The sequence below is a fragment of the Prionailurus viverrinus genome, chromosome X (assembly GCF_022837055.1).
Source record: "Prionailurus viverrinus isolate Anna chromosome X, UM_Priviv_1.0, whole genome shotgun sequence".
In the NCBI taxonomy this organism is placed as follows: domain Eukaryota; kingdom Metazoa; phylum Chordata; class Mammalia; order Carnivora; family Felidae; genus Prionailurus; species Prionailurus viverrinus.
The window spans coordinates 91,533,431-91,677,609 of record NC_062579.1 but is presented as its reverse complement, the minus strand read 5'-3'; the positions used below and the strand labels follow the sequence as shown (position 1 = coordinate 91,677,609).

The 144,179-nt window shown below is 44.6% G+C and overlaps 2 protein-coding genes, 3 long non-coding RNA genes and 1 other non-coding gene across 7 annotated transcripts in view; 2 read left to right on the top strand and 4 right to left on the bottom strand.

Annotated features, from left to right (window-relative positions):
• The window catches only part of ZBTB33 (zinc finger and BTB domain containing 33), a 7,595-nt gene extending 7,372 nt beyond the window's left edge, over nucleotides 1–223 (bottom strand). The window contains exon 1 of the mRNA XM_047844504.1: nucleotides 85–223. The gene's annotated coding sequence lies outside the window, so the exon portion shown is untranslated. The remainder of the gene's footprint in view (nucleotides 1–84) is intronic.
• Nucleotides 224–5,837: 5,614 nt separating this feature from the next.
• Nucleotides 5,838–27,987, top strand: LOC125157442 (uncharacterized). Its single transcript, XR_007148972.1, has 3 exons — nucleotides 5,838–6,281; nucleotides 26,770–26,844; nucleotides 27,859–27,987. It is a non-coding gene; the product is annotated as an uncharacterized LOC125157442 (long non-coding RNA).
• A 19,494-nt stretch (nucleotides 27,988–47,481) lies between these two features.
• On the bottom strand, nucleotides 47,482–115,689 carry LOC125157269 (uncharacterized). Of its 2 annotated transcripts, none has more exons than XR_007148937.1 (4): nucleotides 115,547–115,689; nucleotides 70,501–70,562; nucleotides 69,216–69,303; nucleotides 47,482–57,132 (listed from the first exon to the last, which is right to left on the bottom strand). It is a non-coding gene; the product is annotated as an uncharacterized LOC125157269 (long non-coding RNA). The 2 variants fall into 2 exon arrangements; XR_007148938.1 differs by having other exon boundaries at nucleotides 70,501–70,559.
• On the bottom strand, nucleotides 67,616–67,722 carry LOC125157957 (U6 spliceosomal RNA). The gene has a single exon (XR_007149097.1). It is a non-coding gene; the product is annotated as a U6 spliceosomal RNA (small nuclear RNA).
• Nucleotides 115,690–116,316: 627 nt separating the features above from the next.
• LOC125157270 (uncharacterized) lies at nucleotides 116,317–123,152 on the top strand. Its single transcript, XR_007148939.1, has 3 exons — nucleotides 116,317–116,476; nucleotides 121,171–121,242; nucleotides 122,945–123,152. It is a non-coding gene; the product is annotated as an uncharacterized LOC125157270 (long non-coding RNA).
• LOC125157268 (homeobox protein ESX1-like) lies at nucleotides 116,877–124,000 on the bottom strand. Its single transcript, XM_047843819.1, has 4 exons — nucleotides 123,915–124,000; nucleotides 123,317–123,764; nucleotides 121,154–121,199; nucleotides 116,877–117,393 (listed from the first exon to the last, which is right to left on the bottom strand). Exons 1-4 carry the CDS (start codon nucleotides 123,994–123,996, stop codon nucleotides 117,025–117,027), a joined length of 945 nt encoding a protein of 314 aa, XP_047699775.1. The 5' UTR covers nucleotides 123,997–124,000; the 3' UTR covers nucleotides 116,877–117,024.
• Between the last annotated feature and the right edge of the window lie 20,179 nt (nucleotides 124,001–144,179).

The following is a 144,179-nucleotide window of genomic DNA, read 5'->3' as shown; positions in this document are numbered from 1 at the left end:
GAGAATGCAAACGCAGGCGCGGCCCGGCGACGGAGGCAGCGGGCGCGCTCCCTCGCCTCTCCCGGCGCCCGGCCGGGTCCTCACCTGCTTCCCGGCGCCGCCGCTTCTCCTCGTCGGGCCGCGCGGACGGGTGGGAACCCTCCAACAACCAGAAGCCGGACTCCGTGGCGATTCGGCTGCTTCTTCAAACGTCGCTCCAGTCTTGGTCGACGTCGACGCGGCTGCCGCCACCGCTGCTACAGCTGCCCCACGCCGCCGACAGAGGGCACAGCGCGGGGGCGCCTTCCACTTCGGCGCCCTCCTCCTCCGAACGCGGTTCGGGCCTTTCCGGAAGGGCCCGAGCTCCCGGCGGCCGCGCTTCGGCGGCCGCGCGTCGGCGTCCCGCTCTGCCTTCGGCTCCTTCCGCAGGGGGCGGAGTGAGACTGGGAAGCTCTGGGAGCGTTCGGCCCTTTCCGGAGGGCGAAAGGGTGGGAAAAAAGGAAGGGAAAGATGGGGTCATGCCGGCACCCGCGTGGGATGGGAGGGAAGCGAGTCGCTTTCACCTAAATTCGGCGCCAGCCTCTAGGGCGTAAAAACTTTTAGAGACTGTACGAGTTTGCGAGTTGGAAGATGCTCGATCAGCCCGTTTCTTGGATGCTAAGCCACCTTGAAATACAATCTGAATAAATATGATAAAATCAAATGGATCGACTCAGGATGATTCAGGTTTCTAGGATAACAAGTTGATAACGACATCACAGTACTATTTTTAAGAAATAAATCTAGTGTTTGGACCCCAGGCTGTCTTCGTAATTTAATACTAAATGAAGCAGTACTATCTTAAATTCCTTCGTTTCAGCTATCGTTTACTGACCACCTGTCTGAGCTATACCAAACCTCAGGTTGCGTGGAATACAAAAATGAGTAGGCCAAGGTCTCCCTTTCCAAAGAGCTCAGTAGATGGGTACACAAACATCGACAGAAGTATTTGTGCAACGTACAGAACACAGAGAAGGAAACAGCAACCAAATATTCCTGTTTGAGCTGTATATCTTGAAAGACGAATAAATTAATACTTGCATTGTTAATTTATTATTTTTATTTCCATAGCATTTCCTCCTCAGAGGGTTTTAGTGTCTGACACATAGTCGGGTGTTCAGTAATTGTTTAATGAATAAATGCATGAATGAGTTGTAATTTTTTAAAACTCTCCGGTAATACATTTCTGAGTACCATGATGAATGAAGAAACAGAATGCGTGTTTGTAGAGCAAAATATTTCCCTTTAGGCTGATTATTGATCGTATCCAACTAAGGAGCCAAAATAGTGGCTTTTTGCTTCAACAATTAAGGCCATTCACTACCTTCATTTTCTTTTTTAAAAAATATGTATAGGAGGGGGGCCTGGGTGGCTCAGTCGGTTAGTCCAACTTCCACTCAGGTCGTGATCTCACTGTTGGTGATCTCTCTGATGGTGCCGAGCCATATATGTTTATTTTTGAGGGATATATATATGTATATGGTAACGTAACCATTCCTCAAAACTTGAATTTGCACCTATTTACCTTTCAGTCAGAATCCCTGTGCTTCCTTGCTACAAATTGTCTTGCTGAAAATGTCAGCATATTCCAGGATGAAAACAAATCTAACTGTATCTAATTTTGTTTAACATGAAATTGGACAAGAATGTCACCATCGATCCATCCCTAATCTATTCTACATTCTCCTCAATAAAGTAAAGCCACATAGTAAAATATAAAAGTGGTGTATCAAAAAAACCCCTAAGTGGTGTATTAGAGTTGTATTTTCGCATGGAAATAAGAAATTCACATGAAATTCCTTAGGCTCTTCCAGATTTTGAAATGTGAGAAACTAATGTGAGAATTACTGCATTGTTGGTTTTTTATTTTAATTAGGACTTAAAATTATGAGTTCCATTGTTTAATATAAAGACATTTCACAGGAAATAGGAGTCCACTGTTATAAAGGAAACTAAAGCAGAAGGTAGTGTTTTCCTGGAATTGAGTACTTAACAAAATGAGTTAGCAGATTTAACAAACTAGTTAGCAGATTAATGACCATTTTCCTGAGTCATCCTCTCCCAAAATTCAGTAGCAAAAAAAAAAAAAAATGTTTTTAGGAACCAGGACAAAGTACTTCTTGAAAATTTAGGACCTATTTACCTTTCAGTAGCTTAGTTGACAAAAAACTAAAATGAGACATATATTTGAAATAGGGATCACAGTGGCAGTAGCTACGGTCTTCATACCAAGTGTCGTTGGTTACCTCTCAGTAAACTGGAAGATGCAACATAGTTTCTTTTGCAACAGCATTAATAGCACCAAGGCCACCAGAAGAACTGCCTTGCCTTTCCCCCTTTCCTGAAAGGGCTTTAAAAATGTGGAGCCCACATAGGAAACCTCTTCTCTTCTGGCCGTGTCCCTCACCACACACCCCTCACCAGCCCAGAAAAAAAAGCTAAACTAAAATTTAAAAGCTACTGGGGTGACTTGGTGGCTACCTCGGCTAGGTGTCCGATGTTAGCTCAGGTCATGATCTCATGGTTTGTGAGCCCAAGCCCCTTATCGGGCTCTATGCTGACAGTGCAGAGCCTGCTTGGGATTCTGTCTCTCTCCTTCTCTCTCTGCCCCTCCTGCACTCTCTCTCACAATAAAATAAAATAAAATAAAATAAAATAAAATAAAATAAAATAAAATAAAGCAAAACAAAATCTACCTATAACTAAAGGGGTTTCAATGATCAGGAAAGGAAGTTCCTTGTAGGAAAGCAGAGCAGACCAAGAAATTTGAGTGCCCTTAATAATTGCGTTTCAGACAAGGTAATTGGAAAGTTTGGTTAATTTTCTGTTTCTTGACAAGTTATTTCACCTTTCACTTCCTTTATATCTGCAGGCTTAATCCTGCTTGAAATGACCCAGGAGATTTTAAAGAACAGATTTGGAGGTTATCAACTGCTTCACATTCCAGAAAGGTTTTTGATTGGCTGATTATGGACTCAGTTAGGGTGTATACCCACATTGTCAGTGTTTGCCTTGTTTGAACTTGATTAGGAATTCCACGAGGACAGCAACTGTCCTCTCCTGTGTCAAAATGCTGAGAATCTTGTGGGTGCTTAATATATATTCTGTTGATGATGCTAAAACATTTTTAAAATGGCATTCATCAAGTCCTAGAGCCTTTCCTCGGAGTTTGCTTAGCTTCACAGAGTTAGAAAGCTCACTGCACAAGTAGAAGAAACCACAGTAAGGTAGAGCAGGAAAACGAAGACTAGAGGAGCAGATGTGAATGGGTTAGGATTCTGATACGGCCACTCAATAGCTGTGTGACCTTGAGCCTGATTATTCATCTGTAAAACAGAGATAATAATACCTTCCCACAGAATTGTTTTGAGTTTCAGTTTCCAAAATATGACATGCTGTTTACCGCTTCCATGTCTGTGCCTAGAACCCTGCACTTGGAGTAACCATCCCTTTCATAGTCACACACTTTGCCTCTCCTGTTATTTGGCAAGTGCCTGGTCTTCCAGAAAGATGCAACTCAAGCAGTAACTTTCTTGTGGAGCCGGCCTGGATCTAATAAATGGTAGATAGATATGGCTACTTAATGTTGAATGAAGGAGTGTCAGGTACCCAGTAAGTGCTAAATATACATTTGCTTGTTCATCTGTATCCCCTTTTCTGCTTAATCCTAACAATTTTCTCTTTAAGTGACATGTTTGATACTGCTGGTTCTCTCATTCTTCTTAAAACCTCTTAAAGTCAATTGGATAGGGATAGATAACCCTCCTACTCAGAAAGAGGAAGTGGACAATTGCTGACAATAATACAATCTACCAAAACAAAACAACCATCACCACCACCGGGTAGCATATTTCAAATACGAAAAAAAAAATTGAGGGAATATACTCCCCATGAGTTCTTTGTGAAAAATTACTCAGCAACGTGAAATCAAATCAAGTAAGACATGCGTCAAAATAAAAAAATTAAGAACAGACATTCTGCAGCAAGCCAATCTAAACGGAGGACTAAGACCAAACGACAAGGTTGATGATGAATATGTGACAAAATGAAACCGTTCTAAACCCTGACACAATAAAAATCCATTCGTTCATATGTTCGTTCAATACATATCACTTAATACCCACTCTGTGCCAGGCAATGTGGTAGGCAGTGTGGATATAGTCTTCAAGACGAAGTCCCAGTCTTCATGAAACTTAGATTCTAATGGGAAAGGCATACCATAGATGTTTGTGTCTGTATCATCTAAATGTATAATATCAGATAGCAATGTGACATGTGAGGAAAAATAAACAGCATAAAGGGATGGAGAACTTTGAGGGCGCTATTGTAAATAGTGTGGTCGGGGAAGACTTCTCTGAAAAGATGATGTATGAGCAAACAACAGAATGAACTAAGGGGAAAGAGCTATGAAAATATCCGAGGAAGAACATTCTAGGCAGTGGAACGCGTCAATGCCCTTCAATCAAAGATCACTGGGCACATGCCCATAGTTGACAAGTTGAGTTCATTATTCTTTGCAGGGAGGGAGAAGGCACACCATAGGCAAGTGTGGGGCGTTTCAGTAAAAGGACATTAGAAAGAACCCATTGTATTATTTGGGCGACTCAGGGGGATGATCTAAGGAAGAGGGAGTTCACTCTAGATCAGTTGCTGTCAGGATGCAGGGGCAATTGTACCATTGGGCACTTCAGTACATCTTAACTCTAGGGAGGGCAGAAGAGAACAGGAATAAAGCTGTAATTGATAAAGTAGCAGTCACCCATTTTGGCTAAGAGAGGGGGGTGTTTGGTGTTTTCTGAGTGACACGGTGACCTTTTCTAGCTATGATTAGACAAAATTATCAATTGGCTTTGTTTTGTCTCACTTCATCAATCTCCTAGTGACTTCTTCTTAAGTTAATGTTGTGTGAGTTTATGTCCAACAGAAGATCATGGCCTGAGCGTTCTGCTACCTTGCAGATACCAGGGGCGGCCTCCCCCTTCCCCTTCTGAAACAGAAAATGAAAAACTTATAAGGAATAAAATTAAGAGGTGGTGGCGGAGGTACAATAATGACCTTCTCTGCAACAAAAATTAGCCATTTAATACTGTATTATTATTGTATGGGACATACTTAAACTAAAACATTGTTCGTTGTTTATCTGAAATTCAAATGTAAGTGGGCCTACTGTATTTTTTCTCTTTGCTAAATATGACAAGACTAAGATAAACACACTGTCAGCTGCGTAGAAATACTTTGAATACTTTGTGCTTTTTCTTCCCATTCCCCATTTAGTTTAGTTTTGTTTTGTTTTTAATTCAGGATATCCTCAGGGAAAAAATATGTAATTCCATTTGAGCCATTCCGAAATATTATACATGCATATGTATACACACATATCTATGCATATATTATGTATACATCCATATATACACTTGCACATATGAGACACACTAAGCGCCCAGTATTATAAAATGTTACATACACGTATGCACAGAAAGCATCTGAAACAAGCAGAATCGACTGTGTTGTTGATATGGCCATTCTGTGAAATGTATCCTGTGGTCCGTCATCCTCCCCTTCGGTTATTTCAAGTATAAGGCTGAGGAAGACTTGGTCTCCTAACCAAATGAGACGAGGTGCCGGGGAGGGGGTTCGGGGTCGGGGGAGAGAGACTGCTGCGGAACTGGAAAGATGGGCGCTCGGAGCCGGTGGCAGCGGCGGCTTATTTACACGGATACACCACCCCTTTCACTTAGGCTGGACGCCACGTAGCCCTGGGGAAGGGTTTTGCGGACGTACCCGGAACGAATTCTAAGTTTTTCTCAGCGTTGGGAGGTTGCGCAGGTGGCTTCTGGGAGCCAAGGCAACTGAGGTTTTCCCAGGCTCCTTGAGAGAGTGCCCTATTTCCCCGGCAGCAGTAGCTCCAGGGTCCCGCTCTGCAGTCCGTAATGAGAGGCCTCGGGCTCCGCGGGGAAGTGTCGCAGTTGGTGGAAGAGTCCCGAGCAGCAGCAAATCTGCTCGCTCCCCGCGGGGCCGCCGCTCTCGCTCGCACTCTTGCTCTCGGTCCGGGAACCGGAATGGCCTGGGCCCCCAGCGGAGTGGCCTCAGCCTGGCCTCCCGGAACCAGCCCTGCCGACCCGTTCGCGGTCACGTTCTCCGGAGCGGCCCCCTGCGCCGCGGGGCACCCCCTTCGCCTCTGCCTCCTCGTCCGCCTGTCGCGGCCGCTCCCCGCGCCCCTCCGGGACCGATAAGCCGTGGGTCTCTGGGACAAGGAGAGGGAGGTGAGTGAGACGGACCCACCTTCGCGGTGAGGAGCCACCTGTGTTGAGAGTCCCTTCATCGTTCATCTCGCTTCTTAGCGTTTGCGCTTTTCTCCCTTCTCCCATCCTTGCGCCCGTTTTCTTCTTCAGTCTGTCCACGGCTGCCCCTTATTCGTCCCTTTCCTCCCTTAATTCTCACTCATCCTTGGGCCCCCTCCTGCAGTGCCCTGGTCTCCCACCACCTCCTTCCACCTCTGGTCTGGTAGCGGACATGGCCAAAGGTCGCAGATTTCTGTGCTCAGCATTGATTTGTGTTGTGTTATCATTCATGTGCATGTTTTTATTCTACACTAGACTGAGTTCGTGGAAAGGAGGATTTTATTCATTACAGAATTCAGTGTTTAGCACTTAGTAAGAGCACAGCCATTGTGTGTTGAATGAGCAGATCGGTTTGAGATGATAACAGGATATGTAAATAGAAATTCTTTGTAGGGACTTGGGAAGGGTTGCGCTTTTTTTTTTTTTTAAAGTAATCTCTATGCCCAATGTAGGGCTCCAACTCACAACCCCAAGATCAAGAGTTGCATGCTTTACCGACTGAGCCAGCCAGGCGCCTGGAGATTACAGGTTTAAATTGGAAAGTAGAAAAACCTTCCTCCCAAGACATGATTGGATGAATGTACAAAAAGTAGTGTGCTAACCTGAGATGAGGCTACCTAAAAGGCCTTGTTAAAAGTGGTCTTGGGGGCGCCTGGGTGGCTCAGGCACTTAAGGGTAGGACTTGGCTCAGGTCATGATCTCGCTGTTTGTGGGTTGGAGCCCCGCCTCCGGCTCTGTGCTGACAGCTGGAGCCTGGAGCGTGCTTCCGATTCTGTGTCTCCCTCTCTCTCTGCCCCTCCCCTGCTCGTGCTTTCTCACTCTCTCAAAAATAAATAAACATTAAAAAAATTAAAAAGTAATAAAAGTGGTCTTGGTCTTGACCTTGAGAAATGATGGGAGGGTGAGATGAGTTTTCCTTTAATGAAAGTGAGTGGAAAAGTAGTTTAAGAAGGAGAAGGAAAAGAGTTTTCATTATTGCCGTGTAAATATTCATATCTAATGTTTATGGAATGTGTCAGGTACCATACTAAGGGCTTTGAATGTGTTAAAAAAAATTAAAAATTTGGGGTACCTGGGTGGCTCAGTGGGTTAAGCCTCCAACTTCTGCTCAGGTCATGATCTCACGGTCCTTGGGTTTGAACTCTGTGCTGACAGCCTGGAGCCTGCTTGGGATTCTGTGTCACCGTCGCTCTCTGCCCCTCCCCCACTCGTGCTCTGTCTCTCTCAAAAATAAATAAACTTAAAAATTTTTTAATTGAATTAAAAAATTTAAAAACATTACAGGCATTGAGAGGTAGGTTGACATTACAACAGTTGGGCAATGTCTTGATGATTCTTTTTCTTCCAGCAGTGGGAGGTGAGTGAGGATAGTCCCTGGATTCAGACTGCCTGGGTTTGAAGCCCTGCTTTGCCACTTAATACCTGTGTGGCCTTGAGTGTCTAGAGTTTAGCTAAGCTACTCCATGGTACTGCTGCCTGGGCATCCGTTTGGTTTGGCCAGGTGGCCTCTAGGCACTTTAAACTTACACCAGCCCCCTCTTGCAAGCACATGCCCTGGGTAGCCCACAGAGAGTCACAAGAAAGTAAGTTCCTGATAGGACTTCCCCAGTAGCCCTTGTGATCAACTATCTCTGTCTCCCAGTGCCTGTAGGCCCTACAGGTCCTTTAGATAAGATCCCTGTGGGGCTTACCCAAACCCCACTCTTCTGGTTTAAATGACCGATCTGGTCCTAACCTGGGAACTCCAAAACAATACAGACCCTAATAAAAGCACACGCCCCAGGTCCTGTCTCTCCATCTGTACTCTGCCTTGACTGCCTTGTGTGGCCTCTGGAGGCATGCTGTGTGTACTTCCTCCAGGCCTTATGAGTAATTAACTGTTCTATTTGAATTTCTCTTGTGGTCTGTTGTTGAACTTTGGCTCACCATCCAGGGGAGTCCTATGCTCCACTTAACAAATGTTAATTTAACAATGTCAAGGGGCGCCTGGGTGGCGCAGTCGGTTGAGCGTCCGACTTCAGCCAGGTCACGATCTCGCGGTCCGTGAGTTCGAGCCCCGCATCGGGCTCTGGGCTGATGGCTCAGAGCCTGGAGCCTGTTTCCGATTCTGTGTCTCCCTCTCTCTCTGCCCCTCCCCCGTTCATGCTCTGTCTCTCTCTGTCCCAAAAATAAATAAACGTTGAAAAAAAAATTAACAATGTCAAAACATCAGGCAAGTTACTTAACTTCTCTACCTTCATTTATTCACCTGTAGAAAGGGGATAAAAATAGTGCTGATATTTTTAGGGCTGTTGTAATGACTGAGTGCCTGGAACATAGTGTACCTTCCTGTTAGCTATTAGGGTTTCATGCCTGGGAGCAGAAAGAGTAAAAACACTAGAGACCTGCCTCTAGGGGTTGAATGTTTCAGAAAGGTGCCCCCCGGTCTGTGCCAGTCAAACCAGCTTCTTTTTTTTTTTTTAATTTTTCTTTAATGTTTTTATCTTATTTTTGAGACAGAGAGAGACAGAGCATGAGCAGGGGAGGGGCAGAGAGGGAGACACAGAATCCAAAGCAGGCTCCAGGCTCTGAGCTGTCAGCACAGAGCCTGACGCGGGGCTTGAACTCACGGGCTGTGAGATCATGACCTGAGCTGAAGTCGGATGCCCAACCGACTGAGCCACCCAGGCACCCCAAACCAGCTTCTTATTTTAGAATTCTAAGTAAGAGATATAAGAACAGCTTGGATGAAATTTGCATTTGTGCGTGTGGAAGATAAATAATTTATCTTACTAGTACAGATGCAACCAGGCAGCAGTTATGGACTGTTTTGATGGTGTCCTATTCACCGTGTTGGTGAAGGAGGGATTTCCTTCCCAGGATTATGGGGAGGTGGAACACAGAATACCTGATATTGGACAGATGAACTTCATCGGCTGGCAGAGTACTGAGACCCACTCAGGGATACTCAGGGATAATCTGGAACTGGGCCTGTTCCCTTGTCCTAGAGACGGTTGTTTGGCTAGGGGACCTTACCTGCAGAAGCAGAGTGGGGAGGGGAATTTGCAGTTAGGACATTGGAGGCCCTACTGGTTTTCCCAGATGTCAAGGCAGTACCTAATAATGAGCCTTAATTTTAGGCTTTATAGCACAAGAACTGTGTGTCTTTGCATTGGCCCCTATCCTCATATATTCCAAGAACTGTTATTTGTATGTTTATTTTTAGATTGTCTGCTTCTTGAAGTGGGAGAACATCTGAGTCCAACTCTGCGTAGTAACAATACCTTTTCCACTGAATAAAGAAATAAAAATTTATTCAAACAATGAAACCAAATATATTAATTTTGTAAGGATTTTTTTTGAAAAATCAAATAGAGACATAAACGCTAAATTTTGGGGAATTGCACCCCTGTTATTCTTTTCAGTTTATGCAAAACAGCAAAAATCAAAACAGAAGAAATGACAAACATTGTAATAAAATTAAAAGTGTTTTTACTGTCCTCCAAAGAGCAGACAGACAATGTACTCCTTTTCCAAAAAGGAACTAAAGGGAAAACATAGAGTTGGAAGAAACTCTGAATCTCCTTGAGTACAATGTTTGTGACATGGAACTTTTCAGGGCTCCCTTTAGTGTCATCTATTTCTAATGCTTCCTTTTTTTATTTTTTTATTTAAAAAAAATTTTTTTTAACATTTTATTTATTTTTGAGAGAGAGAGAGCATGAACGGGGGAGGGGCAGAGAGAGAGGGAGACACAGAATCGCAAGCAGGCTTCAGGCTCCGAGCCATCAGCCCAGAGCCCGACTTGGGGCTCGAACTCACGGACCGTGAGATCGTGACCTGAGCCGAAGTCGGACGCCCAACTGACTGAGCCACCCAGGCGCCCCATAATGCTTCCTTTTTTTAAATTGTCTTCACTGATTCTCAGGTTTCTGCAAACTAAAGTTTTAACCAAGTTGAAACAGACTTCTTTTTCTTTTCATAAATATGTATAAACAAATGAAGCTATTTCTGAATGTAAAACTGTTTGTGTCACGTATTGCAGAAGATCAAATGAGCAGTGAGGAGCTATGTCATGCATGAGGCAGAAGGGATGCACTTGACAGCCTCCCAGGCTGCATTTCTAGCCCGGCTGCTCAGGCTGGCTGTTGTCTGTACCATTTGAACTTTCAGAACATCAGCTCCTAAGTGTTGAGTTTACATTTATGCCGAGTTTTTGTCAATTTAAAGTTTAAAATGTAAAGGGAAAATAGGACTTAACTGGACCTCTGGAATTTGAGATACACACACACACACACACACACACACACACACACATACATACACATACATATACATACATACATATAACACAATTTAGTCATTGAGTTGTAATTTGCATGCCTATATCTTCTGGGAGATTAAAGTGAGAGAGGATTGCAGATTTGGGAGCTAAGTATGAAGACTTTCTCCAGAGAATCCTTGTTATAGACTGAATTGTGTCCCGCCCTACCCCCAATTCAAATGTTGAAGCCCTAATTCTCAAAGTGACTATATTTAGCAGTAAAGCCTTTAAGAGGGTAATTAAGGTTAAATGAGGTCATCAGGATGGAGCCCTGATTCTGTAGGACTGGTATCCTTAGAAGAGGAAGTGACACCAGATATCTCCACCCCCCTTCTCTTGTGTGCACAGAGGAAAGGCCATGTAAGGACACAGGGAGAAGTCACCAGTCTGCAAGCCAGGAAATTTCTACCAGAAATCAGTCCTGATCTTGGACTACTAACCTCCAGTATGGTGAGAAAATAAATTTCTGTTGTTTAATCTACCCACTCTGTGATATTTTATCATGGTAGCCACAGCTGACTAATACAATCCTGAAGCAGGTTGTTTAAAAATATAATTTTAGGGGCGCCTGGGTGGCTCAGTCGGTTAAGCGGCCGACTTCAGCTCAGGTCACGATCTCGCGGTCCGTGAGTTCGAGCCCCGCGTCGGGCTCTGGGCTGATGGCTCAGAGCCTGCAGCCTGCTTCCGATTCTGTGTCTCCCTCTCTCTCTGCCCCTCCCCCGTTCATGCTCTGTCTCTCTCTGTCTCAAAAATAAATAAAACGTTAAAAAAAATTAAAAAATAAAAATAAAAAATAAAAATATAATTTTAAAATAGGTATAACATTTGTTAAATCTGGAGTCTGTTGTCAATTTTTTTAAAAAAATTTCTTAATGTTTTATTTATTTTTGAAAGAGAGAGAGACAGAGCATGAGCAGGGGAGGGGCAGAGAAAGAGGGAGATACAAAATCTGAAGCAGGCTCGAGGCTCTGAGCTGTTATCACAGAGCCCGACATGGGTCTCGAACCCACGAACCACAGGATCATGACCTGAGCTGAAGTCGGATGCTTAACCGACTGAGCCACCCAGGCACCCCGTCAAATTTTTTTGAAGATAGTATTTACCCATTTTTATTTTAATATCTTATTATTTATTTATTCATTTATTTAGTAGGCTCCATACCCAAAGTGGGGCTTGAGCTCACAATCCTAAGATCAAGATTTGCATGCTGTCCTCACTGAGCCAGCCAGGCACCCCTGTTGTCAAGTTTTTTATTAAGTAAAGAACTTTAAATACGTTTTAAATTTTTCTTCTATCTTGTGATTTATCCTCTTATATCCTTTATGTTTTAAAAACGCCTGGCTGGCTCAGTTGGTGAAGTGTGTGACTCTTAATCTTGGGGTCATGAGTTCAAGTCCCATGTTGGGCATAGAGATTACTTTATAAAAAATAGTTTTAAAAATAAAAACATGGAACATATGTAAGAATTAAAACATGTTGCCAGTATATTTTAGGATGCTAAATGTTCTCTTTAAATTATAATTCGGTGGGGGGGGCACCTGGGTGGCTCAGTCGGTGAAGTATCTGACTCTTGATTTTGGCTCAGGTCACGATCTCAGTTTGTGAGATCAAGCCCATCGTTGCTTGGGATTCTCTCTCTCCCTTTCCCTCTCTGCCCCTCCCCAACTCATGCGTGTACTCACATGCTCTCTCTCAAAATAATAAACTTAAAGAAAATTATAATTCATTATAATTATAATTTAGAATGCTAATCTCTTATTCATAGAAGGGTTCAGTGTAATGATACGTTTATATTATTTTGAATTTCTGTTCTCAGCTAACCCAGTAGCAGATTGCTTGCCAGATTTTAGCATTACAAAGGGATTTAAAAATGAATATACTAGCATGGTTTGGTTTAGTTCAATTTCCTAAAGTCAGTACTCTCTGAAGGCTTAATGCTTCTTTTTCCTTATTTCTTTCCTCTTTGGTGCTATTCATAAGCAGCTTCTTCCCTCTCATCTCTTTCTTTTTTTTCCCCCAGTGATCTCTACACCCACCATGGGGCTCAAACTCACAACCCTGAGATCAAGAGGCATGTGCTGTACCAATTGAGCCAGCCAGGCACCCCACCTCTCATCTGCTTCCATGTTTACTTTAGGTTGAGTTCAGACAATGTGCTTTGGTGGGTAAACTTTGTAACTGTGACAGGGTGATAAAGCGTTATCAGAAACTTGTTCTTAAGGGATGCCTCAGTCAGTGGAGCTTGCGACTCTTGATCTCTGGGTCGTGAGTTCAAGCCCCATACTGGGCATAGAACTAACTTAAAAATAAAATCTTTAAAAACAAACAAAACAGATACTTGTTCTTAATAGAAACGCTTACAAGAATCGGAAATCATAGAATTAGGGTTGGAAGGAACCCTAAAAATAATATTCTAGGCAATACCTTAAGTTATTCCAGACGTCATCTCCAGAGGAAAAGATTATATGATATGGAAATTCCCCTTTTAACCTATTGTAGGATTTTACCAATATTCAGTTTCAGAATTCTCTACCACAGAATGAAATCTCTTTATATTGTAGTGTGTTAGGTTCTTCTTGCTTTGGGGACAGAGAGTAGTTGCTGCTCTACCGTATGTCCTTTATATACATAGAATCAAATCATGAGGTCTTTCCTCAGCCTTCTTGTCTCTAGTTTTTTCTTCTTATAGTTCCCTACATTTGCCCTGTGGTTTCTTCTGAAAATATAAATCACATCAGTGAGCCTACACCAATACATCATAATCACCCACAGTCCATAGTTTACATTAGGATTCGCTCTTGGTGTTGCACATTCTGTGGGGTTGGAACAGACATATCATGACGTGTACTCACCATTATACTGTCATACGCAGGAGTTTCATTGCCCTAAAAAATGTTCTGTGCTCTGCCTGTTCATCTCTCCCTCCCCTCCAACCACTGATCTTTTCACTGTCTTCATAGTTTTGCCTTTAGTAGGATGCCATATAGTAGGTATGTAGCCTTTTCAGATTGGCTTCTTTTACTTAGCAATATGTATTTTGCTAAACAAGATTCTTCCGTGTGTTTTTTAACTCAAGTGTAATTAACATGGTATTATGTTCGTTTCAGGTGTGCACTATAATGATTCAACAATTCTATACATTATTCAGTGCTCATGTCAATGAATGTACTCCTAATCCTCTTTATCTATTTCATCCATTTCCTCCCCTACCTCCCCTCTGGCAACTACCATTTCTGTGTAATTTTTTTAAGATTTTATTTTTAAGTAATTTCTATATCCAGTGTGCATCTCGGACTTACAACCCTGAGATCCAGAGTCGGATGCTCTACTGACTGGGCCAGCCAGGCACCCTTGTTCTCTGTATTTAAGAGTCTAGTTTTTTGGTCTCTTTTTTCCTTTGTTCACTTTATTTCTTAAATTCCACATATGAGTGAAATCATAGGGTATTTGTCTTTCTCTGACTTAATTTCAATTAGCATTATATACTCTAGGTCAGTCCATGTTGCAAATGGCAAGATTTCATTCTCTCTTGGGGTGCCTGGGTGGCTCAGTTGGTTGAGTGTCTGACTCTTGATTTTGGCTCAAAAATTTCTATTCGGGTCCTGTGCCCATTTTTAAAATGTTTATTTATTTTTGAGAGTGACAGAGCATGACGAGCAGGGGAGGGACAGAGAGAGAGAGAGAGAGAGAGAGAGAGAGGAGACGAGATACAGACTCTGAAGCAGTCTCCAGGCTCCGAGCTGTCAGCACAGCCTGATGTGGGACTTGAACTCACAAACTGCGAGATCATGACCTGAGCTGAAGTCGGACACTTAACTGACTGAGTCACCCAGGCGCTCCGCTTTGCCCATGTTTTAATTGGATTATTTGATTTTTTTGGTGTTGAGTTGTATGAGTTCTTTTGTTTTTAAAGATTTTATTTTTTTACTTTTATTATTTTAAGTTTATTCATTTTGAGAGAGAGAGCACATAAGCAGGGGAGGGGCAGACAGAGAGGGAGGAATAGAGAGAGAGAATCCCAAGCAGGCTCTGCACTGACAGTGTGGAGCTTGACACGTGGCTCCAACTACGGAACCATGAGATCATGACCTGAGCCGAAATGAAGAGTTGGACACTTAACTGACAGCTACCCAGGTGCCCCAAGATTTTATTTTATTTTAAAAAACTTTTTTTAAGTTTTATTTATTTATTTTTGAGAGAGACAGAGCATGAGCAGGGGAGGGGCAGCAAGAGAGGGAGAGACAGAATCCCAAGCAGGCTTCACCCCATCAGCACAGAGCCTGGTGTAGGGCTAGAACCCACGAAACTGTGAGAGCATGACCTGAGCCAAAATCAAGAGTCAGACGCTTAACCCACTGAGCCACCCAGGCGACCCCCGCTCCAAGATTTTATTTTTAAGTAACCTCTACACCCAGTTTGGAGTTCAGACTTACAACCCCTGAGATGAAGAGTCGCATGCTGTACTGACTGAGCCAGCCAGGTGCCCCGAGTTGTGTGAGTTCTTTATATATTTTGGATAATTTTTAAGTTTATTTATTTATTTTGAGAGAGAGCATGAGCAGGGTAGGGGCAGAGAGAGAGAGAGAATATGAATCTGAAGCAGGCTCTGCACTGTCAGCACAGAGCCGGATGCAGGGCCTGACCCCATGGACCGTGAGATCATGATCTGAGCCAAAACCAAGAGTAGGACACTTAACTGACTGAGCCACCCAAGTGCCCCTATTTTGGGTACTTTTTAAAGTTTATTTATTTATTTTGAGAGAGAGTGCGCATGCGTGAGTTAGGGAGGGGCAGAGAGAAGGAGAGAGAATCCCAAGCAGGCTCCACACTGTCAGCACAGAGCCGGAGGTGGGGCCCAATCCCATGAATTGGGAGATCATGTCCTGAGCTGAAATCAAGAGTTAGACACATAACTGACTGAACCACACAGGCACCTGTATAAATTTTGGATATTAACCTCTTATCAGATATATCATTTGCTGATGTCAAAGAGGTTCCTACCTGTGTTCTCTGCTAGGATTTTTATGGTTTCTGAAAGGTCTCCCATTTAGGTCCTTAATCCATTTTGAGTTTACTTTTGTGTATGGTGTAAGAAAGTGGTCCAGTTTTGTTGTTTTGCATGCAGCTAACCAGTTTTCCCAAGACCATTTCTTGAAGAAACTGTCATTCCCCATTGTATATTTTTGCCCACTTTGTCATAGACTAATGGACCATTGAAGTGTATGTAGGTTTATTTCTGGACTCTCTATCCTCTTCTATTGATCCGTGTGTCTGTTTTTGTGTCAGTACCATACTATTTTGATTACTATATCCTTGTAGTGTATTTTGAAATATGGGATTGTGATACCTCTGGCTTTGTTCTTTTTCAAGGTTGCTTTGCCTGTTTGGGATTTTTTTGTGGTTCCCTACAAATTTTAGGATTAGTTGTTCTAGTTTTGTGAAAAATGCTGTTGATATTTTGGTTGGGATGGCATTAAATCTGTAGATTGCTTTGGGTACTATGGACATTTTAACACTGTTTCTTCTTCCAGTCCATGAGCATGGAATATCTTTCCATTTATTTGTGTCTTCTTTAATTTCTTTTATCAGTGTTTTATAGTTTTCAGAGGACAGGTCTTTCACCTCCTTGGTAAAGTTTATTATTAGGTATTTTATTCTTATTTTCTTAATTTCTCTTTCTACTGCTTCATTGTTAGTGTATAGGCATGTAACACATTTCTGTATATTAATTTTTTTTTAACGTTTATTTATTTTTGGGACAGAGAGAGACAGAGCATGAACAGGGGAGGGGCAGAGAGAGAGGGAGACACAGAATCAGAAACAGGCTTCAGGCTCTGAGCCATCAGCCCAGAGCCCGACGCGGGGCTCGAACCCACGGACCGCGAGATCGTGACCTGGCTGAAGTCGGACGCTTAACTGACTGCGCCACCCAGGCGCCCGTGTATATTAATTTTTTAAGTATATTTATTTTGAGGGAGAGAGAGAGTGTGTGTGTGTGCACACCAGCCAGGGAGAGGCAGAGAGAGAGGGAGAGAGAATCCCAAGTAGGCTCTGTGCGGGGCTCAGACTCACAAACTGTGAGCTCATGACCTGAGCTGAAACTAAGAGTCAGACACTTAACTGACTGAGCCACCCAGGTGCCCCTGTAAATTAATTTTGCATCCGGCAGCATTACTGAGTTCATTTATCAGTTCTAGTAGTTTTTTGGTGGAGTCTTTAGGGTTTTCTATATATACTATCTTGTCATCTGCAAATAGTGAAAATTTTACTTCTTCCTTACCAGTTTGGATGCCTTTATTTCTTTTTGTTGTCTGCTGAGGCTAGGACTTCCAGTACTATGTTGAATAAAGTGATGAGAGTGGACATCCTTGTCTCATTCCTGACCCTAGGGTAAAAGCTCTCAGTTTTCCACCATTGAGTACTATGTTAGCCGTGGGTTTTTCATATAAGGCTGTTATTGTGTTGGGGTATGTTCCCTCTAAACCTATTTTGTTGAGGGCTTTTATCATGCTGTACTTTGTCCAATGCTTTTTCTGAATCTATTAGAATGATCATATTGTTTTATTCCTTTCTCTTGTTAATGCATTGTGTTCATCGGTTTGCAAATTTTGAAACACCTTTGCATCCCTGAAATAAATCCCACTTGATCATGGTGAATGACTTTTTTTTAATGTATTGTTGGATTTAGTTTGCTAGTATTTTGTTGAGGATTTTTGCGTCTGTGTTCATGAGAGATATTGGCCTGTCATTTTTTTTCTTTTTTCTTTTCTTTTTTTTTTTTAAGAGAGCGAGAGCACGTGAAGAGGGAGAGGGACAGAGGGAGAAAGAGAATCTCGAGGAGGTTCCATGCTGAGTGTGGAGCCTGATACAAGACTTGATCCCAGGACCCTGGGATCATGACTTGAGCTGAAGTCAGGAGTCAGATGCACCACCAACTGAGCCACCCAGGAGCCTCTGTAGTTTTCTTTTTTTGTAGTGTCTTTATCCGATTTTGGTATCAGAGTAATGCTGGCCTCAGAATGAGTTTGGAAGCTTTCCTTCCTTTTCTGTTTTTTGGAATAGTTTGAGAAGAAGAGGGGTTAACTCTTCTTTAAATGTTTGGTAGAATTCACGTCTGAAGCCATCAGGTCCTGGACTTTATTGGGAAATTTGTTTGTTTGTTTGTTTACTGGGAGTTTTTGAGTATTGATTCAGTTTCATTACTAGTGATCAGTGTGTTCAGATTTTCTTTTTTTAATGTTTATTTATTAGAGAGAGAGAGCGCGTGTGAGCAGGGGAGGGGCAGAGGGAGGGAGACAGAAAAATCCCAAGCAGGCTAGTGTGGAGCCCAACAGGGGGCTCAATCCCACAAACCATGAGATCATGACCTGAGCTGAAATCAAGAGTTGGACACTTAACTGACTGCACCACTCAGGTGCCCCAATCTGTTCAGATTTTCTACTCCTGATTCAGTTTTGGAAGGTTATGTTTCTAAGAATTTATCCATTTCTTCTAGGATGTTCAATTTGTTGGCATAAAATGTTTCATAATATTCTTATAATCCTTTGTATTTCTGTGATACTGGTTATTTCTCCTTCTTCATTTCTGAATTTGAGTCCCCCTCCCCCCTCTTTTAATGAGCCTGGCTAAAGGTTTATAAATTCTGTTGATTTTTCCAAAGAACTAGCTCCTGGTTTCATTGATCTGTTCTATCGTGTGTTTTTGTTTTTTTGTTTTTTTGTTGTTTTTTAGTTTCTGTAAGATTTATTTCTGCTATACTCTTTTTTGTTTTTTTTTGTTTTTTTTTTGTTATGATTTCACAAATTTTCTCCTTTTATTTTATTTTTTTATTTTTTTATTTTTTTTCTTCAATATATGAAATTTATTGTCAAATTGGTTTCTATACAACACCCAGTGCTCATCCCAACAGGTGCCCTCCTCAATACCCATCCCCCACCCTCCCCTCTCTCCCACCCCCCATCAACCCTCAGTTTGTTCTCAGTTTTTAAGAGTCTCTTATGCTTTGGCTCTCTCCCACTCTAACCTCTTTTTTTTTTTTCCTTTCCCTCCCCCATGGGTTTCTGTTAAGTTTCTCAGGATCCACATAAGAGTGAAACCATATGGTATCTGTCTTTCTCTGTATGGCTTATTTCACTTAGCATCACACTCTCCAGTTCCATCCACGTTGCTACAAAGGGCCACATTTCGTTCTTTCTCATTGCCACGTAGTACTCCATTGTGTATATAAACCACAATTTCTTTATCCATTCATCAGTTGATGGACATTTAGGCTCTTTCCATACTTTGGCTATTGTTGAGAGTGCTGCTATAAACATTGGGGTACAAGTGCCCCTATGCATCGGTACTCCTGTATCCCTTGGGTAAATTCCTAGCAGTGCTACTGCTGGGTCATAGGGTAGATCTATTTTTAATTTTTGAGGAACCTCCACACTGTTTTCCAGATAGGCTGCACCAGTTTGCATTCCCACCAACAGTGCAAGAGGGTTCCCATTTCTCCACATCCTCTCCGGCATCTATAGTCTCCTGATTTGTTCATTTTAGCCACTCTGACTGGCGTGAAGTGATATCTGAGTGTGGTTTTGATTTGTATTTCCCTGATGAGGAGCGACGTTGAGCATCTTCTCATGTGCCTGTTGGCCATCTGGATGTCTTCTTTAGAGAAGTGTCTATTCATGTTTTCTGCCCATTTCTTCACTGGATTATTTGTTTTTCGGGTGTGGAGTTTGGTGAGCTCTTTATAGATTTTGGATACTAGCCCTTTGTCCGATATGTCATTTTGCAAATATCTTTTCCCATTCCGTTGGTTGCCTTTTAGTTTTGTTGATTGTTTCCTTTGCTGCGCAGAAGCTTTTTATCTTCATAAGGTCCCAGTAATTCACTTTTGCTTTTAATTCCCTTGCCTTTGGGGATGTGTCAAGTAAGAAATTGCTGCGGCTGAGGTCAGAGAGGTCTTTTCCTGCTTTCTCCTCTAGGGTTTTGATGGTTTCCTGTCTCACATTCAGGTCCTTTATCCATTTTAACTTTATTTTTGTGAATGGTGTAAGAAAGTGGTCTAGTTTCAACCTTCTGCATGTTGCTGTCCAGTTCTCCCAGCACCATTTGTTAAAGAGACTTTTTTCCATTGGATATTCTTTCCTGCTTTGTCAAAGATTAGTTGGCCATACTTTTGTGGGTCTAGTTCTGGGGTTTCTCTTCTATTCCATTGGGCTATGTGTCTGTTTTTGTGCCAATACCATGCTGTTTTGATGATTACAGCTTTGTAGTAGAGGCTAAAGTGTGGGATTGTGATGCCTCCTGCTTTGGTCTTCTTCAAAATTACTTTGGCTATTCGGGGCCTCTTGTGGTTCCATATGAATTTTAGGATTGCTTGTTCTAGCTTCGAGAAGAATGCTGGTGCAATTAGATTGGGATTGCATTGAATGTGTATATAGCTTTGGGTAGTATTGACATTTTAACAGTATTTATTCTTCCAACCCATGAGCACGGAATGTTTTTCCATTTCTTTATATCTTCTTCAATTTCCTTCATAAGCTTTCTATAGTTTTCAGCATACAGATCTTGTACATCTTTGGTTAGATTTATTCCTAGGTATTTTATGCTTCTTGGTGCAATTGTGAATGGGATCAGTTTCTTTATTTGTCTTTCTGTTGCTTCATTATTAGTGTATAAGAATGCAACTGATTTCTGTACATTGATTTTGTATCCTGCAACTTTACTAAATTCATGTATCAGTTCTAGCAGACTTTTGGTGGAGTCTATCAGATTTTCCATGTATAATACCATGTCATCTGCAAAAAGTGAAAGCTTAACTTCATCTTTGCCAATTTTGATGCCTTTGATTTCCTTTTGTTGTCTGATTGCTGATGCTAGAACTTCCAACACTGTTGAACAACAGCGGTGAGAGTGGACATCCCTGTTGTGTTCCTGATCTCAGGGAAAAAGCTCTCAGTTTTTCCCCATTGAGGATGATGTTAGCTGTGGGCTTTTCATAAATGGCTTTTATGATCTTTAAGTATGTTCCTTCTATCCTGACTTTCTCGAGGGTTTTTATTAAGAAAGGTTGCTGAATTTTGTCAAATGCCTTTTCTGCATCGAATGACAGGATCATATGGTTCTTCTCTTTTCTTTTATTAACGTGATGTATCACGTTGACTGATTTGCGAATGTTGAACCAGCCCTGCATCCCAGGAATGAATCCCACTTGATCATGGTGAATAATTCTTTATATATGCCGTTGAGTTCGATTTTCTAGTATCTTATTGAGAATTTTTGCATCCATATTCATCAGGGATATTGGCCTGTAGTTCTCTTTTTTTACTGGGTCTCTGTCTGGTTTAGGAATCAGAGTAATGCTGGCTTCATAGAATGAGTCTGGAAGTTTTCCTTCCCTTTCTATTTTTTGGAATAGCTTGAGAAGGATAGGTTTTATCTCTGCTTTAAACGTCTGGTAGAACTCCCCTGGGAAGCCATCTGGTCCTGGACTCTTATTTGTTGGGAGATTTTTGATAACTGATTCAATTTCTTCACTGGTTATGGGTCTGTTCAAGTTTTCTATTTCTTCCTGTTTGAGTTTTGGGAGTGTGTGGGTGTTTAGGAATTTGTCCATTTCTTCCAGGTTGTCCAGTTTGTTGGCATATAATTTTTCATAGTATTCCCTGATAATTGCTTCTATCTCTGAGGTATTGGTTGTAATAATTCCATTTTCATTCATGATTTTATCTATTTGGGTCATCTCCCTTTTCTTTTTGAGAAGCCTGGCTAGAGGTTTATCAATTTTGTTTATTTTTTGAAAAAAACAACTCTTGGTTTCATTGATCTGCTCTACAGTTTTTTTAGATTCTATATTGTTTATTTCTGCTCTGATCTTTATTATTTCTCTTCTGCTGGGTTTAGGCTGTCTTTGCTGTTCTCCTTCTATTTCCTTTAGGTGTGCTGTTAGGTTTTGTATTTGGGATTTTTCTTGTTTCTTGAGATAGACCTGGATTGCAATGTATTTTCCTCTCAGGACTGCCTTCGCTGCAACCCAAAGCATTTGGATTGTTGTATTTTCATTTTCATTTGTTTCCATATATTTTTTAATTTCTTCTCTAATTGCCTGGTTGACCCATTCATTCTTTAGTAGGGTGTTCTTTAACCTCCATGCTTTTGGAGGTTTTCCAGACTTTTTCCTGTGGTTGATTTCAAGCTTCATAGCATTGTGGTCTGAAAGTATGCGTGGTATGATCTCAATTCTTGTATACTTATGAAGGACTGTTTTGTGACCCAGTATGTGATCTATCTTGGAGAATGTTCCATGTGCACTCGAGAAGAAAGTATATTCTGTTGCTTTGGGATGCAGAGGTCTAAATGTATCTGTCAAGTCCTTCTGATCCAATGTATCATTCAGGGCCCTTATGCTGAATGTTTCTTTATTGACCATGTGTCTAGATGATCTATCCATTGTTGTAAGTGGAGTATTAAAGTCCCCTGCAATTACCATGTTCTTATCAATAAGGTTGCTTATGTTTGTGAGTAATTGTTTTATATATCTGGGGGCTCCCGTATTCGACGCGTAGACATTTATAATTGTTAGCTCTTCCTGATGGATAGACCCTGTAATTATTATATAATGCCCTTCTTCATCTCTTGTTACAGCCTTTAATTTAAAGTCTAGTTTGTCTGATATAAGTATGGCTACTCCAGCTTTCTTTTGACTTCCAGTAGCATGATAAATAGTTCTCCATCCCCTCACTTTCAATCTGAAGGTGCCCTCAGGTCTAAAATGAGTCTCTTGTAGACAGCAAATAGATGGGTCTTGTTTTTTTATCCATTATTATACCCTCTGTCTTTTGGTTGGCGCATTTAGTCCATTTACATTCAGTGTTATTATAGAAAGATATGGGTTTAGAGTCATTGTGATGTCTGTAGGTTTCATGTTTGTAGCGATGTCTCTGGTACCTTGTCTCACAGGATCCCCCTTAGGATGTCTTGTAGGGCTGGTTTAGTGGTGATGAATTCCTTCAGTTTTTGTTTGTTTGGGAAGACCTTTATCTCTCCTTCTATTCTAAATGACAGATTTGCTGGATAAAGGATTCTCAGTTGCATATTTTTTCTGTTCATCACATTGAAGATTTCCTGCCATTCCTTTCTTGCCTGCCACGTCAGTAGAGATATCGGTCACGAGTCTTATCGGTCTCCCTTTATATGTTAGAGCACGTTTATCCCTAGCTGCTTTCAGAATTTTCTCTTTATCCTTATATTTTGCCAGTTTCACTATGATGTGTCATGCAGAAGATCGATTCAAGTTACGTCTAAAGGGAGTTCTCTGTGCCTCTTGGATTTCAGTGCCTTTTTCCTTCCCCAGATCAGGGAAGTTCTCAGCTATGATTTCTTCAAGTACCCCTTCAGCACCTTTCCCTCTCTCTTCCTCCTCTGGGATACCAATTATGCGTATATTATTTCTCTTTAGTGCATCACTTAGTTCTCTAATTTTCCCCTCATACTCCTGGATTTTTTTATCTTTCTTTTTCTCAGCTTCCTCTTTTTCCATAATTTTATCTTCTAGTTCATCTATTCTCTCCTCTGCCTCTTCAATCCGAGCCGTGGTCATCTCCATTTTATTTTGCAGTTCATTAATAGCATTTTTTAGCTCCTCCTGACTGTTCCTTAGTCCCTTGATCTCTGTAGCAAGAGATTCTCTGCTGTCCTCTATACTGTTTTCAAGCCCAGCGATTAATTTTATGACTGTTATTCTAAATTCACTTTCTGTTATATTGTTTAAATCCTTTTTGATCAGTTCATTAGCAGTCGTTATTTCCTGGAGGTTCTTTTGAGGGGAATTCTTCCATTTCGTCATTTTGGATAGTCCCTGGAGTGGTGCGGAACTGCGGGGCACTTCCCCTGTGCTGTCTTGAATAACTTGCGTTGGTGGGCGGGGCCGCATTCAGACCTGGTGTCTGCCCCCAGCCCACAGCTGGGGCCACAGTGAGACTGGTGTGTGCCTTCTCTTCCCCTCTCTTAGGGGAGGGATTCACTGTGGGGTGGCGTGGCCCATCTGGGCTACTTGCACACTGCCAGGCTTGTGGTGCTGAGGATCTGGTGTAATAGCTGGGGTGGATCGGCAAGGTGCACAGGGGCGGGAGGGGCAGACTCAGCTCACTTTTCCTTCGGTGATCCGCTTTGGGAGGAGCCCCTCTTCTGTGGGCTTCTTGTCTACGCTTGGCTCCGGAGAATCCGTTCTGCCAGTCTTCTGGCGGTTTTCTGGGATATTTAGGCAGGTGTGGGTGGAATCTAAGTGATCAACAGGACGCGGTGAGCCCAGCGTCCTCCTATGCCTCCGTCTGCTACTTGGCTTCTTCAGAGGGTGGTGTTTGCCCGGCCCCTGCAGGTCGCAAGTGTGGAGAAGCCACAGGGCTGGGAGGGAAGGAGAGACAGCGCCTGACCTCCCTGAGGTTTCGTCTTCAATCTGCTATAATCTTTATTATATCCTTCCTTCTGCTGGCTTTAGGCTTCAGGCTTGATTTGTTGTTCTTTTTCTAGCTCCTTTAGGTGTAAAGTTCAGTTGTTTATTTGAGATTTTTCTTGCATCTTAAAGTAGGCCTGTATTGCTAAAATAATCTTAGATACAGCCTTTGCTGTATCCCAAAGATGTGTTGTGTTTTCATTTTCATTGTGTTTTCATTTTCATTTGTGTCCATGTATTTTTTTTTATTTCCCTTTTGATTTCTTGGTTGACCCATTCATTGTTTAGTAGCTTGATATTTAGTCTCCATGTATTTGTGTTCTTTCCAAATTTTTTCTTGTGATTGATCTTTAGTTTTATAATGTGGTTAGAAAAGGTGCATGATATGATTTCAGTCTTTTTGACTTTATTGAGACTTGTGTTGTGGCCTAACATATGATCTATTATAAAGAATGTTCTGTGTGCACTTGAAAAGAATATGTATTATGGGGCACCTGGGTGGCTCAGTTGGTTAAGCGTCCGACTTCGGCCCAGGTCATGATCTCACAGTCTGTGAGTTTGAGCCCTGTGTCGGGCTCTGTGCTGACGGCTCAGAGCCTGGAGCCTGCTTCAGATTCTGTGTTTCCCCCTCTCTCTCTCTGCCCCTCCCATGCTCATGCTCTGTCTCTCTCTGTCTCAAAAATAAATAAAAACATTAAAAAAATTTAAAAATAAAGAATATGTATTCTGTTTGGGGATGGAATGTTCTGAATATATCGGTTAGGTCCACCTGATCCATCTGTCTGTCAAAGCCACTGTTTTCCTTGTTGATTTTCTGTCTGGATGATCTATCCATTGATGTTAGTGGGGTGTTAATGCCCCCTACTATTACTATATTATTGTCAATTTCTTCCTTTGTGTCTGTTAATAGGTAGCATAGTATTCACTATTAGGTGCTTCCATGTTGAGTGCATAAATATTTACAGTTGTAATATCCTCTTGTTGGATTATTACCTTTATCATTATGTAGTGTCCTTCTTTGTGTCTTGTTAGTCTTTTTTTTTAAGTAATCTCTATTCCTAATGTGGGGCTCAAACTTATGACCCCAAGATCAAGAGTTGCACACTCTACCGACTAAGCCAGGTGCTCCAGACAAAATAGACTTTTTTTTTAAGTTTATTTATTTTGATAGAGAGTGAGCAAGCTGGGGAGGGGCACTTTAAAAAAATTTTTTTTAATGTATATTTTTTTGAGAGAGACAGAGACAGAATGCAAGTGGGTTAGGGACAGAGAGAGAGGGAGACACAGAATCTGAAGCAGGCTCCAGGCTCCAAGCTGTCAGCACAGACCCCGACGCAGGGCTTGAACTCATGAGCTGTGAGATCATGACCTGAGCCGGAGTCGGACACTCAACCGACTGAACCACCCAGGTGGCGGAGGGGCACTTTTTAAAAAATAGACTTTTTAGGGCGCCTGGGTGGCGCAGTTGGTTAAGCGTCCGACTTCAGCCAGGTCATGATCTCGCGGTCCGTGAGTTCGAGCCCCGCATCGGGCTCTGGGCTGATGGCTCGGAGCCTGGAGCCTGTTTCTGATTCTGTGTTTCCCTCTCTCTCTGCCCCTCCCCCGTTCATGCTCTGTCTCTCTCTGTCCCAAAAATAAATAAACGTTGAAAAAAAAAAATTAAAAAAAAAAAAATAGACTTTTTAAAAAAAAATTTTTTTTTCAACGTTTATTTATTTTTGGGACAGAGAGAGACAGAGCATGAACGGGGGAGGGGCAGAGAGAGAGGGAGACACAGAATCGGAAACAGGCCCCAGGCTCTGAGCCATCAGCCCAGAGCCTGACGCGGCACTCGAACTCACGGACCGCGAGATCGTGACCTGGCTGAAGTCGGACGCTTAACCGACTGCGCCACCCAGGCGCCCCTAAAAAGTAGACTTTAAAATGATAACTAACAGGGGCCCTGGCTGGCTCAGTCCATAGGCCATGTGACTCTTGATCTCAGGGTGATGAGTTCAAGCCCCATGTTGGGCATATAGATCACTAAAAATAAAAAATAAATAAAAATAAAACAATAAAGTCTGTTTTGCCTGGTAGAATTATTGCTATCCCAGCTTTCTTTTCGCTTCCATTTTCATGATACAGGTTTTTCCATCCCTTCACTTTCAGTGTGGATGCCTTTAGTTCTGATGTGAGTATCTTGTAGGCAGCATTGAAAGTATAAATCTTACATGTTGCTTTCAGTTTGAATAGCACTTTGTAAACTCCAAGGATTTATGCAAACCTAAGTGATTATTATATTATTATGAAGATGGTAGACCCTTGAACAAAATTTTGTCAGTGTTTGCTTTAAAAAAATTTTTTTTAAGTTTATTTATTTTGAAAGAGAGTGGGAGCATGTGCATACAAGTGGGGGAGGGGCAGAGGGAAGGAGAGACAGAATCCCAAGCAGGCTCCGCACCATCAGCACAGAGCCTGATGAACTGTGAGATCATGACCTGAGCCAAGATCAAGAGTCGGATGCTTAGCTAAATGCACCAGCCAGCCCCCATTCCCCCCCCCCCCGTTTGCTTTTAGTGGTTCTTGGACAATCAGTGTCATTACTGAAAATTTTTAATTCCATATTTTTAATACTCTATGGTTCATATTTTATCACTTTTCTGATTGTTACAACCATCTTCTTTCAGCTCAGCTTTGATGAACACACACCAGTAGAGACGAAGAGCTGAAGAAAAGCACCACTTCTGTTTCTACTTCAAAAGGTACATATTTTTGTAGTATGAGCCAAATGCAGGAGACATGGGGCTTTTATTTGGCTCTTTTTTTATGTTTATTTATTTTTGAGAGAGAGAGAGAGAGAGAGAGCATGCAAGCAGGGGAAGGGCAGAGAGAGGGCGGACAGAGAATCTGAAGCAGACTCTGCGTGCTGACAGCAAAGAGCCTGATGTGGGGCTTGAACTCACAAGTGTGAGATCATGACCTGAGCCGGTCAGACACTGACCCAGCTGAGCCACCCAGGTACCACCAAAAGGTATTTTAAAAATACTACAGAGCTTTTTTTATTAAGAAGTTGAAAAAAAATGTTCATAAGTTGCTGAACAATAGACTTTACCTTTACTCAAATTGCTTGTCCTCTGTTCTTTTTCAGTATTTCAAATACAATAAAACTGATACTCAGAAATCTTGTTTAGAAGTTAATTTTGTGGGGCACTTGCACGGTTCAATCAGTTGAACATATCTGACACTTAGTTTTGGCTCAGGTCATGATCTTTGTGGGTTGAGCCCCACATCAGGCTCCGCTCTGACATGTAGAGTCTGCTTGGTATTCTCTCTCTCCCTCTCTCTCTGCCCCTCCCCTGCTTGCTCTGTCTCCCTCAAAATAAGTAAACTTTAAAAAAAGTTAATTTTGTATATTAAAAAGTTTTTTTAAGTCTATTTACTTTGAGAGAGAGTGGGTGAGGGGCAGAGAGAGAGAGAGAGAGAGGGAGAAAGAGAATCCCAAGCAAGCTCTGTGCTCAGCACTGTCTGCAGAGCCCAACATGGAGTTCTATCCCATGAACAAAATCTGAACCAAAATCAGGAGTCAGACGTTTAACTGACTGAGCCACCCAGGTGCCCCAGAAGATAATTTTATATTTAAAAAAATTTTTTAAGTAATCTCTACAGCCACAATTTGTGGGGCTCAAACTCACAACCTGAGGTCGAGTTGCATGCTCCACTGACTGACCCAGCCAGGTGCCCTGAAGTTAATTTTATATTTGTATTTTATGTCAAAGAAGAAGAAGAGGAAGTCTAGTCATTCAAAAGAAAGGTCCAAGAAAAAGAGAAAGAAAAAATCATCTAAAAGAAAACGCAAGAAGTATTCTGACAGCGACAGTGACTCTGACTCTGAAACAGACTCCAGTGGTAAGAAGGCCGGCATCGCTCTGCAAGCCTGGCTTCACGACTCATTCTACTTAGAATTTATTTCCGAAGAAGGTTCTTAAACGCAATAACGGCAGCCAAGAGTTGTGGAATGCTCGCTGCCTCCGTGCCAGGCACCCCGCCAAGCGCTCGGTGCTCGTTGTCGCTGCTTGCCCTGCGCGGTAACTGTAGAATGTGTCCTAGAGCCGGGGACGCGGGGCCCATAGCAGCTGGTAAGCGCGGCACTCAGGGTCGCACAGCTGGGATTCAAGCCTGAGCAGCGTGGCTCCCGACTGGCTGTGTGTGGCTGCACAAGGCGTGTGGCAGCGAACCGGGACGAGGTTGGGCTGGGAGACGTGTGGCAGCGAGCAAGCCATAGGGCCGCGTCGGCCCCGAGGAGCGGCCCTTGTGTGTCATCCTCACGCTCGGTGGGCACCTCGGTGCCGTTTTCAAAAAGGCACATCATAGGGGCGCCTGGGGGGCTCAGTCGGTTAAGCGTCTGACTTCGGCTCAGGTCATGATCTTGGGGTTCATGAGTTCAAGCCCCGCGTCGGGCTCTATGCTAATAGCTCGGAGCCCGGAGCCTGCTTCAGATTCCGTGTCTCCTTCTCTCTCTGCCCCTCCTCCGCTCACACTCCATCTCTCTCTCTCTCTCTCTCTCTCTCTCTCAAATATAAATAAACATTAAAAAAATTAAAAATAGGGGCGCCTGGGTGGCGCAGTCGGTTAAGCATCCGACTTCAGCCAGGTCATGATCTTGCGGTCCGTGAGTTCGAGCCCCGCGTCAGGCTCTGGGCTGATGGCTCAGAGCCTGGAGCCTGTTTCCGATTCTGTGTCTCCCTCTCTCTCTGCCCCTCCCCCGTTCATGCTCTGTCTCTCTCTGTCCCAAAAATAAATAAACGTTGAAAAAAAAAATTAAAAATAAACAAATAAATAAATAAATAAATAAATAAATAAATAAATAAATAAAAAGGCACATCATAAAGGACCCTTTCGGGCCAGCAGCTGGTTTATGGAAGACACCCCCTGTGGGGTGGTGCCTCTCAAAAAGCCACCTTTTTGTGCCCTCTCCTGGCTGATGATTGACAGAGGGTGCCACTTCTGGGGACACATGACATGAAGGTGTCTTTTCCTCTGATGTCACCTGGGTTTCCTGGCCCCCGTTGTCACTTTTCTTCCTCACTGCTGGAAGAGCGAACTTCCTTAGAGCACAAGTGTGAGCGTGTCTGTCCCCTACTTACAATCCTTCAGTGGCTCTCTGTGGCCTTCAGGGTAAAGTTTGGACCCTGCTGGCTCCCTGTCTAATCACACGTGCCCTGTCACCCTTGCAGCGTCCTCTGTAGCCTGAGACGTGCTTTCCGTCTCCTCAGTAGTCCGTGTTCTTTCTCTCGCTTCTGTTACTTAGTACAGAAGTCCATCTGCCTGTGATGCCAGTCTCTCCCTGCGTGCAGCGTGCCTTCCTCACTTCAACAGCGGGCATGCAGTGCTTTTGTAATAAAACTGACTTTACTTATTTAAAAAAATTTTTTAATGTTTATTTTTGAGAGAGAGACACAGAGACAGGCAGAGACAGAGCACAGGAGGGGCAGAGAGAGATGGAGACACAGAATCTGTAGCAGGCTCTGGGCTCTGAGCCGTCAGCACAGAGCCCAACGGGGGGCTCGGACTCACGATCCATGAGATCATGACTTGAGCTGAAGTTGGAGGCTTAACTGACTGAGCCATCCAGGCACCCCTCTGATGTTTTTTAAACATAAATGTTTACTTATGTAATAAAACTGATTTTAGAACCAGCTTAAGAGCCCCCCTTTCCTGGTCATCCATTCCTTAATCACCCTCCCCAAGTCCGCCTGCTTTTGACACTTCTCTGTATGCCCAGAGTACCCCATACTTCCCTGTATCATTCCAGGTTCTATTTTTCTCTTTACCTCCGTCACCTCCATTAGACTGAGCTCCTAGAAAGTGTGCCCCCTGCCCTAAACACATGGGGTTTACCTCCCTTTTCATTATGAATATATTTCATTATGAATATATCCTTTTCATTATGAGGATAATTAATAGCATATACTTGCCACTCAGGTTTAACATCTGTTAGCATTTTTACGTATTTGTTTTAAATATGGGTTTTTTGCTGAGTTATCCAAGGTAAATTACAAATATCATACTTTGATGTTAAATATCTCTGCAGCTCTTTTTTTTTTATTTTTTTTAACGTTTATTTATTTTTAAATTTTTTTTTAATGTTTATTTATTTTTGAGACAGAGAGAGACAGAGCATGAACGGGGGAGGGGCAGAGAGAGAGAGAGACACAGAATCAGAAACAGGCTCCAGGCTCTGAGCCATCAGCCCAGAGCCCGACGCGGGGCTCGAACTCACGAACTGTGAGATTGTGACCTGAGCCGAAGTCGGCCGCTTAACCCACTGAGCCACCCAGGCGCCCCAACGTTTATTTATTTTTGAGACAGAGAAGGAGCATGAACGGGGGAGAGTCAGAGAGAGAGGGAGACACAGAATCTGAAACAGGCTCCAGGCTCTGAGCTGTCAGCACAGGGCCCGATGCAGGGCTGGAACTCATGGACCGCGAGATCATGACCTGAGCTGAAGTCGGACGCTCAACTGACTGAGCCACCCAGGCGCCCCTCTGCAGCTCTTTAAAAAACATTTTTGGGGCGCCTGGGTGGCTCAGTCGGTTGAGCGTCCGACTTTGGCTCAGGTCATGATCTCATGGTTCATGAGCCCTGCGTCAGGCTCTGTGCTGACAGCTCGGAGCCTGGAGCCTGGAGCCTGCTTTAGATTCTGTCTCCTCTCTATCTGCTCCCCTCCCCACCGCTCACACTCTGTCTCTTTCAAAAATAAACATAAAATTTTTTTTTAAAAAGACAGTTTGGGGCGCCTGGGTGGCTCAGTCAGTTGAGCATCCCAACTCTTTTTTTTAATTTACTTGTAATTTACAAGTCAGTTAGCATATAGTGCAATAATGATTCCAGGAGTAGAATCCAGTGATTCATCCCCTACATATAATACCAAGTTTTCATCCCAGTGAGTGTTCTCCTTAATACCCCTTGCCCATTTACCCATTTAGTCCATTCCCCCACCCACGACCCCTCCAGCAACCCTCAGTTTTTTCTTTATGTTTAAGAGTCTCTTGAGTTTTGTCCCCCTCCCTGTTTTTATACTGTTTTTGCTTCCCTTCCCTTATGTTCATCTGTTTTATATCTTAAATTCCACATATGAGTGAAGTCATATTTGTCTTTCTCTATTTTCGCTTAGCATAATACCCTCTAGTTCCATCCATGTTGTTGCAAATGGCAAGATTTCATTCTTTTTGATTGCCAAGTAATACTCCAGTCTGTGTGTGTGTGTGTGTGTGTGTATGTGTGTGTGTACACAGACACACACATCTTCTTTATCCATTCATCAGTTGATGGGACATTTGGGCTCTTTCCATATTTTGGCTATTGTTGATAGTGCTGCTATAAACATGGGGGTGCATGCACCCCTTTGAAACAGCTGCCTGTATCCCTTGGATAAATACCTAGTAGTGCAATTGCTGGGTCATTGGGTAGTTCTAGTTTTAATTTTTTTGAGAAACCTCCATACTGTTTTACAGAGTGGCTGCACCAGTTTGCATTCCCACCAGCAATGCAACAGCATCCCTCTTTCTCCGCATCCTTGCCAACATCTGTCGTTGCCTGAGTTGTTAATATTAGCCATCCTGACAGGTGTGAGGTGGTATCTCATTGTGGTTTTGATTTGTATTTGGCTGTTCAGGGTCTTTTCTGGTTCCATACAAATTTTAGGATTGTTTGTTCTAGCTCTATGAATAATGCTGGTGTTATTTTGATACGGATTGCATTGAATATGTGGATTGCTTTGTGTAGTATCGATATTTTAACGATATTTGTTCTTCCAATCCATGAGCATGGAATCTTTTTCCTTTTTTGTGTATCTTCTTCAGTTTCTTTCATGAGCTTTTTATAGTTTTCAGTGTATAGATTTTTCACCTCTCTGGTTAGGTTTATTCCTACGTATTTTACAGTTTTTGATGCAATTGTAAATGGGATCAATTCCTTGATTTCTCTTTTTACTGCTTCATTATTGGTGTATAGAAATGCAACCGATTTCTCTGCATTGATATTATATCCTGCAACTTTGCTGAATTCATGGATCAGTTCTAGCAGTTTTTTGGTAGAATCTTTTGGGTTTCCCATATTGAGTATCATGCCATCTGTGAAGAGTGAAAGTTTGACTTCCTCCTGGCTGATTAGGATGCCTTTTATTTCTTTGTGTTGTGTGATTGCTGAGGCTAAGACTTCCAATACTATGTTGAATAACAGTGATGAGAATGGACACCCCTGTCGTGTTCCTGGCCTTAGGAGGAAAGCTCTCAGTCTTTCCCCATTGAGAATGAAATTAACGGTGGGTCTTGCATATATGGCTTTTATGATCTTGAGGTATGATCCTTCTATCCCTACTTTCTTGAGAGTCTTTATCAAGAAAGGATGCTGTATTTTGTCAAATGCTTTCTCTGCATCTATTGAGAGGATCATGTGGTTCTTATTCTTTCTTTTATTGATGTGGTGAATCACATTGATTTTTTTGCAGATATTGAACAAGCCCTGCATCCCAGGTATAACAATCCCACTTGTCGTGGTGAATAATTTTTTAATGTACTGTTGGATCCGGTTGGCTAGTATCTTGGTGAGAATTTTTGCATCCATGTTTCATCAGGGCAATTGGTCTATAGTTTCCTTTTTGTGAGGTCTTTGTCTGGTTTTGGAATCAAGGTAATGCTGGCCTTGTAGAATGAGTTTGGAAGTTTTTCTTTCATTTCTATTCTTTGGAACAGCTTCAAAAGAATATGTGTTAACTCTTCTTTAAATGTTTGGTAGAATTCCCCGGGGAAGCCATCTGACCTTGGACTCTTGTTTTTTGGGATATTTTTGATTACTAATTCACTTTCTTTACCGATTATGGATATGTTCAAATTTTCTATTTCTTCCTGTTTCAGTTTTGGTAGTTTATATGTTTCTAGGAATTTGTCCATTTCTTCCAGATTTCCCATTTTATTGGCGTATAATAGCTCATAATATTCTCTTATCATTGTTTGTATTTCTGCTGTGTTGGTTGTGATCTCTCCCATTTCGTTCTTGATTTTATTTATTTGAGTCCTTTCCTTTTTCTTTTTGATCAAACTAGCTAGGGGTTTTATCAATTTTGTTAATTCTTTCAAAGAACCAGTTCCTGGTTTCATTGATCTGTTTTTTTTTTTCTCAATAGAATTGATTTCTGCTCTAATTTTTATTATTTCCTGTCTTCTGCTAGTTTTGGGTTGTATTTGCTGTTCTTTTTCCAGGTCTCTTAGGTGTAAGGTTAGGTTGTGTGTTTGAGACTTTTTTTCCTTCTTTAGGAAGGCCTGGATTGCTATATACTTCCCTCTTATGACTGCCTTTGCTGCATCCCAGAGGTTTGGGGCTGTCGTGGTTTCATTTTCATTGGCTTCCATGTACTTTTTAATGTCCTCTTTAACTTCTTGGTTAGCCCATTCATTCTTTAGTAGGATGTTCTTTAATCTCCTTATTCGTTGTCTTTCCAGATTTTTTTCTTGTGGTTGATACCAAGTTTCATTTGGTTGCAAGTTTCATAGCGTTGTGGTCTGAAAATATTCACAGTATGATTTCAATCTTTTTGTACTTGTTGAGGGCTGATTTGTGTCCTAGCGTGTGATCTATTTTGGAGAATGTTCCATATGCACTCGAGAAGTTTGTGTATTCCGCTGCTTTAGTATGAAATGTTCAGAATGTATCTGTGAAGTACATCCGGTCCAGTGTGTTATTCAAAGCCATTGTGTTCTTGTTGGTTTTCTGCTTAGATGATCTGTCTGTTACTCTAAGTGGGGTGTTGAAGTCCCCTACCATTATGGTATTATTATCAATGAGTTTCTTTATATTTGTGATTAATTGATTTATATATTTGGGTTCTGCCACATGGGAGGCATAAATGTTTACAATTGTTAGATCCTCTTGGTGGATAGACCCTTTAATTATGATATAATGCCCTTCTTCATCTCTTGTTACGGTCTTTATTTTACAATCTGGATTGTCTGATATAACTATGGCTACTCCGGTTTTCTTTTGGTGACCATTAGCATGATAGATGTTTCTCTGTCCCCTTACTTAAAGTCTGAAGGTGTGTTTAGGTCTGAAATGAGTCTGTTGGAGCACTTGGGTGGCTCAGTCGGTTAAGTGACTTTGGTTCAGGTCATGATCTCACGGTTTGTGGGTTCGAGCCCTGCATTGGACTCTGAGCGGACAGCTCAGAGCCTAGAGCCTGCTTCGGATTCAGTGTCTCCCTCTCTCTCTGCTCCCTCCCCTGCTCATGCTGTCACTCCGTCTCTCAAAAATAAATGTAAAAAAATTAAAAAAAAAATAAAATGAATCTCTTGTAGGGGCACCTAGGTGGCTCAGTCGGTAGGGCATCCAACTTCAGCTTAGGTCATGATCTTGCTTTCTGTGTATTCGAGCCCCGTGTGGGGCTGTGTGCTGACAGCTCAGAGCCTGGAGCCTGCTTCAGATTCTGTGTCTCCCTCTCTCTCTGCCCCTCCCTCACTCACACTCTTTCAAAATTAACTAAACATTAAAAAAATCAGTCTCTTGTAAGCATCATATAGATGGATCTTGTTTTCTTATCCATTCTGTTACTCTTTGTGTTTTATTGGAGTTTAGTCAATTGACATTTAGATGGAATCCTGAAAGATATGAATTCATTGCCATTATGTTGCATGTAGGGTTGGAGTTTCTGGTGGTGTTCTCTGATCCTTTCTAGTCTTTTTTTGCTTTGGTCTTTTTTTCTCTGTCTTTTCTCCCCTCTGAGAGTCCCCCTTAAAATTTCTTGCAGGGCTGGTTTAGTAGTCATGAACTCCTTTACTTTCTGTTCGGGAAACTCTTTCTCCTTTCTTCTATTTGGAATGACAGCTTTGCTGGATAAACTACTCTTGGCTGCATATTTTTTCTGATTCAGCATGTTGAATATATCCTGTCACTCCTTTCTGGCCTGCCAAGCTTCTGTGGATAGGTCTACTGTTAACCTGATCTGTCTTCCCTTATAGGTTAAGGACTTTTTTTCCTTTGATGCTTTCATAACTCTATCCTTGTCTGTGTATTTTGTGCATTTGACTATGATATGTCTTGTTGATGGCCGGTTTTTGTTGAATCTAATAGGAGTTCTCTGTGCTTCTTGGATTTTTGATGTCTGTATGTTCCCCAGGTTAGGAAAGTTTTCCGCTGTGATTTGCTCACGTAAACTTTCTACCCCTTTTTCTCTCTTCATCTTCTGGGACTCTTATGATTTGGATGTTATTCCTTTTCAATAAGTCACTGAGTTTTCTAATTCTTGTGTTGTGCTTTTTTGCCTTAGTTTCCGTCTCTTTTACTGTTTCATTATTCTCTATCATTTTGTCTTCTATATCACTGAGTCACTGCTCTGCTTCGTCCATCCTTGCTGCCATGGCATCCATTTGAGATTTGCATCTCGGTTATAGCATTGTTCATTTTGTTCTGACTAGATTTTACTTCTTTTATCTCCACAGAAGGGGATTGTATGCTTTTTTCAATCCCAGCTAGTATTCTTATTATCATGATCCTAAATTCTAGTTTAGACATCTTGCTTATATCTGTGTCGCTTAAGGCCCTGGCTGTCATTTCTTCCTGTTCTTTCTTTTGGGGTGAATTCCTTTGTTTTGTCATTTTGGAGAAGGACAAAGAATTAATAAAATAGAATATTAAAATTTAAAAATTAAAACGACACAAAAAAATCAAATAAAGGAAGCTAGATCCTAGGTGTTTTGGTCTTGTTGGAAGAAACTTGATAGAGAAAAAAGGGAAAAAAAGGAAAAGAAAAAAAGAAAATGTTTAAACCTTAAAAAGATGTATACAATAAAATAGAATAAAATGAAGTAAAACAGAATAAAAAAATTTACAAGAAATAAACAACACAGTAAAAAAATTAAAAAAATGTTAATGGAAAATAAAAATAATTTTTTTCTCTTTCTGTACCCAAGAATGCGAAAAGAATAAGAAATGAAAAAAATAGATGGACCAACAAACGGAATGAAATCCGAATGAAATTACATCCATTTCCCTAGAAGTCTAACTATGAAGCACTTTATAGTTCCTACACTAAGCAGGAGGAGAGATGTGTGGTGAGGTTGGTTGGCGCAGTTGCGCGGTGCTTGGTGTAATAGCTCCGTTCTCCACTAGGTGGCACCGCATAACTTGCTGGGGTGGATTGGTGTGGTGCAGTGTATATGCATGTGCAGGAGAGGTGAAAATGGCATCACCCAGCTCCCCGGTCTGGTATTAGAAATCTGTGCTCTCACTGACCAGAAGTCAAGCACCCTTCTTTTGTCTCCGGCTTCTGTCCACTCCCCACTTCCACACTGTCCATGTTGTCCAAGCCATCAGCCCGCCAGGCAGCACTTCCCTCCTGAATTATATCTCAGATGGGGCTGTGTTTCCAGACCCCTCACCTCAGAGAGCCCTGCAACTTGGACCCACTCCGTCCCTCTGGGGGAGGGTCTCGTCATGCAGTGGCCAGGTGCCAGCTGCCCCCCGGGAACGTTCATGCGGTTGTGTTGTTGCAGAGGCTCAGCGATTGTGTCTGGGTGCCGGCTTGCCCCAAGGAATGTTCGTGGGATCCAGAAACAGCAGAGGTTTAGAGATTATGGCAAAACACAACACACAGCCAGTGCCAGGTTTCACCGCCCCCTGGCATTTTTGTTCCAGTACCAGCAAACGTGGCTGTTCTCTGGGGTCCGCTGGGACCTTTGCCTGTGGGGAGGCTATAGGGCCTCTACCAAATGTCCTCCCAGCAGGGGAATTGCCTCTCCCTGTGTAGCCTGCAGACCCCTCAGACCTCGCTGCCTGCAAGGTGATTCGCCCTTCCCACCAGAGCACCACCAGGTATTGAGCTGTGGAATTTCCGACACTGCTTTCCCCTGTTTATAGAGTCCTGGTGGTGTTGACACTCTCTCCTTTCTCCATTCTCCCTTGAAAGTTCCATCACTTGTGGGTGTTCCCACTCTCTTTCTCTCCAGCTACTTGTGTGGGGAGTGCTTTTCCTGTACTCTCCCCCCTTTCTCTGTCCTCTCTCTGCAAATACAGCTCCTTACCCTCCAGGGCTTCTCTCTCCCCCAGCTCACCTCTGCGCCATGTACCTGCCGAGTTCTGTGGCTCAAGTTATACAGATTGTTGGGTTAATCCTCAGGTCAATTTTCTAGGTGTGCAAAATGGTTTGGTGCTGATCTAGCTGCATTTCAGGGATGAGAGAAGCTGAGGACTTCATGCTGCTCTACCATCTCGACCCTTTTCCGAGTGTCCAACTTTTGATTTCAGTTTGGGTCATGATTTCACGGTCATGAGATTGAGCTTCGCATCGGGCTCTGTGCTGAGTGTGGAGCCTGCTTGGGATTCTCTCCCTCTCCCTCTGCCCCTCTTCCCTGCTCGCATGCTTGGTCTCTAAAATAATTTTTTTTTTATCATTTTCTTACTTAAACACAATACCATTATCTCACCCAATAGATTAGCCGTGGGTGTTCTGGGCTGCAGGGGCACCAGAAGAACCCCTCTCGATTTGGGCTCCAGAAGAAAAGCAGCATTACAGGGTGCATGTAAGATTATGACGGAAAGGTGACCCATGGCAACGGGGACATATTTCTGAGAATTAAAACCCTCTGATGTCGCCAGCACTTGGCCCTTGTATTCTTGAACCAAACCTTCAGTCAGAGAGAAAAAAGGGATTGGTTTAGTATATTGAAAAATTACTGTCTTAATAGAAAAACACAACATACCAATCTATATGCTATTGAGATTTTAAACCACAATGGGAGAAATTTCATTATTGCTAAAATATCTTCAGAAAGCTAATACTGCACTCCCTCTGTTCAGCTCACTCTTTGTGAGCATGAACTTTGTGCCCAGCTCTGGTCTAGGCTCATTGCTTTGCTTTTATTCTCCCACTTTAAATGTTCTTTAATGATTTTCCAGGTCTTGGATGCAAGACTAGTGAATTGCATGGTGTCCTTGCTGTTATGCTTTGCCTGCTAACAGCATAAAGCAGTGTTATCGTCTTGACAGCAGACCATCAGCTATCCAGATGCTCTGCCCCCTCCTCGTTAGAGCTACCTGCTGATGGGCAGAGCTGAGCATGGTAAAAAGCAGGTCCTTTTGAAAGTCCATCTGAGGGAGGGGCGCCTGGGCGGCTCAGTCGCGTCTGACTCTTGATTTCAGCTCGGGTCATGACCTCATAGTCATGAGATTGAGCCCTGTGTCAGGTTCTGCGTGGAGCGTGGAGCCTGCTTGGGATATGTGTTGTCTGTCTGTCTGTCTGTCTGTCTCTCTCTCTCAAATAAAAGCCCCTTATTTGTAAAGCCCATCTTCAGTCTGAGGTAGCTAATCAGTAGGTGCACATTAAATGTTTAGAAGGTTTCTTTAAGGACGACTAAAGAGTCATCCTCTGAAACCTCATGAGAGTTAAAAAGGTGGTCTGGGATGGGGGCGCCTGGGTGGCTCAGTCACTTGAGCATTCGACTTCAGCTCAGGTCGTGATCTCACGGTTCGTGAGTTCAAGCCCCATGTCGGGCTCTGTTCTGACAGCTCAGAGCCTGGAGCCTGCTTCGGATTCTTTCTCTCTCTCTCTCTCTTTGTCTCTTCTCTCTCAAAAATAAACGTTAAAAAAAAGGTGGTCTGGTAAGGAGGCTAAGGAAGCTTGTGGCTCCTCTAGCTGGAATATGAGACTTGCTGAAGTTCTGGACACTGTCTCGGTATTTTAGCCTTTAATGCTAAGCTGAACTAAGTTCAAATTCATTACAGCTCCATTTCTGCCCTGTCAGCAGTTTGGAGGGAAAGCGGCATGCCATCATCAATTCTGCATGTGCCAGCCTGCCCCCACCCTTCACCGTTCCTGGGTTCAGGACCCCGTCAACTGACCTGATTCTAGCCCCTGCTTTAGGATTCTGGGTGGAAGGTGGTGTTGCCCAGAGTGGTGGAGCACCCTGGGTCCTGCTGGCTCTTCTCCGTCATAAGGAGACCCCAGTTCCCATCACCAGTTCCTATGGCAGGAGAGTGGCGTTAGGCATTTTAGAATCAGGTCGACGGGTGGCACCCCCACGTTCACTGCAGAATTATTTACAGTAGCCAAGATACGGAAACAACCTAAGTGTCCATCAGTGGATGAATGGATCAAGAAAATGTCCTGTGTGTACACGCACACACACAATGGAGTATTATCCAGCCATAAAAGAGAGTGAAATCTTGCCATTTGCGACAACATGGATGGACCTCAAGGACATTGTGCTAAATTAGAGAAAGACAAACATGGTATGATCTTACACGTGGAAGCTAACACACACACACACACACACACACACACACACACACACACACACAAAAGAAACCAAACTCAGAGAACAGACTGGCATTTGCCAGAGGTGGGGAGGGGGTGGGAGAAATGGGTGAAGGGGGTTAAAAGGTACAAACTTTTGGTTATAAAATAAGTCATGGGGATGTAATGTACAGCATGGTGACTATAGTTATTAACGATGCATTGCGGGGTGCCTGGGTGGCTCAGTTGGTTGAGCATCAGACTCTTGGTTTCGGCTCAAGTCATCATCTCATGGTCGTGAGATTGAGCCTCATATCAGGCTTCATGCTGAGCATGGAGCCTGCTTAAGATTCACTCTTTCCTCCTCTTCCCCACTCGCACTCTCTGTCTCTGTAAAATAATAATTAAAAAGATAATACTACTTTGCATATTTGAAAGTTGCTAAGAGGGTAGACCTTCAAGCTGTCAGCACAAGAAAAAAATTTTTGTAACCGATGACAGATGTTAACTAGACTTAACTGTGATCATTTTGCAGTGTATACAGATCACTATGTTGTACACGTGAAACTAATGTTATATGTTATGTCTCAATAAAATTAATTTTAAAAACTGTCAGTTGACCTCACTGTCCATTTCAGCACCCTGGTTAATGGAATTTACATTGTATTTAATCCTTTTGGAAGTCTCCCAACTATAAATTGTGACACTGTGGGTCTCCTCTCCCCGTCTGACTCCTCACTTGTGCTCTCAGATTCAGGATCTAGGATCCTTCCTCCGCATGAATATATAATCTTAAGGCCAGTGTAATAGAGCTCATTTGGGGGAGATTCAAATGTACCAGTGGTCAAAGCCATAAACAGCCAGAGCCCACAGCGGGCTGTCATCTGGGCCAATTTATTGGGTCTCTATTCCCAGTACTGGTTCGTAAAACGAGTCTCTTACATTTGCAAAAGAGAAAGGGAAAAGCACACATTAAGAGTTTGAAAGTAGATGAGAACATTTTCTTCCCTTTTTCTTGTGGCTCTTCTTTCAGAACTCCATTAAGAGACCAGTATGTAAACCCAGTGAAAGCAAGTCAGCAACTTTTTTCGTTTTCTCTGAGTTTGCTTTGCCTGTTTGAGAAAGCAGAGAGGCCTGGCCTCCCAAGCCCTGGCCAGACTCGTGAGGCCAGCTGTGGCCTCACGTGGCCTGCTTTGTTGAGCTGCTTTTCAGACACCCCATCACTAGTTCTACAGCCTGTTTCCAACAGTGCACTCACACACGCTCTGCAGAAAAGCCGGCGATAAGCTCCTCCTGGTGTTCCCCTACCAATACTTCTGTGATACAACTTCCGGTTTTCTATCATCTCAAGTAGTTGCTTTTTGATCCCGTGACCTACAAGTCATCACCGCTTGGGAAAATGAAAAAGTGTTTCAAATTAACACAGGTACAGATCTGCCCCACCCCCCAGCAAATTCCACAAAACCCACTTGTTCATAATTGTACTGCCAAAAGGGGAAAAAAATCCTTAGATGTTAGAAATTCTTTAAGAGAATATTCACTTCTGCCTTTGGTAGTTTCATAACATCGAACTTGTGTGGTATCTGCAATGTGTAGATCAGAACTGCCATTTGCACCCTTTTTAGGTCAGTGGACGCTCATTCGTAGTTCCTTGTTTTGTTTTAGACAAATTTAGGGATGCCACTTCCTACATTGCTTTACTGAATGCTTAAAAGCAACAATAGGAGGACTTGGACTTGAAGCTCTCTTCCTCCTTCAGTTTCAACATAACTAAGCAGACATTAGGCACTCCTGGCCTGCATTCTGTGAACAAATTACTCCCTTGCACCAGTGCCAACATACTTACAAAAATTACTCCTTTTAGTTCAGAGGTTCTGCTTGGTTTTAAGCATTTTAAAGAATTGAGTACAATTGAACTCTTCTAACCCAGCTCCTCAGTGCATTAATGTAAATACTTCCGGGGCAGATGGAGTCCCAACATGACTACACAGGAGACAGAAATATTCCTTTATGGAGGGTTACCATCCATCCCAAAGGATTGCTGTTAGGAATTGAGCTTTGTTGCAAAAAAGAAAAATACGTGCGTGTATAGTACAGGTGTGGGAAAAATCTTTTTTTTTTTCCTCTAGGAACTCACGTTTCCACTGGTAATGGGCAGTTTCCATAAACTGGAATTTATCCCATTTTCTATCCCTTAAAGTCCCCAAATTCAAAACTTATATTTCAGTAATGGAAAAAAGCAATAGAAACCAACATGAGAATGTCCAGGAAAAAGCCCCGAAGCACGTTTTAGAATGGCTGTCTGGCCCGAGTGCTTTTTTCAGATGGACTCACCTGCACCCTGGCTTCATTCACACCCATGCTTATTGCAAGCTCCTTTCTGAGAGGAGAAAATCACCAGTGTTTTGGTCTTCAGAGATGTGGATTAAATATACGGATGTTATTTCATGCTTGTTTTAAAATTTCTATCCCCTTCATACCCCTCCCCCTACCCCAGGACACTTTTCTGTAATACCCAGTTTGAGGCTGGCTTTAGGGGACAGTTTTGGGTCCCATGCAAAATTTAATGTGGGGCCAAGTAAATCCGCAATCAACATACATGTTTTAATGCAGTATTTAACATGAACAAGTTATTGCAAAAATAACTCATGACTTAAACATTATCAAAATTTATTTATTTACTTTTGAGAGGCCGAGAGAGAGCGTGAGCCAGGGAAGGGCAGAGAGAGAGGGAGACACAAAATCCGAAGCAGTCTCCAGGCTAAGCTGTCAGCACAGAGACCCACGTGGGGCTCCGCTGGCACCCGCCCCATGAGACCATGACCTGAGCTGAAGTCTGAGGCTTAACCGACTGAGTCACCCAGGTGCCCCAAAATTATCAAAATTTAAATATAGGTAGGACCTGATCCTGTACCTGCTCCACCGTGCATCGTCCACAGCTCTACTAAAACATTATTTAAAACTGGCTTCCTGCCAATGTTTCCCTACTTGGATTTAAATACTGCATGAAAATATTCACCTTGATGCCCAGTAGTCGGCTCCCACCCCGGAGTCTTGGGATGGGGGCCGGGGTGGCCTTGGGCCCGCTAGATGGCTTTTGGCCCTGAAGAAGGTGGAGGGGGGGTCTCCGGAAGCTATCCAGAGGCAACCGAGCCCCTGGAGAACCAGGCATCTCCAGAAGCACGCTGTATACGGAAGGGACGCGTGCGAGTATTCCGTGCGGTGTAAAAGCTGCCAGGGAGGGGGTGTGGCCAGGAACGTGGTGTGGCAGGGGCGCTGCTGCCTGTCCCCGGGCTGCTGCTGCTCCTCAGGGACCTCAGGAGGACAGCCCAGCTGCTGCTTCCTGGGCTCCGGGCCGCCGCTGCCTCCTCGTTCTTCCCACCCCGCCTCCACCCTGGCCCACTTTGGACCACATTTCCTCCTCTTCTCCCTCTACCTTCACTGAGATACAAGACTTCCTATCTGGAAAGGGGGCAAGGCAGAGAGGGTAGAGGGCCGGGAAGGGCCGCGACCGGAGCGCAGCGGCGGCGTCCCGTAACTCGCCTCTCCCAGGGGAAGATGTTAAGGTCTGAGGTTAGCCAAAGCACCTGTCTCGGCCCAGGCTCTCACCCCGTGGCTCTTCCCGGTCTCGCCCGAGTCCAGCTCGTGAGACCCGGCATCCCAGCTGTGGTGGGCGGGACCTGCCGGGGAGCACACGGGGCTGGGGCGTGGCCAAGAGGTAGGCGGAGCGCTTGCCGGAAGCCTGCTGCGGGAGGGGGCGTGCCCGAGGGCTTTAACTCGCCGCTTACCCGGGGCATTACCCTGGGGCAGGGGCCTTGCTGGGCGGTGCCAGCCAGCCGGAGGCGGGGCGGGGGCGGGGCTGGGGGCGGGGCACGAAACGTCCCACCAGCCCCCAGAGCCCTGGGAGAAGTGTGGCGAGAACGTCTCACCGCCGGGCTGTCGCTGCACCGAAGTCGGTGCGGGGCTGTCGCCCTAAGCTCCTCCAGGGCGAGGGACTCAGAGGGAGGGCTGGAGAAAGCGCGGGGCCCCTGGCAGCCCCAGCATGGAAGCGACGGTGGTCGCCCTCGCCGCGTGGGCTCTGAGCGCGCCTCTCCCCGCCGAGAAGTCGGTAGTTAATGGACGGGACTCTCTGGTTCGGCTCCCTTCGCACCCAGAGTCCACGAGCCGAGCTGGCGATTCAGACGAAACGATTAGCTGGGGGGCTGCTTGCTTGCTCTGGGGTTTTGCAATAACGCGCTGAAAGCAGAGCCCTCTGAGTGCTCCATGCACCCTGCAGGAAACGCCACACACCCCTTGAGAAAGCCCAAGTACTCCAGGGTTTTAATAAACCCACGTCAGAGTGCAAGTGTCACCCCCTGCCCAGTGCCTAGTGCATTCAAGAGCGCTTCCAGTACAAGGGGCTCTTCCTTTGACTTTGGACACAGCTGTAGAGCACGCATCCTCTGCTGGGCTTCGCTCCCGTGGCGGCAGGGCGCCCTCCAACAGCGCAAGTGTGCCCTTTACTGGGCCTGTGTTGTAGACCAGAGAGTTTCTATATTCCACCCCCCCCCCTCACCCCTACCCCCCAACTACCTTCCTGAATTCTTGTTCCCCACTGAAAGGCGTGAGATAAGAGCCAGGCCAGATTGATGGCTTTATGGTTCTTTATGAGGTGTTTACAGGTACCCTGGGACGTGTTAATATCCTGAATATTGAGAATAGCTTCTAACCAGTGGGTCTGTGCTTGACAACTGTAAGTGATTTATCCCGTTTTTACCTGCACAGCCACCATTATCATCATCCCCTTTTATTTATTTATTTTTTTTAATGTTTATTTTTGAGACAGAGAGAGACAGAGCATGAGCATGTGAGGGGCGGGGGGGGGGGGGGGAACAAGAATCTGAAGCAGGCTCCAGGCTCTGAGCTGTCTGCACAGAGCCCGACACAGGGCTCAAACTCACAGACTGTGAGATCATGACCTGAGCCGAAGTCGGACGCTTAACCGACTGAGCCACCCAGGCACCCCACATCATCCCCTTTTAAAAAGAAATTTAGGGCTGCCTCACTCATAGACAAGCCGTGCCGTGTCTTGATGAATGAAGTGGCTCTGCTCATTGGACTTGAGGCCCTTCTTCCACTAGCCACTTGGAAGAAAAATAAGGGCAGGTAGAGAGAGGCTGAGCCCGCCATGTCAGCAAATCTGCCTTTGAGAGAACAAGGGAATTTGATTAAACAGCTTCTTAGGTGCCTTTATCCTGGAGGTATCCATTAATCATTTTTTGTCATTAATTCATCCCATTTATAAATTCTTCAAATTTCTCATTCTCATTTTGTTTTGAGAGCAAGAGTGGTGGAGGGGGCAGAGAGAGAGAGAGAGAGAGAGAGAGAGGGAGACACTCTCCAGCAGGTTCCAGACCGGCAGCCTTAGAGCTTGACATGGGGCTTGATCTCACGAACCACAAGATCATGACCTGAGCCCAAATCAAGAGTCAGACGTTTAACAGACTGAACCCGCCCCGGGCGTGCCCTAAATTTCTCCTTCTTACTGACACTGTAGTGTAGCTGTGGGGGAGAGGAGGTACCTGTGCTCGCATCTTTTTTTTTTTAAATTTTTTTTTAACGTTTATTTTTGAGACAGAGAGAGACAGAGCATGAACAGGGGAGGGGCAGAGACAGGGGGAGACATAGAATCCGAAGCGGGCTCCAGGCTCCGAGCTGTCATCACAGATCCCGACGCGGGGCTCGAACTCACGGACCAGTGAGATCATGGCCTGAGCCGAAGTCGGACGCTTAACCGACCGAGCCACCCAGGCGCCCCATGTGCTCGCATCTTTAATGTGCTCTTTGGAAGTTTGTCTTTGAGAAGAGCAGCCACTTACATCACCGGCAGGAACACTTTCGGATTATTTCCAGCGGAACTTCACGGATGACCGTACCACACTGCTTTCTGTTTACTGTTTCAGCCACTTCCTAATTATTTACTCACGCAGGCCCGTGAGAGGAGAGAGAGATGGTTATCCTCCGGTGGTGTGCAAGAGGGACAGGATGTTTTCTGGTGAAAATAAGGTCCCTCCTGCACCTCGTTGTACCTGTGACCTTCAGCCGATAAACCTGTCCTGGCTGCCGAGTAAAAAGGGCGTGGGCCAGGCAGCGTGGGGCACGTCAGGACGTCCCGCCCAGCCACCGCGCTGTGGGTTTGCATGGTCTGGAGATGGAGGTCAGCCCACACCAGGGAAAGAGCCGCAAATTATGGAGGCAGATTGCTCAGCCCCGCTGTTGACTCCCTGTGTGACCTTGGGCAAGCTGGCTGGCCTCCCCGTGTGCCTCACTCGCCGCATCTGTAGAATGGAACCTGCCCCCACCTGCATGTCGTGAAGTTTTTTTCAAAATGTTTTATTTTTGAGAGAGAGGGAGAGAGAGAACGGGGGAGGGGCAGAGAGAGAGAGAGAGGGGCAGAAGATCCGAAGCACAAAGGCCCATGCGGGGTGTGAAGCCATGAACCCTGAGATCATGACCTGAGCCGAAGTCGGACGCTCACCCGACTGAGCCACCCAGGCGCCCCTGTGAAGTTTAGAGTAATAAAGATAAGGCCCACGGTGAGCACTCAGCCAACATCGGCTTGGTCCTGGAGTCAAGGAGTCAGGAGGGGGGTCAGTCCGTACCAGGGGCAAACTGGAACCCGCAAGGATTCCCTTGAACCCATGAGGACAAAGTCAAAGCTGTGAAGACACTGCGGAACCTACGTCTGCCCCTCCCTGCCTCCAGCCGGGGGGGAAGGAGCTGGCGCCCTTGGCCACGGGGCTGCACGCACACCGGGCACACCGGGCGAGGAAGCAGGGGCATCGGAGGAGATCTTGCGGCAGCTCAGGTCGCCCGGGGCCACTGCTGTCCCACGGCAACAAGGTGTGCCGGAGGGTCGGTGCCGCTGTGCGCGAGTGGCAGCAGCACCTGGTCTTGTGCCAGACTTCAGAGCGTGATGAATGTCTTCACTTCGCTTTCACCTCCTGGTACCTGCCCCAACTTTTCAAAAATAGTTTTTGTTCTTTTTTACGTTTATTTATTTTACGTTTGTTTGTTATTTATTTATTTTGAGAGAGAGAGTGAGCCAGCATGAGCGGGGGAGGGGCAGAGAGGGAGGGAGAGTGAGAATCCAAGCAGGCTCCGCACTATCAGCGCAGAGCCGGCCTCGGGGCTGGAACTCCTGAACCTCGAGACCTGGCCCCCAGCCGAAATCAAGAGACGGAGGCCTAACTGAGCCGCCCAGGCATCCCCTGACCCAATTTTCTGAGGCACTGGGAAGCTTTGCAGGTGGTAGCTTAGAAATCCTGCTGCTTTTATGGCGTAAGCTGTGCTTTGAGCACTTTCCAGAGGACGAGGTATCAGCGGCGGCTTCGGTTATCACAAAACGGCCGATTTCTACTTAAGAACCTTCAATGAAAAGCTATGCTTTTCTGTTTTGACCGGCAGTAAGCTGTATAACCAGAACACGGCAAATAGCTCAACAGCCCACAGTTCACTTAAATTTATCATTTATTGGGGCGCCTGGGTGGCTCAGTCGGTTAAGCGGCCAACTTCGGCTCAGGTCATGATCTCACCGTACGTGAGTTCGAGCCCCGTGTCGGGCTCTGTACTGACAGCTCCTTCGGATTTTGTATCTCCCTCCCCTGCTCACGCTCTCTCTCTCAAAAATAAATTAAAAAAAGAATTTATCTATCCTCTGGACACATTAAGTTGTAAGCAGGAAATATTTAGCTACCTTAGTTTTACACCTAAAAACTTCCTTATGAAACTGATTACTCTCTTTGAAAGAATCGAAAACTCTGGCGTTATGTTGAAGAACTAATCTTCTTGTGGTGCCAATAATATTAGCTAATACTGATTTAGGACTTGCTGTGCTAGGCACGAATTATGTTCCATGTATTATCTCATTTAATCCTCCCAGCACCTCCAGGCGATCAGTAGTATGACGGCTTCCGCTTAAAGATGAAGCAACTGGAGCCTAGAAAGGTGGTGATTTGTGTAAAGACACACGGTAGTAAGTTCCAGAGCCAGGGTTCACACCCAGCCTACATACACCACGGCACTACATTCGTACAAAAATTCATACCGATCAATAAGGAGACGCCACTTCAGCAAAAGATGTACAAACAGGAATCTTTAATGCAGCATCTTTTATAAGAGCTTAACATTTGAAAAAGCTTATATGTCTATCTTAGGGACTGATTAAGTTAATGAAGGTACATCCATTTAATACAATAGTTATGCATCTGTTACGAATTACATTGCAAAGAAGTGTGCACAGTGTGAACCAATTTTAATAAATACGGCGCTTTTTTTTTTTTTTTTACCAGGATACACATACATTAGAAAGTCTGGAAAATTATACAGCAAAAATACAAGGATCATTTTGAAGTGGTAGGAACTCCAGGCAAATTAAAACATTAAGTTCTCCCAACTTCTCTTACAATAACCATACAATAAAAAATAGAATAAAATCTTTAAAAATCACACGACTGTCTTTTCACTGAGAGATACTGCGCTTCCCACTTGAGCTCCAGGCTGGAAATCAGCCCCAACGGCATTCAAGTGCTCTGTGACTTTGGACAAGTCACCCTCTCTGGGCCTCTTGTTCTACGTAAATAATAATGAGAAGCTGGTTTCGTTTCAAAAGTTTCTTCCAGCTCTAACATTCTTTGACTTAGTCAATTTCATTCCTAGCGAAGTTCTTAAAAACAAAACCAAAACGGCACGTGGAGATTTAAATGTTGATAAAACGTCTCTTCACACCTTATCTGTTTTCTTTGGCATATGAAGTCATTCCCATTATTCCCTCCCCATCAGTCTTTCGAAAGGGGAAAGTTAATGCATTTCACCAAAAATGGGTCAAATCACTCTAGAAAAATAAGGGTCTTTTCCCAGAAAAACGATTTGGAACCTATACATTGACAGACAGATGCACACAGAAAAACCACTACATGCCCAAATAGCAGCCCCCCGCCCCCAATCCAAGCCAAAGAACAACAAAAGCAACCGTCCGAGCACAACCCCAGCTGCCGGCCCTACTGCACACAACGTTGGCTTCTCCCCGTGCGCATGGCTGTTAACCGCGAGCCTGTCCCTCACGGACACGCCAGCACGCTAGTGTCACAGACAAGCGCGGGCACCGCCGCCTGGCAGAGGAGGGCGACGAGACTAGTCTGGGCGGTGGGATGAGGCAAGACTGGGCCGATGCGAAGCCTATGGCGGTGATGGGGGGTGAAACGGAGCTGCGGTTGGGTGTGGATGGAGGGGTGGGGGCTGTGGTTGGAGGGGCGTGGGGAGTCGAAGCCACATGCAGCCTGGAGGTCTGTGAGATGGGGGTGGAGCGTGCAGCTTGTGGGGTGCTGTCACCCCGACCTGCTCTCCCTGTGCGAACAGGGTCCTGGCACAGCCCGCGCCCCGACATCGCCTGTGCCCTCCTGCCCTCCTGCCCTCCACTCTGCTTAGGTAAGTGCTAGAATGCCCTTGGACAGCCGTTTCCCCATGGCCTTGTAAACCTGCTTCCTTCTGGGAAACTGAAAAATCTGCCCTTAGAGGAAAAGGCGCCCTATTTCCTATTTTCCTTCCCAGCCAGGGAAGGGACAGTCTTTCAGCGGTCTGTTTTATGAAAACAGAAGGTATTTTTCAACAAATGTAAAATACTGAATATGCATCTTGCACATTCTCACCCCATCCCCCCACCCCCCAACACGCCTGGGGCCATCTCCCTGAGAGTCACTGGTCTGGAATCTTCTCACCTGCCAGCTCCACGCCCCTCCACCCCCCCCACCCCCCACCCCCCACCCCTACTTTCCATCCCCTTAGCAAATACTTTCCTAGATGGTATATTCACCTAGGAACTGTAATTCTGAGGTCTCCTCCATTTCTGTCCCCTTGCTAGCTGTGTGGCAGCTGAAGTACTCTGAGCTAATAACATCAACCTCACAGAGCCCACTCATTTACTCCCGCATTCGACAGGTCAACTGAGCACCTCCTCCCGTCGGGCCCCGGGCTACGTGCTGGGAATACATCAGCGAACACGGCAGGTGCCTTCCTTACACTCATGAAATCTGCCACCCAACTGGGGATGCGGACAGTAAACTAATAAATCCACAGAGGGTGGTAAGTGTGTCCATGTAAGGAACACGGCACAAGGAGAGAGAATATAATAGATTCAGATTTAGGTTTGTGAGGTCAAGAAAGGCCACTCCGAGGGAGGGACATGAAAGCCTATCCTGAAGAATAAGTATGAAATACGCCAGGAGCGAGGCTTTGGGCAAAGATCCTGAGGTGGGGAGGGTTCATATTTTCTAGAAGAGGCCATGTGGCTGGATAGCGGGAGTGAGGAGAAGACTCCACACGAGTCTGGAGAATCAACCAGGCGGCTCTTAATGCTGTACATTCTATGGATTTGAACCAATGTACAGCGACACGCAGCCATCATCGAGGTGTCACACAGGGTCGCTGCACTGCCCGAAAAATCCAATGCTCCGGCTACTCCTCCTCCCCTGACCCGCGACCCTTGGCCACCACTGATCTTTTTCCCGTCTCCACGGTCTGGCCTTTTCCAGAATGTCCTATAGCTGGAAATCCTACAGCACGGAGCCTTTTCAGACTGGCCTTTTCACTCAGTGATAATGCATTTAAGGTTCGTCCATGTCTTCTCATGGTTTGGTAGCTCGTTTCTTTTTGATGCTAAATAATATTTCACCGTCTGGCCGTACCACAGCTTATTCACCCGTTCACCTGCTGAAGGACATCTTGGTTCCTTCCAGGTTTTGGCAATTCTGAACAAAGCATCACCGCGTTGGTCTGCTTTGAGGGAAGTTCACTTGTTGCCTTTTGGGACCCTCATGAGCAGGAACAACGGACTAGATCATACGTGAAGCACCATCAGGAAACCAGAGAACAAATTATTGGAGACTCCTGAGTGTGCTTCAGAGTCACTCACAGAAGCGATCGGAGATATTGTTAAGAAAAGCGACCTCCCTGCTTTTCTTCTAATACCAGAATATATGGCCTACCGGGGAAAGCATTTTCGTTCCGTTCTCAGTCCCCAGTCCCTAGAAATAAATGGCAGGTAAACGGTAAATGCTCCACAGGCATTTTTAAAATATATGAACGGATTTATGCTCTCCATGGCATTATTCTGTCTTTTTAAAAATAACATTCTTATTGAGGTACAATGCACATACCATGATGTTTCACCCTGTTACGATGTACGATGCAGGGGTTTCTAGTCGATTTGCAAATTTGTGCATCAATCCTCACTATTTCCAGAACCCTTTCTTCACCCCCAGGGGGAAATTCACAGCCCGCGGAGAGACGAAGTGGATAGCACAAAGTAAATGCACAAAGTGCAACCGGGCCAGAGGCAAACCGGGGAGCTCGCGTCAGGAAGCTGAGCATGTCAGCTCGGTCAACCGGCAAGATGCAAACAGCCTCTGGCTTTATCAAAAGCTTCGAGTACAGAGACCCTAGGAGATGATATCAACGGCTAGAATAAGTGAACACTGCGCCCCATCTGACTTCCACAATCAGACTGTGACAGTCTTTGATGGTGAAAAGCACGATCCTGTTTTCCAGTGTCTGCATTATCTCATAACTGTACATGTCCCGAGAAATCTCTGATACTCTGTTAAACATAGTGTTCACGCTGGCACTTGCTGTGGGGCTTAGTGGCCTAAGGAGGGAGAGCCTGTTCCAAAAAAGGAACTTCCTATATCATCTGAAAGGGACAGATGGGAATTTCTGACCCTGGAAAGCCCACTGGTCACTCTGAGCGCAAGATGAAGGTTAATTCCTGACAGTGGCCTGCAAGAACCAATGCAGTCTGAGCCCTTCCCCTTCGCCACTGTTATGGCTTCGACTCCACCTACCTTCTCCCTTTTTACCTTCTTCACTCCAGCCACACTCCTCCCCCTGCTGTTCCTCGACTGTCGCGCCCAGCTGAGCATCAGGGCCTTTGCACGTGCTGCTCCCTCTGCCTGGAAGGCCCTTCCCTGAGATATTCTCATGGCTCGCCTTTTGACCACCCTTCGGATCTTTGCTAAAATGCCATCTGCTTATTCAGGTGGTCTAAAATCTAATGACGCCACTCTTCCTTCCCTGCTTTATTTGTCCCTTTGCACTGCCCGAGACCCTAGTTCTTAGCTATTTATCTTACTGCTTTTCTTCTAATACCAGAATATACTGTCCAGGAGGGGAAAGACTTTTTTTAAGTTTATTTACTGATTTATTTTTAACTCATCTCTACACCCAGTGCAGGGCTCGAACTCACGACCCCGAGATGAAGAGTCACGCACTCTTCAGACTGCACCTGCCAGGCCATGAGGGGAAGGACTTTTGTTCAATTCCTGGTCCCTGGTCCCTAGACAGGTCAGATAAGCAGTACATACTCCATAAATATTTTTTGAATACATGAACGCATTTATGCTCTCTATGGCATTACATTTTCCTTTAACACAACATTTTTTACTTGATATAATTCATATACCACGATGTTCACCCTGTTAAAATGTACAATTCAGTGGTTTTTAGTATACTGTATCTGCAAATTGGTGCCTCAATCCTCACTATCTGATTCCAGAACATTTTCCTCACCCCGAAAAGAAACTTCATACCCATTAGCAATCACTCACCACTTCCCCTTTCCCCAGCCACTGGCAACCACTCATCTACTTTCTGTCTATGGATTTCAATATTCTGGACATTCCTAACAAATGGGATCATAAACTATAAGGCCTATTCTGTGTGGCTTCTTTCCCTTAGCATCATATTTCCAAGGTTCACCCATGTATCAGAACTTCAATTCTTGTTTATATTGACATATTTCACACATCATCTTAAAGTGCATAATTCAGTGGTTTTTAGTATATTCACAAGGCTGTGCCACTCATCAACGCTAATTTCAGAATGTTTCTTCATGCTCAGAAGAAATCCAACTTGTTAGCAATTACTCCCCATTCTTCCTACCCCCCAGGTCCATTATAATCCATAGTCTACAGGATTATGTGTACTCCCTTTCAGTATAGGAAGGAGCAGAGTGGTCTTCTTTTAAAGCCTCATTCCCCCCAAATATTCATTATTTAACCTAATGGATCACTGGAAGACCTTCCTCCAAAGACTCGTCTTTATTTGAACTGACTAGGAGTTCCTCTAATGCTAAAAAAAGAAAAAATCTCTTCTTGAGGGCACTGGCCAAAAACATTCACTGGAAAGTGTTTGGGGCTGGGGATGCCTAAGGAGAAAGGTAACCTTTGAGGGAAGTTTACCAGACTAACCACAAAGCTTAACAGAATCGGTTGGGCCACCACAGTCCACAGGAGCTTCGAAAAGTTCTGACATATTCCTGGGAATCTAGAAGGCCAAGTACACGTTTAGGGCATTGTGCATGCTCAAGAAAGTGTGAGGAAGCCCTAACTTCCCAACCCTGGCTGACCTTGAGGCTGGTGAAGGTTACTACAGACTTGTAAACTGCCTGACTGAATGATGAAAGCCACACACACACTGAGTCTCTCAGAAATGACCGGGAGATTGATGCATTCCAGGCACTGAAGGAAATCTCTGTCCACCATTTGCCGACCACTAACTAAGCTAAGCCTTCAGTGGCCATATACAAAAAATAGTCTTTGCAGAATTAATTCAGAGAAGTCCTAAATAAATGATAACTACAACAGGCAGCAACAACGGAGCCTGCCAGGAGGGGAATCTGATTTCCAGAGTTGCCACATTATGATATTCACAATGTCCAGTTTTCAGTAAAATTTTACGAGGCACGTGAAGAATCTAGAACGTATGGCCCATATATGGTGGTGGGGGGGGGCGGGGGGCAATCAAGAGAACTATCCCTAAGGAAGCACAGGCATGGGATTACTAAAGACTTTTACCAGATATGTCCGTAGAGCTAAGGAAATAATGTCTAAAACGCAAAGGAAAGACTCGACTCGAACACGTAAAGTGCTTGCAACTCATCACCCACCTTCACAACGAGGAAAACAGAACCAGTGACTCTTTCTGGATATGTCACAGAACTGAGCTCATGGGACAAACCACACCCCAAACCTGAAGGAGCTGGGGATTCTAGAAACCACAGGTTACCATGAATGCAACTCAGCAAACCCGAGGCAGTAACTTACATGGCAGCTTCCCTGACCTGCTGGGGGGGGGGGGGTGGTGCTGAGCATGGACTGGCCTGAGAGAACTCCTGGCAGGGGGGCCATCTAAGGTACCCCTTCCCTCCACCATCATGGTGTTTGCCTCTAGAATCCTCACCAGGTTTTCTTGGTAACGATCAGAGCAAAATTGCCTCCTGTTGGGCCAGGGAGAGGTGAGAGGTAACCATTTTGAAAGAAGCCAAGAGCATTCTCCACAAGAAAGGCCTACCCAGCAAGGGAGAAGCCTCCCTGGACTTGGGGTGAGGGAAATCCCCAAACTTCAGGCCCCCTATAGCCTTCCTTCTTCACATAAGGTGGGGGAAAAGAGCTGAGAAACACCGGAGAAGATCCCAGCCCAGGGGGACAGGTACACTGAACGACTGAGACCTAATCCCAGGATTACAGGATGCTTCTCAGTCCAGACCTGAGCAAACATCAACAGGGCTCCTGCCTAATAGCAGTGGATTACTGCTCAGAGAGCGCCAAGGCTCAGATTCTACTTAAGAAGGGTTGTCTAGGGAAACGAAAGATGCTGGGGGACAAAAAACAAAGACACTCGTGGTAACTGAATCCTCTGACACTACAGGTACAGAAAAGAGTAAATACAGCAGATCTCCTAGCCAGATAAAAATAACTCTCATATGAACGGCCAATTCACTCCCTAACACCTGATAATTCATGACTGGCTTTCAACAACAACAAAAGTTACATGGCATGACACAAGGGAAGAAGAAACGATCTGAAGGGACAAAGTGGGTGTCAGAACCAGGTTCAGTCAGATACGGCAGAGATTGTGAAATCATCAGATGGGAAATTAAAGAAGTAGGATTCATGTGCTACGGGCTTTAATGGAAAAAGTGGACAACATGCAAGAACAGATAGTGTACATATAATAATGGAGAGACAGAAACCCTAAGAAAGAATATAAAGGAAATACAGGAAACAGAAAACACCATAACAGAAATAGTCTACATCATCTGATGGACGCGTCAGGTGATCGGAAAGGGCTGGGGATAGAATCCGAGCACTTGAAGATAGGTCAATAGAAACTTCCCAAACTGAGTTGTAAAGAGAAAAAATAATAAAAATTGGGACAGACTATCTATTAACTGTGAGGCAATCACCAAAATACAGCACACGTATAAGGAGACTGTCAAAAGCAGAAGAAAGAGAAAAAGCAACTATTTGACATAATAATGGCTGGGATTTTTCTAAAATCCGTGACGGAAACCACAGCACAAATCGAGGAATCTCATAGAACGCCAAACAGAATAAATGCCAATACACACACGTACACAGACAGGCACGCGCGCACTCACACACCTAGGCAGATCATATTCAAATTGCATAAAGCCAAGGAAAAGTCTTTTAAAAAGTCAGAGGAGAAAAACATCTTACCTAGAGGGGAACAAAGGTAAGAATTCTATCGGACTTGCTTCAAAAATCATGCAAGCAAGGAGGGTAGCATGAAATATTTAAAGGGTTGGAAAAAAAAAACCCCCACCAACCAAGGAGTCTATATCCAGAAAAACCATCCTTCAGAAGTAAGGGAAAATAAAGACTTTGTTGGTGTAGTAGTCTGCTAGGGCCGCCAAAACAAAATACCACAAACTGGGGGCTTAAACAACAAAATTATTTTCTCTCAGTTCTGGAGCCTGAAAGTCAAAGATCAAGGTGCTTTGATCAAGGTGCAAAGATCAGTGCTGCCTTTTCGGAGGCCTCTCCACTTGGCTTGGAGATGGCTGTCTTCTCACATGGCCTTACCTCTGTGTAAGTGCCCATCCCTGGCGTCTCTTCCTTTTCTTACGAGGACGCCAGTCATACCGCAGCCGGGCTCCACCCTTATCACCACGGTGGACATTCATCACCTCTCTAAAGGCCCTGTCTCCAAATACAGTCATGCTGGGAGTCACGGCTTCAACATATCAACTTTGGAGGGGAACACAATTCAGTCCATAACGTTCAGGCTAACGGAACTGAGAGAACTGTCGTTGTGGGTAAGCGTTAAAAGCTGCTCTTCAGAGAGAAGGAACATGGCGTTGGTCAGAAATTTGGATCTACATAAACGAAAGGAAAGGGGTCACAGAAGGAACACGTGAAGATCAAAATCGCGTATTTTATTTTTCTTAGTCTTACTTAATCTAATGGACGACTGTTCAAAGGAATACCGGCCACAACATACTGCGCGGTGATAGCAGGTAGGTTAGTGCAATAAACGTAGCAGTGTTAGTAAGGGATGGGGTGAGAGGCTGCGAAGTCCGTTACGCCCACGCTGCAGTGTCATCTGAAGGCGGACCTGGACTGGTTGGAGACTTACGTGGCGCAGTCCAGGTCTAGGGAAACCACCAAGAAGTTAAAGAGAAATATAACTGATACGCTGAGCGAGAAGAGAAAATGGAACAATAAAAAATGCTCAATTAAAAGAGAGGGCAGAAACAGGAAGATTAGAAAGAACACAAAGAATAAGTGCAGCAGGTACAAAATTTTCACGAACATGGTGGATGTAAATCCAACTGTGTCAGTAATCACTTCAAAAGGGAGTGGTCTAGATACGCCAATTGCAAGAAGAGACCGTAAGGGGAGATGCAAAACAAGACCCGGCTATATGCTGTCCACAAGAAACCCAATTTAAATATAAAAACACATATGCATTAAAAGTAAAAGAGTAGGGAAAGGTGAACCGAGCCGGCACGAGTCAAAAGAAAGCTGGAGTAGCTACGTGAATTTCAGACAAAAAAAGGCACTGGAACAAGAAACTTAGCAGGGGTAAAGAGGGTATTACATAACAAGGGAGTCGATTCTCCAAGAAGACACAATAATCTCTGAAATATACGCACTTTACAACAAAGCGTCAAAATACAAGAGGCAAAAACTGATAAAAATGCAGAAATAGATAATCCACTATTAATGTGAGGGATTTCAACACTCCCTCTATTAGTAGCCGACAGATCCAGTAGGCAGACAAGCAGTAAAGAGATAGTTCAGCTCAACAGAACCATCAATGGATGGATCTGACACTATTTTTAATTTTTCCCAGCTTTAATTATAATGGACAAATAATATTGAATATACTTAAAGTGTGCAATACGATTTGATATACGTAGACACTGTGAAACGATGACCACAATTAAGTTAATTTGAACGCATCCGTCACCTCACACAGTTACCTTTCCCGTGTGTAGCAAGAAGGCTTCAGATCTATTCTCTGGGCACCTGCGCCTTGCAGATTCGTTCTTCCCTCCTTCCAGACCCTAGGCGTCTGCCACCACCACGTTCCGCCAGATCTTCCAAGATGTTCCGAGAAGCAGCCAAGCCTGATCCCTCTCTTCGTATTTAGTGGAGCTAGAGGTACTGGGGCAGCGCTGTAGGTCTGGCGCCTGATATTTATTCAACCCAGAAACCTGGAGCAAACTGGGTCGCAATAATCAATACAGGTTCTATTCTGTGAACGTAGATCACGGCAAGCTGAAGGAAGAAGGTGCAGACTTCGAAATGAAATGTTTCACCATAAAGCTGCTTACAACGAAGGTCTTCCAGAAGACATCTGCACAATTTGCCACTTATCCAGGAAATATGTCCCCTCTAAATGCACAGAATCGCTAAATATCTGAAACCTGAAAAAAAGAAAATTATACTCTCTTAGCGAATGTCAAGTATACAATACAGTATTATTAACTGCAGTCACCACACCAAACCTTACATCCCCAGAACTTCTTTATCTTTTGACCAACATCCCCTGATTCCCCGCCCCCCCCCCCCCGCCCCCGGCAACCACCATTCAACTGTTTCTGTGAGTTTGACTTAATTTTTTTACATTCTACATATGAATGAGATCATATAGTATTTGTCTTTCTCTGTCTGGCTTATTTCACATAGCATAATGTCCTCCAGTTTTACCCATGTTGTCACAGATGACAGCAGATATATATATCTCACATTATACATCTCTCTCACGTTACATATATATATGTACATATATATATATGTCAGACGTCTGTAGATGGATGAATTCTCTTTATCTATTCATCCATCTACAGATGCTTAGGTTATTTCCATGTTCTGACTACTGTGAATAATGCTGAAATGAACACAGAGTGCAGATATCTCTTCCAAATACTGATTCCATTTCCTTCAGATATATACCCAGAAGTGGGATTGTTAGATCATATAGTAGTTCAATTTCTGATTTTGGGGGGAACCTCCATACTGTTTTCCACAGGGGCTGCACCAATTGACATTCCCACCCACAGTGCACGAGGGGGCCCTTTTCTCCACATCCTCACCGCCTGTTCTCTCTCGTCTATTTGATAATAGCCATCCCCACAGGTGTGAGGTTGTTGGAGAAAGGGAAATTTCCCCCTTCACCTCTGAGTTCTTTTGGCTGGTTGGCCGAATAATCAAAATGACACAAGATAGAGCAATCGGAGAAAACCGAGTTTAATTATATACCTACGGGGAATCCACATAAACATAAGAGATTCCAAAGATGGGCAAAATGACGTACGTACGTCATCCTGAACAAAGGAGAAAGGGGTAGGGGTCTGAGACTTCTAAGGGAAGGAAAGCCATTCACGGGAAAATGGAAAAAAATAAATGGGAAACAAATGTTTCCTGAGCCATAAAGACACAACAGGAAGCACAGAGGAATTTTAACAAACACTTTGCTAGGTCTCTCCCTATCTACCACACCGACTTTGCATTACACTGTAATTATAGGGATGGTATAGCTCTTTTCTTGGACGAAGTCCTCTATCTAAATTCTTTTAGGCAGTTCAAAAAGAGGTAAAAAGAAAAAGCTCCTGGGTCTTCTGTTCCTTAAAACTAATCAGCCTAAATTAATCCTCATGCCAGAGAGACAAGACACATTTTGGGGTGGCAAATTTTGCTCCCCTAGAAGGTGGTATCTCATTGTGGTTTCGATTTGCATTTCCTTGATGATGAGTGATGTTGAGAACCTGTTCATGCACCTGTTCTCCGGGAAACTGTCTATCCAGGTCTTCTTCTTCTTCTTCTTCTTTTTTTTTTTTTTTTTTTGAGAGAGAGAGTGAGACCACAAGTGGGGAAGGGGCAGAGAGAGAGAGAGGGAGACAGAGAATCCCAAGTGGGCTCTGTCCTGTCAGCACAGAGCCCCCAACATGGGGCTTGAACTCACAAACCGTGAGATCACGACCTGAGCCAAAATCAAGAGTCGGACGCCGACTGAGCCACTCTGGCGCCCTGGCCCAATTTTTAACCAGTTACTGGTTTGTTCACTATTGAATTATGTAAGTTCCTTACATATTTTAGACGTTAACCTCTTATCAGATATATGGTTTGCAAATATTTTCTCCTTTTCATTCTGTTGATGGTTCCCTTCACTGTGCAGAAGCTTTTTAGTTTGATGTAGTCCCCCTTGTTTATACCTGCTTTGTTGAATGTGCTTTTTGTGTTGTGGTAGCGTCCCTTCCCTAAGGAAAGAAAAAAACCTCACGGCAACCTGGCTATGTGCATACGTGACACTATCGCTCATGACCTTGTAACATGAGATCACTTAATCAGACTGCATGTTTGTGTGTTACCATATATGGAAGACAAAGAAGTAAAACATATATATAAAACTATGCCATGTGGTGTTCGGGGCCCAGTTCTTCGGGTACCAACCTGAGTGGTGCCGGCACGAATAAAGTTGCTTCCTGGAAAGAAAAGCCTCGGGGTCATGATTCTCTGTGAGAGAATCCTGCTCTATTACTTGGGGGCTCACCCGGGATTCGGAGCTGGTGCGTTTCCACCTCCTTCGCCACCGGGATACGAACCTCAGAGTGCCGGGAGAGGTGCCTCGCTGGGGCGAGGACCCCATGTGCGCCAACGGAACCCGTGAGGCCCAGGAACCAGCTTAAGGAGCGCCACCCGTCAGGCTGGTAAGAACCCGGGTTCGTTTTGGCAGACCTGCCCCTAAGAGGCAGAAGGGGAGCCTGATCACCTCCGAGTTGCCCTGGTAGTTCTACAAGGGACGAGGAACGACGCTGCAACTCTAAGGCGCTGGGCACTGGGTGGCAGGTTGGAGGCGGTGGGATGTTGCCATGTGACTGTGTGCGGGGACTTGTCTCTCGTTCGTTTCCTGGGTCAATGACTACGATAATTAGAGCCAACTGTCTCTGGTTGGTCTACCTCAGAACGGGGACTTTAAGGAACATTCCCAAGCAGCTGCGAAACTCCCCTTGTTTCGGGGAAATTCCCTGACTTTTCCGAACCGACATGGACTGCCTAATTCCACTAGCGGAGAACAAAACAAAACAAAAGAAACCTGGAGTCTGCTGCTCTGTCTGAGCGGACAAGATTTAAAGCTGGGAATTCTCTTTCTCTGCCTTCTGCTGGCACCTCGCCTCTTCTGCCTTCTCTTCCCCCCTCCTGTTTCTGCACCACCTGGGGGGCGGCCTGCACAACTGGCTCCTCAATGCGTCAGACACCATCAGCTCCCCCTGCCCCCCTAGATGTCCTGGAGCCAAGATCACCAACTTCAGATTACCCTACCAACTGGTCCAGGTAAAAATTAACCATGGGGAGCAAACGGTCTTAAGTGGACCCAAGTAAAATGTATTGTGTTTAAGCTAATTTAAGTTTGTTGGTTTGAGACAGTGTTTGTCAACATTTAAAAAAACAACAACTTTTATTCTACCTAGATTTGCTGAAGGTCAAATAAGCTCATGTTATCTCTGTTCCAATTTGTTAGCAAAAAGATGACTTAAAGTAATGGTTAACTTTATCTGTCTCATAGTTTTCACGGGTAATTGTTAAGATAGCTTTCAAAGTCTTTGGTAATCTAAAACATTGAAGTTTTTGCTTGCATAACAAATTGGGATTAAATTCACTGGATATCTAACAAGAGGCTAGAGCACTAATTACTAGATGCAGGTCTGTGCTTTTGACTTGTTGCGGAAATACCAAGGCTATTTGGATCTGTTGAAAAACTGCTTTGTGCTTAATTGATTCATAAGTTTGCCATCTAAGAAATTCTAATGTAACAGTTCACAGTTGGTTACTACTTAGTTTTCACTGGAGACTAAGGTTTCTAAGAGTTAAAATTCTGCTAAATGTAGTTAAGAATAAAATTTTTTAAAAAAGAATAAAATTTAAAAACAACTCTACGTGTAAAGGAGTAGATATATAAAAAATATAAGAAATGGAAATATTTTTTTGTTAAAGGTTAAAAAAAAAAGGAGGAATTTTGTCCTAAATGAGACTGGTTGTTTAAAAAAAAAAAGGCTTAGGTCAAAATCTAAAAGCAAAGGAAAGTTGTTAAAAGTATGCCAAAAAAAAAAATCTTAAAAAAAAACTTTATATATGGTCGGGAGGTCTAAGGTAAACCTTTAAATTACACTGGTCTCACCACTATCTTCAGATACAAAATAAAACCCCGGTGGCCTTCCTGGAAAGGTTAAGGGAGGCTCTCATTAAATATATGGTTATCTCCCCTAACACCCTGAGGCTGAGAGGATTCTAAAAGACAAATCTGTCACTTGATGGGCCCCAGATATTCAGAGAAAACTGTAAAAACTGGCTGTTGGTCCGGAAGGGACCCTGGAGGGGCTCTTACGAGCTGCCAATTGAGTATATTACAACCAAGATCAAGAGGAGAATAAGAATAAAAAAACCCACACAAACAGAAAAGCAGGCTTAAAAAAATCTGAGGCCTTAGTTGTGTCAGACTGGACTTCCGGAGGTCCTGGCACCAAGTGCCATTTATATGGCTGTTCAGAGCACTAAAATGAGCATGCCCTCAGAGGGGACAACCAAAACGAAAACCTCATAAGCCGTGCCCCTTGTGTGGAGACAGTGACTGGAGATCTGAATGCCCTCGGAGACCTCTATCTGTGAGGGCTCAGATAACCAATGTCCCTGGAAGGGACTGACAGGGCCTCGGGCTCTTCACGGTGGCTCCCCTAAACCAACTGTCTATCAGAAACCCAGAGCCTCGGGTAACTCTAAGTATAGAAGGAAAACTGGCTGATTTCCTTCTTAACACCAGAGCTACCTTTTCTGTCCTCCTTTCCTCTCCAGGCCAACCGTCCAAACGCAGCATGACGATTAGAGGCATCTCCGGAAAACTTCTAAGCTTTTCTCTCAGCCCCTGGGATACATACGGGAAATTTTTTCTCATTCTTTCTTGATAATACCAGACAGCCTTACTCCCTTGCTAGGAAGGGACGTTATCACTAAATCAGAGACTACAGGACTACTAATTCCAGAACAAATAAACAATTGTATTATGAGTTTTGGAAAATTACTGGATATTGCCTTAGGGTTAGACTGCCCATCTCATTTAGGCTGTAGATACCAGGGTTCAGGAAAACAGTTTCCCTGCTACATCAATTACTAACGGAGACTCAATCCCACCTACTCTCCCCCCCAAAATAAACTGGGGTCTGACTCCTAGACACTGTCTCCCTCCCGTGAAATGGTTACAAACAGAGCAGGGCAATTACTATTACCAAGCTCACAGAGCTTGAAAAAAGATCATTAGAACACAACATTAGGCCTTTCGTTTAAGGAGGGACAAAACTTATCAAATGGCCCAAAGGATGTTTGCTGGAAAAAAAATCTGTCAAGGACAGTTATGCCAAGTAGTATCAGCTTGTGAAGTATGTCTTAAAAACCATCCTTTCAACCACAAGCTTGCTCTCCCAGGCAATCCAGGAACTGGAGACTGTCCAGGAAAGACTAACAAGTGGGTTTCGCTCATGTGCCAAGGTCAGAGGAATCCCAACATCTGTGGGTACGGATTGATACTTTTACGAATGGAGTAAAGGCCTTCTCCTCCAAGACAGAAAAGGCACGAAAAGTAATACAAGTTCTGCTTTATAAAATAATACCCAGGTTTGGCTTACCTAAAAATTTGCAAATGAATAATGGTAAATGGCTGCCTTGACGCTTTCTCTAGAACTCCTAGCTCTTGGAAAAGTTTTACACCCCAAAATAAAGCAGACCGTCTGCTTATACTCAGCAAAACTCTAAATAACACCTCACAAGCATTAGATGCTTGAAAAAACATTTTTTTAAATTAAGTTAGGGCCGAACTCTTGGAAGCAGAGCCACCACGGACTACTTACTGCTCCCGCTCCTCCATCACCTGGGTTATGAGAGATGCCCTGACGTACGTTATTTACAAAGCAGGGTCTCTCCTGGATTGTCTGACAGGTTTGGAAACTGGGGACATCATCTTAAGATGCCACCTCGTTGGCGAGTATAACCTTGACGTTTTTCTCTTGGTGCCTGCTAATGTTTATGCCGCCTCATGCCTGCCAGCCTCCCTGTAGAACCATACCGTGGGCCACTGGACCGACCCTCGGGCAGACTCTAACTGCTGTGCCCCCACACCGTCCCTTCTCAGCTTGAAGAAGTCAGAGCGGTCATCGTCCCTGTTCCCTAACAGCAGTTACAGGCCCTGTTCCAGGGGAGGAATGACTAGGGAAAGGGGTAACATTAGGCAGGGGGAGGTAAGGGACCTTCGGGGGGGCAGACTGCAGCTGCAGGCGGGAGGCTGAAGAGGCAGACGGGGTTCTCCCTTTATAAAATCCTTTATGGGTGCCGTCCCCCCATTATCAACGGCATGTGGGGGGCGTCTAAATGAGATGGGCAGTCTAACCTTAAGGCAACAGATGGCGGGGCCCTTGGCTCTACCCTAACCACCTTTCACCGCTGGGTTAGGGAGCGATTACCTGCGAGTCTGACCACAGACGCTCATCCTTTTAAACCAGGAGACGCAATATGGATAAAGGAGTGGAACGCCCAACCCCTAAAACCCCTCCGGAGGGGCCCGATCACTGTCATTCTGTCCACCCCTACTGCAGTAAAGGTAACAGAGGTGGGTCCCCGGATTCATCACGGCAGAGTGAAGCCGGCATCTCGAAACTGGGAGTGCGTTCCTGATCCACGGGTGCCGTGCAAGCTGACCGTACGGAAGAAGCAATCTGCAGCTCCAGAGGCCTGGGGACACTGCAGCCCTGCTTCAGTCACTCCGGAAGCTGACCAGTCTACGCACGGCAGAAGCTTGGGGAATCGACGGTCCGGTGGAACAAACAGACTGTCCTTGTTTTCTGTATCTGTTTCCTTACTGTGATGCACTGCCGCCCCTTGTCTGTCACTGTTAGTGTGATTCTTGCTCTACTCTTTGCCATAGGATAGGTAGACGCCGCCCCGGCTGGCTGGAAGTGTGGTGAGGGGTTTCTGTTAGCACTCACCTTCCTTTGGGGGATAGGATACTTCGTGGTACCGACATGGGGAAACAATGGCCATAAGAGACTAGAAAATTAGATCCTCACAAACCTTATAGTAAAACAAAATACCCCAGTACCACTACCGGGGATTGGCTCCCCCAAAGCGCAATTATTGGGAAAAACCGTCTTGCCTGGTGGGGAAAAAGTTCATGGTCATCTTTATTAAAAACTTAACATGCCTAGGCCAATGATTTTATAACTCAACCGCCTGGAAAACCCAATGGTGGGGGACCTCAGATCACCTTGAGCCAGATCCCCACACCCTGTCTAACTTCTCTCATCTCTGAGAGGCCTGGGACAGTGTCCACGCAGCCATCAAATGGCAGGCCGCAGGGGGACTAGACTGGATATGTGGAAGGACAGCCTATACAGCACTTCCCTCAGGCTGGTCACGGTCATGGGTGCTGGGAACTCGTCGTCCATCTTTTTTCCTGCTCCCACTTGCCAGAGGGAAACAATTGGGAGTCCACGTGCATGGGGACAGGGAGACAAAAAAAGTGGTGTGCCTTACAAATTGGCAATTAAAAAGATGATAAATGCCGCCCCCCCCCCGCCCCCCCGCAGCATATAATCCAGCATTATGGCCCTGCCAGCTGGGCAGAGGTTGGGTCCTGGGGCTACCGCACTCCCATTTACATGCTAAACCGCATCATCAGACTGCAAGCGGTTATAATAATTATAACCAATAAAACTGCCAGAGCTCTTAACTTACTAGCCAAGCAGAAAACCAAAATACACAATGCTATCTATCAAAATCACTTGGCCTTAGATCACCTGCTTACTTCGGAGGGAGAAGTTTATAAAAAGTTTAACCTAGGCAACTGCTGCCTACAGGTAAACAATAATTTAAAAAGTCATAGAAGAGATCACAAATCAAATGAAAAGAATTGCTCATGTCCCCGTCCAGACCTGGAATGGTTAAAACCCCAGGGAGTTATTTGGAAGATGGTTTTCAACTTTTTTGGGGGGGGGTCAAAACTCTCATAAAAATTATCCTCCTCCTAATTCTGGAAGGTTGCTTAATCCTACCCTGCTTAGCTCCCCTGGTTGTACAGTCTCTCCAGTCTCACTGAGGCCATAATTTAAAAAAATACGACCACTCATGTAATGACGTTATAAAAATATAAACCTCTAAACCAAGATGATGCTCTTTGACCCAAAACAGAGGGGTCTGAGCACCAAAGCGGGGAGTGTGGTAGGGTCCCCTCCCTAAGGAAAGAAAAAAACCCTCAAGGCAACCTGGCTATACGCGGACTTGACAACATCCCTCACGACCTTGTAACATGAGACCACTTAATCAGACTGCATGTTTGTGTGTAACCATATATGGGAGACAAAGAAGTAAAAAATATATAAAAAACTATGCCTCGTGGCATTTGGGGCTCAGTTCTTCGGGTACAAACCCAACTGAGCGGTGCCGGCACGAATAAAGTTCCTTCCTGGAAAGAAAAGCCTCGGGGTCCCGACTCTCTGTGCAAGAACCCTGCTACAGTGTTACATGCAATAAATCACTGTCAGAACCAACATCAAGGAGTTTCTTCCCTATGTTTTCTTCTGACAGCTGTGGCAGTCCATGCACGTAGGCCCGGTCTAGGATGGTTTCTGACGTGGGGCCAAGGACAGGCCACCCCGAAATGTGCCACTTTGGCATACTGATAATTTAACATAAAAGTTAAGAAACTGCCGACGCGAGGACACTCAAACCGTCCTGTCCCCAGGAAAGCAGGAAACCAATCTCCCCTATGAAAAATACCCTCCTTGTCCTAAGAGGTAAAAACAAAACAAAAAAACAAAACAAAACAAAACAAAAAAAACATCGTTAGGACCAGAGATAGAGACTTTAAAGCTGAGAAAGCTATAGAAACAAACCCTGGGGTTTTTTCCTAATCTACTACCTCAGCCTAAATTCTGCTTAGAATTCCCTACTAATTAAAAATTTTTTTAAATGTTTATTTTTGAGGCAGAGAGAGAGAGAGAGAGACTGAGAGTGAATGGGGGAGGAGGAGAGAGGGAGGCACAGAATCCGAAGCAGGCTCCAGGCTCCGAGCTGTCAGCACAGAGCCTGACGCGGGGCTCGAACTCCTGAGCTGTGAAATCGGGACCTGAGCTGAAGTCAGCACTCAACCGATTGAGCCACCCAGGCGCCCCAGAAGTCCCTACTAATTAAAGTTCCTAACACCTGCTTTCTTTATCCTGTCAATTCCTCACACGTTTCTTGTCTCTTTGTCTAAATAGTAGAAATACTGCCTGCCTTGGTCATTTCTTGATGTCTCAATTTCATTACTGGGCCTCTGTGCCCACATAATGACACTGGCTTTTTCTCCCATTAATCTGTCTTATGAAATTTAATTTAGTCTTGCTGGAAGACCTTGAAGGGCAGCAGAGAAAGAAATTTTCCTTCCCTACACTGAATTCCCACCCGGCCATCCTCCTGTGGACCCCAGAGGCACATCTGCCTGCTCTGGAGTAAATGAGACACTTCAGTCTCCATGTTTAGTTGACCGGCACAGTCTGCTCGTTTGTGATGTTCCCCCTTGTCAGCGTAGGGGTCTTTCTGGCGAGCATCCACATGAATCCCAAGAAGCAGAACTGATTTTTACCCAAATGCCTTGCCCCCACGGGGAGGCTCGCTCCACACGCCAATCTGAGTCTTGCCAGAGGCCTGAAAAAATGTCAAGGCCATTAGCCACATTACATCAGTCGGTGGAAACACAGCAAGCCTCCTTTGTTGAGGTGGCCTGGATAGCCAGCCATTCACCCTGCACGAAGCTCTGCCCGTTATACTGAGCAACCTTTACCGCACCCGGCCAGGGGAGAGGTCTCCCTCAGCCTGGATGGCAGCTGCACCCCGTTCCTGCTGGTTAGGAGTTAACCAGGAGGAGCGGACAGTGAGCCAGGCCCATTGTGGTCCAGGAAGCCTTCACACGTGGGTCCTCACTGGGCCAGTGGGGGCAGCGGCTCCTTGGGCAATACATCAGGGAACCAAACGGATGCTCCTGTGATATTATCTTGGAGTTAAGAGACCTCATCTGGGCTGAGTTTTGTTCATCCCAGTATGTACCATTTGTACTTTAGTTCGGAAGACTCTGGAACCACCTCCACCAGGTGATTTGAGATATCTGCTAGATCTGTGATACGAGTGGGATTTCTGGTCTTAAGATTACTTCACAGCCATCGATCATGTGCTCAGTGTCCACCAAAACCCAATAGCAGGCCAATAATTCTGTCCTGAACTAAGACACTAAGACGCAGGGCTCTCTGATTCATCTCCTGATTCACCAGGAGAGGCAGAGGGCCATCACCATACAGACCATAGTGGGACCATCTATCAAGTCCCCCAGGACCCGGTACCGGCCCAGAGTTCCTTAGCGGGCAGCAGACCAATCTCCTCCTTTGAGGACTGAGTGACCGGGCCCAGAGCGATCTTTGGTAAAAGCCTTTCCTATTTTTGCAGCAGCCACTTTTTCAGTGCCCAGACATTTCTCAGTAAAGATCCAGACTGTGTTTGTTGTTGACCAACTGACCTAACCACATTTGAGGTTTCACTGGGTGGAGGTTTTTTCTTAATTAATTGTTTAATTTACATCCAAGTTAGTTAGCATATCGGGCAACAATGATTTCAGGAGTAGATTCCTTAGTGCCCCCTTACCCACTTAGCCCATCCCCCCTCCCACGACCCCTCCAGTAACCCTCAGTTTGTTCCCCATATTTATGAGTCTCTTCTGTTTTGTCCCCCTCCCTGTTTTTATATTATTTTTGTTTCCCTTCTTTTATGTTCATCTGTTTTGTCTCTTAAAGTCCTCACATGAGTGAAGTCGTGTGATATTTGTCTTTCTCTGACTAAAACAATATGGAACGCTTCACGAATTTGTGTGTCATCTTTGTGCAGGGGCCATGCTAATCTTCTCCGTAACATTCCAATTTTAGTCTATGTGCTGCCGAAGCGAGCACTGGGTGGAGGTTTAATTGGGTTTGATAATTTGTACATGCGGGAGCAGCATGTACAAACCTAAAAATCTTTGTCTGGTGAACAATCTCATCACATATGGCTCCTATTCCCTCACTGTAGACCCAGGGACAACCGGGGTGGGTTACGGAGCCTCCACACCTTCTGCGAGGCTGCTGCACATGAGTTTTTTATTAAGCGTACTCATCACATGTGGGCCAAGTCTGTCAGAGCCCAAAGAGTACCCGGCTGAGGAAGAAGAGGGTCTCTGGTATTCCTACCCTCTCATCTCTCCCTTCTTCCTCCTCTTGAGGCAAGTGGCTACCGTCAAGGCGCTCTGGAGGAGGGGGTCGTAGCGAAGCACCTCGGTAGGAGCCGCCTTCCCTCAAGTTTACCAAGATTACCTCTTTCATCACGGAGGCAAACTGGTCAAGTTACTAAGGTCTCCTCAGATCCCTGGACACAGCAATCTCAAAGAGCTCGACATCCTTTCTTAGAGGAAGCAGGAGTCTCAACAGCACAACGCACAGCAGGCTGTCCGCTGGCACCAGGGCTCTGCTTAGATCTGAGAACAGTCACTGGGTGCAACTGAGTTTGCAGAGTCTCTGACAACTTCAGCTCCACGCGGCAGAGAACAGTAAACGCTGGTGAGGGAATCGCTTCCCTGGCTTTCTCATAGTCCCTCTGTCCACTTAATGTGATCCACCCACCAATTTCGGCCGGGGTGTCAGGAGCTAAAGAGAAGGACCAATGGTCCACGTTGGAACCCAAATGCTTGTATAACGTGGTAGCAAGTCCATCAGCAAGAGTCAGAGGATCGCACGGGGCACCTGGGCCGTGGGTGTCAGGAGACGGCAGCAGAAGCCACGGGGCATTTTGGGAGGACAGCAAATTGTTTATATAAGCCTTCTGGTTCCAACGTGGGCCCCTTCCAGTGTCCCTACTTCTTTATTCTGTCTGTTGTGGGCAGTCTCTTAATCGTCATGACTAGGCTGACTAATGTTTACTTTAGACCTACGGCACGCCAGGCCCCGTTCTGGGTACTCCACATGCATGAATCTTCATTTCGCCTGGTTTTCGGCCTTGTGAACTCCCATTAAGAGCCATGGTACAGGGGCGCCTGGGTGGCGCAGTCAGTTAAGCGTCCGACTTCAGCCAGGTCATGATCTCGCGGTCCGTGAGTTCGAGCCCCGCGTCAGGCTCTGGGCTGATGGCTCAGGGCCTGGAGCCTGTTTCCGATTCTGTGTCTCCCTCTCTCTCTGCCCCTCCCCCATTCATGCTCTGTCTCTCTCTGTCCCAAAAATAAATAAACGTTGAAAAAAAAAAATTAAAAAAAAAAAAAAAAAAGAGCCATGGTACAGATGACGCCTCAGCTGCAGTCACAAAGCCAGTAGGTGGCAGATCTGGGGTCTGAAACCCTCGGAGTTCAAAGTGCGTCTTCTCCCCGGGGAGCCACACTGCCTTCCACACCTCCCCCCCCCCCCTCCCCTGTTCTTACCTCTCTAGGCCGCCTCCGCAGCGCAGTCTCTGCGAGGCAGTCCCAGGGGGGTGTGGTGTCCTCCGGGCAGCGAGCTCAGCATTTCTTCCTGAACAGAGAGGACATTTAGTGAAGTACTCTCCTTTCTTTGTTGGGACTGAGACCAGACGTTTCAACACGAGAATTCCACCATTCCACATACAAAGCACAGTGGTTAAGGGCAGGGGCTCCCAGGCGTGGAGATTTCACGGACTAAATGGTAAGATTGGGTTCTGACATAGATCGTGATCTTTTTATTTCACCAACAAAGACCATTTAAAAGAATATCAGTTATACTCCTTCTACTACTAACAAACAACAGGAATAACATCTAAACCTCAAAGACAAAGGCTACAATGTGCCAGGTACTGTTCTCAATCTTAAAATGAACTATTTGATTTAATCCTCAGAAAAGTCCTATTCAATAGGCATTATTGCTATCTCCATTTTATAGGCAAGGAAATTTGAGGGGAAAAAAAAGGCACTACATATGGGGCGCCTGGGTGGCTCGGTCCGTTAAGCGTCTGACTCTTGATCTCAGCTCCGGTCTTGATCTCAGGGTTGTGAGTTCAAGCCTTGCATTGGGCTCCACACTAGGCATGGAGCGTACTTTAAAAAAAAAAAAAAAAAAGCGCTTTGTAAATTGCTCCTGATTCCGCACTGATAATCGTTACAGTATGCTCTCATCAGCTGTGTTTCATAAAAGGTATCTTTAAGTTTTTTTAATAGACTTTACTTTTGGGGGGGTGCCTGGGTGGCTAGTCGGTTAAGCATTTAACTCTTGACTTGGGCTCAAGTCACGATCTCACAGTTTGTGAGACTGAGCCCCACGCTGGGCTCTGCGCTAACAGCACGGAGCCTGCTTGGGATTCTCTCTCTCTCCCTCTCTCTCTCAAAATAAATAAACCTTTTTTAAAAATAGACTTTTTTTTTTTTTTTAAAGTAGGCTCCCTGCCCAATGCAGGGCTTGAACTCATGACCCCGAGAGCAAGCATCGCATGCTCTATCGACTGAGCCAGCCAGGTACCTCTGGCTTTAAAGGAAACCGCCAAGCACCCAACGGGGGCCCTGATCTCAGAATCTAGGAATAACCAAGCAAAAGCACAGAAGCTCTGGGTTTGCGTCTTGGCCAAGTTAATGCTCTTCATCCCTGTTTTCTGAAATTTAATATGAAACTATTGATGTCTGTTGTGAGAAGTAAATGGCCTATCGCATACTGAGCCCTTAACCCAGTGGCCGGCAAACAGCTAGGACCCCCAATACATACCAGCTGCGAGGCTTATCCCTTCTCCTCTTCATCTCGGCACAGCCCTGAAGGCTCACCTCCTGCTGGAAAGAAACAGAGCATGAACACTATAGACTGGTCCTGTTACTGAACTCAGATACTGGGACTGACCGTACTCTCCTTCCTGCAACAGTCTCCCATTCCCCGCCCCCCCCACCCCCCCCCCCCCACCCCCGGGGCAGAGCAGAAGCAGGCAGAAATGTTTCGGTTCCACTTTCCATTGGTTGAAGATGGTTACTAAGCAGCACGCACAAACTCTCCTTCTGGGAACTCTGGGGAACACAGGCTGAAAGATTTCTTCCGAGGCTTCTGTAGCAGCTCCCAGCAAACATGTGGTCACTCAGGTATCAGGGACTGTTAGGAGAGCGGTGCTGCACGGCAAGGCCCTGCGGTGCATCCCCTCCCGCCACCCCGCTGACCACCCGGACCCGAGACTTTCCCACAGTCCTGACAGTTCCCGCCCGCTCTGCCCAGCTAGCCTGTTGTTAGGAAGGCAAAGGGACAAAGGAACTAGGAAAGGTCATGAAAAGGGAAACTCCAGGTGACGATAAAATCCCAGAATTCTCATGATAAAGCACTGCTTTCCGTGAAGTTCTACAGCAGCACTTTCAACAATGGCCAAATTATCGAAAGAGCCTAAATGTCCATCAACTGATGAATGGATAAAGAAATTGTGGTTTAGGAAACCAATTTCACAATAAATTTCATATATTAAAAAAAAATTGTGGTTTATATATACAATGGAATACTACTTGGCAATGAGAAAGAATGAAATATGGCCTTAGGTAGCAACGTGGATGGAACTGGAGAGTGTGACGCTAAGTGAAATAAGCCATACAGAGAAAGACAGATACCATATGTTTTCACTCTTATGTGGATCTGGAGAAACTTAACAGAAGACCATGGGGGAGGGGAAGGAAAAAAAAAAGGTTACAGAGGGAGGGAGCCAAAACATAAAAGACTCTTAAAAACTGAGAACAAGGGGCCCCTGGGTGGCTCAGTCGGTTGAGCGACCGACTTCGGCTCAGGTCATGATCTAACGCTTTGTGAGTTCAAACCCCGCATCGGGCTCTGTGCTGACAGCTCAGAGCCTGGAGCCTGCTTCGGATTCTGTGTCTCCCTCTCTCTGACCCTCCCCCGTTCATGCTCTGTCTCTCTCTGTCTCTCAAAAATAAATAAATGTAAAAAAATAATAATAAAATCTTAGAAAAAATATGTGATATATCATCCACAAAAAAGAATGGTATCTTACCATTCGTTCCCGACAAAATGGATGGAACTAGAGAGTATCATTATAAGTTAAATAAGTTATCCATAGAAAGACAAATATTAGGGGCACCTGCATGGTTCAGTTGGTTAAGCATATGACTTTGGCTCAGGTCATGATCTCCCAGTTGGTGAGTTCAAGCCCTGCATCGGGTTCTGTGCTGACAGCTCAGAGCCTGGAGCCTGCTTCGGATTCTGTGTCTCCCTCTCTCTCTGCCCCTCCCCCACTCATGCTCTGTGTCTCTCTGTCTCAGAATTAAATAAACATTTAAAAAAATTAAAAAAAAAACCTGAGACCAAACTGAGGGTTGATGGGGGGTGGGAGGGAGGGGAGGGTGGGTGCTGGGCATGGAGGAGGGCACCTGTTGGGATGAGCACTGGGTGTTGTATGGAAACCAATCTGACAATAAATCTCATATTAAAAAAAATAAAAATAAAAATAAAGAAATAAAGAGGATCTTTCAGTGGATAACGGTCCCACCTCATTTGCTTGGTGCTAGAAGTCACGGACTTGGCTCCAAGCCAACTCACTGTACCAACAGCCAAGTCACAGAGCGACCAAGCAAACAAGCGGGCCATTCTTTGAAGGATCGCCTTACCGTATGACTAATTCACCAAAGCTCGCCAAATTTGCCAATGAGCCAAAAATTTTGTTTTCTTTCAGTTTCGCCGAAGTATGCTCAGTCATAAAAATCGCACATATTTGAAGCATACGTTTCGACGAGTTTGGACATATGCACATACCACAATGTTGCTTTTATTTTTATATTTTAAAAATATTCATTTTTGAGACAGAGAGGGCCCATGAGTAAGAGAGGGGCGGAGGGAAGGGGAGAGAGAATCCCAGGCAGACCCATGCCCAGCGCACAGCCCAACTTGGAGCTCAATCTCACGACCTGGGGATCCCGACCTGACCTGAAATCGAGCATCAGACACTCAGCCAACTGTGCCACCCAGGCGTCCCTGCCATGTGGTTTTTAAATAGAGTCTATTGCCATTTTGTTTGGGCAAATGGGCATGACAAAGGGTGTGGAGAACCAGTTCTAGAAGGTTTTGTGCCTCCAGACATGTCCCCTCTCCCCGTTCTTTAGTCTCTCCTCAGTCTGGGATGAGCAGCCTGGCAAGACTGTTCTACCCTCAGGAGATGACCGTCTCCTCCACCCTCAACTAACAGCTGCAGGAACAGGAACTTAGCTGAGGGGTGAGGGCTTTCCCACCGTGTCCTTTCTTCCGTGTGTGTGTGTGTGTGTGTGTGTGTGTGTAGAGATCAAACTTTCCCATGTCTCTCCTTTTCCTTTGTTTTAATCTTTTTCTTTTTAAAGTTTCTTCATTTTTTTTTTTTAAATTTTTTTTTCAACGTTTATTTATTTTTTTGGGACAGAGAGAGACAGAGCATGAACGGGGGAGGGGCAGAGAGAGAGGGAGACACAGAATCGGAAACAGGCTCCAGGCTCCGAGCCATCAGCCCAGAGCCCGACGCGGGGCTCGAACTCACGGAGTGCGAGATCGTGACCTGGCTGAAGTCGGACGCTCAACCGACTGCGCCACCCAGGCGCCCCTAAAGTTTCTTCATTTTTAAGAGAAACAGAGACAGCATGAATGGGGGAGGGATAGAAGATCCGAAGCAGGTTCTGTGCTGCTGACACAGAGCCTGACATGGGGCTCGAACTCACAAAACCATGAGATCATGACCTCAGCTGAAACTGAGAGTCGGGCACTTAATAGACTGAGCCACCCAGGTGCCCCTTTATATATATAAAGATATAAATTATCTTTATATCTTCTTATAAAGATAATAATCCTATTGGATCAGGACTCCATCCTTTGACCTCTTTTAACCTAAATTAACTCCTTATAGGCCTTATATCCAAATACAGACCAATTGAGGGTTAGGGCTTGCTGTGTCCCCTTTATCCTCTTTATTTATTTAAAAAAATTTTTTTTACATGTTTCTTTACTTTTGAGAGAGAAACAGAGTGTGAGTGGGGAGGAACAGAGTGAGAGGGAGACACAGAATCAGAAGCAGGCTCCAGGCTCTGAGCTGCCAGCACAGAGCCCGACGTGGGGCTCGAACTCACAGACCATGAGATCATGACCTGAGCCGTAGTCAGACGCTTAATCAACTGAGCCACCCACACACCCCAGCTGTGTCCCCTTTAAATTCGTATTTTGAAGCCCTTATCCCCGATGTGATGATACTTGAAGATGGAGACTTTGGGAATTAGGTTTAATGAAGACATAAGGGTGGGGTGCCCACCCTCATGATGTGATTAGTGCCCTTAAGAAAGAGATACCAGAAAGCTCAAGCTCTCTCTCCCTCCGCCCCTCCCCCCACCCCTGCACCGTGTGTGGCCACGCAAGCAGACGGCCACCTACAAGCCACGAGAGAGCATTCACCAGAAGCTGATCACGCTCGCACCTTGATCACAGACTTGCAGACTCCAGCAGTGTGAGAAATACATTTCTACTGTTTAAAGCCACCCAGTCTGTGGTATGTTGTGGCGGCCCTAGATGACAAGTAAGACAAGGCCTCAACACCTGAATTTGGGGAAAACACGATCCAGTCCACAGCGCACACGTGAACTAAAAGCAAGTGATTCAAGGTGGTTGAAAGTCTGGTTGAAAAGTCTTTGGATGCTCTGAAAATCTAACGAGTCTGATCCCGAGAGTGGGAAAATGTGAGAGCAACTTCAAGCTTCCCCAACCCCCCGGGGTTTTTTTTCCCTTTTTTTTTGTTTAACCTTTTCTGAGCATCTCCTGAAACCCAAGAGCTTTAGGGATGCTAGCGGAAGGACAAAAACGGGTGAGCAGGAGTGGACGGAGTGATACCAACTCTATTTCGGTATGCAAAATAGAAAGGAACTTATTTTCAGAAACAGAAGCAACTTATTTTCAGAAAGCTGTCTTCTAAGTTCCAGACGTCAGAAAGAAAGGGACCAAGACCAGGCCTCCTAACCTTTACTGGCCTCACAGAAAGAAGGTTAAAGGCAGAGCGAAACGAGGTCAGTGTAAAGAGAAGCTTCTGGACAACTTTCACTTAGCTACTGAGTGGTACAAAGAGAGTTGAACCCCACTGCTAAGGAGAGATGAGGGGCCACTGAGAGATTTTAGGAGTACTGGCAGAACGCGTAAGATTGAGGTGTTATTTGCAAAAGGATCCATCGCAGATATGCTCTTGGACGGGTAGATTAGATCAGCAGATATGTAACATATGACAATTTGCTCCAAGTAATTTTCTTTTTTTTTTTTTTTATAAATTTTTTTTTCAACTTTTATTTATTTTTGGGACAGAGAGAGACAGAGCATGAACGGGGAAGGGGCAGAGAGAGAGGGAGACACAGAATCGGAAACAGGCTCCAGGCTCCGAGCCATCAGCCCAGAGCCCGACGTGGGGCTCGAACTCACGGACCACGAGATCGTGACCTGGCTGAAGTCGGACGCTTAACCGACTGCGCCACCCAGGCGCCCCTAATTTTCTGATTTTAACACAGTTTCAATTAAAATGGAAAAATAAGTAAGAAAGCAAAAGAACAGTCAAATAAGTGTGTAAGTAGGAGATTCAACGTGACCCCATATTTATCAGAACAAGCTACAAAAACACTAATCGTTTAGACTATTGCTGGCTCAAAGGGGAAATACTTATCAGTAAACAGAGGGGATATATTAGAGTAGCTACTGGCCTACATGACATTAACGAATGCCAATATGTATCATAAGATGTTGCGGAAATTTTTTTTTTTACTTTTGATTTTTTTAATCATTTATTATTTAAAAAAAATTTTATTCCAGTATAGTTAACATACAGTGTTACAATAGTTTCACGTGTACAATACAGTGATTCAACGATTCTACACATTACTCAGTGCTCATCATAAGCATACTCTCAATCCCCTTCACCCGTTTGACCTATCCCCCATCCCCTTCCCTCTTATAACCATCTCTTTGTTCTCTATAGTTAAGAATCTGTGTTTTGGTTTGTCTCTTTTTTTCTTTGTTCATTTGGTTTCTTATATTACACATATGAGTGAAATCCTATGGTATCTGTCTTTCTCTGACTTATTTCACTTAGCATAATACCTTCTGGTTCTATCCATGTTGTCACATGTGGCAAGATTTCATTATATTTTATGGCTGAATAATACTCCATTGTGTGTGTGTGTGTGTGTGTGTGTGTGTGTCACACACTCACACACAAAACATCTCCTTTTTTACATTAAAAAATTTTTTTAAGCTTATTTATTTATCTTGAGATAGAGCACGAGTGGGGAAGGGGCAGAGAGAGGGAGGGAGAGAATCCCAAGCAGGGGATTCAATGAGGGGCTCAATCTCAGGAACCACAAGATCATGACCTGAGCTACAATCAAGAGTTGGTCGCTCAAACGACTGAGCCACCCAGGCACCCCTTGTCTTGCTTTTTAGTGTATAAGACTTCTAAACTGCAATGATATTGTGTGTCCAGACTGACTACCATTCACTCAGGAAAGGGAGATGGCCTTCTCTTTTTTTTTTTTTTTAATTAATTTCCATCTTCCTTATTGTATGATGTTTATCTTATATGTTCCCTTACATTCTAAGACAGACACTAAATAGATGGGTCGAAGATTTGGAAAGAAAAAAGAGCAGCTTGAAGCATAGAAAAGGGAATGGATTTTTTTTAATTTTTAAAAATTTTTTAAAAATTTTTTTTGGGGAGAGACACAGAGAGAGAGCACAAGCGGGAGAGGAGCAGAGAGAGAGGGAGACAGAATCCAAAGCGGGCTCCAGGCTCTGAGCTGTCGGCACAGAGCTCCACATGGGGCTTGAACTCACGAACAGCAAGATCATGACCTGAGTCAAAGTTGGATGCTTAACCGACTGAGCCACTCAGGGGCCCCAAAGGGACTCTATTTAAATGATGCAAATAGAAGAACAAAAGAAAAATCTCTAGCACATGCCCAATGGTTTATTCCGCTAAATTTTTATCCACAAATATTGCATGGTTATACAGGCATACCTCCTTTTATTGCACTTTGCAGTTGTGTGTGTGTGTGTGTGTGTGTGTGTGTGTGTGTGTTTAACATATTAAAGGTTTATGGCAACCTTATGTTGAGCAAGTCTACTGGCACCGTTTTTCCAACAGCATTTGTTCACTTTGTGTCTCTGTGTCACATTTTGGTAATTCTCACAATCCTTCAAACCTTTTTATTATTATTATATCTGTTATGGTGATCTATGATTAGTGATTATGACTTGCTGAAAGCTCAGATCATGGTCAGCAGTTTTTAGCCATAAAGTATTTTTTAATTAAGATATGTACATTTTTTAGACATGACGTTACTGCACAGTTAATAGACTACAGTATAGACTACATATAACTTTTATATGCACTGGGAAGCCACAAAATTAATTTGACTTGCTTCATTGTGATATTTGCTTCATTGCAGTGGTCTGGAACTGAACCCACGATATCTCCAAGGTATGCTTGTATATTTAAAGTGTATCCTTAATTCCACAGAATGCTCCAGAAATAGGTTTACTCTGGCTGATGAAATGTTCTAAAGAACAGGAAATAAACAAGAAAACCATGCTGTCACTTATCTTCTCATTTTCTATTGAAGAGATACGTGAAAATATGCATGCAGCCATTTTCTTCTCAAACGGAGTCCAGTGGACTGAGCGGAACGTACGATGAGTATATTCCACTGTGCCCCTTGTCAGCTGTGTGATCTGGACAAATGATTAACCTCTCCCTGTCTTTGTTTTCTCATCTGCAAAACAGCAAATACTCCTAACTCACGCATATTGCTCAGCGCAGTACTTGGCCCGCAGTAGGCCTGCCAAGCATCCGAGCTGCTGCTCTCATCGCTGCTCGTTTTTTACTCCATGTAAAGCACCACCTTAGCTTCGGTGAGGAAACAAGTAGGACACCCGATCCGAAAATTCAAGCGTTCGCGGTGCAGGCAGGGAACCTCAGAACGCCACCCACAAAACCGTTCTCGGTGGGAAGCCGAAGTCACAGCTGCTGTCTCTCAACGAGTGATCCACGCTTCGGGACCACAGGCTGGGGCAGGGGGAGACGACTGGCCAGGTGAGGTTGAGAAAGAAGAAAGAAGAAGGAGGTGAGTGAAAGGAGACAGAAAATGCGAAGAGGAAACGAGGCAAGACCCAAATGCTGAAGCCCGATGAGGAAGGGGTTGGGATGGGAACAGCGCAAGCAAAGGCAGAGGGTCAGAAATGAGTCCAGCGTGTTGAGATCAAACTTCACTGCCATGATTGTAGTTGAAAAAGATAAAGGTTATGAGGCTGAATGTGTGCTGACCCCCGGGACTGCCTCTAAGCAGATGCATAAAACACAACACAACGCAAACAGCGGCTTAAAAAAGAAAAAGACTCAGCAAAGTAAAAGTGATTTTTGTGGCTATTTGCCTTTTCCTGCAATAAGTACATGATCCTGATGAACCGAAGTTCTCCTCTAATGCGATTCTAGCGAACTGAGGCATCGCTGTACAATATCACAAGGCTACCAGTTATGAGAGGGAATAAGCCAGTTTGTGTATGGTGCCTGAAAGTATTGGGAGGGTATGAACAGAGTTATTGAAAGCATCATTTTTATTCTGCCTACGGAGTGAGTCTTTCCCATGTTTCACAAGGTGAAGAAAAGCACGGTGAGGTGAACGGACCATGACTTACGGACTTGGCTGTGGTTGCTGCTCTGGGATAGCAACTCAGGGACTATGGAGATGACCTCCTCATCCCTTCCCATCCCACACGTCGACCAGGGTTCACAGCTGGTAGCTAGCCTCCTTGCTTCCAGTTCAGAACGAATGAACACCGAACACTCCCTTGAGTGGAGACTTCGGCAAAGTTTTGAGACTATAGAATCTACCCACCTAACAATTTGGCCATGGTGAGAGTCCAATGTCTAAGTTTTTATATCAAAAATTTTTTAATGTTTTGAGAGAGAGAGAGAGAGAGAGAGAGAGAGAGAGAGGGAGAGAGAGAGGGGGAGAGAGAGAGAGAAGCAGAGAGAGAGGGAGATACAGAACTCGAAGCAGGCTCCAGGTTCCAAGCTGTCAGCAGAGAGCCTAACACGGGGCTCAAACCCACGAACCAAAAGATCATGACCTGAGCTGAAGCCTGACGCTCAACCGACTGAGCCACCCAGGCGCCCGAAGTTTTATATTATTAAATACCAAAAGAACCAATTTAGCCTCTATTTACAATATTTCTGTCTGACTCCCTATTGGAGATGAGATTTTGACGTGGCTCCATGGAACTCGTGAGACATCCTTGGGAATTTCTCCTGATTAGGTGAAGAAATAGAACCATCTTTTGTGTTTCTTGGGGTGTTAGGGTTGAGGACCTAGGCCAGGGAAAATCACACTGTAAAACCTCCTCTGAGGGGAGTCTGGGGGGCTCAGTCGGTTGAGCGTCCGACTTTGGCTCAGGTCATGATCTCCTGGTTTGTGAGTTCAAGCCCCACCTTGGGCTCTCAGCCCTGTTCTCCTCTCTCAGCCCCTCCCCTGCTCGCATTCTCTGTCTCTCTCAAAAATAAACATTTAAAAAAAAACCCAACTTCCTCTCAGTCCTGACTTTCCTTCATTCTTCATAAATATTTTAATCCAACCGAAACCTCTTACTTAGGATGACCAGTTGAGTACCCTATTGCCTGGCTTTGTGATGGGAACTGTGGAAGATGTTAGGGGCCAATTTACATATTAATCTGAATTTACACACGGATCAACAGATTTACATATGAATCTGTTTCCTATCGCAGGTTTTCTTTCGTAAAGCCCAGCAGGCTAGAGCTACCCACTTGTGCCCCACTGGCTTCCTCCCGGGGGTGGTACCCACCTGTCAGCCCCCACTTGCCACCTTTGTTCCCACACCCCAAGGGAAGGTCTGGGCTCGGCCATTGCCATGGGTTTCTTTCTGCCCTAGGTCTCACAACCTTCTTTTCAACTTCGGAGTTCAAAACATCCCTTGTTTCATTTTCTTTGGCCCCCCTTATTCAAGGGGTACCAGACAGAGACTCCTCCTTGTTCTCTGCCTTATCTCTATTATTTTCCCCAGACAAAGATTCTTGGCCTTGAAAGAGAAAATTATGATCCAACTCTGCCGTTCTCATAAGGGCCCTAATTCTGTCTGGGGGCTGTGCTTTGGAGGGAGACAAGGACACCAATTATGCCATCTATGCCGGAATCTGAAATCTCTTGTTATCTCTTTGTGTAACCTGACCGAACGTGCTTTCAGAAGGAGTGCTTTGTTTTTCTGGAGTCTAAAATATTGGTAGAACAGTTTCCAAGCCGTGGGCCTGTTGTTCTCAGAATGTTAATTCACTCTAAGTGCATAGCTGGTTGTTGCTCAAGTGTGGTACTGCCCGTTGATAGGCACATATTTGTAAGAAGATTGGGAGGAATGAGAGTTGTAATGGAATCACACTTGGCCTTTTGGAAGAAGAGTCTAAATTGCAACACTCTGTCAAGGCCTGCAAAAACACCCTTGAGAAGGTTGTTTACGTTTCTGAGAGGCAAACCGGTCTAGTGCCAGGGTTTGGGGAGGGGCCTTGTGTCTTCAACCCTTTAAGTAAAAGAGTTCTGGGCAGGATGGTGTGGGAAGTGCTTAGGGTATGAACCCGGCTGGTGTGTGTTGCCCATAAGTGAATGATCTCGGACACAGAAAGGAGGACAAGGCCCTCCCCCCCGCCCCAGAGGCCGGCCTTCTCTGGGTAGAGCTCTCGGGGCTCCCTCGAACAGGCTGCTCCACTGCTCTGGGCCTGCAGTCCTCATCTGACCAATGAAGGGACCGGCCCGGCCCCCTGAAGTGCGGGGTAAAGGACAGGGTCCAGAGCACATCACCGCAACAACTCATTTCAAGGGAATTCAAATGTACCGCTGGCCAAATACCCACTACGAGTTGTGTCACAGGTCATCATCAGGGCCAGACCCCCAGAAGACAGGCCTATTATATCTGCAAAAGCTCTGTGTGTGTGTGTGGGGGGGGGGGGGGGGGTAGATAGCATCTGTTAAGTTTCTTCGAGAAATTCATGCTGTAGAGTTTGGAAATCGAAGATAAATTCTTTCTTTTCACCTTTTTTTTCTTTCCTTATGGCTCATCTCCCTTCCAGGACTCAACTGAGGACGAGGTAAATCCAGACAAGGAGAAGAGGCAACTCACCAAACTTTAAGATGCCCTCTCACAACCTCCAGCCCCTGGTGCACGTACACCCTCCCCCCACACCAGTACACTAAATGCCTTCAGAAGAGGTTGCTCACTTCTTTTTCTTAAGGAAAAATGGCCCAGGGCTGAGGCTTAGAGCAGAGCCTGGTCTCCCTCTGAAGGAAAGAGCTCTGGGTAGGGCGGAGGGCGTAGGCACCAAGCAGCTGCATCTGGGATAGCTGCACTGTCTGCATCTGGGACTGGGGCCCAGGGGAGGGCATGGCCACTCGGGAGGCTGGCCTCCAGAATGCCTTCTGCATGCCCTCTTTTACAGGCCATTTCTCTGCTGCAGTCCTGGGTTCCCTCGTCTGTAAAGTGAAAGGAATAAGCTTGATACCCCCAAAAGTCCTCTCCAGTGCTAAGGCAACACCTCCTCCAGGAAGGACTCCCTAGTCAACACAGACAAGATGGGGCAGTAAAGTGTGGGTTCATCCCCTTAGACGACTATCGCCCAGCAGACATATTTACCTTGGGGGCAGGAAACATGCCTGGTTCATCTTTGTGACCAGCAAGCCCAGCCAGAGGATGGGCACAGAGCAGGGGTCTCTAACAATGTGTGGGATATGTAAATGAGAAGCAGTCTAGGTAAGTAATTTTGACCAACCCTCTAGCAGACCTCTGCTATTCTTTTCCAACCTCTCCATTCACGGAACCAACCAGCGGCTAAGAACGTGGAATTTGTCATCAGATGACCCTGAGCTCAAATCACGGCCCCTCTGTCATGTCACCTTAGCAGGTCGTCTAGAGCAGCTGATGTGCGTGTCCTACCACACCTCCTCGGCCATATGCGCTTGGCCCAAAGTCCAACCGCCTCATGTTTCTTCCGCGGTCCGAAGCCCCTCTGCCTGTGTGGAGAAGGCTGGCAACACTGGGGAACAGATGCTCCCAGGAACAGCCCCCAACCGATGACCATGGGGAGTTGGTGTATACATGGTCCGCCTGATGCAGTCAGACAGCACTCCAAGTGCTCAAAAAACCCACAAAACTGCCAACAGGAATCCTACATCCAGCAAAGCAATCTTTCAGAAATTAAGGCAAAGATCTTCCCATTTAAACAAAAATGGAGGGGCGCCTGGGTGGCGCAGTCGGTTAAGCGTCCGACTTCAGCCAGGTCACGATCTCGCGGTCCGTGAGTTCGAGCCCCGCGTCGGGCTCTGGGCTGATGGCTCGGAGTCTGGAGCCTGTTTCCGATTCTGTGTCTCCCTCTCTCTCTGCCCCTCCCCCGTTCATGCTCTGTCTCTCTCTGTCCCCAAAATAAATAAATGTTGAAAAAAAAAAATTAAAAAAAAAAAAGAAAAAGAAAAAAAAAATAAACAAAAATGGAGAGAATTAGTTGCTTTCAGACTGAGTGTCCTTGGGGCATAATGGCCTCTCGGGTTCTCGGTGCACTGCTCTCTGCAATGAGAAGAAATGTCTGAAGAACTGGCTGTGATATCCCCAAGACTGGGGGAGCACAAGGGTGAGGCAAGAGATTGCTAGAACTTTATGAATTCAGGCAGTTACTGCCTCTTTCGGCAACTCAATATACTACTTGCGAAATGAGAGTGTTTGTCCTCTGTAAGGATTTCAGACCCAAGGTGCTCAGGGGCCTTATGGGAAGAAAAGGAATCCTGAGCCTTTCCTAAGACTGCTGGAAGATAGTAACGGAGTACTTACGACGTGCCAGGCACTGTTTAAGTACTGAGCGCTGTCAGCTAGGAGGGAGACAGAGATTCAACAAGACCGCAAACAACCAAACACGGTGGGGATGAGGGCTTTTGGCTCAGGGGCTCAGAGAGGGCTTTACAGGAGGTGGCATCTAAGCAGAGTTATCAGGCTGTGAAGAAGGCATCCATACAGAGACCTGTAGAAAGAGCATTCCAGGCAGAGAGAACAGCCAGTGAAAAGGACCCAAGGTGGCAATGAACTTGGTGTGTATTTGTTTGTTTGTTTACTTATTTACTTGCGAGAGAGAGAGAGAGAGAGAGAGAGAGAGAGAGAGCATGAGCGAGGAAGAGAGGCAGAAGGAGGGAGGGAGGAAGGGGAACAGAGGGAGAAGGAGAGAGTAGGGGAGAGAGGGGAGGGGGAGAGGGAAGGGGAGAGGGAAAGGGAGAGGGAGAGGGAGAGGGAGAGGGAGAGGGAGAGGGAGAGAGAGAGAGAGAGGGAGAGAGAGAGAGAGAGAATCTTAAGCAGGTTCCACACTAAGCACAGAGCTCAACACAGGGCTCAATCCCACAACCCTGGGATCATGACCTGAGTCAAAATCAAGAGTCAGATATTTAACCAACTGAGTCACCCAGGCACCCGGAGCTTGGTGTGTTTTGAAGGCCCACGTGACCAGAACCCAAGGGAGCAGGGAGCAGGAGCCAAAGAGGCTGGAAGTAAAGGCAGAACTGGTCTATAGGGAGTTGTTTGATCCTTGACCTCCCAATCCCAGAAATCTAAATGGTAATCAGCTCATTTACTTGTCTGTACTGGGGACTAGGCAATCCAGGAGGGTAGGGCCTGGCTGGTCTCACCGTTGCTGTACCCCCAGCGTCTAGCACAGTACCTGGCACACGATAGATATGCAAACAATGCCTGATGAATAAATAAGTGGATGAATGAGTTAATGCATGTATCTAGCTATGTCCTTAACTCACAGTTTGACCTTGGCCAAGTGTATTTTCCTATCTGGACTTCAATTTTACTACCTCTACGATGCCTTGCAATGCCTGTTGAGTATTAATTCTCTAAAATCCGAACCTTCCCATTAATGGGATGGCTGGCATGGAGAAGGCCCTCTTTGAAACTGGCTCATTCCTCTGCCCCACGGACCGCCAGGAAAGCATCCAGATCACTTCCTCTGGGCATGATGCAAACACGTGTGCGCTTAAGTGGGGCAGTCAGCAGCTACCTGGTATCCCACAGGCTTTGACCACTATGCAGGGCCTCCCGGGAAGTGCTCCCTATACTCACCTCTCCCCATTTCCTCCCTTTTCTTTTCCCTCTACGCTCAACCCTGTGAAACCTATTTGCTCAGATGAGCATCATGCTCCAACCACAGCCCCTGAGACTCTGGCAGCTCAAGGTACAAGGTACAAGGAACCCACTATCTTCTGTGCTGGGCAGGTGGCAGCCCCTGGAAGGGGAGCACAAGAGTCCCAACCCAGGCTCCTGACTCCTGCAGTGACTGGCCACCGTCAGACCGTGTCTTGCCCCATCTGATTCTCCAGGCCCTACAGGTCCCCGGCCCAACCCACTGGCTTCCAATTCAGGGAATGGCCACCTCTGCCTCCAGGGTAGGGGTGCTGGCTTGGAGGAGGAGGGCACTGAGTGGAGGCAGAAGTAGAGGAGGAAGAACAGCGAAGACGAGTCAGCATGTGTTCAGTGTGCACCTTGGTTTCCCAGCCTCTATGGATGGAGAAGCAGAAGGATGAAGAAGTAGAGTATCTGAAAGACCTATAAGAAGTAAAGTGAGTGGGGTGCCTGGGTGCCTTAGTAGGTTGAGCATCCAACTCTTTATTTAGACTCAGGTCATGATCCCAGGGTCGTGGGATCAAGCCCTGCGTCAGGCTCCACGTGGAGCCTGCTTGAGATTCTCCTTCTCTCTCCCTCTCCCCCACTCATGTGCTCTCTCTTTCTCCTAAAACACACACACACACACACACACACACACACACACACACACACACACAAAGTAAAGAGAGTGATGGGGGGCCTAGCTGGCTCAGTCCAGAGAGCATTTGACTCTTGATCTCAGGGTTGTGAGTTCAAGCCTCAAGCCCCATGTTGGGTGTAGAGATTACTTAAAAAAAATTTTTTTTAAAGAAAGAAAGGAAAAAGAAGACAGTCAATTAAATGAATTAATAACAAAGAAAACTTCAATAATGAAAAGCCCAGAACCAGGTTGATCAATACCAAATCTTCATAAATTCTACCATAAAATAGAAAGGAGGGTACACATTCCAACTCATTCTATGAGGACAGTATTACCTCAATACCAACCCCAGACCAAGATATCTAAAGTAAAGAACTCTACAAACCAATATCTCTTATTAATATAGATACAAAAATCCTCATCAAAATGCTGACATGTTGAATCCACCAATATATAAAAAGGGTTGTACACCATGACCAAGTAGGAATTTATCCCAGTAGTAATATAAGGTTAATAACGCAAGGTTACTAACGTATTATGTAATGCAAGGTTAGTTTAGCAACTGAAAATTAATGTAATACAGCAAATCAATAGAAAAATGCATAAAAACCACATAATTTTCTTCAGTAGATGCAGAAAAAGCATTTGGCAGAATTCAGCAGCCCTTCATAGTAAAAACATACAACAAACTAGGAATAAAAAAAAGCATTTCCTTGGGGTGCCTGGCTGGCTCAGTTGGAAGAGCATGCGACTCTTGATCTCAGGTTTGTGAGTTTGAGCCCCATTGTTGGCTTGGGTGTGGATATTTCTTAAAAAAAAAAAAAAAAAGAATCTCTTCAACATGTTAAAGGGCATCTACCAAAATCCCACAACGAACATCAAACTTACTGGTGAATGACTGAATGCTTATCCAATAAGGCCAAAACGAAGACAAGGATGCTCACTCTTGTCACTTCTTTTCAACAGTGTGATGGAGATTGACAAGAAAGAAGTAAATGGGGTAAGAAAAGAAGTAAAAAGCATCCAGGTGGGAAAGGAAGAAGTAAAACTATCTCTACTTGCAGATGACATTATTTTCTAATTTCCTTTGTATTTTCTAATTTGACCCATTGTTTGTTTAAGTATGTGTTTTTTATTTTCCACACAGTAGTGGCCAAGGGTAGGCCACCCCAAGATGTGCCTCTTCGGCAGGAAGATTATTTTGTGCTGAAAATAATCAAGACCCAAAAGACTCAGGAAGAAAATTTGACCTTCCCCCTAACTGCCTAAAAAAAATTAGAGGATTCCTTCAGAAAGAGAGAATAACCAATACAGTCAACTACATTCTATGACAGACAGGGACGAACGTAGCAAGACCTGTTTGATCAAAGTTCTCTCTGTGACCCATTATTTCTAGATGGTCCAACAAACATTTGTTCACCAAATGTTTACTCTTTTTCATCTTCCTGTGAATTGCTTTCCTTCACTTTCAAGTTCCAGACCCCATCCCCTTCTCCTTAGTTCTGGATGACACATTTACCTCATTTTGCCTGACTATCTGGAATTTCATGTCTGTGTGGATTCCCTGTATGTTTGTAATTAAATTTGATTTTGTCCTTTTTTTTATTAAAATTTTTTTAACATTTATTTTCGAGACAGACAGACAGACACACACACACACACACACACACACAGAGCACGAGTGGGGGAGGGGCAGAGAGAGAGAGGGAGACACAGAATCCAAAGCAGGCTCCAGGCTCTGAGCTGTCAGCACAGAGCCCGACTTGGGGCCCGAATTCATGGACAGTGAGATCATAAACTGAAGTCAGATGCTTAACCAACTGAGCCACCCAGGTGCCCCAATTTTTTCCTGTTAATATGTCTCATGTCAATTTAATTGTTAGACCAACTAGAAGACCCATGAAGGGTAGAGTAAATTTTACCCTTGGCAGGACAAGCTTCCACTGGATATTTGCTCCCAAAATTCTGCAGCTTAGAGATCTTGGGCAACTGATATACGGCCGGTAGAAGGTAAGATTTCTTACCACGTCAGCCTCCTGGAATCTCCATCTGTGGAGTCCAGTGAAGCAAGAGTGATGAGAGTCATATATATATATATATATATATATATATATATATATATATATATATATATTTAGGTTAGCAGGAAAACATATTTGTGGCTTAGGGACTCTACATTTGGTAGAGTGCTGATCCATTTCTTCCCAGATGATGGTCTTGGTTTTTCTTTGCCTTTGTCTGTTGTGTCATTTGTCTTAAGGAGGAAAAACCATAGGGTAAGAATGCAGGCATAGACCCTAATAAGCCTGCCATTTGAGGCAGGCTCACAGACCAGTGAGTGCACATTTCTCTTTAGACAAACTCTGCTGTGGGTTAACGTGCACATGAAGTAAAGGCTGTTGCTAACGGACATCTTGAGAGTCAAAGCCGCAAAATTAGTGGCGTGGGTAAAGCACGTAAAAGATGTTAGAGTGCTTCCCACCCAACTCAAAGACTCCGATATTGGGAAGGGGGAGCTGGAGTCTGGCGCCTTAGAACATTCTGCCATCCTGACACTGTGAAAGACTCCTATATTAGGATAAATTAACCATGGAATGGGTTAGATTGACACTAGGTCACCCACCAACCTCAAGGAAATTTCCATGCAATGAGGTACACCATAAAACACAATCCCCAAGGCTTCAGCACATCCTTCTGAGGTTATTAGCTTGGCTCTGAAAGACCCAAGGCTTAGCTAAAACTATTATGTGTGTATGAGAAAAAACAGGAGGTTTTCCTTTCATTTTTTTCTATCTTCTGAGAGCTTGGCTTTATGACCAGTGAGAATATTCTCTCTCTGGTCTCTACCAACTGGAAAATGCATGTACCAGTATGTATCCGGCAGACAGCTGAAACGGCTGTAGATCTGAATTTAGGGAAATCTTTAAAAAAAAAAAGTGGGTGAACTTCTGCTTGGCAAGTCACCCTTTTCCACTCAAAAGGGGGTCAAATATGTAATTCCTTGTGTTTTGGAATAGCTGATTAAAAACATGGTACCTCATGCAGCCACTATGGAAAACAGTATGGAGGTTCCTCAAAAAATTAAAAATAGGGGCACCTGGGTGGCTCAGTCGGTTAAGCCTCTGACTTCGGCTCAGATCATGATCTTGTGGTTCAAGAGTTCGAGCCCCGTGTCAGACTCTGTGCTGACAGCTCAGAGCCTGGAGCTTGCTTTGGATTCTGTGTCTCCCTCTCTCTCTGCCCCTCCCCCACTCACACTCTGTCTCTGTCTCTCTCTCAAAAATAAATAAACATTAAAAAAATTAAAAATAGGGGCGCCTGGGTGGCTCAGTCGGTTAAGCATCCGACTTCGGCTCGCTCAGGTTATGATCTCACGGTCCATGAGTTCGAGCACTGCGTTAGGCTCTGTGCTGTTAGTTCAGAGCCTGGAGCCTGCTTCGGATTCTGTCTCCCTCTCTCTCTGTCCCTCCCCCCACTCACGCTCTGTCTCTCAAAAAATCAATAAACATAAAAAAACATTTTTAAATTAAAAATAGAAATACCCTATGATCCAGTAATCGTACCATTGAGTATTTACCCAAAGAATACGAGAACACTAATTCAACAGGATATATGTATCCTTATGTTTACTGCAGCATGATTTACAAGAGCCAAATTATGGAAGCAGCCCCAGAAATGTGGTATGTATGCACAATGGAATATTATTCATTCATAAAGAAGAATGAAAAAAGCTTGCCGTTTGCAACAACATGGATGGAGCTAGAGAGTATAATGCTAAGCAAAATAAGCCCGTCAGTGAAAGACAAATACAACAGGATCTTACTCATACGTGGAATTTAAGAAATAAAACAAATTAACAAAGGGCAAAATTGAGACAAACCAAAAAAACAGACTCTTAACTATAGAGAACAAACTGATGGTTGCCAGAGGGGAGGGGAAGGGGGTGATGGGTGAAACAGGTGAAGCAGATTAAGAGTATACTCATCTTGATGAGCAATGAATAATATATAAAATTGTTGAATCGCTAGATTGTACACCTGAAACTAATACAACACTGTATGTTAACTACACTGGAATTAAAAATAAAAATAAATAAATAATAAATTTTAACTACAAATTAATCAAAAAACAGGCTTCCTTATAGTTCTTGCTCAACTGTGTCAGATCTCAGGGGAGTTTGTCGTAAGCGGTCCCAGCCCATAAGGAACCTCTGTTATTTCAACCTTCCTTGCTTGTTAGTACTGGAAAAGTCCCATTCCATTAGCACCTGCCCAGTGTCATCGATTAGTAGCTCTGTGACTGTAAGCATCTCACATTCCAGTGGGACACCAGAGATACTGTTTTCAATACAAGATCCTTACCACCTGTACAACGAGGGTTTTTGCTTTCTTACCCTAACGTGGGGAAGTGAACTTTCTGCACCTTGTTTGGGCTGTATTTTTTTTTTTTACACTGCCTTTGGGTATTCCTCTTACATCCCTTGTTGAGCCATAAAAAGGCTTTTTTGGTTTAAGTCACTATTAAGATTAATAGATCCGGGGCGCCTGGGTGGTGCAGTCGGTTAAGCGTCCGACTTCAGCCAGGTCACGATCTCGCAGTCCGTGAGTTCGAGCCCCGCGTCAGGCTCTGGGCTGATGGCTCGGAGTCTGGAGCCTGTTTCCGATTCTGTGTCTCCCTCTCTCTCTGCCCCTCCCCCGTTCATGCTCTGTCTCTCTCTGTCCCAAAAATAAATAAACGTTGAAAAAAAAATTAAAAAAAAAAAAAAGATTAATAGATCCTACTTGTCAATGGCCAGACAATGGATCCTTGACATTGATTATATCTGAAAGAAAAAAAAATAAGGGCGTTTGGGTGGCTCAGTCGGTCAAGCCTCCGACTTTGGCTCAGGTCATGATTTCTCTGTCTGTGAGTCCGAGCCTCGCGTCGGGTTCTGTGCTGACAGCTCAGAGCCTGGAGGCTGCTTCAGATTCTGTGTCTCCCTCTCTCTCTGCCCCTCTCCTGCTTGTGCTCTGTCTCCCTCTCTCAAAAATAAATAAACATTAAAAAAATAATTTAAAAAAATTTTAAAAGAAAAATTACAGAGAACTCTCAATTGACTTATTAGTAGAACAGCTGGCCTTCGGGGCTCCTTTGACAAGATGAAAGAATAGAGATTAGACCTAGAATAAAAACTAATGTCTACATCCAACGTAAATTCCCATTGTTAAAATCCAGCCCCATCTTCCTATTTTAACTTCACTTCCCCTGCAAAATTTAGACAGCCACCAGCCTAAAGTCAAGACCCAAAGTATACAGGTTGCTCCTGTAAATGCTAAAAGCCAGGAAATGAATTCAACAAAAGCACTGGAGACTAGCAGCAAGGCTCACTTAGCTCCTATTTCCAGGGCTCTGTAGTCTTGGCTCGGCCAGCTTCAGGCATTCCCACGCAAACAATATCCTTTACAGATGCACCCTAGACCCCCACCGAAAAAATTTTCAGGTCCCCTGGAAGGCAGCAGACCTTTTAAATTATAAAGCCCTTTAACCTCCACTTTGAGAAGATTCTACCAAATTTCGAGAGGAATTAGCTTAGTGGCCATTCACAACCCCCCACCCCACCCCATCATAGCGGAACAGAATTTCTCTTAGGCCAGCCTACAAATGATGAGCTAAAGGTCAATATTCAGGGGCTAATAGAGGCCGAAGCTGAATTGCATGCTCAAAAGAAGGTTTTTGTTAACATGCTTTATACAGATATCACGAAGGCATAAATCTCTTAATTCCCATTTTAGTTAAAAATCTCCCAGATGGGAGCAACTTTAGTTAAAGAAGTAGGTCAATGCCCTAGAGAGTCAGTCTGTAATCCAGTTCTTTGGGGGAATGAGAGACAACGGTCTTTCTCTTGCAAATCTGTACAAAACGGGAAATGCAACTCTTGAAACAAAACCCAAAACCTAGCCTATTCCTTTCAAAATACTTCTAGATAATATAAAGATACTATATTAGAATATTAGAACAAAAACTGTTCAGTACTTATGAAAAAAGAATGAAAATATTAAATAGCAATTACCTTGAAACTCTCAGAAGAGAATTTGCATTTTTTTCTCTGTCCCTTGAAATTATAGATCTTATTATGATTTTGAAATGTAAACACAACCCAGAATCACCTGAGACTGAAGAATACGGGGAAGAGAGAGGCCTTTTAAAAATAAAACTGTTAAAAAGGGCTCTTGGGCCCACATTCTAGCACCTCTGATAACAGGCAAATATGCTCCCCCCAAAAACTCCACCTTGGAGAAAACATGGATACTTTCTGTGCCTCTGTGATGTAAATTTCCTACCCCCATCTTCTCTAGGACCCAAGAGCCATTCTTTCAAATGCAAACTTAAGGCAGAAGTTTTTCAGCAGAAATAGAGAGATATTTGGAAATTGGGCCTAGAACGTCCTCTCCAAAGATACTGATGTGGTTTGAAGTGTTGGGGTTGGGAATCAACAGCCAAAAAGAATTCTTGACATGTCTTTGGTGCAAAAAGGTGGTTTTATTAAAGCACGGGGACAGGACCCATGGGCAGAAAAAGCTGCGCCGAGGTTGTGAAGAGTGACTGATTATATACCTTCAGTTTGGGAGGGGGTCAGGGACAGCATAAGTCTCTAATGTATTTTGGAGACAGTTTCCAGGACCTTGAGAGGCTAGGTGCTGTTAGGAAAAGGTCATGTATCTGTCACCGTTTACTAAAAACTCAGTCATGAGACCCTTCAGATGTGTATCAGGGGCCATAAGCTTGGAGGATGATTGCTAACATATATCTTGGGGGTGGGTAGAGATAAAGGAAGTTTCCAAGGGAATTTTTATATGTTAAAGTCGACATACAGGATCCTGGAGGTGAGGATAATGTTAAACTACGATTCCCTTTTGCCCCTAGCAAAAGGGAGCAACTGAGGCAGCTGAGCTCCCAGGGGAAGGACACTCTGTCTGTCTCAAGGACTTGTCAGTGGGCTAGAAGTTGTACGGGAAATTAATTTTTTTCTTCTGCCTTTGTTTCCCACATCAATACTAGTGCAAACAAAAGCTATATAATATCCTTGTATGTCTATTTATGTTGTCTGTCTATACACACACACACACACACAAATGATGTGAATGTGAAATATCTTTCTACCTCCCCATGGCATTGCTAAAATTAATTTGTAAAAGAACTCCATTTGGGGCGTTGGGTGGCTCAGTCAGTTACATCTGACTTCAGCTCAGGTCATGATCTCACAGTTCTCGAGTTCGAGCCCCACATCAGGCTCTGGAGCCTGCTTCAGATTCTCTGTGCCCCCCTCTCTCTGCCCCACCCCCCTCACACTCACAGGTGCACGCAAGCTCTCTCTCTTTCTCTCTCTCAAAAATGAACATTATAGAAAAACTATTTAATTGGTTTATAGAAAATTAAATGTTTATATAAATTTAGTATTCATAAAAATTCCCAACAATAAAATAAAAACATAATCCAAATGAATTTCAGGTTCATGTGATCTTGGAAAATATTCAGTACTAAAGCTAACTTAATGTTGTTGGTTTAATTAAAAGAGACATATCTTTAGAGTTATTAGCATTAAATATAAAACTTTTATTCTGCCTGAGTTTACTTAAAGGCAAATAAATTCAAGTTATCTCTGTTGCAAAATTTGTCAGCAAAAAATAATGATCAACTTTGGCTCATGTCTAATGAAGTTTTTGCAGGTAATCTAACCGTGAGTGTTAAGAACAAATAAATTGACTTAGCATAAGACTCTCCAGTTCCATCCACGTTGCTACAAAAGGCCGTATTTCATTCTTTCTCATTGCCACGTAGTACTCCATTGTGTATATAAACCACAATTTCTTTATCCATTCATCAGTTGATGGACATTTAGGAGCGCTATGCTAAGTGAAATAAGTCATACAGAGAAAGACAGATACCATATGTTTTCACTCTTATGTGGATCCTGAGAAACTTAACAGAAAACCATGGGGGAGGGGAAGGAAAGAAAAAGTTAGGGAGGGAGGGAGCCAAACCATAAGAGACTCTTAAAAACTGAGAACAATCTGAGGGTTGATGGGGGGTGGGAGGGAGGGGAGGGTGGGTGCTGGGCATGGAGGAGGGCACCTGTTGGGATGAGCACTGGGTGTTGTATGGAAACCAATTCGACAATAAATTTCATATTAAAAAAAAAGAACAAATAAACTGAGAAAGGTGTAAATAAAAAACAGGTTTGTAAATAAACTTTTTAAATAGTTTGCACAAACCATTTTGGTGACCTGAAATCCTAAACTTTTGATAAGTTAGGTTAAGTAAGGTGTTCAGTTAAATTCATTAAATATCTATATCATTTCCGGGGTGCCTGGGTGGCTCAGTCAGTTGGGGATCCCACTCGATTTCAGCCCAGGTCATGATCTCATGGTTTGCGAGTTCAAGCCCTGCATCAGGCTCCACGCTGATGGTGCAGAGTCGGCTTGTGATTCTCTCTCTCCCCCTCTCTCTCTGCCCCTTCAGTGCCCTTTCTCTCTCTGTCAAAATAAATAATCAAACTTAAAAAAAAATCTACATCATTTCCAAATAAGATAAAATAATAAAACATTCATTACTGAGCAGAGGTTTACCTGCCTTTGTCTTCTAATTACAGAGAAACTGAAGATAAATTTGGGCCTGTTAATGAATATTTTCATGCTTTATTGAAAGATTGTACTATAAAGAAGCACGTTTATAGAAATTATGAAACGTATTGATGAATTTGCCAATCTAAAGAATGCTGCTGTAACAAACAGTTCACATTTGCTTACTACTTTGTTTTCACTAGGAATAAAGGTTTCTAAGGGTTAAGAATTCCAATTAACGCATGTGGTTAGGGGTGCATTGGTGCCTCAGTTGGTTAAGACTCCGACTCTTGATTCTTGCTCAGGTCATGACCTCACAGTCCTGAGATCCAGCACTGTGTTGGGCTCCATGCTGAACGTAGAGCCTGCTTAAGGTTCCCTCCCTCCCTCTCCCTCGGTCTCTCTTCCTCTTGCACGTGCAAGTGCACTCTCTCACAAAAAATAAAAATAAACAGGGGCACCTGGGTGGCTTAGTCAGTTCAGCGTCCAACTCTTGATTTCAGCTCAGGTCATGATCTCACAGTTCATGAGTTCAAGCCCCACATCAGCCTCTGAGCTGACAGTGCGGGGCCTGCTTGGGATTCTCTCTCTCTTTCTCTGCCCCTCCCCTGCTCTCTCTCTCTTTCTCTCTCAAAAAAAAAACATATATGAATAAAAAAGAAGGGGGAAACTGGGTGGCTCAGTCAGTTAAGTGTCCAACTCTTGACATTGGTTCAGGTCATGAGCTAGAAGTGGTTTGTGAGTTCGAGCCCTGCGTCGGGCTCTGCGCTAACAGCATGGAGCCTGCTTGAGATTCTCTCTCTCCCCCTCTCTCTCTCTCTGCCCCTCTCCTGCTCGTGCGCCCGTGTGCTTGCTCTCTCTCTTTCAAAATAAACTTTAAAAAATAAACAAATAAAAAGATTTTATTCTTCCAGGTTTAAGGAAATTTTTCTCTTAAGAAAACTATGACTTAACAACAATTTGATAAATTAGATTTTTGTAGGAAGAATTGAAACATTTATCCTTTTCTCCTTAATCTCTCCAGAACTCGGCAACTCTTGGTGAGTATTCTCATTTTTTTGTGTGGCAATATATTTATTTGCATAAACTAAATAAGAAATCTGTTCTCCTTGTAACATTACACAATTGGAAACATCAGTTCTGTTACCAATGCTTTGACTGGAATGTCCTATTTCAGAGGGGTGTACAAGGACTCACAGATGACTAGTAACTTTAGGGAACTAAGATAGACTTTATGGGCCAATAATAAAGCCCCTTGGAAAAACAGCCTGATATCCTCCTTACAGGGTTTCCCTGTAGCCTTACCAGGTGAATAAAGAATGTCACTTCCTGGCAGGTGCAGGAATCTCAGGAGTTTTGGAGGACCTTAAGAAGAAAGGAATTACCAAATCTATAGGTGCTGCAGGCATAGTCTGAAGATAAGTATTTGGCTTGGCTTCTTGGCCTCAAGAGGCTTTTAAAAGTCCAATCTGCAGATTCCTTATGAAAAGTTCCAGCAAAGTGGGTTTAAAAGAGCCTATATCATCTACTGCTATTCTTGCTGTCTTTCTATAAATAATCAGGCCAGGTTTTGCAAACAAATGAATCTTAATTTGGCTGTCTTTGGAAAATGAGGGTGATTTTAGAGAGAAAAATTATGTTTTAGTAACACCCCTTTGTGAATATTAGTATCTAGTTCTGTTCATTGTCTTTGAGGTCTTGTTTTCTACTTGTAAACTAGACTAGATCCTGCATTCTTCTAGTTTCCGTCAATGTCTGGCTACAACTCTTCAAGCTAACATTTCCAATTTTCCCCATCCTGTTGTCATGGAATCATTTGAGAACTAAAATTGTCCTTTTTCCTGAAGCCCTGAAAATTGAGTATTAACAACTTGCTATAAACTTCAGAAAATCACCACGATAGCTCGTATACAGACCATCTCCATGCCTGTTGCTCTGTGGGCCACTCAAAAGATCACCAGAGACATTGGAAGTACAAACCAGGAAAGTCTATCAGAATGCTACTGCCTGCTTTCACTCTATCTAAAGATGCTTCGTCCCTAACATCTAGAAATGTTCTCAACTCAGAACCCAGAAACTGGCTTATAACTTGCTCCAGTCATTAACCACACTTTTCTGTTGTTTCCATAGAAATGCCTCTCATTTCATACATTATTACTTGAACCATAAGGCCTAACTGAGAATACATGCATCACTACCTCCCTGAAATGACTAACCGAAACGATCCGCTGTCAGGACTAAGAAAATGATTTACGGAAATGGAAGCACCTACCAGTGGAACCTTTTAATGTGTGAAACATCCAGGGAAGTTTCACAGAAGGGGACTGCAGGGACCAAGGGCAGGCCATCCTAAGATGTACCACTTTGGTACAAAGATTATTACAAACTGAAAACAATCAAGGCCCAAAAGACTGAAGAAGAAATTTTGACCTACCCCCTAACTGTCTAAAAGAATTCAGAAAGAGGCCCTCCTCCAGAAAAAGAATTATCATCATCGAAAACTACACTGTAGTATGAACTAGGTACGGTAGACAGGGAGGAACCTAGCAATGACTGTTTGATCCAAGTCCTCTCTATGCCCCATTTTCAAGGTTTCCTGCTATTTATAGCTGAAGGTCACCTTGCAATCATAATAGGAACCAATTAGGATAGTGCAACCAAATAGGATGGTGCAAGAACAACACTGGTTATTGATAGACTGACACCAGCACAAAACAGTTGGTCGGAAGCACAGGTGACAACCTAGACTTATGTCGGAAGATGGGGGGGCTGTCTTGAGAGGTGGAACCCTTAACCTGTGAGATATGATGCTATCTCTGCGTAGATAGTGTCTGAATTGATCTGAATTACAGAGCACTCAACTGGTGTCTGAGAATCGGTGGTGTGGGCACCCCCTGCCCCGTATCAGAATTAATTCAAGAATCTTTTACCTTTTCACCTGAATATGTCTTATCTTTCCAACTAGATGGCAAGTATATGATCATAGAAATATTGTTCTATTCAGCTTTGCTTGGTGTTAGAAGTCATGGATTTGGCTCCTGATCAATCAAAAATCAATTTGCCAGGGGTGTCCGGGTGGCTCAGTTGGTCGAGCATCTGACTTCCGCTCAGGTCGTGATCTCGTGGTTCACGGGTTCAAGCCTCACATCAGGCTGGCCGCTGTCAGCACAGTGCCCGCTTTGGATGCTCTGTCCCCCTCTCTCTCTCTGCCCCTCCCCCACTCACACTCTGTCTCAAAAGTGAATAAACATTAAAAAAAAAAATCAATTTTCCAAAAGCAAGCCACTTAATTGACCAAGTCAACAGATGGTTAAAGGGTACAAATTTCCAGTTATAAGATCAGTAAATTCTGGGAACTCAATACGCAGCATGGTGACTACAGTTAACAATATGTTATTATACACCTAAAAGCTCATAATAAAATAGATCTTAAAATGTCCTCACCACAAAAAAAGAGGGAGGAGGTGAAATCAAGATGGAGAAGTAGGAGGATCCTAAGCTCAACCTCCTTCCACCAACACGCAAAGACTACAATTACATACAGAGTAACTCTCTCTGGGAACAAGCTCAAGGCTAGCAGAGAAAATTTTTCAAGGCTAGCAGAGAAATTTTTTCAAGGCTAGCAGAGAAATTTTTTCAAGGCTAGCAGAGAAAATTTTTCAAGGCTAGCAGAGAAATTTTTTCAAGGCTAGCAGAGAAAATTTTTCAAGGCTAGCAGAGAAAATTTTTCAAGGCTAGCAGAGAAAATTTTTCACAGCTAAAGATATAAAGAAAAAGCCACAGCAAAAAGGGTAGGAGGAACAGAGAATGCGGTCAGATTAGGACACATACCCTAGTTCAGAATACCGCAAAGAGGGATGTCACAGATGCACAGGTCCTCCATAGGGACTGAGGTAGTCAAGCTCCTTATCAGGCACCTGCCCCCTGCCCAGAGACCCTGCACCAGGAGGACAAGCCCCCATAATGTCTGCCTTTGAAAGACAGGGAAGCCTAAGAGGCTTAAATGCAGGAGCTTTGAAAATCACCAGGGTTTACCTCTGGGAGAGCCAGAGGGCTATAGAAAAGGAAACCTCTGCTCTTAAAAGTCTAGCACACTATCGATCACTCGGCCCAATATAAAGCACACAGGCTACAGTTTGAAAAGCTCATATGACACACGTGCAGGAGATGTGACTAATTTGGGGGGATGGGCTGAAAGGGAAGGGATCTGTAGGAACTGTCTAAAGAAATGCAAGCCCTAGAGGTACCATTTTTCTTGCCCTCCTTCTGCCTAGCCCTCCCGTGCCAGTGGGCGCCAGATCTGACAGCCTCCATCCACCTTGCTAGCACCGCTCCCCCCACCGCAACGTCCCCCTGATATGAAACATACACTCAGCAGAATCAACAGCAGACTAGAGGGGGCAGAAAAATGGATCCGTGATCTGGAACACAGGGCGGTGGTGTTCATCCCAGTTGAACAGCAAAAAGAAAAAATAATTTTAAAAAATGAGGACAGGCTAAAGGGCCATCGGAACACCACCAAGTGTAATAACCTTCACGTTCTCTGGGTCCCCGAAGGTGAAAAGAGAAGGAAAAGGGCAGAAAGTTTATTTGAAGAAATAATAAGCGACCACTTCTTTAACCTAGGGAAGGGAAAAGAGCCCACACTGCGCTCGCTGCTGTCGGCCTGTCAGCGCAGAGCCCACTTCGGATCCTCTGTCCCCCTCTCTCTGCCCCTCCTCCGCTTGTGTTCTCCCAAAAGTAAATACACATTTAAAAAATTGTTTTTAAAGAATTACTTTCAATGTAAATGAACTAAACTGTCCAATCAAAAGACAGAGCGTGACTAAACAGACAGAGAAACAAGATCTATCTATATGCTGCTTACAGATAGATACAGGTAGGACAGAAAACCCTAAACAAGATGAAGCAAAAGGGGTCCACCCCAAGACACAAGTAATTAAAAGGTCAAAATTTTAAGATAAGCAGAGAATGTTAAAAGCAGCAAGAGAAAGCAAATAGTTATATACCAGGGAGCCTGTGTAAAACTATCAGCTGTTTTTCAACAGAAAATTTACAGGCCAGAAAAGAGTGGCAGGATATATTCAGAGTGCTGAAAGGAAAAAAAATCTGGACCAACAATACTCTCCCCAGCAAGGTTATCACTCACAAGTGAAGGAAAGAAAAAACAGTCTTCCAGACAAACAAATATTAAAGGAGTTCACCACCAAGAAACTACGCTTACAAAAAATGTTAAAGGGACTTCTTTAAGTGGAAAGGAAAGAAAAAGCCATAACTGGAAGTAAGAAAAATAGGAAAGTAAAGATCTCAATGATAAAAGAAAACATAAAGATGGTGGATCTACCTGAATTAAAATGCAATGCTTTTAGAATGTGTTCAGTGAAGCAACCATCAACTTAAAAGACTGCTGTGTGTACACATGGTAGGTTATATATGAAACTCATGGCAACCACGAACCAACAACCTGTAACAGAGACCAAAAAATTAAAAAAAAAAAAAGGAATCAAAACATAACACTAAATGAAGTCCAGAAACTACCAGCAAAGAGAACAAGATAATAAGAAAGGAACAGAAAACTACAAAAACAAAACCACACACAAAAAGAAGAAAACGATAAGAAAATGGCAATAAGTACATACCTATCAATAATTACTTATTTTTTTATTTTTATAAATTATTTATTTATCTTAGATGGGGGGAGAGGGGCAGAGGGGCAGGGGGGAGAGAGAGAGAGAGAGAGAGAGAGAGAGAGAGAGAGAGAGCGCGCGCATCTTAAGTGGGCCCCATACTCAGCGTGGAGCCCGATGTAGGGCTCAATCCCACGACCCTGGGATCATGACCTGAACAGAAATCAAGAGTCAGACACTTAACTGAGCCCCCCAGGCACCCCAATAATTACTTTCAATGTAAGGGCACCTGGGTGACTCAGTCGGTTGAGCATCTGCCATCAGCTCCCATCATGATCTCACAGTTCGTGAGTTCAAGCCCCACATCGGACTCGCTGCTGTCGGCCTGTCAGCGCAGAGCCCACTTCGGATCCTCTGTCCCCCTCTGTCTGCCCCTCCTCCGCTTGTGCTCTCCCAAAAGTAAATACTATTAAAAACATTTTTTTTGAGGGGCGCCTGGATGGCGCAGTCGGTTAAGCGTCCGACTTCAGCCAGGTCACGATCTCGCGGTCCGTGAGTTCGAGCCCCGCGTCGGGCTCTGGGCTGATGGCTCAGAGCCTGGAGCCTGTTTCCGATTCTGAGTCTCCCTCTCTCTCTGCCCCTCCCCCGTTCATGCTCTGTCTCTCTCTGTCCCAAAAATAAATAAACGTTGAAAAAAAAATTTAAAAAAAAACACAAAAAAAACATTTTTTTTGAAGAATTACTTTCAATGTAAGTGAACTAAACTGTCCAATCAAAAGACAGAGTGTGACTAAATAGACAGAAAAACAAGATCTATCTATACGCTGCTTACAAGACAGTCACTTCAGACCCAAAGACACATACAGACTTAAAGAAAAGTAACAGAAAAAGATATTCCATACAAATGAAAACAAAAGGAAAGCTGGGGTGGCAATACTTACATAACACAAAAATAGACTCGAAAACAAAGACTGTCATAAACAACAACAGAAAGGCATTATGTAAAGATAAAGGGATAAATCTAACACGAGGATACAACATTTGTAAATACCTACGTGCCCAACATAAGAGCACTAAATATATATAGCACATATTACCATACGTAAAGGGAGAAATTCATAACAATGCAATAATAGTAGAGAGCTTTAATTCCACCTGCATGAATAGATAGATCATCCAGACAGAAAATCAATATGGAATCAGCAGTTTTACACAACACATACACTTAGATAAACTTAACATATATGTACAGAACATACCATCCCCAAACAGCAAAATCTCACATTCTTTTCAAGTATACACGGAACATTCTCCAGGATAGATCACATGTTAGGATACAAAACAAGTCTCAATGAAGTTTCTAAGAAGACCGAAATTGTATCAAGCATGATTTCTGACCAAAACGGTATGAAACTAGAAATCAATTACAAGAAAACGAAAAAACACACTCAGAGGCTAAACTTCAGGCTTCTAAACAAACAGTGGGTCACTGAATAACTCAAAAAAAATTAAAAAAAATACCTGGAGACAAACGAAAACAGAAATACAATATTCCAAAAATCTACAGAAAGCAACAAAAAAAGTTCTCAGAGGAAAGCTTATAGCTATACAAGCCCATCTCAAGAGACAAACAAAAAATCTCAAACAATCTAAGCTTACACCTAAAGAAACTAGAAAGAGAAGAGCAAAAACACCTAAAAGTTAGTAAGAGGAAGGAAATAATAAAAATCAGAGCAGAAATAAACGAAATAGTGAATAAAAAAATAATTTAAAAGATTCAAGAAACGAAGACCTGGTGCTTTAAAAAGACAAATAAAACTGATAAACCTTTAGCCAGACTCATCAAGCAAGGAAAAAAAGAGGACTCAAATAAATTCATAAACGAAAGAGAAAGTTATAACTGACATTACAGCAATACAAAGGGTGTAAGAGACAATTATGAAAAATTACATGTGATAAATTTCTAGAAACACAACGTTCCAAGATGGAATGAGAAGTAGAGAATCTAAACAGAACAATTACAAGTAATAAAATCAGTAATTTGAATCAGTAATCAAAAGCTCCCCACAAAGTTCAGGACCAGATGGTTTCACAGGCAAATTCTACAAAACATTTAAAGAAGAGTTAATACCCATCCTTCCCAAACCATTCCCAAAAACTAAAGAGAAAGAACACCTCCAAATTCATTCCACAGAGGAGTTATTACCTGATACCAAAACCAAAGACATTACCAAAAACACAATTAGAGGCAAACACCCCTTGTTAATAACATAGATGCAAAATTATTCCACAAAATATTAGGAAGTTGAATTAAAAGGACCTTATACCACAATCACATGGGATTTATTCCAGGGATGCAAAGATAACTCATATTCATATAAATCAATGTGATTCACGTTCATAAAATGAAAGATAAAAATCATACTATCATTTCAGCAGATGCAGAAAAAACATTTGTCAAAATTCAACATCCATTTATGATAATAATGCTTTTTGTTTGCTTTTGTTTTTCTGTGGGAAATTTATTACTAATATAAGCTCTTTACGTTTGTAAAATGTTTCATTTATTTATATTGAGAGAGAGAAAGAAAGAGAGACAGAGCGAGCAAGCAAGCAGGGGAGGAGCAGAGAGAGAGAGAGAGAATCCCAAGCCAGCACAACACAGGGCTTGAACCCACAAACTGTGAAATCATGACCTGAGCTGAAACCAGCAGTCGGCCACTTAACAGACTGAGCCACCCATCTGATCTCTTTACTTTTAATGTTTATTTATTTTTGGGGGGGGGAGGGGCAGAGACAGAGGGAGACACACAGAATCTGAAGCAGGCTTCAGGCTCCACGCTGGCAGCACAGAGCCCGATGCAGGGCTCGAACCCAGGAACCATGAGGTCATAACCTGAGCTGAAGTTGGACACTTAACCCGACTGAGCCACCTGGGCACCCCTGATCTCTTTACTTTTAAAACATTCATTCAAATGTTCTGATTCTCCTTTAAACAGGATCAGTAGTTTGTGTCTTTTTATGAATTTGTTCATTTTATCTATGTTACCTAATTTGTTGGCATACAATTATTCATAGTATTCCCTCACTCTATTTCTGTAACATCTGTGGTGATGTCCCTCTTTTATTTTCAATTTTAGTGATTTGCATCTTTTCTTTTTTTGTCTTTACTGCTTATGACAAAAAGCCTTAACAAAATGGTTATAAAGGTAACATAAATCAATGTAATAAAAGCCATAGGTAACAAACTCACAGGTAACATAATACTCAATGGCAAACTCAAAGCTTTTCTTCTAAGACCAGGAACAAAACAAGGATGCTAACTCTCACCATTTTTCTTCAACATATTACCACAAGTTCAAACCACACCGTAGGACAAAAAAAAAAAAAAAAAGAAAAGAAAAGAAAAAGAAATAGAAGGCAACCAAATTAGTAAGGAAGAAGTAAAACTGTCACTATTTGCAAATGACATGATGATATATATAGAAAATACTAAAGACCCCACAAAAAAACTATTAAAACTAACTTTTAAAATTCAGTAAGGTTGCAGGATACAAAATCAATATAAAGAAATCTGTTCCAGGGGCACCTGGGTAGCTCAGTCAGTTGAGTGTCCGACTCTTTTTTTTTTTTTTAATTTTTTTAATGTTTATTTATTTTTGAGAGAGAGAGTGAGACAGTGTGAGCGGGGGAGGGCCAGAGAGAGGGAGACACAGAATCTGAAGCAGGCCCCAGGCTCTGAGCTGTCAGCACAGAGCCCGACGCAGGGCTCGAACCACGAACCGTGAGAACATGACCTGAGCTGAAGTCGGACGCTTAACTGACTGAGCCACCCAGTCGCCCGAGTGTCCGACTCTTGATTTCATCTCAGGTCACAATCCCAGGGTCATGGGATCGGGCCTCGCATAGGGCTCCACCTGCTTAAGAGTCTCTCTCTCCCTCTGCCCCTCTTCCATGCTCATGCATTTTCTCTCTAAACTAAAAACATAGAAAACAAATTTTAAAAAATAAAAAGAGAAATCTGTTCCAGGGGTGCCTGGCTGGCTCAGTTGGTAGAGCATGTGACTCTTGATATCAGGGTTATGAGTTCAAGCACCACATTGGGCGTAGAGCTTACTTTAAAAATTAATTAAAGAAAAAAGAAATCAGTTCCATTTCTATACGGTAATAATGAAATAGCAGAAAGAGAAATTAAGAAAATAATCTCATTTACAATTATATCAAAAAGAATAAAATACCTAAGAATGAATGCAACCAAGGAGGCTAAAGATATGTAATCTGAAAACTATTAAGATACTGATGAAAGAAATTGAATACAAATGAAGAGAAAGATAAATCACACTCATGGATGGAAGAATTAATATTGTTAAAGTGTTTACACTACCCAAAGCAATCTACCGATTCAATTCAATCCCTACCAAAATACAAATGTCATTTTTCACAGAATTAGAAGAAAATTTTCCTAAAATTTGTATAGAACCACAGAAGACCCCGAACAGCCACAGCACTCTTGAGAAAGAAGAACAAAGCTAGAAGTGACATACTCCCAGATTTCAAGCTATACCACGGAACTACAGTAATCAAAACAGTGCGGTACAGGCACACAAAAAAAAGCAGACACAGAGCTCAATGGAACAGAATAGGTAGCTCAGAAATAAACCCACATTTATAACACCAATTAATCTATGCAAAGGAAGTGATAGTATAAAATAGGGAAAAGGCAGTGTCCTCAATAAATGATGCTGGGAAAACGAGGCAGCTACATGCAAAAATGAAACTGGGCCACTTTCTAACATCAGGTCATGATCTCATGGTTTGTTCTCTGACAGGACGGAGCATGCTTGGGATTCTCTCTCTCCCTCTCTCTCTCTCTCTCTCTCTCTCTCTGCCTCTCCCCCGCTCACACACACACTCTCTCTCTCAAAATAAATAAATAAACATTAAAAAAAACATTTGCCAAAAAAACTACCAAAACTGAAAGAGGAAGAAAGAGAAAATATGAACAGGCCGATAACCAGCAAAGAAACTGAATCACATCAAAAAAACTCCCAACACAAAAAAATTCCAGTACCAGACAGCTTCACGTACGAATTCTACCACACATTTAAAGAGTTAATACCTATTCTTCTCGAGCTATTCCAAAAATTAGAAGAGGAAAGAAAACTTCCAAATTAATTCTATGAGGTCAACATCACCCTGATACCAAAACCAGGTAAAAACACCACAAAAAAGAGAACTAGAAGCCAGTATCTCTGATAAACATAGATGCAAAAATCCTCAACAAGATACCACTAAACAGAATCCCAGAGTACCTTAAAAATCATTCACTATGATCAATTAGGATTCATTCCTGCGTTGCAAGGTTGGTTAAATACATGTACATCAGTCGTGATACATCACATCAGTAACAGAAAGGATAGGAACCACACGGTCATTTCAACATACACAGAAAAAGCACTGGACAAAGTACATCCGTTGATGATAAAAACCCTCAACAAAGTAGGTTTAGAGGCAACATACCTCGACATAATAAAGGCCATAGACGAAAAACCCACAGCCAACATCCTCCTTAATAAGAAAAACTGAGAGCTGTCCCCCTAAGGTCAGGAACTAGACCAGCATATCCACTCCCACCACTTTTATTCAACATAGTACTGAAGTCCTAGTGACAACAAACAGACAAAACAAGGAGATCAAAGGCATTCAAATCAGTAAGAAGAAGTAAAACTTTCACTATCTACAGATTATACAGAGAAGACCTGAAAGACTCCACCAAACAAACTGCTCGAGGGGCGCCTGGGTGGCTCAGTCGGTTAAGAGTCCAACTTCGGCTCAGGTCATGATCTTGCAGTTCACGAGTTGGAGCCCAGTGTCGGGCTCTGTGCTGACAGCTGAGAGCATGCAGCCTGTTTCGGATTCTGCGTCTCCCTCTCTCTCCGCCCCTGCCCCGCTCATTCTCTGTCTCTGTCTCTCAAAAATAAATAAAACATTTGTAAAAATTTAAAAAACTGCTAGAAATGTACAGAAATCTGTTACATTTCTATACACCAATAATAAATCAGAAGAAAGAGAAGTTAAGAAAACGATCCCATTTACAACTGCACCAAAAATAATAAGACACCCAGGAATAAACCTAACCAAAGAGGTGAAAGAATTGTACTCCAAAAACTATAAAACACTGACAAAAGAAATTGAAGATGACACAAAAAATGAAAAGATATTCCGTGCTCATGGATTAGAAGAACAAATACTGTTAAAGTGTCTATATTAGGGGGCACCTGGCTGGTACAGTCAGTAGAGCACGTGACTCTTAATCTTGGGGTTGTGAGATCAAGCCCTACATTAGGCGTAGAGCCTACTTAATAAAAAAAGTCTTTAATACCCAAAGCAATCCACATACTTAATGCAATGTCTATCAAAATACCAACAGCATTATTCACAGAACTAGAACAAATAATCCTAAAATCTGTATAGAACCACAAAAGACTCAGAATAGCCAAAACAATCTTGAGAAAGAAAAGCAAAGGGATGCCTGATTGGCTTAGTCAGTAGAGCATGCAACTCTTGATCTCAGGGTTGTAAGTTCAAGCCCCATGGTAGGTATTACGATTACTTAAAAATAAATAAAATCTTTAGGAAAAAAAAAGAAAGAAAGAAAAGAAAAATAAAAAGCAAAGGCAGATGCATCACAATTCCAGACTTTGAATTATATTACAAAGCTGCAGAAATCAAAACAGTAGGGTAGTGGCACAAAAACAGGTACATATATCAGTGGAATAGAATAGAAAACCCAGAAATAAACCCACACTCTTATGGTCAATTAATCTAAGACAAAATAGGCAAGAATATACAATGAGAAAAAGACAGTCTCTTCACCTAATGGCATTGGGAAAACTGAAAAACAACATCCAAAACAATGAAACTGTACCACTTTATTACACCATACACAAAAATAAATTTGAAATGGATTAAAGACCAGGGCTCCTGGGTGGCTCAGTCGGTTGGGCGTCCGACTTCAGCTCAGGTCATGATCTCACAGTCTGTGAGTTAGAGCCCCACGTCGGGCTCTGTGCTGACAGCTCAGAGCCTGGAGCCTGCTTCCGATTCTGTGCCTCCCTCTCTCTCTGCCCCTCCCCTGCTCATGCTCTGTCTCTGTCTCAAAAATAAATAAAAACATTTTTAAAAATTTGAAATGGATTAAAGACCTAAAACCATAAAAATCCTGTAAGAGCAGGCAGTAACTTACCTGACATTGGACATAGCACCTTTTTTCTAGGTAGGTCTACTGAGGCAAGGGAAACAAAAGTAAAACTAAACTATTGTGACTGCGTCAAAATAAAATGTTCTCCACAGCAAAGAAGATAATCAACAAAACTCTTGATTCTGGCTCTGGTCATGATCTCACGGTTTGTCAGTTTGGGCCCCACATCAGGCTCTCTGCTGGCAGTGCAGAGCCTGCTTGGGATTCTCTCGCCCTCCCTGTCTGTCTTCCTGTCCCCCACTTGCATTGTCTCTCTCTCGCAAATAGATAAAATTAAAAAAAAAAAGAACCAATCAGGCCTGAAGAATGCAATAACTGAACTGAAAAATATACTAGAGAGAAAATAAGCAGCAAGTTAGAGGATGCAGAAGAATGCATCAGCAAGCTGGAAGACTGGGTAATAGAAAGCAACCACACTGAGCAGCAAAAAGAAAACAGGATTTTTAAAACTGAGGATAGGTTAAGGAACCTTTGTGACAACATCAAGCATAGTAACATTTGCATGATGGGCCTCCTGGAAGGAGAAGAGAGGGAAGGGAGGCAGAAAACTAACTGGAAGAAATAATAGCTGAAAAACTTCTTAATCTGGGGAAGAAAACAGACATCAAGGTTCAGGAAGCACAGACAGCCCCAAACACGACGAACACAAGGTAGTCCACGCCAAGACATGCAATTAGTAAAAATGTCAAAATTAAAGAGAGAATCTTAAAGCAGCAAGAGAAAAGCAGTTACACGCAAGGGAAACCCATTGAGGCTATCAGCTGACTTTTCAGCAGTAACTGTGCAGGCCAAAAGACAGTGACAAGATATATTCCATGTGCTTAAAGGAAGAAAAAAATCTACAACCGAAAATACTCTACTGGCAAGGTAGAGCATTCAGAATTGAAGGAGAGACAAAGAGTTTCATAGACAAACGAAGCTTAAAACAGCTCATCACTACTAAAACAACTATTCAAGAAATGTTAAATGGACACATTTAAGCGTAAAACACAAAAGACCATAACTAGAAGACAATTATGAAAGGAAAAATTTCACTGGTGAAAGCAAACATATAGTAGAGATAGGAGGTCCATCATTTATTTAGAAAGCATGAAGGATAAAAAATAAAAGTCATAAAATCAATTATATCTGAACAATTAGTCAAGGAATACACAAAATAAAACCACAGAAAATATGACATCCTTCATATAAAACTTGGAAGGGGGGTACAAATGTTGTGCTTTCAGAATGTGTTCAAATTTAAGTGACCACCAACTTAATACAGATTGCTACATGCATAGAAAGTTATGAATGAACATCACGATAACCACAAACCAAAAACCTAGAATAGGCACACAATACATAAAGACAAAGGAATCCAAGCATTAACACTAAAGAAATTCATCAAACGTCAAGGGAGCAGAGCAAGAACAGAAAGAAAAGGCAACTACAGAAACAACCAGAAAACAATGAACAAAAGAGCAGTAAGTAAATGAAGTAAATGCGCCAATGGAAAGACATACGGGGGGAAAAAACCAGAGTGACTGAATTGATAAAAAAAAAAAAAAAATCCATCTATATGGTGCCTACAAGAGACTCACTTCAGACCCAAAAAGAGACTGAAAGAGAAGGGATGGAAAAAGATATTCTATGCAAATGGAAGCAAAAAACAAACAAAACAAAACAAAACAAAAACCTGGGTAGCAATGGTAGCAATGATTATGTCAGAAGACTTAGATGTTAAAGACTGTAGCTCAACATCACTAAGTATCAGGGAAATGCAAATCAAAACCACAATGAGATCTATCACCTCAAACCTGTCAGGATTGCTAAAATCAAAAACACAAGAAACAACAGATGTTGGCGAGAATGTGGAGAAAAAGGAACCCTCGTGCACTGTTTGTGGGAATGCAAACTGGTGCAGCCACTATGGAAAACAGTATGTGGGTGCCTCAAAAAATTAAAAATAAAATTATTGTATGATTCAGAAACTCCACTACTGGGTATTTACCCAAAGAATACAAAAACACTTATCTGAAAAGATATACGTACCCCTTTGTTTATTGCAGCATTATTTACAATAGTCGAGCTATGGAAGCAGCCCAAGTGAACACCAATGGATGAATGGATTAAAAAGAAGTGGTGTCCGTCCGGATGCCCGGCTGGCTCAGTCAGTAGAGCATGTGACTCTTGATCGCCAGCTCATGAGTTCAAGCCCCACACTGGGTGCAGAGATTACTTTAAAAACATATACATTATAGGGATGCCTGGGTGGCTCAGTCAGTTGCGTCTGACTTCAGCTCAGGCCACGATCTCACGGTTCAAGCCCTGCATCAGGCTCACTGCTATCAGCACAGAGCTGGCTTCTGATTCTCTGTCCCCTTTCTCTCTGCCCCTCCCCCGCTCATGCTCTCTCTGTTTCAAAACATAAACATTTAAGAAAAAAATGTATATATGAACATATATAAAGTAGTGTACATACACAATGGAATATTACTCAGGCATGAAAAACCATGAAATCTTGCCATTTGCAACAATATTAATGGATCTACAGAGTATAATGCTAAATGAAGTAAGTTGGTAAGAGAAAGACAAATACTACATGATTTAATTCACGTATGGAATTGGAGAAATAAAACAAAGAAAAAAAGACAAACCAAAAAACAGACTTTTACCTATAGAGAACAAACTGATGGTTACCAGAGGGGAGTTGGGTGGGGGAGATAGGTGAAACAGGTGAAGGGGATTAAAAGTACACGTACCGTGATGAGCAATGAGTAATGCATAGAACTGTTGGGTCACTATATTGTACACCTGAAACTACACTGGAATTTCAATCAATCAATCAATCAATCAATCAATCAAAGACTGTAGTAAGTGAGAAGGAAGGGCATTACATAACGATAAAGGCATAAATCCAACAGAAAGATATAACATTTGTAAATATCTGTATATCCAATATAGAAGCACCTAATTAAATAAGCAAATATTAACAGACATAAAGGGAGACATAGACAGCAAACAATAATAAAAGACTTTAACATCCCACTTACATTGATGGATAGATCATCCAGACAGAAAATTGATAATGAAACAGTGGCGCTTTTTTTTTGACATTTTTTTTTTGAGACAGAGAGAGACAGAGTGCGAGTGGGGGAGGGGCAGAGAGAGAGAGGGAGACACAGAATCCAAAGCAAGCTCCAGGCTCTGAGCTGTCAGCACAGAGCCCGACATGGGGCTTCAACTCACGAACACAAGATCACGACCTGAGCCAAAGTTGGGATGCTCAACCGACTGAGCCACCCAGGGGCCCCTGAAACTGTGGCTTTCTTTTTTTTTTTTTTTTTAATTTTTTTTTCAACGTTTTTTATTTATTTTTGGGACAGAGAGAGACAGAGCATGAACGGGGGAGGGGCAGAGAGAGAGGGAGACACAGAATCGGAAACAGGCTCCAGGCTCCGAGCCATCAGCCCAGAGCCCGATGCGGGGCTCGAACTCACGGACCGCGAGATGGTGACCTGGCTGAAGTCGGACGCTTAACCGACTGCGCCACCCAGGCGCCCCTGAAACTGTGGCTTTCAATGACACATTAAACGAGATGGACTTAACAGAGATATACAGAACATTCCATTCAAAACAGCTTGGGGCACCTGAGTGGCTCAGTGGGTTAAGCAGCTGACTCTCGATTTCGGCTCAGGTCATGATCTCATGGCTTATGGGTTCGAGCCCCACATTGGGCTCTGTGCCCACAATGCCAAGCCTGTTTCGGATCCTCTGTCTCCCTCTCTCTGCCCCTCCCTCCCTGTGTCCGCACGCACGCACACTCAAGCTCTCTCAAAAATAAATAAATAAATGTTTAAAAAGAAAAAGGCAGAATTCACCTTCAAGTGCACATGGAACATTCTCCAGGATAGATCTTGTGGTAGGCCACAAAATAAGTCTCAATAAATTTTAGAAGACTGAAATCATAGCAGAAGCATCTTTTAAAGATGGATCGCAAAGTTATGAAACAAAACCTGTTACAAAAAAAGATGCAGAAAAACAAAACATGTGGAAACTAAACAACATGCTACTAAACAACCAATGGGTCAATGAAGAAATCAAAAAGGAAAGATAAAAAATACTTAGAGATAAATGAAACTGAAAACACAACAATTCAAAACCTATGGGACACAGCAGAGTAGTTCTAAGAAGGAAGATTATGGCAATATAGGTCTACCTCAAGAAACAAGAAAAATCTCAAAAAAGTCTAACCATATATCTAACAGAGCTAGTAAAAGAGAAAATGAAGCTCAAATTTAGCAGAATAAATGAAATAATAAAGAGTGGAAATAAAAGATCTAGAGGCCAAAAAGACAATATTAAAGATTAAGGAAATTAGGAAATGATGCTTTGAAAAGATAAAATTGATAAACCTTTCTCCAGTCTCATCAAGAAGAAAAAGACTCTTGATTTTGGCTCAGCTCATGATCTCACGGTTCTTGGGTTCGAGCCCCGCATTGGGCTCTGTGCTGACAGTGCAGAGCCTGTTTGAGATTCATTCTCTCTCTCTCTCTCTCTCTCTCTCTCTCTCTCTCTGCCCCTCCCCCCCCACATGTTCTTTCTCTCTTTCTCTAAATAAATAAACTTAAAAAAACGAAATGAAAGATGAAAACATAGGATCATCTCAATAGATGCAGAAAAAACATTGAATAAAATTCAGCATCCATTCATGAGGACCACTCCCAACAAAGCAGGTATAAAAGGAACATACCGCCACACAATAAAGGCCATGTATGACAAACAACGGACATTGTACTCAATATTAAAAAGCTGAAAGATTTTCTTCTAAGATCAGGAAGGCAAGGATCCTTTTTATTTAATACGGTATTGTAAGTACTAGCACAGAAATCAGACAAAAAAAATACATAAATGGCATCCAAATTGGTAAGGAAGAAGTAAAACAGTCACTATTTGCAGATGATGTGACCCTATACACTACAGAGTATACTATGTATAAAAAAACCCCCAAAAACTACTAGAATTAATAAATAAATTCGATAAACATGCAGGACACAAAATCAATATACAGATATCTATTGTGTTTAGACACAATAATGACAAAATGTCAGAAAGAAAATTAAGAAAACAATCCCATTTCCAATTGCATCAGAAAAAATTGCCTAGGAATAAATTTAACCAAGGAGTTGAAAGACCTATAATCTGAAAACCATAAAACACTGATTTAAAAAAAATTGAACACAACAGAAATAAACGGTAAGATATATTCCCTGCTCACTGATTAGAAAAATTAATATTGTTAAAGTGTCCATTACTACCCAAACCAATCTACAGATTCTGTGCAATGCCTATCAAAATACCAATAGTATTTGTCACAAAATTAGAACAAATGATCCTAAAATTTGTATGGAACTACAAAAGACCCCGAATAGTCAAAGCAATCCTGAGAAAGAACAAAGCTGGACACATCACAATCCCAGATTTCAAGTTATACTGCAAAGCTATCGTAATTAAAACAGTACATTTTCCAAAAACCACATACAGATGGCAAATACTTAGCATCACTAGTTCTCAAGAAATGCAAATCAAAACAACATGAGATATCACTTCACACCAGTCAAAATACCTAATATCAAAAAGTCAAGAAATAACTGGTGGTGAGGGTGTAGAGAAAAGGAAACCCTTGCGCACTGTTTGCGGAAATGTAAATTGGTGCATCCACTGTGGAGAACACTATGAAAGTTCCTCAAAGAACTAAAAATAGAAAATAGGTATGATCCAGGGGCGCCCGGGCAGCTCAGTCAGTTAAGGGTCTGACTCTTGATTTCAGCTCAGGTCACAATCTCACAGTCTGTGAGATCGAGCCCCGCATCAGGCTCTGTGTTGACAGCACGGGGCCTGCTTGGGATTCTCTCTCTCCTCTCTCTGCCTCTCCCCCCTACTGGCACGCTCTCTCTCTCAAAATAAATAAATAAAGATTAAAAGAAAAAGAAAATACCGCATAATCCAATAATTCCATTGCTGGTATATACAAAAGAATGTAAAACCACTCATTCAAGAAGATATATGGATTCCTATCTTTACTGCAGGATTATTTACAGAGGCAAGATATTGAAGCAACCTGTGTCCACTGATAGATGAATAAAGAAGATGTGAAATACACATTTTAATGGAATATCACTCAGCCATAAAAAAGAATGAAATTGGGGTCCCTGGGTGGCTCAGTGGGTTAAACATCTGAGTCTTGATTTGGGATCAGGTAATGATCTCATGGTTCAGGAGATCAAGCCCTGAGTCAGGCTGTATGACAGCACAGAGTTTGCTTGGGATTCTCTCTCTCCCCCTCTCTCTGCCCCTCCCCTGCTCATGCCCACCCCCCCCCCCCAGCTCTCTCTCTCTCTCTCTGAAAATAAATAAAAATTTTAAAAGAATGAATTCTTGCCACTCACAAAAATATGGGTGGACCTTATGGGTATTATGCTGCATAAGATAAGTCAGAGAAAGACAAATACCGTGTGATTTCACCTATATGTGGATTCTAAAAAACAAATTCATAAACAAACCCAAAGATAAACCAGAAACAGACTTATAAACCCAGAGAAAAAACTGGTGGTTGCCAGAGGAAAGGGGGTAAGGGATGGAATAGGCAAAATAGGTGAAGGGAATTAAGAGGAAGAAACTACTGGGCGCCTGGTTAAGCGCGTAACTTCGGCCCAGGTCATGATCTGGCGGTTCGTGAGTCTGAGCCCCACATTGAGCACTCTGCTGACAGCTGGGAGCCTGGAGCCTGCTTCAGATTCTGTGTCTCCTTCTCCCTCTGCCCCTCCCCAGCTCACATTCCGTCTCTCTCTCTCTCTCTCTCTCTCTCAAAAATAAACATTTAAAAAATTTTAAAAAAGAGGAACTACCAGTTATAAAATAAATGTCACAGAGATGAAAGGTACAGCATAGAAAATATAGTCAATGATATTGTAATAATGTGTGGTGCCTGATGATAACTACACTTATGTGATGAGCATTACATAATGCATTATGTACAGAATTCTCCAATCACCAAGTTGTATACCTGAAACTAATAACATTGTATGTCAACTACTTCAATAAGCAAAAGGAAAAAAAATTTTATGAAAAAAGAAATTGAAGATGAAACAAATAGAATGATATACTATGATCAGAGATTGGAAGAATTAATATGATTAAAATGTCTACAATACACAAAGCAACCCACAGCTTTAATGCCAACACTATGAAAATACCATAGTGTGTTTTGTTAAGTTTTATTTTAATTCCAGTATAGTTAACATACAGTGTTACGTTAGTTTCAGGTGTACAATATAATGATTCAACAATTACATACGCCACCCAGTGCTCAACGAGACAAGTGCAGTCTTTAATCCCCGTCACCTCTTTCACCCATCCCTCCACCCACCTCCCCTCTGGTAACCAACAGTTTGTTCTTTACAGTAAACGGTCCGTTTTTTGGCTTGTTTCCCTCTCTCTCTTTTTTACCTTTGCTCATTTGGTTTGCTTCTTAAATTCTGCATATGAGTATATATATATATAGCATTATGCTCCCCAGCTCCATCCATGTCATTGGGAATGGATTCACAGAATCAGAACAAATGAACCTAAAATTTCTTGGAACCACGAAAGAATCAGACTAGCCAAAGCAATCTTAAGAACGAATCTGGAGGTATCCCAATCCCAGATTTCAAACTATACTACAGAGCGATAGTAATTAAAGCAAAGTGGCAAAAACACAGGCACATAGGTCAATACAACATAACAGCCCAGAAATAAACCCAAGCTTATATGGTCAATTAATCGATCACAAAGGAGACAAGAACATACAACGGGGAAAAAACAGTCTCTTCAATAAATGGTGCTGGGAAAATGAAAAGCTACATGCAAAAGAATAAAACTGGACCACTCTCTTGCACAATACACAAACATAAACTCAAAATAAATTAAAGCCCTAAATCTAAGATCTGAAACCATAAAACTCCTTTAAAAAAACACAGTAAATTTACAGACGTCAGCCATAGCAGTATTTTTCTGGATATGTCTGTCTCCCCGGGCACCGGAAATAAAAGCAAAAATAAATAAATGGGACTACATCAAACTAAAAAGCTTTTGCACAGCAGTGGAAATCATCAACAACAAAAAAGGCAACCTCCAGAATACAGAAAATATTTGCAAATTGTATATCTCATAAGGGGTTAATATTCAAAATTTATAATCAACGCATATAACCCAACACCAAAACAAAAATCCAATCAAAAAAGGGAAGAGTGCCTAAATAAACATTTTTCTTAAAAAAAAAACATGACCAATGGATACATTAAAGGATGTTCAACATCACTAAATATCAGAGAAATGCAGTCAAAACCACAATATCGCCTACCACCAGTCAGAATGCCCAGTGTCGCAAGCAGAAAAAACAAGTGATACAGTGATACATGGGTATGTGTAGGGAAGGGAAGCCTTGTGCACTGTTGGTGAGAATGTAAATTGATGCAGCCTCTATGGGAAACAGTGTGGAGGTTCCTCAAACACTAAAAATGCAATACAGTAATTCTACTTCTGGGCATTTACCCAAAAGAAAACAAAAACACTAATATGAAAAAATATATTCACTATTATGTTTATTGCACTATTATTTACAATAACGAAGACAAGGAATCAATTTAAGTATCCCTCTATGGATGAATGGATAAAGAAAAGGTTGAATGCATACACAATGGAATATTTACTGAGCCATACTGAAGAATGAAACCTTACCAATTAGTGGCAACATGGATGGATGCAGAAGGTATTATGCTAAGTGAAATGTCACACAGAGAAACACAAATACCAAATGATTTCACTTTTAAGTGAAATCTTTAAAAAAAAATCCATGTACAAAACAAAGAGAATCAAAAATGTAGAGAACGAACGAAGTTGCTAGAAGGGAGGGGATGGGGGGATGGGCAAAATAGGTGAAGGGGAATAAGAGGTACAAACTTCCAGTTAAAAAATTAAATACGACTCCAGATGAAAAGTATAGATTATGAAATATACTTAATAATATGGCACTAATTTCGTATAGTGACAGATGGTTAACTACACCCCCATGGCTAGCATTTCCAAATGCGTATTATTGTCGAATCACTACGCTGTGAATGTGAAATTAATATTTTTTAGATCCAGTACACTTCAATTAAAATTTTTTGAAATAAAAAACAAAAAATATACACTCAAAATTAAAATAATAAAGAAAAATAACGATAAAATAGAATATAAAATGCACTGCGAAATACAGTACACAATGCACAAAATGACTACAATATATAACAAAGGCAAAGACGTTAAAATAGAAAACTGTAAAATAGAATACTAATTAATACAATTTTTAAAATACCCAGTTTCCCTCCAGCGTCTGGCACTACTAAAATGCACAAAAAAAAGAAATAGCGCGATTATCAACCAAGATACATACCAGAAGTGGTTTCAAAAATTGCTATTTACACGCAAGGATCCTGGGGTCAGAAACGACGATGGTGCCCAGACTGTTCCTGCAAACACACCTGCCCGGGGAGATGTAGGATGGGCTTGCGGAGCCTGGGTGGAGGGCCCACGGCTACAGACCCAGGCCGTCCAGGTCCCGGCAAGGAAGAAGAAGGTGAGTCACGGCGGCGGCTACGCAGACAGCCTGCGGCTTCGCAGCGCTGGGGGAGGGGCAGGGGGCGGGGGACCGGCCTCGATGGGAGCCTACGCTTCCGCCAACCCGAGGCCACGGCCTGGAACCATCGCCACCGCGGGGGGGAGGGGGGGGCCCGGGGGGGGGGTGGTGGCCCCCGATATCAGATCCGGGAGATCTGCGACGCCCCGGCTCACAGACCCCGCTGCGGCGCCACAACCCAAACCTGGGGGACGGGGGGAGACATTTTGGGTGCACCGGCAAAACTCGTCCCCGGGGCCGGGGTCGTCCTGGCAACGAGAAGGGCTGTGTGTGCCAGTGTAAACAACCCGATCGGGCACCAGGTACACGGTCTGGGTTCCGCAGGAGCCCCTCCGCCACCCCAAGTCCGAGGGGACAAAGACCCAGGTCCTTTCTCAGCTGCGGACTTGAAATGACCGCACGCGAGGACGGCGGGCCATAGGAAGGATTTCGCGGAAAGGTGCCGGGCAGCTGCGAGCTGGGGGCCGAGCGATGCCGGGCCCTGCACCCCTGGGGAGTGGGGGAGAGGGGAGAGAGAGCGAGCCCAGCGCCGGCCTGGAAGGGGGTCTCGCCTCGCGGTGCCTCCGCAGGCGTCGGACCCTCCCGCTGGAAGGCCGCGCGGCCCGGTCTGGTCCGCCCGCGGGGCAGGCGCCGGACGCAACTTGGAGAGCACCAGATGCACACCCGGCTGCCGCTTCTCCGGGAGCTGTGAGTAGCCCCTTCCGAGTTTCCCTGCCAGTGCTCGGTTGTGCCCCAGCTCCTCGGGGCGACTGGGGCCCAGCCCCGCCCGGAAGCCCGCCGGTCCCTCCTTAGGGGCTGACGCCGCCCGGTCCTGCACCTCTGCGGGGTCGGGCTTGCGCGCGGGGCGGGAGGACGGGGTGGCCGAGGAGAGGGTGGGTCTCTGTAACCCTGCCCCGGGCACGTGGGCACCTTCGGGGATGTGCCTGGCCTGCCGATGGTGGCTCAGGGACAGTGCTGCGTGAGAGCAGGTGTCCTCGCCTTTCCCTATGAATGGCATTGCCCATGCAACTGACTGACCCCACACCACACGCAAAAGCAATTGTAGAGAATTCACAACTTTATTGAAAATGTAAAAAGTGCCCTAAAATAGAGGGTCAGTGAATTTGACTTCTCTTTAATACATTCAGCACACATTGAATGAACTATTCGTTATGGCAACAGATACAGAAACTTGAATCTGGCTCAAAAACACCTCGGAAAAAAACTGCCACAGATCCCATTCTTTGGGAAAAGGATTAAGGAAGAGCCACGGGTGGTACCGCACCAGGATGGGCCATAGGAGGACAGCCATAGCGAGGGAAAGGTGGAGGGCAGCCACAGTGATGAAACAGTGGAGGGCAGCCACAGGGAGGGAAAGGTGGATGCAACCAGGGAGGAGGAGGCAGGAACATAGGAGGAAAGGGTGGCATGGGCGGGCGAGGTGGCCCAGGCATCATTGGCTCCTGAGGCATCCACATACAATCTGGCCCCCGATTGAAGATGCCACGGTAGGGTCCACCCACGTTAAAGTTGAAAGGGGGGGCCATGGCCATGGGGGGCATGTTTCTGTACCTCAGTGCCCTCTGCTGTCTTCTCAACTTGGCCCTCCTATTCTTAAACCAAACCTTCAATCAGAGAGAAAAAAAGGATCGTTTTAGTATGTTGAGCATTGAATGTCATACATGAAAAAAAAAACAAAAACCCAGCAGGCTACTCTCTACACCCTCAGAGTTTTAAACTGCACCAGGGAAGCTACGTCCTTGTTGCTAAATTATCCTAGGAAAGTTAGCACCGAGGGGTCTCCCTTCAGCTCACCCTCAGACGGCACCCACTATGTGCCAGGCTGTGGCTCGGCTTATTGCTTTCACTCTGTCCTCCCACCTTGCGTACTATTTTTCCCCACCCTGACAAACAGGTGTAGCTGAGGAATGGCACTCCGTCCCTGCTGTTACTCTTACACGTGCTGGGCTGTGTCCTGACAGCTGGCCCTCAGCTGTCCAGCTGCCACTGACTCCTAATCACTAGGCTAGTGTCACCCTGCTTGTGGGGAAGCTCAGCATAAAGTCCTGCTGGGGCGACAACCCCCAGTTTGCAAAGCCCGTCTTCAATGTGCAGTAAAGAATCCACAGGCACGTGTGGGATTTTGAAACCAAAGGTTTCTTTGAAGGATGACTAAAGGCTCATTCATTTTCTGAAACCTCTTCATAGTTGAAGGATGGTACTGTGATCGAGGCTTGGGCTTGGAGGGCCCAGGAGCCTGTGGCTTGTCTTGCTGGGACACAAGTTAAGCTGAAGCACCGGACAGCACCTGGGTGTTTTACACTTCGGGGGCAACGACGGTTTAGCCTGACTAGGACCACACTTACTCAAGTTCTCAAAATCTCTGCCCAGCCAACAGTTCGGGGGCAAAGAGGCACACCACCGTTGTCCACTCTGCACCCTCCACCCTGCCCCACCCTCCAGACTTCCCTGGGCTCAGCACCCGGTCAGCGCCCTCTGCTCTGGCTACAGTTCCAGGACCCTGGACAGGAGCCACTGCTGCCCAGCAGGGCAGGGCCCCCTAAGCCCCTCTCCTCCACCAGGAGAGCCCCATCCCATCCCTTCTTCTCCTTTCTTTTTTGAGTCGAAGCATAGCTGACAATACAATATTATAGTAGTTTCAGGTGGACAGCACCGTGATTCGTCATTCCTCTACCTTACAAAATGCTCCCCACGATCAGTGTAATCACCATCATCACCATCCAAAGTCACTGCTGTATTTTGACTATATTCCTTCTGCTGTACTTTTCATCCCCGGGACTGATTTGCTACATGACTGGAACTTGGCGCCTCCTAATGCACTTCACTTATTTTGCCCGTCCCTCTCCCCCTACCCCGCAATCTCCAGTCTCCTCTGTATTACAGTCTGCTTCTGTTTTGTCTGTTCGGTAAGATTCCACACATAAGTGAAATCATATGGTATTCTTAAGGCAACAAGGCGAAACTGACACTTTAGGAAGACAGCTAAGCATGTGGGAGAGGAGTCGCAAAATGGCTCCTCCCGCCTATCTGCCAGCTATGAACAGTACAAAAAACAAAACAAAACAAAACACCTGTCCTTTGGACTCCACTGTCCTTTCCACATCGTATTAATGGAATTCCTTTGTATTTAATATTTGTAGACATTCCCAGTTGGCAAAGGTTACTGGAGACTAAGGGCCTCTACTCTCTCTGTGGCCTCATTTTCCCTCTCCCAGCTTAGTAGTTACTTGGTCTTTCTGCTGCTTGAATATGAAAAGTCTAAAGAAACCAGTGCTGGGAGCTCCTTTTGGGGGATCCAAGTTTACCAGAGGCCAAGTCTACACAAGTGCAAAGCAGCCTAACTGAGGTAGACGCCGATACTAGTTCCACATACCTAATACTGGGTTATCAAAACAGCTCTTAACTGTACTCGCAAAATGGTCGAGGGGACACCCATTAAAATGTTCTTCACACAAACGCTTTATGTTCTCAGTTATATGTGGAATCTAAAAAAAAGCTCAACAAACTCATGGAGCAACATCGGATCTGTGAGTGCTAGAAGCGTGGGTGGAGGAAGGGCCTAGAGTCGGTCACAAGGTAAAAATTGCCACTTTTGAGATAAATACGTACCAGGAAGATAATGTAACATAACGACTAGACTTAACACTGCCACGTGGTACGTATGGCAGTTAAGAGATTCAATTTTCTTAATGTTTGTTTATGTTTGAGAGAGAGCGCGAGCAGGCGAGGCCGGAGAGGCAGACAGAGAGGGAGACAGAGGATCCTAAGAGGGCTCCACGCTGACAGCGGCAAGCTGGGAGCCCCCTTCCTGCTCTTGTGCCCCCTGTCTCTCCCTCTCTCAAAATAAAGAAGTACACTTAAAAACAGAAAAAGAAGACCAAAATCTCAGGTGTCAGACAGTCCTCGAAGGACCATTCGCTGATGCGTTTGGTACTCTCACAAACTGGAACGTGAGTGATATCCCCAAATAATTCTCCCCTTACCCTCCACCTCGTTAGACTGGCTTCCCCCTTTGTTGAGTTGATGCAACCTTGTTTGAAATTGTTGTTTGAGTTTATTTTGTCTTGGACAGATTTCAGAGGTTGCGACTCCCCCCTCCCACGTCTACCATAATGCACAATCTACTCTTTAACTATGTTTTCAGGCTGACAGATCAAAGAATTCTGGGAAATTAAAGTGGAGGCCTGCCACTCTCCACACCCCTTTACCAAACACTTAAAAGCAATAGCTCCAAATTGGAATTAATTAAATTTTAAAATGTTGAAATAAAAGAATTTTTTCATTAAAAAATAAAACTGCCTTACTCCAAATCCTAGAGTAACAAATCATAGATGTTAAAAAACAAACAAAACACAAAACAAAACAAAAGGAAACCAACAACAGGAGACCCAGGTACTTTAACTAAAAGCAGTAAGCAGTGAAAATAAAAAACATTTTTGAAATTTTTAAATAAAATTTAAAAAATAAATCAAACGAATTTTATAATTAAAAAATAAAATTGCTTTAGTCTGGATCCTAGAGCAAAAGATCATATTCAAAAGGAAAACCACCACATAGGGCGCCTGGGTGGCTCAGTTGGTTAAGCGTCCAGCTCTTGATTTCTGCTCAGGTCATTATCTCAGGGTTCGGGAAATTTAGTCCCCATGTCAGGCTCTGTGCTAACAGCTCAGCACCTGCTTGGGATTCTCTCTCTGCCCCTCTCCTGCTCGCACAGACTCTCTCTCTCTCTCTCTCTCTCAAAATAAATAAACTCAAAAAAGGAATATACGTGCAATATACTACATATTTTTTATATGTACATTTATATATTAAGTGTATTTCTACTTTAGATAAATATAAGCATTATTCTATGAGTTAAATGTATTGTATATCTTATATAATTTATATTTACTACATTACACACATATTTTTGTATTTATAATATATATAAAATACATATATAGTTATATTAGCACGTAAATACATATTGCACATAAAAATCAGTATACTATACATGTGACATATAATTATAAAAATATGTGTATTATAAGTCTACTTTAGTGACCTATGAAAGTACATACAGTAAGGTGTAGCTTAGACAAAGGTGTATATATATATGTGTATGCAAGGGATACTATACTATACCAATTTTTTCATTCCTTTAGGAAATCATGTTCCCTCTGGTAATGGGCAATTTCCAAAACCTGGGCTTTATGTACCCCACCTTCCCCTCCGCAAGACCCAAAAGTTCAACACTTATTTCCCAAATCTAAAAAAGGCAACGAAAACACAGAAACGTGAGAAAGTCTATGACCGAGGTGCCCCAAATCCTGAAACAGGTTTAAAATGGCTCCCAGCGAAATTGTTTTTTTCGGGGTTACTGACCTGCACTCTGGCTACAGGCACATTCATGAATCTCGAAAGTTCCTGGCTGAGGGGAGAAAAATCGCAAGGATCAGTATGTGGAGTTGGCGGTGAGTTAAAATACAGCATTTTTCATTCATCTTTTGAAAAATTGTTTTCGGGGAGATGTCAGTGACATTTTATGAACCAGTTTCTGCACTAGGAAAAGTCACGCCATTTCAGGATTTACAGTGAGGTTCCGTTGACAAAGAATTTAAGGGAAGCCAAGTCTTGGTGGGTAAAGGAGGCACAGTCCCCAAGAACACGTGACATTCTAATTCAGTTTCTTTTAGTGTTATCAACACCAAAATGAAAAAGAATCTGACTGAGGAACTATCTGTGTGGACTTTCAGTCATTGCTCTTACCCAATTTATGGGTTAAATTAGAGCCTTAAGGGGCGCCTGGGTGGCTCAGTTGGTTGGGTGTCCGACTTCGGCTCAGGTCATGATCTCGAGGTCTGTGAGTTCCAGCCCCGTGTCCGGCTCTGTGCTGACAGCTCAGAGCCCGGAGCCTGTTTCCGATTCTGTGTCTCCCTCTCTCTCTGACCCTCCCCCATTCATGCTCTGTCTCTCTCTGTCTCAAAAATAAATAAAGGTTAAAAAAAAATTTTTTAATAAAAAAATAATGATAAATTAGAGCCCTAAAACAACATGCGTTCTCTCTCTCTGTCTCTCCCCTCCCCTCCCATCCCTTCCCCTCCCCCATCTCTCTTTATCAGTAATGAACCCAGTTAAGAGTACATGCCCACTAGAGGCTAAAGGATGGCACAAACTGCTGTTTATTCCTTGGTCGTGCTTTGTTACATTTTTCTGTCACTAACTTCCCCCCTGCCATCCACCATCCACCCCCCAACACACACACACACACACACACACACACACACACACACACTCTCCCCCCCCACCCCCGCCCCCACTATTCTGTAAGGGGTAGCTTGAGGCTTCCTTTGAAGGCAGTTTTTCCGTCGGCACGATTTAATTTTAATTTTTTTCAATTTTATTATTTTTTCTTTTCTTTTTTTAAAATGTTTATTTATATTTGAGACAGCGCCACGCGCAAGCGTGGAAGGGGTGAACAGGGAGGGAGACAGAATCCAAAGCATTTCAGGCAAAGTCAGAGGTGGGGCTGGAATCCCAGAACGCTGAGAGATCTCTCGACCTGACGAAGTGGGACGCTCAACCACTGAGCCACCCAGGCGCCGGATTTACGGTTTTCGTAAGTAGGCTACGGGTCCAAAATGGGGCTTGAACTCACGACTCGAGATCAAAATTCATATGCTCTACGGACTGAGCCAGCCGTGCCCCTTTTCTTCATTTTTAAATTTTAAATTATTTTTAAAGACCTCTAGCAAAGTTTAAGGGAATGCAGAACATTCACTACTCGAGACCGTTTTCGGGCGCACTATTTAAAAATATCCAAATCAGGGCAGGGCCGACTGGCGGGTTCGGTTGCAGGAGCCTGTGACTCTCGACGTCAAGGGTCATGAGTTCCAGCCCCACGTTGGGTGTATTTAAAATACATAAATTGGGATTACTTTAGTGAGTTGGGATTACCTCAAATACGTAAATAATTTAAAAATAACACTAAAAACCGGTGCAGAAATAATCCACAACGAGCAGATTTATCACCATTTTAAGCAAAGGCGGGATCCTACTAGCCCGTTTGCTCCCGCGTCTCAGACTTCTCGCCCTCGCCCCTTCCCCCCCCCGCCGCCCCCCCCCCCCCCCCCCCCCCCGGTTCTAGTAGGACTTTCTAGGACTTTCTTCTATTAGCCGCAGCGGACAGTTTCCCGGCTCCAGATGTTCCACTCCACCTGAACGTCCCCCTTGGTCCCCACCCGCAGAGACCTCAGCTCCCGCCTAAACCAAGGGAGGCGCGGGACCGGCAGCCTCGAGGGCCCGGTCGGTTTTACTTCAGCCACGAGGGGAGAGACACGTGACAAGCCTCCGCGCCGCCACCCCCCCGCCCCCCCCACTCGCCGTCCCGTTCCCGCCGTCGCTCCCCTCCGCCAGTCTCCGCCGCGGTCTCCCCCCGCCACAGACCCACCCCGTTCTTCCCGCCCCCCCCCCCCCCGCGCCGTCCCCACCAACCCCAGCCACTCCCCCCGAACCCCGCACCGGCGCCCAGCGCAGAAGCCCACTTACCGCATGGTGGTGCTGGGATACTGGGTGTAGTTGAACAAGCTCTCCAGATGGCGCACCTGCAGCGGGGTGAACACGATGCGGGGGCCCGCCGGCTGCCTCCCTCCTGGAGCGGGGGCCGGAGCCGGAGCCGGAGCCGGAACCGGAACCGGAGCCGGAGCCGCGGCGGGGGGCAAGTGCTCCTCCTGCTTCGGCTCCACTGGCTCCAACTGCCGTGGGCTGCGGCCGCAGCCCACATCGCGGGTTTCGCAGCCCGGGGGCCACGGATATCCAGCGCCCACGTTGCCGGCCCCTTCTCTGCCATTGCTGTGGCCATAACCGGCACCGTCGTCGCCGCTGTCTTCTTCCTCCTTGATTCGTATGCCTGCCGCCTGCTGCTCAGGTGCGAACTCGGCCTTGGCTTTCTCCGCCTCTCCGTTTCTGGTAAGCGACATCGCCACTTGCTTGCTTTCTGCAAAAGAAGAAATCCAGAGATAGATATCAGCATCAGAGCCCGGGCTGTGGGGAGGAGACCAGGGGAGGCATCTGAGGGGTGGCCAGACCGCTCCCCTCGCCCAGGGACCCTTCATTTCTGGGACGTGGCGAAGACGCTGGCACAGACCACGCAGCTCTTCCCGGTCCTCGTCGACTCCCAGGCTGGGGAAGCCCGTGACTTCGCGCTTGAATTGGTTGAAAGGATCCATAGTATCCCTCTGCCGTCCTGTGTGGATCTGCGTCTGGATCTGCTGGATCGCTGGGTCACACGTGAAGCGGTGGCTACGCTGCCGTGCCGTCGAGTTCAGCTACCCAGCGTCCCGCTAGGCGCTTTATATATACCACCCTTCAGTGGGGGTTGGGCTCGCCGAGGTGCGCATGCGGCTGGGCTTGGGCACCAAGTGGGCGGGTGCTCCTGCCAAGAGGGCTGGGGTGGGGAGCACTTGCTCTAAGGCATCGGAGGGGACTATGGGTAACCAGAGCTGGCGGCTTCGGTTGTAGCTTAGCTCGTGTCCCCCAAACTGGCGGCATGTCTCCCCCACTCCCGAGCAAGGGGCTGTGCTGCATTGTGTTTGCCTATTTCCACAGGGTGAGAGACAGACCTCACCCTAGGTGGAGACCTGGCAGAAAAGTTGGGACAATCTCTCTTGGGCCAGCCCCACCCCCATCCCCCAACCTCTGGACCTAGCAGCCGGTACAAAGCAGCGAATAGTCATCAAACGAATGTGATCAGCTCTGAGGTGGCACACTCTGAGTTTTTTCAGCGAGATGCTGAAGTTAGAGCCCGCCAAACTCCCGGGTACCCGGGAACAGGAGCTGGGGCTTGGGGTTGGTGATCGTGCCTGGTGCTCAGATGCACTATGCAAATAAAACCACACGTGCCCCTTGGGAAAGTCCGGTGCCTCCAGAATTTTAGTGATGAAGCTACATCTCGGTGCAGGGCTACAAACCTGCACAGTGCATTCAAGGCTGCTTAAAGTGCACAAAGCTCCTGCTTTTTTTTTTCTTTTTCAAATATTTGTTTCTTTGTCTCATTGTAACTGCGTATCCTGAAACATTCCTACACAGCAGCTATGCCTCTGGGTATAGATTTCTCTATACAAGCATGCATGTCCCTCAAGGGTTGGGACCTTTGGGACGCGGGTAATTTCCCGCCGCCATTTCTCCCTTCCTTCAGCCTCTCGGTTTTTCTAGAAAGATCTTCCTGAGCCCTCGCTGAGGGAATAAATGAAGTTTACTTCTTTTGTTTTTATTTATTTTGAGAGAGAGCACAGGCGGGGCGGGAGGGACAGAGGATCTCAAGGGGGCTCTGTGCTGAAGGCAGAGAGCCCGATGGGGGGCTGGACCTCAGGAACCCAAAGATCATGAAGTGAGCCAAAGCCAGATGCTTAACCGACTGAGCCACGCAGGCACCCCTAAATAAATTTCGTTTCTTGTTGGTTGTTTCCTTTTTCTTTTTCTTTTTCTTCTCCTTATTTATTTATTTATTTATTTATTTTTCTTACGGCAGGGATACATTTTTATTGGTCGGAGAGTTGAATTTATGTAGGGTTTTGGTTTCTCCAGGTGAGTACAGAAAAGAGACAAGGGACAAGAGATTTGGGGTATAGCAAGGAATCCGTGATAAAGAGTGACTCTACATAGTTTTATATGGTTTGTCAAAACTCAACAAATGGAAGTTTGAGATTTGTGCACTCTTTTGTATGTCACTTTTCCATCAACAGAGGAAACCTGTGAGCAAATACTGAACTCCACTTAATGGTATGCATGCTTATTTCTTGTCAAATAAAAGGGAGCAGACCAGATTGAGGGCTCCGTGGTTTTCCCCGCCAGAACTGTTTTATCGATGCTCCAAGACTCGTTAATATCCTAAATATTGAAAACAGCTTCCCACGGTGGGCCTTACGCTCGACAACGTGCTCGATTTATATCCCTCGTTCGCCCCACGGCCATTCTCCTCACCCCCATTTGAATTCAGACACTCCATCATTTCTGTGGGTTCCTAAATGCATCGCGGGCCCTAGTCACCTCACCCGCTGAGTCTCAGGGATAAGTGCCCCTGCCTCATGCCCCTGGAGGATGGGTAAGAAACTAACTAAAAGAGGTTTGCGGACCAATTCGTTTTCAGAGAGGTGGTAAGGGATGCAAGGTGACTGCGTCCTCCTGACGACTCTAACCACATGTTTCCTCCTCAGGGAGGCCCTTGTTGAATGCCGCAGGCACCTCCCCCGCCTCGGCCGGACACCCTGTGCCCAGTTGCGACTTGACATTAGTTATTGCGTGAGCGGCCTACGAGGGCTTTCATTCTGTTTGTGCTGGACTGGCTGCGATTATCCGTGACCGCTGAGGGGGCGCGTTCTTTCGCGTCTCCCGTTCCCACGGAGCCTTCCCGTTGGCTCCGTCTCAGTCCCTCCCGTGTCCCGAGACAACTATGGCCCTACCTTGGCATCAGTTGTGGTAGTATTTTCTTCAGTGACTTCACACTTTGCAAACCTTAACAACCGAATGGAGCCTCGTCCTAAGCAAAAATAGCCACGACTGAGGTTCGATGTGCCGGGTTTATGGCCGTGGGCGCTCTGGAGCCAGCCTGCCGGGGTCTGCGTCGCGGCTTGCTCGCCCTGGCTAGCTGGCTAACCTGTTGAGTTGCTGAGTCTCAGTTTCCTCAGGTGTCCTCATCCGTATAGCGAGGACAGCAACAGCCACCACCTCACCAGGGTGCTGCGGGAGTAATTGGGGTGACAAAAAGAAAATATTTCCGGTGGCCACACCACACCGTCTCACATTTCTGATTTCAGCCAATTTTGTGTTTCGTTAGTCGCAAGGGTCCGCGAGAGAAGACAGGTGCTGGTTGTTCTCTGGCAGTTGACAACGAGGACAGCAAGTTTTCTTGTGACCGTCAGGTCTCCAGGGCTACACGCCATTTGGGGTCTTTGTTTTTTTAACTCTTTTTTTCAGTAATCTCTCCACCCAACGTGGGGCTCGAGCCCATGGCCCCGAGAGCGAGAGTCACACTCCCCCAACTGAGCCAGCCAGGCGCCCCGCTACATGTCTGTTTGTACCTACCTGGGCTCCAGTCACCAAACCTCGTGGCCTGCTGTGCTTCCAGGGCCCCGTGGCAGGTAGTGTGGCCAGTGCCTCCAGCGCAGACTCAGCCTTTGTGCCCTGGCTTCTCCCAGTCTGAGCAGAGGGATCAGCCCACATGAGAGAAAGACGCTGCAAATGACGGAGCCCCACCCCCACTAAGTGACCTGGGCTCTGTGGCCCAGGTAAATCAGCTGACATCCCTGTGCCTCCCGTGCCGCATCTGTACAATGGGGACCACGATGGTACCCCCTCTCCTGAGCTGCGAAGTGCACAAGGTAATGGAAGGAAGGCCCACAGGACGGGCTCAGACGACCGGAGCCGACGCTGGAGGTAAGGGGTCAGGGCTGAGGGGGCTCAGGCTGTGCTTGGGCCCTCGCTGTGATCGAAGGTGCCGGACACGGAGCATAAGCCCTGCCCCTGGGTGGATGGGCGAGCCTGTGGAGCGACCGCGGCCGTGCTTGCTCGTGCTGGTGACCTCACGCGAGTGCCGGCGGCGCACCGGGGCCTGGCTGACGAAGCTTGCAGCTGTCCGCGGGGAGGGGAGGAGAGTGGTGCGAGGCGTCGCTGTTTCTTACTGAGGCTTGGAGGGGTTGGGTGACCTTCCCGAGGTTATGCAGCTTGGTGGAAGTGGGCAAGGATCCGAACCTCTGAAGAGTGTTCCTGGCAGCCCCTGGTAGAAGCGGAGTTGGCTTTCGGGGAGTAGTGGGGCTTCCCTCACGTCTCAGAGTGAGCCAAAGTTTGGTAAATGCTAAGCAGGCTGTGCGCAGAACTGCAGTTAAAGCGGGGAGGAGAGGGGCGCCTGGGTGGCTCAGTCGCTTAAGCGACGGACTCTCGGTACTGGCTCAGGTCATGATGTCGTGGTTGTGAGATCAAGCCCCACATGGGGCTGCGGCCCAGCGTGGCTCCTGCTTGGGCTTCTCTGTCTCCGGCTCTCTGCCCCTACCCGACTCGTGCGTGCCTGCTCTCTAGATCAACAAACGTCCGTACCGACGAAGACAATAGGAGAGGGTGTTACGAGCAACCCCAGGAAGGAAGAAGTAGAAAGCTGATCTCAGGAAACCCAGACACAGCCAGGGTGGCTGTCTCGAGGGTAGACCTCGAGAGGGAGCTAGAGAAGAGTCTGCAGAGAACTCCATATCCAGCAGGGAAATCAAGTTTCAATAGTACGTTGGGGTCGAATTCAAGGGAGGTGTTGGGATATGTGCATCTGGGAGGACGGAACCCTGTAAGTTTGGGGCAAGCGAGACTCATGAAAACAGTGTTTTAGGATGGGGTTCTTGGAGGGGAGTCCCAGATGGCTCTGGGTTCGGCTCACCGCAGTTACGGGGCTAGGGGATCAAGGTGGAGAGCCAGAGTCCCTGCTTGGAGGCCACATCGGCCCACAAGGTGCATGAGGCGTCCCCTGGAATTGGAATGTAAACGTCTGTGCGTGTAGTGGCATTACGGTGATGTGTGCGCCTTTCATCAGCTAGAGGGGCGACCGCGCCCCTAACCCCCCCTTCCGCCTTCATAAATATTATAGCAGAGAACAGGGGGCTGAGGAAAGCGAGCGGGCTCTGGAGTTGGGTGGAGCACACGTGTCTGGTTTCCGGGCACAGCCGTGTTCTTCTGCTTTCATGGTATGGTCTCACCTCATGACACTGGCCAGCCTTCCTGTCTCTGTGCCTCCGTTTCCCCAACTGGAAATAGGGCAACTCTTCCTATTACTACCACTGTTTACTAAACTAATGATGGTCAACTCACAGAATTCTTAGGAAGTCGGAATGAAGTATGGAAAAATAGTTTCCTTCTCTCTCTCCTTCTTCCTCTCCCTTCCTGTCTCCTTCCCTCCCTCCCTTCCCCTCCCCTACCTCCCTTCCATTTTCCTTCTCTCCCTACCTTTCCTCCTCTCTCCTTCCTTCCTCCATCTTCTCCTCCCTCCTTCTGTCCATTCTTTCCTTTTATCCTCCTCTCCTCCATTCATTCTTCTCTTCTTGCTGTGACAATTTCAAAGAAACTCAAGGGGTGCCTGGCTGGCTCAGTTGGTGGAGCATGCGACTCTTGATCTCAGGGTTGTGAGTTCGAGCTCCACATTGGGTGTAGAGATTACTTTAAAATTTTTTTATAAATCTTTTTTAAAAACATAGGGGCACCTGGATAGCTCAGTCGGTTAAGCGTCAGACTTCAACTTCGGCTCAGGTCATGATCTCCCGGTTCATTGGTTTGAGCCCCGCATCGGGCTCTGTGCTGACAGCTCAGAGCCTGGAGCCTGCTTCGGATTCTGTGTCTCCCTCTCTCTCTGCCCCTCCCCTGCTCGTGCTCTGTCTCAAATAAAATAAACATTTTTTAAAAATTAAAAAAAAATCTTTAGGGACGCCTGGGTGGCTCAGTCGGTTAAGCGTCCAACTTCAGCTCAGGTCATAATCTTGTGGTCCGTGAGTTCGAGCCCCGTGTGGGCTCTGTGCTGACAGCTCAGAGCCTGGAGCCTGTTTCAGATTTTGGGTCTCCCTCTCTCTCTGCCCCTCCCCCGCTCATGCTCTGTTTCTCTCTGTCTCAAAAATAAACGTTAAAAAAATTTTTTTAAATAAAAATTTTAAAAATCTTCTAAAAAAATAAAAGAACCTCAAGACAATATGTGTTTTCATCTCTACATCTTTATTTGTATGGACTTTCCAAAAAAAGCATAGAAATTTCGGCTACATAAGCACAGTGACAACAATAATCTCTTGGAATCATCGCCCAGTCGCCTACATTTAGATTTCCCTGATTACCTCAATAATTTTAGAACTTACACTTTGTTGCATCTGCAATGATGAAATAGAGATCTCAATGGAGTTATTTGCATATAGAATTCCAGCCTTAGAGAGAGGAGGAGGTGGGGTGCCTGGCTGACTCAGTGGGAAGAGCGTGTGACTCTTGATCTCCAGGTCATGAGTTTGAGCCCCACATTGGGTATAGAGAGTACTAAAAAAAAATAATAATAAACTTTAAAAAAAAAAGAATGAAGAGGAGGAAGTTATAGACAGACCCGGGGTACCTGGATGACTGAGTCGGTTCAGCCTTTGGCTCTTGATTTCAGCTCAGGTCAGGATCTCATGGTTTGTGAGTTGGAGTCCCGCATTCGCATTTGAGTCTCTGCTGTCAGCACAGAGCCGGCTTGGGATCCTCTGTCTCCCTCTCTCTCTGCCCCTCCCCCACTTATTCTCTCTCAAAAATAAAGATTTTTTTTAAAAAAGCTAAGCAGATTTTGTGTTCACTGCCCTATCTTGGGACACCATGGACTCTTCAGGTTTGTTCCAGGAAGCTGTATCATTTGCACATTAAATTCCAGTCTAGAGCCTGGTACACCGTGTCCCTCTGCTGTAATCTGGTGTTAAGGGTAAAATTCAATGAGTTTTCTTTCAATTGTGTCTGATATATTAGACCATTATGACCCAGAAACTTGTAGAATCACCACTGTTCATGGCTCCATGTGGTGAAATAAATAAATACGTGTGTGTGTGTGTGTGTGTGTGTGTGTGTGTGTGTGTAATGGTATATCATTTGGCCTTTAAAAATTAGGGAATGTCATTTACAACAACTTGGATGAACCTGGAGGACGTTATGCTAAATGAAATAAGCCAGGAGGCACCTGGGTGGCTCTGTCAGTTAAGCATCTGACTTCGGCTCAGGTCACGATCTCATGGTTCTCAAGTTCCAGCCCCGCATGAGACAAAGGTGCTGTCATCACCGAGCCCACATAGGATCCTCTGTTTCCATTGCTCTCTGCCCCTTCCCTGCTGGTTCTCTTTCTCTATCTCAAAATAAATAAATAAATTTTAAAAAGAAAGAAAGAAAGAAGCCAGACACAGAAAGATAAATACTGCATGATCTCACTTATATGTGGAATCTAAAAGAATTCACCTCATACAGAGATTAGAATGGTGGTTTTCAGAAGTTGAGGTTTGGGAAAATGGGGAGATGTTGGACAAAGGGTGCAAAATTTTAATTATGCAAGATTAATAAGTTCTAGAGACCGTATGTACAGCATGGTGAGTACATTCACAATACCATATTGATACTTGAAATTTGGTAAGAGGGTAGACTGTTTTTTTTTAAGATATAAATGTCAGGAGCACCTGGGTGGCTCAGTCAGCTAAGCGTCTGACTCTGGATTTCAGCTCAGGCCATCATCTCCCGGTTCCTGAGTTTGAGCCCCAAGTCGGGCTCTGTGCTGACGGTACAGAGCCTGATTGGGATTCTCTCTCTATCTCCTTCTCTCTCTGCCCCTTCCCTGCTCGTGTTCTCTCTCTGTCTCTCAAAATAAATAAATAAACATTTTTTTTTTACAAAAAGATGTAGGGGGGCCTGGGTGGTTCAGTCAGTTAAGACTCCGGCTTCGGCTCAGGTTGTGATCTTGAAGTTCATGGGTTTGAGCCCTGCCTTGGGCTCTGTGCTGACAGTTCAGAACCTGGAGCCGGCTTTGGATTCCGTGTCTCCTTCCCTCTCTGCCCCTCCCCTGCTCACACTCCGTGTGTGTGTCTCTCTCTCTCAAAAATAAATAAGCATTAGGGGCGCCTGGGTGGCTCAGTCGGTTAAGCGTCCGACTTCAGCTCAGGTCATGATCTCGCGGTCCGTGTGTTCGAGCCCCGCGTCGGGCTCTAGGCTGACCGCTCAGAGCCTGGAGCCTGCTTCAGATTCTGTGTCTCCCTCTCTTTCTGCCCCTCTCCTGCTCCTGCTCTCTCTCTGTCTCAAAAATAAATTAAAACATTTAAAAAAGAAACATTAAAATTTTTTAAAAATACATAAATATGAATGTCAAATCCCTTTTTTAAATTTTTTTTATTTTTTTTAATTTTTTTTAACATTTATTTATTTTGAGACAGAGAGAGAGACAGAGCATGAGCAGGGGAGGGGCAGAGAGAGAGGGAGACACAGAATCTGAAGCAGGCTCCAGGCTCTGAGCGGTCAGCCCAGAGCCCGACACGGGGCTCGAACTCACGGACCGCGAGATCATGACCTGAGTCGAAGTCAGATGCCCAACCGACTGAGCCACCCAGGCGCCCCAAATCCCTTTTTTTTTAATGTTTATTTATTTTTGAGAGAGAGAGAGTTGGGGAGGGGCAGAGAGAGAGTGGGACAAAGGATCCCAAGCAGGCTCTGCATGGACAGCAGAAAGCCCGAGGCAGGGTTCAAACCCACGAACTGAGCCAAAATCAAGAGTCTGACGCTTAAGTGCCTGAGCCACCCGGGCACCCCAAGAAGGCAGATCTTAAGTGTTCTTTCCAGAAATAGAAGGCAACTACATGAGGTAACGGATATGTTAATTATCTTGATTTTGGCAATCATTTCACGATGTATACATACATATATCAGAATATCAAATTGTAAAAGAAAAAAAAAGAATATCAAGCTGTACTTCTTAAATATATGGAATTTTTATTTGTCCATTATACCTCAATAAAGCTGAAAAAATTCAGGTAGAATAAAACAGACACAGAAATAGAGGAGCGGGAAGAAGAAACTGGTAAAGAACACCAGGTAAGGACATTTAAAAGATCGGCATCTGCAACGACAATCATGGGAATAATAACTAACCGTTAGATAGGAATAATAGCTAAGTATTATAGAGCACTTAGAACGGTCTTCTTGCTTTCCTCTCCTACTTGTAACTCTTTTTCTCCACCCTCCCCAACTCCCAACAAAGAATTTGCACTTACAGATCTGTTATCATCTCAAACTAAAGCCGTTTGCTCATCATCCCCCAGGCAGCTGCTGAGTGCCTACCGAGTGTCAGGCCCTTGGAGTTCCGTGATGAATTCCAGAGTACTCCTGGATGTACTGACGTACGCCTAGACTGCACTCCCCATGATGAGCACTGGGTAATGTATAGAACTGTTGAATCGCTATATTGTATACCCGAAACTAATACAGCACTGTATGTTAACTATACTGGAATTAGAATTTAACACTTAAAAAAATGGGGCTCCTTCCTTCCATGCAGGAATCTAGCGGGGGAATAAAACACGGTGTCAAAAGGAAACATAAAACAAGTAAGTTCCTGCCCTGAAGGCGATCTGCACGGGGCCTCTCATCACCTCGCTGATCGTCAGGGCTGCTTCGCCTGACCTGGCTGGAAAAGTATTAACTAAAGCAAAATAAAATTAAAGTAAACAAGTAAATTCCAGTAGGTAGGAGGCGCTGGCTTTGTCGGCCCCAAGTCGGGAGGTGGAAAGGTGAGCGGGAGGCCAGGGCACCATATGAAGGGACTCGAGTAAGTGTGAGAATGTAAGGGAGTAGGATTTATAAGGGCTCGACTGGAAAGATTGAAGACAAGGATGAAAACGGGTGCAAGGAAGACAGAAAACGCTTCAATGGGATCGCTCCAGAGCGGGATGAACGATGAAGGGGACGCTAAAGGCAGGTGGGCTCCTCAAGGCAAAGGTGCGTCCGTCTCACTCACCTCCTCCCTCTCCTTGTCCCCAGAGGCCAGGCCATGGCTTGTTGCTCCCGCTCCGGTTGGGGGGCAGGGTGGGCGCGGGGAGCAGACTCGACAGAAGAGAAGGGGATGCCCCGTGGCACAGAGGGCACGTGCGGATCAGGAGAGGGATGGGTATGACTGGTTTCGGGAGCCTCGGTCAAGGCCAGCACGCTAATGGCTCAGACCATTCCAGTTACTGGATGGAGAGCAAGGGTGAGAGTGAGAGCGGCTGCCCCAAGGGGAGCGGGCGGACTTGGGGGGCTCCAGACTCTTTGACCAACTGTGACACTGCCCCCCTACCCCCGGAGCCCCAGGCCTCCCGCTCTTGGGGGTGCAAACCCGCCACTGGAGTCACTGTCGCCACGAATGGTGCCTTGGCTTCTGGAACGCGATGCCACGCACCTGCCCAAATCGGAGACTTGGAACCAGTTCCAGGGAAGTCGACAAAGCCCCTCCCGCGCCTAGAGTGGGGTCCTGGCCACGACGGAACGGGCTGTGCGCATCCAAGGAAATGAGCTTCGGAAGTACCCAGTTCCCTGCATCCTTCCAGTTCCTCGGAGATTGGAGTCTAAGCTGAATAAGAGACCGTGTCCTTTCTCAGCCCGGTGCCTGAAACGACTGAAGGGAGAGGTGATGGGCCAGAAGGCATTTCACAGAGAGCCGGGCTTGACAGTACGGTCCATTCAGCTTGCATTAGGGTGTGTGTGTGTGTGTGTGTGTGTGTGTGTGTGTGTATCACATATTACATGATACAGGCTGTGTACTGTGTCCTATATCTCTAGGTATATATGTGTATATATAATACATGTGCAATAATATAGAAATGGCTCAAGTCAAAGCACATATACATTAAAAAATTTTTTTTCTTTTAACATTTATTCATTTTTGAGAGACAGAGAGTGACAGAGCATGAGTAGGGGAGGTGCAGAGAGAGAGGGAGACACAGAATCCAAAGAAGGCTCCAGGCTCTGAGCTGTCAGCACAGAGCCTGACACGGGGCTCGAACACACAGACCTCGATATCATGACCTGAGCTGAAGTCAGATGCTTAACCAACTGAGCCACCCAGGTGCCCCACATATATATATATTTAAAATATTATTTATTTATTTATTTTGAGAGAGAGCGAGAGAGAGAACAAGCGGGGAGGGGCAGCGAAAGAGGGAGAGAATCCCAAGCAGGCTCCACTCTCAGCACGAGCCTAACACAGTACCCAATCTCACCAACCGTGACATCGTGACCTGAGCCGAAATCAACAGTCCTATGCTTAACCAACTGAGCCACCCAGGCGCCCCTCAAAGCACATATTTTTTAATCTCTCCTGAATTAAAAGAAAAATGTGAATGGAATGGGAAAAAAAGTACAAAGTATTGAAAGTATTTTCTTTTTTTTTTTTTCAAATTGGGGACAGAGAGAGACAGAGCATGAACGGGGGAGGGGCAGAGAGAGAGGGAGACACAGAATCGGAAACAGGCTCCAGGCTCTGAGCCATCAGCCCAGAGCCTGACGCGGGGCTCGAACTCACAGACCGCGAGATCGTGACCTGGCTGAAGTCGGACGCTTAACCGACTGCGCCACCCAGGCGCCCCTGAAAGTATTTTCTATAGAAGTGGCAATACGTTTATATTGCTGCTGCATTATTCAGTATAAAAAATACAGGAGGCTGAATCACGTTTTAATTACAGACAAATAACACTATTTTTTCAATGAGAATGTCCCATGCAGTATTCGGGACATATTTATACTAAAACATTATTTGTTGTTTATTCGAAATTCAAATATAAATGAAAGTTCTGCACTTTATCTGCCAGGGCAAATTTATTTTCCAATCTTGGAAATCAACAAGATTAAAATATTGATGCATTTAAAATGTTTTGAATTTCTGTTCTTTTGCTCTTTTTTTTTTTTTTTTTACGTTTATTTATTTTTGGGACAGAGAGAGACAGAGCATGAACGGGGGAGGGGCAGAGAGAGAGGGAGACACAGAATCGGAAACAGGCTCCAGGCTCCGAGCCATCAGCCCAGAGCCCGACGCGGGGCTCGAACTCACGGACCGCGAGATCGTGACCTGGCTGAAGTCGGACGCTCAACCGACTGCGCCACCCAGGCGCCCCGCTTTTGCTCTTTTATATAATATTTTATTTTAGTCATAAGGCATGATTGGCATTATGAAAATTCAAGGAATTCATAGAAGTCCAAAGCCGAAAGAACAAATCTACTCACATTTCATGAAGAAGAAATAATCAGAGTTGGTATTGGTGATATTCAATATTGCTTGATATTCTTACAGACATCCCTACACACACAAGGATGAAGAAGAAAGGGTGAATGGATGTGTGTATGCAGAGTGAATCTAATAAGACTGGAATCATACTACATACGTGGTAAACAAGATGAAAAATCTTAAATTTAAATTTTACTTCATTTAATAGAAGAAAAAGAAACACAGGAGATTGAAGGAACTGCTGAACCTCAGGAGATTGTTTTTGACCACAAGACATATAAGTTGCATGAAACCCCATTTTTCTTCTCCAGGGTACTCTGAACTTCCCAGCCTGTTGCCTTGTCTCTGAGGCACAGTATTTCCTGAGACTCTCCCAAAGACGCCCACTTATCATTAGGAACAGCTACAAAATGTTCCTGCGAGTATGATCAGGTCAAGTGGGGTCTGATTTATTACCGTAGGGCCTCCTGCCCTGGACACTCAGATGTCTTGGTCCTCGGTGGTCAGAAATTTGAGATCAGAACTAGGTAAGCAGAGTGAAGGACCGAGTGAGAGAAACACACAGTCACGGACAGAGAAGGAGAGAACAAAGCATGTGTAGGAGCAGGACTTGTAAACAGACGAGGGTTAGAACAATGGCATCCTGGGATTGTTAGCTTTAGGGGTGCTTTCGATTACATTCTTCTGCCCCAGAGAATGAAAATTGTTGAATGTCAGCTTCTCAGGCAAAGGTTGCACATTGGCAGCTGCAGCCTGAATCTAATCTATTCTGCAGGCCTTTTTTAGATGGCCAGCACACTTCTTGATACATATTTCAGTTAGTTGCCAACATTGAAAAAAAATTTTTAACATTTATTCATTTTTGAGAGACAGAGTGTGAGTGGGGAGGGGCAGAAAGAGAGGGAGACGCAGACTCCGAAGCAGGCTCTGGGCTCTGAGCTGTCAGCATAGAGCCCGACGCGGGGCTCGAACTCACGAACCGCAAGATCATGACCCCAGCTAAGGTCAGACGCCCAACTGACTGAGCCACCCAGACGCCCCAGTTAGTTGCCAACATTTAAAGAATGGAAGGTTTCATATAAACATTTGGATTTGGGGCCAGTCTTAAAAAAAAACAAAAACTGGAAAATCTAGTAGTCTTGGCCCAACATTCCCCCCAGTACACTCAGCTGGAGCTGAGTACTGGCCATCCCCTTTGAAAAAGATCTGTTCTTGGGGCGCCTGGGTGGCGCAGTCGGTTAAGCGTCCGACTTCAGCCAGGTCACGATCTCGCGGTCCGTGAGTTCGAGCCCCGCATCGGGCTCTGGGCTGATGGCTCAGAGCCTGGAGCCTGTTTCCGATTCTGTGTCTCCCTCTCTCTCTCTGCCCCTCCCCCGTTCATGCTCTGTCTCTCTCTGTCCCAAAGATAAATAAACGTTGGAAAAAAAAATTAAAAAAAAAAAAAAAAGATCTGTTCTTTCTCAGTTCACCTGTCTCCACTCTCCTTGCTGGTCTCCTGTCACCTGTGTCTGTCAGCATTTGAGTTTATAACCCTGATCATTTAAAACCATGTTTTTTAGGGGCGCCTGGCTGGTTCAGTTGGAAGAGCATGTGACTTTAAAAAAAAAATTTCTTAATGTTTATTTATTTTTGAAGGAGAGAGACACAGCGTGAGTGGGGGAGGGGCAGAGAGAGAGGGAGGCACAGAATCCGAAACAGGCTCCAGGCTCCGAGCTGTCAGCACAGATCCCGATGCGGGGCTCGAACTCACAAGCTGTGAGATCATGACCTGAGCTGAAGTCGGGCACTCAACTGACTGAGCCACCTAGGCGCCCCTAGAGCATGTGACTTTTTGATCTTGGGGTCATGAGTTCAAGCCCCACGTTGGGCGCAGAGATTACTTAAGTAAATAAAAGTTAAAAAAAAACCCATAAAAACATGTTTTTTATTATGTGAAATGTCAAGCGTACACAAAAGCAGAGAGAATCACAAGACATACTTTATGGACTAATCTCAGTCTCAACTTATTCACAGCCTGCCTTGTTTCATCAATACCCTAACCAGTTCAACATAATTATTTGGATGCAAATAGAGACACCACATCGTTGCATTCGTAGATATTTCAGTGTCTCTAAAAGAATGAGAATGTGTAATTTCTTTTCTATAATTTTTAATTTTTTAACGTTTACTTATTTTGAGAGAGAGAGTACGCGAGTGTGTGTGTGCATACGCACGTGCAGGGGAGAAGCGGAGGGAGAGGGAGAGGGAGAGAGAATCCCCAATGGGGTCTAACAGCACGGAGCCCTATCTCCTGACAGTGAGATCATGACCTGAGCCGAAATCAGGAGTCAGATGCTCAACGAACTGAGCCCCCCAGGCGCCCAGAGAATGTGTCATTTCTAATCATGCCTTTTTCCATCATGCCACCTACACCGCGGGTTATGCTGTGGTAATAGGACGTGTTATGAAATAATAGTAGTGGGCATTTCTGAGGGCTTCTTCTGTGGCCAGACATTGTGCCAGGTACTTACATATGTTATGTCCTCTCACCAATTCTATGGCAGGGACATTGCTATCCCCCATCTTATAGAGGGTCTCCGCACAGAAGTCCACCCTAATTTATATATACATGCATATGCACATGCAAATACATGGTTTGGAGGCACCTGGGTGGCTCAGTCGTTTAAGCGTCTGACTCTTGATCTCAGCTCAGGTCTTGATCTCAGGGTCATGAGTTCAAGTCCCACGTTGGGCTGCACGCTGGGTGTGAAGCCTACTAAAAAAAAAAAAAAAGGAGAAAATATGTATTTATATATAATATTTATATACCATTGATATATTATCCTTATTCATTAATATATTATCCTTATCGATAATAAACATAAGTAAATTAAATTAAATTTACACATTAAATATTACATATAAATATAAATACTAAAGTAAATAAACATTGAAGTAGATATAAATATAATAAATGTAGGTTGCATGCCCTTCCAACTGAGCCAGCCAGGTGACCCTCATTATTATTTTTTTTACTTTAAAGAAATCATATTCCTTCTGGTAATGGGAAAGTCCCATAAACCAGGGATTATATATCCCATTTTCCACTCACAAAGACCCAAGGTTCGAAACTTACTTTCCAGGGGCGCCTGGCTGGGTCAGCCCATGAGGCATGCGACTCTTGATCTCGGGTTTGTGGGTTTGAGCCCCACACTGGGTGTAGAGATTACTGAAAAATAAACTCCTTTTCAAAAAAACCTACTTTCCAAACATGGCTAATTATTTCTCACCACATACTTTTTTTCAGATATATTAGCCTGGGTGCTGGCTTTAGTCACATGCGTATGCATCTTGCAAGCTCCCTTCTGAGGTGAGCGAATCACAAACATTCAGTATGAGGAGTTGTAGAGGAAATGAAATACATCACATTCAGTTCATGCATGCTTTTTATTTTATTTTTTTTTTTTTAAGTTTATTTATTTTTGGGACAGAGAGAGACAGAGCATGAACAGGGGAGGGGCAGAGAGAGAGGGAGACACAGAACCGGAAACAGGCTCCAGGCTCCGAGCCATCAGCCCAGAGCCTGACGTGGGGCTCGAACTCATGGACTGCGAGATCGTGACCTGGCTGAAGTCGGACGCTTAACCGACTGCGCCACCCAGGCGCCCCTATGCATGCTTTTTAAATACCTACTCCAGGGGCCCTGGGTGGCTCAGTCAGTTAAGCCTCCGACTCTTGGTTTTGGCTCAGGTCGTGATTTCACGGTTCGTGGGTTCAAGCCCCGAATCCGGCTCCTCACTGACAGTGCGGAACCTGCTTGGGATTCTCTCTCTGCCCCTCCCCTCATGCTTGCTCACTCTCTCTCCCAAAATAAACAAATAAACTTAAAACGAAATTAAAAAAAAAGAAAGAATTAAAATCCTTGTTAAAACTACATACCTACCTACCCACATACATACACACACGCCTATCCAGGGGTGTCTGGTTGGCTCAGTCAGTAAAGCATGCGACTCTTTTTTTTTAATTTTTTATTAATGTTTTTATTTATTTTTGAAGGAGCAAGAGAGACAGAGCATGAGCGGGGGAGGAACAGAGATAGAGGGAGACACAGAATTCGAAGCAGGCTCCAGGCTCTGAGCTGTCAGCACAGAGACCTATGCGGGGCTCGAGCCCACGAACCGTGAGATCATGACCCGAGCTGAAGTCGGACGCCTAACCGACTGAGCCACCCAGGCGCCCCAAGCATGTGGCTCTTGATCCACGATGCATGAGCTTAAGCCCCAAGTTGGGAGTAGAGTTTACTTACTTACATACATACCTATTCCACAACACCTCTCCCCCAGTACATTGTTCTGTAATATTCAGATTGAGTCCTTGCTTTAGGGATGTTTTTTTCCTCCACACTAAATTTAAAGGGCATCAAAAACTCCAGATTCCTGATAAATGATACCTGTTGCACAATTAAAAAAAATAATTATTACTATGAACAAAGTGTCACAATTTTAAAGAAAGGCAGAATCTGACCCTTCGCTTAGACAGCTGGCCACCCCTTACTCTCCTCACCCTGATTTCACTCAAAGACTGTTTACAAAAACCTAGCTAGCATCGTGCTAACATTTCCTTGCTTGATTCATTTTATTTTATTTTTTTAAAGAGAGAAAGAGAGCGTGAGTGGGAGAGAGGGGCAGAGGGAGAGAGAGAGAGAGAGAGAGAGAGAGAGAGAGAATCTTGAGCAGGCTCCACGGTCACTGCAGAGCCCCACGTGGGGCTTGATCGCACAGCCCTGGGATCATAACCTGAACCAAAAGCGAGAATTGGATGCTCAACTGACTGAGCCACCCAGGTACCACCCACACTGCTTGATTCATTTTAATGCTGCATGAAAATATTTACCTTGGTGCCCAGGAAGCATTGCCTCCACCCTGGTGCCTGAGGTCAGGAGAGCCCTAGTGGCCTTGGCCCCCCCCCCCAGCCTTTGGCTCAGGAAGGGAGAAAATGAGGCTCCCTGAGAGAGAATGAGGGTGGATCCAACCAGTGCTCCCCGGAAAGCAGATGCTGCCTGTGCATGCCGGTTACCGTGGCAACATGTGCAAGCGGGGAATTCATTGTAAAACGCCCTCCTGCTCCTGCAGCCGCAACGGGCTCAAAGTGGCATGGGAGTGGGGCTGCTGCCCGTCCCCAAGCTGCCTGAGCTTCAGCCCAGCACCCTCCGGGTCCTCTTTGTCCATGGGGCCAGGAGCTCCTGCACGGCCGTGGCCTTTTGCCGGCGCTGCTGCTCTTTCCTTAGGTTCACAGTGTATTTCCTCCTCATCTTCTGATGCAATTGCCAGGATCACAGGAGGGTTCGCATCTGGAGAGGAGGAAAGGCAAAGAGAGAGATCGTGACATTGAATGCCCGGCTTCAAGGGCAGGAGGAGGCCCAGGGCCCCAAACTAAGAGCAGCAGATACAGCTCAATCCATCCTGCTGTCCCAGAGAAAGTTCGTTTCATAGAGTTTGCTGAAGCACCTGTCACCATCCAGGCACTGACCATGCCGTCCTTCCTGGTCCTCCCTGACTCCTAAACGACCAGTTTCATCACTGCTGTGTCTGGGTGAAGGCTCCTTGTCCTCAGTGCTGTCGATGTAGCTGTGCTTCTCTGCAGACTGTGCTGGGGTCCCCGGGGATCTATGATCTGGTGGAGGTATAACTGGCAGCCGAGTAGGGTCCTCTTGGAGTATCTGGCCTCAGTGACGGTGTGTCGGCTTCAGGTTCAAAGCCTTCGGACTAACACGTAAGACGTTGACTATTGGCTTTCTCACCACCAGTTGTGGCAGATGGGACCCTGCTGGTGCACAAATGTCCAGGTGTGGCCACAAAATTATGTAAAATATTTACAAATATAAATTTTGCACAGTATTTGAGTGGCAAAGAATATATTTGCCATTGGAAGTGTGTGTACTGAGGAGCCTGGGGGGCTCGGTTGGTTAAGCATCAAGCTCTTGATATCGGCTCAGGTCATGATCCCGTGGTTCGTGGGTTCGAGCCCCAAGTCAGGTTCTGGGCTGACAGCGAGGAGACTGCTTTGGATTCTCTCCCTCCCTCTCTCTCTGCCGCTCCCCCACTCATGAGTGCTTCCTCTCTCTCTTTCCCCAAACGAATAAATAAACATTAAAAAAAAAAAAGAATTGTGTGCACTAATAAGATATATCGAATTGCTTTCGGGGCGCCCGGATGGCTCGAATTTGTATTTGTAATGATGCTGAAGTCAAAGCCCTCCATGCTACCTAGAGCTCTGGGAGTAGGTAGAATCACGGGGCTGGGTTGGTCTGGCTCTCCGGGTGGTCATATGCACTCTGCAAGACACGCACTGTGCCACTTGAGAAGGCTTAAGTGCCCCAGAGTCTTAGTAATGAATTCATGTCAGAGTACAACTGCAGATTCCTGCCCAGTGCCTAGTGCCTCCAAAAACACTTACACTGCATGGGGTCCTTCCCAGTGAGTGTTGTAGTGAAGAAAAATCCGTTACTATTTGGAAAGTATTTGCAGTAATGTCTTGTACATAGTATGCGCAAATGTTAAAGAAATGTATGTGAAATGAACATTTGGGCCCAGAGCATGTTCAAAGATTTATCACTCTGGAAGAAAGGCATTTTAAACTCTTTTTTTTATATTTCATTTTTTTTTTATTATTTAAAAGGTTGGTTTGTTTTGAGAGAGCGAGCAAACACGACCTGGGGAGGGACAGAGAGAGAGAGGGAGACAGAAAATGCCAAGTAGGCTCTACGCTGTCAGTGCAGAGCCTGATGCAGGGCTGGAACTCATCACGAACCATAGAGTCTGATGCTTAATGGACTGAGCCACCCAGGGCTTTTTTAAAAAAATAATTAATTTATTTATTTTAATGTTTTTCAAAATTTATTTATGAGAGAGAGAGCGCGCGTGAGCAGGGTAGGGGCAGAAAGAGAGAGGGGGACAGAGGATTCAAAGCGGGCTCTGCACTGACAGCAGTGAGCCCAATGTGGGGCTTGAACTCACAGACCATGAGATCATGGCCTGAGCCAAAGTCGGGCGCTAAACCGACTGAGCCACCCAGGTACCCCTCTTTTTTTTTTATTTGAGAGAGAGAGAGAGAGCACAAGCAGGGGAGAGGGGCAGAGGGAGAGAGAGAGAGAGAGAGAGAGAAAGAGACTTAAGCAGGCTCCACACTCAGCGTGGAGCTCCATGCAGGGCTCTATCTCGCAACCCCGGGGTCATGACCTGAGCCAAAATCAAGTCAGACACTCAACCGACTGAGCCACCCGGCCACCTCTGGACAAAAGACATTTTAATGATCTATGGGGGACAGCGTTAATAAGATTATAGAAAAGGCTATTGTTTTTTTTCTTTTAAGGGAGCAAACTCATAGAAGCCTGATAAGCTTCTTTTGAGCATAGATCGATAGAATTGTGGAATTGCAAGCCTGCCTGGCAGATTCCTAAGAACGAGTCTTAATATCTGAACGTCCAAAATCTAAATATCTCCTCTTGCAGACGTGGGTCAACGTCCAGAAACATAAGGAAAAATAAGGGACTTCTCCAATACTCACTCACAGCTAGCTGCTGCCTGGCCCAGGTCTGCTGATTTTCAGAAAGCCTATCTTTGATTTTACACAATGTTGGAGGCTTTTGAATAAGTCAGAAGAATCTTCGGGTGAAAATAAACATGGGGCAGAATCTGCTAGTCCGAGATTGAGTATCTTTGCCTAGGCAGGAGAGACCCATACTCATGGTACAGCAGAGCGCTCTTAGGACAGGCAAACAGGGCTTCGAACACAAGATTGGAGCTAGTGAAAAAAAGAGTGGAGGGGGCAGTACCAGGAGAGTTCGGGTAAGGGCACACCTACTGCGAACACTCAAGATTCAGGATATCTACGAATATGCCACTCACTCGACTTGGGTCCCCCTTTGGCACGATACAGACGCCGAATGATGTAGCCTCCCCCGCTCCTGCCCCCAATAGGCCAAATCACGAAGAAAAACCCTAGAGTCTGTCATGAGAAAGGATATGGAAACCCTTTCTGAGGGTTAACAGCTCACTAATCCTTTCTTTTTCTTTTTTTTTTTTTAAGTTTTTATTTCTTTAAATAATCTCTACACCCAACGTGGGGCTCAAACTCATGACCCCAAGATCAAGAGCTGCACGCTTCTCGAACTGAGCCAGTCAGGCGCCCCACAAATCCTTTCTTTTTCTGAAAATCGTGTGAGTGTGCTCTGAAGTGATGCTATATTTTCTTTTACACTTTCTGTATGTGGGGCGCCTGGATGGCCCAGTGGGTTGAGCATCTGACTCTTGATTTTGGCTCAGGTCATGATCCCAGGTCGTGGGATCGAGTCCCATGTCGGGCTCCACATGGAGCCTGCTTGGGATTCCTCTCTCTCTCTCTCTCTCTCTCTCCCTCTGCCCCTCTCCCCCACGTGCAGTCTCTCTCTAAAAGGAAAAATAATAATAATACTTAAAAACTTAAGCTTTCCGAAATTAGTCAGTCAGAGAAAGACAAATATCATATGACTTCACTCATATGAGGATTTTAAGAGACAAAATAGATGAACACAAGGGAAGGGAAACAAAAATAATATAAAAACATGGGGCGCCTGGGTGGCGCAGTCGGTTAAGCGTCCGACTTCAGCCAGGTCACAATCTCGCGGTC

Bases quoted from the DNA above. Each gene is read 5' to 3' on its own strand.
- LOC125157268 (XM_047843819.1), bottom strand. From the start codon at position 123,996: ATGGATCCTTTCAACCAATTCAAGCGCGAAGTCACGGGCTTCCCCAGC. The intron at 123,765-123,914 runs GTCTGTGCCAGC...CTTCTTTTGCAG, and splicing joins GGACCGGGAAGAGCTGCGTG to AAAGCAAGCAAGTGGCGATG. The intron at 117,394-121,153 runs GTCAGTAACCCC...CTCTGATTGAAG, and splicing joins TGCCTGTAGCCAGAGTGCAG to GTTTGGTTTAAGAATAGGAG.